Source organism: Lepisma saccharinum, chromosome 18 (genome assembly GCF_977018435.1).
Source record: "Lepisma saccharinum chromosome 18, izLepSacc3.1, whole genome shotgun sequence".
Taxonomy (NCBI): Eukaryota; Metazoa; Arthropoda; class Insecta; order Zygentoma; family Lepismatidae; genus Lepisma; species Lepisma saccharinum.
In genome coordinates, this window is record NC_139246.1 from 33,685,566 (window position 1) to 33,829,744 (window position 144,179).

The 144,179-nt window shown below is 38.2% G+C and overlaps 2 protein-coding genes across 9 annotated transcripts in view; one reads left to right on the forward strand and one right to left on the reverse strand.

Annotated features, from left to right (window-relative positions):
- The first annotated feature begins 21,939 nt into the window (after window positions 1–21,939).
- On the forward strand, window positions 21,940–114,020 carry LOC146002505 (serine protease gd-like). Its single transcript, XM_083140401.1, has 10 exons — window positions 21,940–22,303; window positions 69,122–69,356; window positions 71,186–71,357; window positions 71,970–72,086; window positions 74,925–75,122; window positions 77,476–77,637; window positions 93,038–93,153; window positions 98,002–98,175; window positions 104,229–104,385; window positions 112,324–114,020. The coding sequence occupies exons 2-10, from the start codon at window positions 69,141–69,143 to the stop codon at window positions 112,521–112,523; spliced, it is 1,512 nt and encodes a 503-aa protein (XP_082996527.1). The 5' UTR covers window positions 21,940–22,303; window positions 69,122–69,140; the 3' UTR covers window positions 112,524–114,020.
- Window positions 114,021–122,586: 8,566 nt separating this feature from the next.
- LOC146002501 (chymotrypsin-C-like) overlaps window positions 122,587–144,179 on the reverse strand; it is a 167,107-nt gene continuing 145,514 nt past the window's right edge. For all 8 annotated transcript variants that reach the window (XM_083140388.1, XM_083140386.1, XM_083140389.1 and 5 more), the window contains 5 exons: window positions 141,943–142,104; window positions 138,835–138,953; window positions 134,456–134,620; window positions 132,191–132,344; window positions 122,587–123,020 (listed from right to left, as the gene is read on the reverse strand). In XM_083140388.1, coding sequence (XP_082996514.1) covers window positions 122,818–123,020; window positions 132,191–132,344; window positions 134,456–134,620; window positions 138,835–138,953; window positions 141,943–142,104 — 803 coding nt within the window. In that variant the 3' untranslated portion in view covers window positions 122,587–122,817. The remainder of the gene's footprint in view (window positions 123,021–132,190; window positions 132,345–134,455; window positions 134,621–138,834; window positions 138,954–141,942; window positions 142,105–144,179) is intronic.

A 144,179-nucleotide genomic window follows, 5' to 3' on the forward strand; every position in this document is an offset into this window, starting at 1 on the left:
CCTTAAGTTAAAAATTAAACACATATTTCAAATTCAGAAACATTTTACATGTAAAAAGCACTAAATAAGCACAATCATGTCATTGACTAACAAGTAAGTGTTGTTTCAGTAAAAATATTGGAACATTTCGCGGTGCCCTTGTAAGCCAGCTATGGTACCCCAGGGTGCAGCAGCACACACTTCGGGAACCACTGGTTAATGGTGTTGCCAGAGATAATTACAAAGTTGGGAAAAAGGGGTGAAACTCATATAGCATCCATGAAAGTCTTCAAGAAATTGGTACAGGTGTTGCGCTGTTGTAGAAAAGTGCAAACGTGAACTCTGAAAAATTGAAAACAATTTGTGATATTCTCAAAGATTGATATTCTCTTCTTGATATAAATCCGGTTACAATAGCCTGTTTCATGTTTGGTCCAATTACTTCTCTCGAAGTAGAAAGATCACTTTCTGTTATGAAAATGTATTCTTTTTGACAGTCAAATGTCAAAAATGTGCAATCAAGGCATCAAAGGAAAGTAAAAATGTTATTTCCATGTAGATTTTAACTTTTTGAATGAAATTATAGATATAACCGACTTAGAATTTGCCAGTTTTTGGTTTATTGTGTAATTTTTGCTAATGGTGCCTATTTTTCAATTATAAATGCATTTTTGCCTGCCTATTTCAACCAATATGAATGCCTGAACTTCCAGGCTCTAATAATGAGACCTCTTTTATTCACTTCTTCTGTTTCACATGCCAGAAGTGGTTGCTACTTATCTAATCTCCCTTACACCTTACGTTACCCTTCTTTTGACAGTAGCAAGAAATTGTCACTACATATCTACCCAAGCATAAACAGGTTCACAGCTACATCAGTATGATAATACAAAACTTAGGATGCAAAACATGCTTGGCATTTCTCACCAGCAAGCTCACCACATCAGGAAAATAAACCCAGTAGATCCTGAGGAGTAAGGCTCTGTGTTCTTATGAGTCATCACTTGGAGATGGATGAAGCAACATATTTTTTCATCAACAAGTTTTCAAATTGCCCCATTTTTTTCAACACTGTTAACACTCCCTGGATTAGCACTCTCACCATTGGTGCAAGTGGTACTAAGTATGATTCCCAGTGGGAGCCCCAAAACTTTGGTGTTTGTTCAGCATCAGGAAGACAATTTTGGGAGCTACTGGAAAAGAAGAAGCAGTGGACTCCAGCCTTGAAAACCAGAAATACAGTGCCAACGGGACTCAACACAGTGACCATGTGACACCCAATATGATATGTTTAACTCAAAATGTATTGCACTTACCACTAATTCATATGTGCAAAATATAGACAGCCTCTGCCACGAGCCAGAATAATACATTAAGTACATTACATAAATCATCCACCTCATAACAAACCAATAGCAAAAATGACTCAAATTGTCTCTCACATATGCATGCTCCTTTCCCTCAAAACAATTGTTTATGCATTTAAGACACAACTGTTTATTAGCAACAGCCTGTAGTACTTAGTACATATTTGATCTTTCTTCTCTCTCTGGTAATTTAAAATGCACTAAAGAAAATAATGATACTGCGAGCGAAGCAAGCAAGAACATTTTTAGATCCATTTTTTGTCAAACTGAAAACAATATTGATTTAATAGTGTGCAAATAATTTCACAGGGCGCCATGGCATTCTCTCAACTTTTTTCATTTTAAAGGTTCATTGCCCAGGGCATAGCTACAGCTCTGAACTTGATGGGACTGTAAGAGAAGCAGGTATTTCGAGCGATGCAAGAAAATTTTATGAAATATATTTTTATTTACATAATATTTGAAATCGAGGGGGCAATTGACCCTCTGTGCAGAGGCCTTGGCCGTCTGGAAGACAAAACGTAAGAAATACACGAATACAATAAAAGCACTTTTCGTAAAATTTAAAAAGACCTGCTTTTCTTAGTTTCATCAAGTTCAGAGCCGTAGCTAGGTGGCGGCTCGAGTCAGCCATGGGCGCCGAATGATCTAAATGAAAAAAACGTTGTGAAAGAGAGAATGAATGTCTTGGCACCTCGTGATATTATTTGCGACCTATTAGGGACAAATAAGAGGGGGGCAACGGCGGTGTAAACATTGACGGCCAAGGGCACCTGCAAGGGGGGCGCAGAGGAGAAATGCTGACTTAGATTTCAAATTTTATGCAAATTAAAATACATTTCGTAAAATGTTCTTGCTCGCTTCGCTCGCAAAACCTACTTTTCTGGGTTTCGTCAAGTTCAGAGCCTTAGCTAGGGGCAGCAGGAGTCAGCCATGGGTGCCGAGCAATCTAAATGAAAAAAGTTGTATAAGAAAGAATGCCATGGCGTCCAGTGAAATTATTTGTGCCCTATTAAATCAATACCTATTGTTTCAAAATGCAAAAATTGGATCTAAAAACGTTCTTGCTCGCTTCGCTCGCAATGTGGTTCTTTTCTGTAATGTAATGCAGTGGCGGCTAGCAGCTAGTATCATGGGTAGTGCCAGCGTGATCAAGAAATCGAGAAATTTTCGCTGGCATATGTCATAGAAATCTAATTAGAGAGAATTTTAATGGATCTTTGTTTACTAAAATTGCAGACAAAAATTCAGAGTTCCTAAGATTGGTTTATTTTACTTCGCATTTGTACTACTTTTGGCTAATCGCGAAGATAAGGATGAGTGAACACTCACAAAGAACAACGATGCCCAGGCCGGGATACGAATCCGTGATTCCTGGCGTCGTAGCATGCTGTGCGGAGGTCAGCCAGAGTTTCTAGGAAATAAATGCGACAATTTAAAAATTTTCGACGCCTGTCACCTTTACCACTTTCTTTATTTAAAAACAAAAATAGAATTGATATTTAAATCTGGCGTGGGATGGCCAAGTTGTTTAACTTTTAATTTAATATCGTATAGTAGGCTACATTGTAAAACGGTGTATGTAATAATGCTCTAATCTCACTCATCTTCACTAGTAGTATCTGACCGCGCCAGTGGCTGTTGCTGCATGGGTGGTCTTTAATTTGCACGTACTTAGAATTTATTTGCACGGGTTTTAATTAATTCGCACGTACTTAGAATTCATTTGCAAGTATTTAGAATATTTTACATTTATGTATTTGCATGTTTATAACTTTTTATGAATATATAATTATTTATTTTATGAAAAATATATATATAGAAGGTAATTAGAGGTACTAAACGCTATGCATATGGTTTTATATCCATTACTGCAAAGTATGTAATGTATAAATCGATAATAATTAATGTTTATAATATTGAAAATAAGTTTTTATGGTTTATGAACAGCTATGAACGGTGGTAATGGGTGTAGGTACAGGTCCAATTACGATTGGGGACGGTCCCGGTACTCGAACCCACGATATGTAATATTATTAATTAGCACTATGTAATAATTGCATTATATTATGAAACACGGTGGTGCAACACGCTAGACAGAATACTGTCTTAGAATCTCGACTCCGCTCTGATCCCAGACAGAGAGAATGAATTAATATTCCGCGCAGGTAGAGGAGAAAGGAATTTGGGGGAAGTGCGTTCAAGGCGAAAGGGTTGTGGGCGGGATGTTGTTGTGACGGTACAAATACACAACAAGTCATTTTGGGTAAAATAAATTGGTTAGAGATACGATCCGCTTCGATTTCAGGTGGAAAAAGAAAATGTATCACGGGGTGATTGTGTCCCTTGAAAAAATACAAGAGATTGTAAAATGCTAATTTTAAAAGTCTCCCCTAAGCGGAAACTCCCTCTTTGTGTGGGTGTGGTGGGGCGATACGGACTTTAAAATAGTAATCGCCAAAGCAGGTACAGAATTTGGACGAAAAAAAGGATTTTAAGTTAAAAGGACAAAAGTTAAAGGTGATATAATTCAAGGCGGGTGGACGTAAGGAATTTATCTAATGGAAAAAAGAGGCTGTGGGTTTTAAATTTGGACTCGTAGAGTTAACAAGGCAGCGTGAATTTAAAGGGAATGTTAGTTTTCCAGTATGGAAAATAGGGGCGGCCCGAATTTTGGGGTATTTAAACTTGGGAATCCGAATTTGTCCTCAGATTTCTACTTTTTTCTATTGAGTTTGCTGGTGTGTTTGTTTTCTGAGTTTTTCTTCACCATGATGATCCATATTGTAAGTATTGCATTTTTTTATCAAAGTACAAGTGTTATACGAGAATGGAATTTGACTAGTGTTTTATTGTAAATACAAACTATCTTGTCAAGTTCTATCTCAGTTGTGTTTTTTTTGTTTAGCGGCAAAGTGTTTAGCGTGCCGAGACGGAATAAAAGTGAATTGTAGTAACAGTCGCGATTAATGTATTTGAGATTTGTGCAAGATCCCTAACAAGGATCGAACCTAGAACCCTTTGCACCAACAATATTAGCTTTTTTTACTCTACATATAACTATAAACCTTTTATTTTTTAAAAGAAATAAAACGCACAAGTCTACTACATACAAGTTTATTGTTCTAAAACTAATCTACTACAAAATAAATACAGAGTCAAATTAATTTTACAAAAGGTTACACATAGCGTTAATACAACGCTTTACAGTTTTTTTATAAGTCATTTTGTACACATGTTGTAATACATAGCGTTCACACAACGCTTTATATTTTCTCAAGCAAAATTGTACATAGATAGTAAACAACTTTTAACACTACGCTGCTATATTTATACATTATAACTACTCAAAGTACAATGCTTTTAAGTTGTTACTTTGTGGAACAAATAGCTTCCCAGAACTTGTTCTCCAAAGAAAAATCATATGAGTGAAACCGGTGCGAATCCAACGCACATATACATTCGGGTATATACATATATACCTGCCCACAAAAGTGAAACTTTTTTGTTGGCTTTTCATTATATTTAAACACACAGTGACGTACGGGATTACCGTACAATTCTCTTCTGCGTAATGTCTGTATTGGCGCCGAAGAAAAGTACACTTTATTATTATTACAGGTGATAAATTCATTTATATACATTACACCTTTTTGTTCTGTTTTTGATTTGTTTGGAGCCCACAAATCATTGCATGTATATGCAATATGATGATTATTATAGAAAAATGTACTATGCAGAAATTTAGTATACAGTTTCATAACTAGTTCGATATCTACACTGTCCACTTTTGCATCGAACGCCTTTCTGTCACGTATAAATATTCTTTTATGAGCCTGCTGGAAGTAGCAGCAAATAACACCCTTGTAAGTTTTGATCAACTGTTCCATTTTCTCTTTTTCTATGCACTCAAGATTTAGACATTTGTGAAGTTCTTCTTTTGGTTCGCCAAGTTCACATTCAGAACATGTAGGCTTGGGATATTTTTCTACTATTGCTTGTGCAATAGAGAAAATAAGACACTGGTCTTCGATGCAGTATTCACTGCAGGCACACTGTAAATTAATTAAAGGCACTTGAGAATTTTGTCCATACAATTCTGTCATTTCTTTTTAAGTTTGTTCCAAACAATGACAGAAAATAGGTTAGGGGTAACTCACGGCACATATAATGTAAAAACATAATACAATAAATTCCACACATTGATGAGTTTGGGTTTTGAATCACCGTTTCACTGATGCACCATGATATACAGTTCTTTTTTATAAATTTTAGTACATTTGCACTAGGAGGCTGACCAAAACTATCAAAGTACATGGCCTCCTTATCACTGTTTATAAACAAACTTGTCCAGTGTATCCCTGGTCCAGATTCATTGTCGGTGTTAATAATCAATGCAGCAGGCAATTGCACATTTTTTGGCAATGTGTTATTAGCAAAAACACCTCGAAAAATAAAAGACAGACATTTGTCTGATTGAACAGTTTTTTCAATTTCAATGTTATTCATTGTTCACTATCCGAAAATGCACTATTTTCGGAAGAGCAACCTTGCTCGGATAAGTAATACACACTTGAAACGTCGTTGTAAAACGAAGCTAAAGAGGAATATCCACTGTCTGATGTTGAGGTGTTCTGTTTAGGTGCAGTCCTTGTGGCTTCTCCTATAATATGCTGTTGAAGCATGAAGCTACGGAGATAAAATGCGTATAAATGTGCGTCTCTAAGAGCACATTTGATTGTTCTTAATCTGTGATAATTGCGACAGCAATTTTGTGCAGGGAAGGCTAACAGTGACGCTTTAGGGCATCCTAGGTCCTCGAGGTTAACCACAGTGCGGTGAAGTATTGTAATCAGAAACTTGCATTTATCAGCTCCAAAAGAATAAATAACTGATGCGTTTTTGGTGTACTGGGAAAGTACGGAAACCAATTTTGAATAGCAAAGTTCACCGATAGGCCATTCGAGAGAATGCTTGTTTTGTGTTTGCCACATATTTTCGTTTTTTGCTCCAATATCTAAAGTATCCCATTCGTAAGGTGGTAGAAATATCCATGATTGCATACTATCTGAGTCTGCATCGACTATAGCTAGTTCTTTAGGAATAAAATTGCCAGAATTGTCTCGGAATCCTTGAAAATCAACGACAGCCCTCATATTGTGATCCGTACTCCTTCCTGGCTGGTACTCAACTGATTATTATTTTGTATTATCTGGGAAAATACCTCTATGCTTGTCTATTTGGAGCAGAGAATCGAACTCTCCATAAATAATGCACGTGACCGCCGTAGGCAACGGCGCAGAGAATGACAGTTTAGCACTTACACTCCCATCGCGTAATATGTCCCAAGTAGAGTCAATTTCCATTGTGGGTGAAAGAATAAAGGGATACAAAGCAAATCCATTATCAAAATCTTCTCGGGAGAGACTATTTCCTGTATCCTGGTAATGTATTCCCGTTCCAGAGAATAAATTGTAATATGCTTGGATAATATTTTTGTCTGTGAAGCTGGGACAGAGAGGTTGGTTTGGAATGGTTCTAGTTCCAACTTGGAGTTGAATTTTATTCAATCCGAAATGATGGAAATTAAAGGGGTTTTTATGTATTTGACCATTGAAAGCTGAATTTTCAACAAAACCTAATATTACACGTTTAGGAACAGTACCTAAAAATATATTATCTAGATTATAAGAAGTAATATTTTGAGGGATAGTTATTGATTTTACTTCCACGCGTGTAATTGGGTATTTAGCTGTAGTAGTTTCAAGAGCATTTGCATGAGCAAGACCTATATCTGGAGATACAGTAACTCTTTTTACATAAAGAGAAATGTCCTGTATTTCTACACGATAAGAAGAATTCTCGGCGGCCATCAATGAAAATGCATCGTTTGATCTATGTAATTTAATTCTCATGGACACATTGTTCAAGAGAAGGCGAGGTTGGCACATAAAATCAGAATACAGTCGCCCATACATGTCGAATGACCGACTTTGCGCAGCAAGACTCATTCGTTTTTCAATTCCTTTATTTTCAGTTAGATTTTCTAATTTCCCAGGCGTATCGCGATACCAGAGAGCAGCAGTGAGATGAGATTTTTTAGCCTCATTAGAATAGTTGAGTAATGTTTCAATGTATGCCCTGTAAGCGTAACACCCTGCAGAGGACGAAATCAATTTGTCATTTAACGAAACGTCGACCTGACTGAATGCTGTATGTAGAAAATTGTTTCCGGGGGCAACCAGGTTATCGGCAGCTAAGGCCGTACCATCTGGTTTAGTTATTTTACATTTTAGGTACAGATAAATGTGTGCTGGATCAATGTATTCCCCACTGTCTCCAGTAATGGCAAATTCGACTGGACTTTTACTAGTTAAAGATGAAATGGGACGATACTCCACTAAACAAGAATTGTCAATGCTAGTTTGAGTTAATGGCAGAGAAAACAAATCCAATTCTGTATTTGTGCATTCCGATGAGTTACAGTTTACTAACGACATGGTAGTTAATTAGCGAATATATCTCTGTGTACCCTTCGCCTCTTTTTGCGTGACTGGCAGGTAATAAAGGGTGGTTCGAATTTTATAGTTTTACCCTTTCTTTTTTGTCTCCCCTTTCCTGAAAGAATCTGAGAAAATTTTCTCTCGCCTTTTTCACGAAGAGCTTCTCCCGCCTGATTTACACGATCTCTGAAAGATTGTTTGAGAGGCCTGTTTTGTAGAACATCCCCAAGAAATTCCATTCCCGATTGTAATGCTTGATGGCCAATTGCTTTAGCACCCTGTTTTAATAAAGGGGCCGCAAAACGAAACAAGCTTTTAAATATTGAACCGAGGGCTCCGTGGCCTTTTTGATAGGGAGGACCAGAAAAATAAGGTAAACCTGTTCCCGCCTGGTTGAGATAATAATCTCGATACAACTGACGTCTATCGTATCTCATTGTCGCTTGAAATGTAGTTTAACACTCAGATCTCCGAAGGCAAATGAGAGTTTACGACCTGTGTTGTCTCTTAAAACTATTTCTATTGTATCAAATAAATATTTCGATACAGGCATATAATGAACGGGGTTAAATATTATAGATTGTGACCGACCATAAGGGACCGAAGAAAATGTAAACATTCTTAAAAGAGGTGCCTTTGTATCTCCTACAAACTGGTAACTGAGTACATTAGTGTATACTAAAACCTGCTGGGGATAACCAATATTTAGGTTGGTCTGTTTCGAACTATGCTGTTGTTTAACAAGATTTCTATTTGGTTCGAATCCTAACTGCAGAGCCAAAATATCAGAGAGGTTCAGTGTAGATAATTGTGCATTGTATTTTCCCTCAACAATATTGCTGGACGGGTTATAACCGAATCGAAATAGCCCTTCTCCAATATGATCTTGATTTAAAACTTTTAAAACAGACTCCACATTTGAATAATATCCAGGGGGAACGATTGTTTTACCGCTCTGTTTACTTGACTGATCCGAGTCTTGGTTATAATAAGTCCACATAATTTCATTTTGTCCTTTTTGAATATTAAACAGACTGTTTGTGAAATGAATTTCAGACAGACCCACTAACCAGCCTCCAGACTCGAGCTTAACAGCATTAGAAAGTTTAGTTAAAAAATGAGAAGGTGTATTAGTCGGAAAAATATTTTTGGATGCATTTGAAACCAAAGTTACATAGTAATCATTATCACTGCCTTCAGAAATCATTATTCCACTTTTTTAAAATGTAATGTAACGCTTGACGCTCCAAACTCAAATGGAAGCAAAGTTCCATGCTCTGTTTTTAATATAATTTCAATTGTTTCAAAGTAACGCTTCTCTACTTTTAGATACTGCCTGGGCTCAAATATATAACTTTTTATTGCTCCATATTCATAATCAACCACACTAACCGTTCGTATTACGGGACCTATATTTGCTTGATATTTGACAATATCTGTGCATATGTTGATTTCACGGGGGATATGATAATCTAAATTACAAGGATAAATAGAACTTGATCTTGCCGTACCTGGACCAATAACCGAATGTATAGATATTTCTGACTTGGGAGTATCCAACGAAAAACCAAACACTGGAGCTAATTGTGGAGATATATACAATTTCATAATTTCATCTTCCTCTAGCGTTGTTTGTGTATACATACTATGCGTGGACAAAGTATAGCCAAATCGGACATGTTGAGCAAGCAGTTTTCTTTTTGAAGGGGGAATATTGTTTAATAATAATTGAATATTGGAGTAGTAACCTTTAGGAACTATACTTTCACTATAAAAAATTTGGTCCTTCTTTTTCGGTTTAAATTGATATGAAATGCTATTTGTATCGGAAACGATATTATAAAAACTCCAAGTTAAATGAAGCTCTGTGGCCGCCACCACCCATTGTTCATTTAATTCTATTGGTTCGCTCAGCTTAGTACGGTAATGTGCTATTTTATTATCAGGAAACAAGTTCAAGTTTACATTGGAAGGTAATGTAACGTAGAATTCGTCCAGCGGCATAATGGCAACTAACCTAAACACGCGTAATATCTGATTTATGTACATAACTTGCACATGCGAGGGGGTAGTTTTTCCATTTTACTAGGACAAAGTCTCCCTTTCGTTTTAGAATTTTCTCGATAGTAAATGGCTTGTCTGGATCAAGTGTAATTTTTTGTAATTCTGGTTCATAGAAAATGCCTTTGACAGGATCGTTACTCCAGTCTTTTATACGATATGTAGGGGGATCAGTACTCATGCGATCACTAATTATAAAAATTTCCTCTGTCCAACTAGGTAGATATCCTTTCTCGAATTTCATTTTGGCTTTACTTATCCTTACGTAGTTACCGATATTAAATTTAAATTTGATATTATTGGTTTTTTGACTTGTATTGTTTCTAGACTGAGACCAGACCTGCAGCGCATTATTTTCGCTCACCTCAACAGGAGCCATTTTTATAGAACGGTGATACGAGTGATTATATGATTTTACTACAAGGGGGAGAATATCTACATAACGATACGTATTATTGGCTGAGAAGTGTTTATACAATTTTGATTTTAAAGTACGAATAAATCGTTCCACTACTGCTGCCTTTAGTTCTGAATAAACGCTATAATTAATAATATTGTACTTGTCAAACACTTTTTTCACTTGGGCGTTATAAAACTCTTTTCCTTGATCTGTCTGGGAGTAAACAGGAGGATATTCTAACATGTTTATAATCTTAGTGATTGCTTTTGCCATAATTTCACCCGTTTTGCTTTTCACTGGTATACAGAACGCTTGCCTTGAAAACACATCAATTGCACAAAGTATATAGCGCATACCGTCATTGTATTTGGCGATATTCTGCATATCTGCCAAATCCATTTGCATAAGTTCCAGGGGAAAAGTGGTTTCGTAACGTTTACGTGGGAATTTTTTTCTAACTGGAACATGTAAAGTATATGCATCTTGTTTTGGTAGCCACTCAGAAATATTCTTTCGTGATTGCGTAGAATGTTTAGATAATTTTTCAGTATTGGAAAATGAAGTCGGTAGTTCATGTGTATAATACAATGTTTTAAGATCCATACTTTATATATCTTCCCATATAAACTCAGCTTTCCTATTTCTTGAAGGGGGTGAGGGCGTGCGTGTAACTATATATTCTTTGGGTATGTTTAGAGAATGAAGGATAGATTGGAACTGATCTCTCCCGACAGGATCTCTACTTTTCTTACGGGGGCGAACAGAATCATTTATCAGATCGATGATATTTGAACCCTGAATTCTTTTTCCATTTATGTACACTGTTCCATATGCGTCCCAATTTATATATTGAGAAGAGAATAGTCTTTTAAGTAAAAGTTCTGTTTTCTTCTGAACAGTTTTCGGTACTGAAGCAAGAATTTCTTCCCTGAGAGTAACACTAGGAGGGGGGTCGTCTTGTTGCGCTGGTTCACTTATTTGTGGCAGCTTATTTTCTTCTTCGATCAATGGTAGGTGTGTGGGAATAGGCTTAGTAAAATTAACAAATTGTCGAAGTGCCTGTTGGTAAAGTTTCCATTTTTCACTTTCCCCTATATCTTCACGTGCTAATATTGTACGAATATTAGAATCTAATCTTGATTCGTGTCTCTGAGCTTTCTCAACGGAGGCATGCATATTAGTGGCAAAGTCCTCGGGAACAAGAATCATTTTTCTCACGCTCATTGTGAAAACAATGCACTACCTAACGCTGATATAATCGGTCCGATTAAAAATGGTAAAAAGCCGGCGCCTTTTTGAATTAATATTTTCTTTTTATTTTTGAGCGAAGTGCCCTTCGCCGCTAGTTTACGCAAACTGGCCTTATACTTTTGAAGCTTAGTTTTTTGTACCCCTGAAAGTGGAATATTACAGCGTACTGTGTTGGCTGCACATTGTCCTAGTACACGAACTAGTCCTGATGTTGCTCGTTGCAAAAGGCGTTTCCGTTGAATAGGTTTTAATTTACACAATAATTTAAGTGCCGGAGCATGTTCTTTTAGTTGTGATGTCATTCTGACGTTCGCACAAGAAATGGTTTGTTGACATGCTTTCCAGTGGCATAAATAGCCATTTGTTCATCGGGGAAAATATGCGCCCTCATACGTAAAATTCCAGGTGTATTTTGTGTTAAATCGAACATTAAATAACTGTGTGGTGTTTCAGTTGCATTTTGAAAAGCTTCCAAAACACTTTTACTATTGTCAGGTTTGAATTGTCGTGCTAAATGGTATATTTGGTGTTTGTCACGTGGATTTTTTAATATCACAAGATAGTGTGAGTTGAGGCTTATGTCTCTCATTTTAGCACCTTTGTGAAATAAGTTTTGTACTATAAAAATAACACTTATATTTTTGTGATGAGAATATTTCGTAAATATATCTGCGACTGCTGAATCTTTGCTGCTTTCATTCATTAGATCATCAATGACAATTAATCCAGGAGTTTCAATATCCATATTTGCTACATCAGGGATTCCTTCAATAAACTGAATATTTGTATTTTGGCTTAATTTTAATCTGGGAGGAACCGCACCATACGCCCATATTACTGTTTTTGGAACTTGTGTAAACATTTTATGTTTATAAAATAGAAGCTTATCCACAAAAGTGGTTTTTCCACTTTGTGAGGGCCCACAAACCATCATTGCAAAAGGGTGTGTAAAACGCAATTCCATGTTGAACAACACACGTTCTCTGCTTGAAGCGCAGACACACAATGGCCCAAATATATACCACAAATTAATTTTATCTTTTCTTTTCAGGATGAAATAAAGAGGGAATGCCCTATATGCTGGGAGGTGGGGTTCCGGGGCAAAAAGGCCCTTATGGACCATGTCAGGACCAGTCACCACCTGCGACCGGTGTCCCCTCCCTCGTCGCGCCGGAGGCGGCGAAGAGAGGGGAGATGCGGTTTCTGCGCCAGGCGGCGCATCAACGGGGAGTGCCCGTGGATAGAACGCCAAATTGAAATTTTACAGACAATCTTGGGGCTTTAAGAAACAATAAAAAATAAAACAAAACACTCGTTTTTTATTTAGATTCCATATGGAACCGTCTCAAAATTTTCAATTTTTCTTCGTTTTGTGTGGACTGCTTGGTGTGTTTTCTGCTCAGATTCAGAAACAATTTCAAAATTGGCTTTTCGTTTAATTTTACGAGGGTTCTCAACAACTCGCTTTTCAATTTCCCCTTTGACCAGTTGCTTAAAATAATCAAAATTAATCTGGAGTCGCGTTCTGTAATTCATGGTAATGCCCCTTACTTTAATAACATGTTTCTCATCCTGAGGATCATGTTTGTTCACCATTTTATATGCATAGTTTTTGGGACCACCACCCAAAAAGCATGTAATTTGGTAGGGCTCTTTAATCTCATCCGTCATTTCACCAAGAAATGAGCCTGTAGGAATAAGTTTTTCATGTTCTCTTTCTACATAGAACACAGAGTCCGTATCCACGTAGTGAATACTTTCTTTGACTTTGTCCATAAAAGAATATAAGTGCATTCTTCCATAAGCAGTAATAAACGCAGAGACAAGTACATTTGAAAGTACTAACGGTTCATTTTTGCTTTCCAGATCAATATAATTCACTAATAAACAAGATTCGGAAATAGGAACAACATTACTGATTTCATACTGTGGATTAAACACTATATCATGGAATTTCTGTTCTGTATTTACAAAAATAGACTTAGTTTTTAAAGGATTTTGGGCAAATTTCCCGTAGATTGAATTTAGCAGAATTTTGGAAATAAAACGAAGTCCAGGGTTAGGTGCAATTTCATCTTTTACAAGTTGAATTCCCTCACGATCGAAATAATCTTGAATATACTTGTCTTTGTCATTTTCTGAACTGCAGCCGGAAGGATATCCTGAAGACTGTTGTTTCAGTCTAAGAAACGTGTCTACATAGTCTTTGAACACATTATCATTCTGATCAGCCAAAGGAAAATCCCAAATTTCATATATTTTGAGTATTTTGTACCCTTTTTTTACAGCCAGTTTCAGTTCTTCTGATACCCAGGTGCCATGTAAGTATCTTTCTTTATCTGCGTGTGAACATTGTTCTTGATTCTCGCTTTGTGCACAAGTTCTGCATAAAGCAAACATTAATTTGTTGTTGCATGACATGCCCAGTACTGGTAAATATAAATCTTTAGGGGGGAGAATATCACATTTTACAACCCCAAACACATTATCCAAGGTAGGAAACTCTGACGTGTAAATCACTGGTTTCCCTGTAGGCATTTTTCTTTGCTTCATCATTGCAGGGTAAAGGGAAACTACATCTAGCAATTTCATGCTCGTATTTTCATTCTCTTGTTTTTCATAAACTGCCCTGAAAAGTTCAGTGCGTCCCCCATTAAAAGCTTGTTTTGGGATAAGTGGGTTATTCAGGGAATAACAATTCTCAGCAATAAATTTGCGTAATTCTGGATCTTTTTTAATTTCCTCATTGAATTCACATTCCCATTTTTCTACAACCTTGTACCCCATTTGCTCTAATATTTCTTTACGGGTAACAGTACGTTCGTACCTATGGTCTAGGGTCTCCCCAGTCTCGTTAAGAGGCTTATCCCTGTTTTCAGGAAGACAAATCGGGCAAGCATGGTAGTAGCACCCTTGGAAACTATAAACAGTTTTGCTTTCTTCATGGAGCCCGTCCAACTTATAACGTCCTATTTTAGCCTCCCCGAGATTACCTGCGTGTCTTAGAGTGATCTTTTCAGTATTTTCTACCCACTTTAACCATTTTAAGGCAATTAGAGACTGTTGGTCTTGTTCCCGAAATCCAAATGGGGGGACTTTAATAAGCGTGTTTTCTTTCAGATATTTACTTCTAAATATCAAAGACGCTAACGACGCAAGAGTCGCGCAGCGAACAAAGCACTGTATTCCAGTCAGATCTTCGATCAGATTAGAGAATTTAATACATGCAGCCGCAAGAATTTCCACATCTTTAATACAGTATTCGCGCAACTCTTTTTGAAAATCAAAAATTTTCCCTGCTTGGACCGTTTCCTCATGCCATTTTAGCATCTCTTCTCTTTCTTTGGGGGACTTGGAATCTATATCATAATATTGAATATCTGGGAATGGACCTACATAATTCTGATTTGCAGGGGTGGAAAAGAAATACGGAAAATCGCCTTTCTGCAAATCTTCCGCTAGTCCCAGACTTGCAGGTAAGTCTTTCAATTTCATGAGCATGAAATTCAAGGAGTCCCTGAACACTATTTTCTTGGTAATAGACATCTCTATTATTTTTCTGCCCTGCATAATTACGGAGGGGGTAATATTCTCTTTAGTAATCAGGTAATTTAAAACAAAATGTGAATCGTATCGCCCTGCATTATGTGCAATACACACGATTTTATCAAACCCTTCCCTCGGAGTTTGTATATATTGCATAAATTCTTGAATATTTGGGAAAATATGAACACGGGGACCGCACGTCTCGCAGAAATCTACGTCAGTGTCTTTACAGACATGACAGGCTTGCTTAGCAACAGCCAGATTGACTTCGTGTTTCTGGTCATTTTCTCTTTCTACCAGCATACACTCAAAATCATAAAAAATATAAAGAAACTTTGCACTTGGTTCGAGCTTAATAGGCTGAATATAGCATTTGTGTGCTGGGTCATCGCATTTGTGTGGTGTTTTGCGATTTCTCTTGTTCACTACTTTGTAACATACTTTACATTGGTGAATGGTTTGGCAAACACTGGATTTCCGCCCTTCGGTGCGCAAATGATTTTCATAACATTCCGGGGACAAAAATTTCCTGTTACATGCAGTGCATTTTCTGGGGATAGTGTTAGTGGATTCATCACTATGAGTGTATTCACACAATGAACAATACCTAGTGCATTCAGTATGTTGATACTTGTGAGCGAACCCGACTTGGCATTTGGGGCAGTAATACTTCTTCACAATAAGTGTGGGGACAGAATTAACTATATCAAAATGTTGATCGTGATAGAGTAAATTAATCTGTTTAGAGGCGAACGGTGTTGACCGAATAACTTCATACTCTCTTTCCCCCTCTTTCATTGAAAACACAACAATTTGGTACTCTGGTCCCAAATGATTCTGGAATTTAACAATGTCCTCTACAGTGCACCCATTGGTTGGATCAACGCGTGCTTCATGGCATAACCGCATAGCGGCTTCTTTCAGTTTATTATCGTATCTACGGAACGAGTCGATTTTGTTTGTGTTCTTGTCGACTTTAGCTTGGGCAAATGCAATTGCTCGTGGCAAGCATAAATTGTCATCATTAGTCATAATAGTAAAAGCAGTCTGTCTCTGGTTAGGATTGTTTATTGATAGTAAAGGGGCGTACTTTCTGTAAAGGGGGTATTTGTTCCTCCCTCTACCGCGCTTGGGTTCGACAATATGAGCCATGCATTTCAAAGAGTTATCTACAAAGAAGGATTCATTGCTGTTCAGCACTTTGGTTACATAGTGTTGAATAATCTTGGGATTTAATGCCGAAAGACGGCGCCAAGGGATATAAATATCCTTATTGGTTTCATTGCCGAAAATAATCAAACCAACCTGACTGTCCGGTGCCACATCAAAAAAAATCTTTTTCATCAAAAATTGAAACATTGACCCAACCAAATATTCAGGGTCCCCCACAACCTGATTAGGTATTTCAATGGATACCTCCCGTCCTAGCATTCCAAACCGTCTAAAATATCTTTCTCTTTCATCCACAATTGAAAACCGACTTGCCCCCACCCCTAATTGACACATTGCTGTTTGCACTGTCTCGCAGAAAAAGTCGGATCACATGAAGGGATATCGTCATGGAAAATAACTCTGTCACACATATCATAGTATGCATTAACGAGTTCTAGTGGGGAAGTATACTTTCCAGAATGAAAATTACATATAATTTCGTTCGAAGTACTCACCGCAGTGTGGTTAGCCTCGTTTGTGGAGCTTGAAGACGCCATCTTTCACTAACAGTTCCTTCCAGTCGCACGTGCACAGAAAATAGAATCACCTGTAAAAAAATAGAAAAAATAGTTGTAGTACTAGTTCATATTACGCATATTTGTTTCTTGCTTCGGTTCATTATTTGAATTACATATTATTTAAAACACAATAATACAAATTATACATAATATACATAATAATATTACATAATAAAAATCACTTACCTTAATTATAGCTTCTTTTGAGTTCTTTGTCTTCAAATCTCAGACAATAATCACAAGTTGATATCTTTTCTGACACAATGGTTCAGAAATTCTTCTCAAACTAACATCTTCTCGCTTTTACGCGCTTTTTTATACTTCATAAACAAAACTGACGCCTTCTCTGATTGGTTTAAATAAAACCGAAGCATTTTCTGATTGGTTGAAATATAAACCGACGCTTTCTTTGTTCTTGCGTTCTAGTTCACCTTGAACTCCTTCCCATCATCCTTTGTTCTTGTGTTCTCGGTAACCTTGGTATACTTTGACAGAAACATGTCGTAGCATGCAAGCGACGCGCAGTTTCAAAAAAAATTTGACCCTTGCTGTGCATTTCCAGACATCCTTTGTTGTCTGGTTCAATCCCTCCCCTGCCCTATAGTATTGCATAGCTTTCCCCTGTTCTTGCGTACTAGTTAACCTTGGAAAAACCGGTTCTGAAAATCTACCGACGCGTTCTCTGATTGGTCAATCAGATTCTTCCTTTGTTCTGACGTTGTGACGTCATTTGACCTTGAACGCAGACTCCCCAAATTCCTTTCTCCTCTACCTGCGCGGAATATTAATTCATTCTCTCTGTCTGGGATCAGAGCGGAGTCGAGATTCTAAGACAGTATTCTGTCTAGCGTGTTGCACCACCGTGTTTCATAATATAATGCAATTATTACATAGTGCTAATTAATAATATTACATATCGTGGGTTCGAGTACCGGGACCGTCCCCAATCGTAATTGGACCTGTACCTACACCCATTACCACCGTTCATAGCTGTTCATAAACCATAAAAACTTATTTTCAATATTATAAACATTAATTATTATCGATTTATACATTACATACTTTGCAGTAATGGATATAAAACCATATGCATAGCGTTTAGTACCTCTAATTACCTTCTATATACATATTTTTCATAAAATAAATAATTATATATTCATAAAAAGTTATAAACATGCAAATACATAAATGTAAAATATTCTAAATACTTGCAAATGAATTCTAAGTACGTGCGAATTAATTAAAACCCGTGCAAATAAATTCTAAGTACGTGCAAATTAAAGACCACCCATGCAGCAACAGCCACTGGCGCGGTCAGATACTACTTTCACTGACTACCCTTCCTTTCACACACCATCGGACACTTTCACTACACTAAAAAGAAAAACACTGAACAATCAGAGACACCGAGTCGAACACGATATTCTCGCCTTGTTTTGTCTTAATTTGCAACCCCAGCACGGCAGACGGTACATCAACAATCTGTGATACTAACAACTGAAGTATGATTATCTGCTAAATGAACTGTGGATCTACAATTTTTAAAATTCAATGCAAGAAATTGAATTATATCTCCAAGTGAAATTCTTATACTGATAGATTTTCCGTGTGATTTCTTACAAATATCAAAATACAAAATCCCCTGGTGATGCGATTTCCCTTTGATATTTAGACAATTCTTTTTTACGGAAAATGTCTTCAATATTTTGACAGCGTCAGTTGCAACACGTGAGTGTCTGTGTGCGTAAGAGCAAGGGGTATGTATTTTCTTAAGGAAGAAACAAAACAACAAAACATAACAAAAAAGTCTGGATGGCTCTTTAGACGCATCTATCTTAATGGTTATATAAATTTGGGGAAGATATTACGTTCGTTCTTGCCAAGTAGGCGAATTACTTTTCCAACGAATATTACAAATCGGTCAGGATTAGTCACTTCTCTATGAAGATTGCAACTATGTCAACACAATACGAAAGCTCTCGCGTCGTGCCAGCCGAAAATGGGCACGGCTGGTTGTCTTATGGGGCTACCACCTCCTTTCTCGTTTCCTGCGGAGACTTTTTCATGCCTCCGCGCATGGCTCTGCGCACAGGCCAGACTATGCTGGCCCGGAGCAAACGAGAGAACAGCTGGGGATGCGGCCCAGGCGAGATTCGAATGTCCTCGTTCGTAAATGTATTAATTTAACTATATTTTGGCGAAGCAATTGCTTTTTCTTTTTCTGAGGGTAGAGGCATGGCACGGCGGCTCTCCCCTTAGAGCCGCCGCTGATGTAATGTATTTAAATAATATGTGTTGTATACAAGTATTGAATAAACTTTCAATACGTACACGATTAGTCTAATACTAGCATGTTGCATATATATTTTCTTATTTTATGCCGCTCCATGTTGCATATGTGCAAGACGACAAAAATTATTATCTACGAAATGCATTTATCATTCATTTTCTGCCATTCAAAAATACAGTTTGTGTGCTTGTTTTCCATTATTAGGTAATGTGAAATTGACGGTGTTGAAAAAATATTTCAAATCGTTTGTTCCAAATAAATGCTTTAGCACCGACTTCTACCCCCTCTTTGCGTAATTTATGAGGATATTTATTATAATAACGTTTTTGATACTACTACTATTACTACTACTACTACCACTAGTAATAATAATAATAATAATGTCATTATTGTTGTTTTTATTATTATTGTTGTTGTTGTTGGTACGTTTATCCTGGTACTTGCACCCCCCAGACAAAAATTCGTGGTTGCGCCTCTGCTTCCATCCCCCTTCCTAACACCAATTGTTCGATACCCGGTGGAGGCACATAGTGGTTCGGATCTCACTTTAAACTGTAGGCCCAGTCCCGATTAGCCTTACTGTGCATAAAGTGGACTTAAAACACCAAATCAATCTAATCCAATCCAACGCCAATTTTCAGAGCGAACGGAAGAATATTTTACCTCGGAAAACACGTCATCAATCTAAACTGAAGGGGTGAACTACAAAAGAAAAAGTAATCTACAGAAACACAATTTAATTGCGTTAGGGGTAAATAAATTGTACAGTTTTAATTTTGTGTTCGCCAATAGATGGCAGGACAATTATGAGTTTTATATTTATACTTTATTGATTTTCTTTTTTTAAGCCATGATAAAAACTTTCAGAAAATGTATTTTCGATATATATATTACACTAATTTCTGTAAATTAAACTTCTCAATAATTTGTACAAACAAAAATGATAACTGTAAAATATGTAGTTTCTTCCAACCATTCTATTTAATTAGATTTATAAGATTAACTACAGAGAAAATTACGGTTACAATCATTTTGTCCCTTAACATTTCAGGACGTTGTAGGGTTTTTGAACATGTACAAGGTCTCGAGCCTATCTTACCGTAACACATCTCTTGAAGTGTTAATTGGCTGCTACTGACATCATCCTGGGTTCGATACACGTTGTAGGCGCACAGTGGTTCGGATTCCACTTTAAACTGTAGGTGCAGTCCCGATTAGCCTTATTGTGCATCAAGTGGACATAAGACACTAACTCAATCAATCACTTTTGATGATACAGATATTTATATCATACAAAAAAATGCACAATATTCAATCATAGTGTCTACTGTACATTCCACCTCCGTCCGAAGCAATAAAGTTTGCAAAACTTTTGAGGTGTTGACCTTTCACGCAGATGTGGAAGGAATGTGGATGATGACGTCAAATTCACAGATTTCTGCGTAAAGGAGAGGACGCAACAGGGGCAGCGAAGGTACAGAGAACTTTCTTCTAAAGTCTAGAGAATCTTCTAAATACTTGCAGCCATAGGCGTAGCTACGGGGTGTGCCGAGTGTGCCTAGGCACACTCTTATGGAATGCTTTATCAAAGAGAATTAGAGACAGATATTTCAATAAGAGAGAAAATAAGCGGCAGTTTGTAAGAAGTTGAAAATGTCATTACTTGGTACAAATGTGTGCATTATCGCTGATGAAACGAGTGTCTATAGTTTTTCGATCTTTTGATGTCATTGGAGAAAGAAGATATTTACTGCATTCTACTCTGTACTGTAGCGCTTTTCTTCTATACCTGTCACAATCTGCACGTGTGAGAGAGAGCTTTCTCCAAGCTTACCCAAGTTCAAACTAAATTAAGAGCAACTCAGTAGCAGGACAGATTGGAAGCCCTGCTCTTGCTATTTGTGGAACAGAAAAGGCTTAGTCTATTGATGTAAATGAAGTTATTGATGAGTTTAAGAACATTGTACCTTTTGACAGACGTCTCTTGTAATAGATGACGTATATTTTGATGTATTTGTTTGTAACATTTATGAACATTTTGTGTGTGTGTAATTTCTATGCAATTTGATTTTTTTCTACTACATATATTCAGAAATTTTCAACACTGTCATTTAGTGAATTTATATTACATTACAAACGTCAGTGCAGTTAAAGAGCCAAGTGATTGTGTTGCAAAATATGTTATTATAAAGGTACAAGACCTCATTTTTTTCTTTGTGCACACCCAAATATAAAGTTCTAGCTACGCCTATGCTTGCAGCTACTTAGACTTCGGCTCATAAACAGGTTGAACGAATGTAATACCTGCTGTTCATGTTCTGTGAATTTATCCTTCACCAGTTGTGAGCAAAATAATATCAGCTGTCTACATTTTCACTGAAAAAAATATGCAAAATAGTTTTACCTAATGTCAGAAGGGGCTGCCCCTCCCCCCCCCCCCATGGCACCTGCCTGGCTACGGGCCTGACCCTAACACCCTTACAAAAATTTCTGGCGACGACCATGTGAGAGATTCGTGAGGGCGAAGTCGAATCGCGAAAGTGAGGGAGGTTGAATGAAAATTAACACTTCCTGCTACGACTTTGCTAGTTAGTATAATATTAAACATCACATCACCGCATGCCGAGGGATAACCTAAGCTGTAATCATTTCTCATTCACAAAACAAGCAGGCGACGATGCGGGAATATTAATTGAACACATGACTTGCAGTGTGTCTCTCTTCAGTGCTCAAGAGCCATTGTTCTGACAAGGAAGGCTTGACTTCCCTGCCATAGACATTTGACAGCTTTGTTTCCCGTCGTTCACTGTGTTTGCCGAGCAAACAACTCAAGGTTGAGGAGAAGGAAAGTGTCTTCTTCACGCCTACCGCAAGCGCAATTGGAATCTGTCAAAATAGCGGGCAGATTTCGCCCATGTCTGCGAGTGAGACTACGTCATGAACACCTAGTGACCTCTAGGTGGAAATCCAGGAACTGCAGTTTGTCATTAGAGTTATTAGTCAGTGATGAAGTGTGGCAGTGAAACGAGGGAAGTGTGAAAAATCCAAGCACGGTAGAGTGCTACGAATTGTCGTTTGTTATCCAAGTGTGCTACATTCTAAAACGATTTCTCGAAGAAGACACATCACGAAACAGTATGCCTAAACCGTGACACAGCTTGCTGGCTTTCGATAAGGTATTTGACAACCAAATTCTTTCTCATTTAGGTGTAAGCAACAATATTTTTCAAAGCGGAAGGAAGTAGTTATTTATAGTTTTTGACTGAGTTACAACTTCCTTGGCTTCACTTGACTATCTAACAGGAAGTAAACTCCAAACTGCTGCTTAGGGGATTTTTTTTCCTCGAAGGAAAAAAAAAAAGTGGTAATGCAGTCGCTTTGTAATCAAGGATTCCTTGGTTCGATATCCTGTGGAGTAGTTCGGATCCCACTTAAAAACTGGTCCAGTCCCGAATAGCCTTTCTGTGCATAAAGTGGACTTAACAAACAATAGGTAGTAATTACGCAAAACTAATAGCCATGTTGTTTACAATCGAATTGGTATAATTTACCAATACAGGGAATTTCTCCAATTTGTTTGAAATTTCGGATACTTACTAATTTGGGTCTCCTAATCACGAATCTGCACTTAAAATTTGGTACTCACGTATAGAAATTCCTGAATTATGGCTAGCCCCACGGACCATTGGCAAGTGGTTAGGTTAGGCTAGGTTAGGTTAGGAAACATAGTTAAATTTTAGGGACGTAGTAATATCAGGAATATATATATTTCGTTCTTGAAGTATTCGAAACAGAAAATCTTGCGATAAATAATGAGCAATTGTGCATTGTCGGTTGCGATGACTGACCCTCTTATTTTGCAAGTTTGACACGTGAGCGCCAAATTTTAACTTCAGATTCGTGATTAGGAGCCCTAATTTAGTGAGTATGCCGAATTTCAAACAAAATGGAGAAATTCCCGGTATTGTAAAATCGCTCCCATTTCTGCTCTTGATGATGCTGTAGTATGGCGGAAATACGTTATTGTCGAATGCAGTGCTTGCGCCCATGTTCATTACTGCGTCTGTTGTTCTCCAATCAGCTCTTGAGTGATTTTGGCCAATGGGAAAGTTTTGCTACTCCCATGTTCGATTGTCGGACTTCGATCATTTGAGAGGAAAATGCCTCAACTCTTCTACATTCTTAATCCTAAGTATAGGAGCTATCTTTGCATGATTCATTAGGCAGTAGCGTGACTAACACGTTCTGCACCCACCTGCAACTTTCAATTGTGCGCCCGTACTCGATATTTTTAAAAGCTTTCTTTTCTAAAATATTAATTCACACCTACATTTGTATTAGGTATATACAAACATGAAAATACATGGCGCAGTGGTAGCGTCGTCGCCTTGTAACCAAGGGATCCCAGATTCGATTCCCAGTGGAGGCACATAGTGGTTCGGATTCCACTTTAAACTGTAGGTCCAGTCCCGATTAGCCTTACTGTGCATAAAATGGACTTAAAAAGACAATCAATCAATCAGTTCTGTAAATTCTGTATTGGCAACGGCATAGGTACAGACAAGGGAAGAGCGTCGTCATATATTTTTTGTAGGGTGAGGTCAAGTCATTAAAACGAGCTTTCTCCTTTTTGTAACTTGAAATAAAAGGGAACGACTTAAGATGATCGGACCCCTCTCAGATTTTCTTCATATTTGACATACTCACTAATTGAGGCCTCCTAATCACGAATTTGAAGGTTGTCGGAAACGTCTAGAAGTTGCAAAATAAGCGAAAATAAGTCGTTAGTTTTCGGGATGGAAACCGTCGATTTTCGCGAAATTTTTTGTTTCACAAGGAAATATATATATTCCTGATAGTACTACGACACCAAATTTTAACTATGTTTGCCTAACCTAACCGAAACTAACCTAACCACACATCAATGGTTCGTGGGGCCAGCGCCAATGGTTTGTGGGGCTAGCGTCAATGGTCCGCAATTATTTTGCAATTTCTAGACGTTTCCGACAAATGTTAACTTCAGATTAGTCATTAGCAGGCCTCAATTAGTAAGTACGTCAAATATGAAGAAAATTGGAGAGGGGTCCGGTCATCTTAAGTCATACCATAATATTAATAATTCTTCATAATTTGTTTGCAGTGAAGAGTGAAAATGTATACAGCATATATTATTTTGCTCACAACTTTCGTGAAGGATAAATTTACAGAACATGTACAGCAGCTATTACATTCGTTCAGCCTGTTTATGAGCCGAAGTCTAAGTAACGGCGAGTATTTAGAAGATTCTCCAGACTTAAATAAGTTGTTTCCTATCTGTACCTTCGCTGTTGCAGCTTCCCGTTTGGACAGAAATCTGCGCCTTTGACGTAATCATCCACATTACTTCCACATCTGCGTGAAAGGCCAATAATAGCTCCCAAGTTTTGGGAACGAAAGGGAGTTTTATTGCTTCGGGCGGGGGTGGATTGTACGGTGAACATTGTACATTTTTTCCTTGTATGGTATAAATATCTGCATCATCAAAAGTGGTATGGGGTGTGTAGTAAGAGATGATGTCAGTAGCAGTCAATTAACACTTCAAGAGATCTGGTAAAAATTTACTATCCTTCGGACACCTCTAATTTTTTCGTTTCGTCAATTTTTGACATTCGTACTTACGTATCTGCTTCGCGGAACATTCCTGAAGGTATATCAACGTTGTTTTGATGAAATTAATTGTAATTTTTAACATTACCAGTACGTCTTTCTGAGAGGCCTTTTCGCTTGCCTGAGACGAACTAACCTAACCACGCGCCAATGGTTCATGGGGCTAGCGCAAATGGTTCGCAATTATTTCCAATTTCTAGATCCTGATACTAATACGACACCAAATTTTAACTATGTTTCCTAACCTAACAGAACTAACCTAACCACGTGCCAATGGTTCGTGGGGCTAGCGCCAATGGTTCGCAATTATTTACAATTTCTAGATCCTGATACTAACACGACACCAAATTTTAATTATGTTTCATAACCTAACAGAACTAACCTATCCACGCGCCAATGGTTCGTGGGGCTAGCTATTCTCCGTCGGAGAATTAATTTTCAACGAACAACATGAATTTCAGCTATGAAACATTCCCACATCACACAAAACACCTTCCCGATGTTCGACAATGCTGCAGGGACTTATTACGGTAAGTAGTTTCTTCTGTAAAAATAAATAAATGTGTCCGAAGGATAGTAAACAAGTACCATATATAATGTAATGTGAATTAAAATAGGTATAAAATTTATCAATGTTCTGTGTTAGGGCACACAAGCCTTTTTCTGTTCCTATTACTTTTTAGAATCCCGTTCAGGTTATCCTGTATTGGTCGGCCTCCCCGATGGCGCAGTGGTTATTGACCTCCGTGGTTACCACAGCGCGCTACAACGCCAGGGGTCCCGGGTTCGAATCCCGGCTAGGACAAGGATGTTTGTGTATGTCGTAATGAGAAAAATCGAGAATATTGTAAAAATGGATATTTGTGAAAGTTGAGAAAATGGTGAATGACGGGGATACTACCGCGTAGATGTATTCCTTAAAAGAAAAAAAAGTGGTACGTCGTCGCCTTGTAATCAAGGGGTCCCGGGTTCGATTCCAAGTGGAGGCATCTAGTGGTTCGGATTCCATTTTAGACTGTAGGTCCAGTCCCGATTAGCCTTACTGTGCATAAAGTGGACTTACAGAACTCAATCAATCAATCCTATATTTGAAAGGGAAGAGCCTCGCCAGAAATTTTTTGTAGGGCGAGGTTCAAGACATTATAAAAATAACGAGCTTTTTGCTTTGTGTAACTTGAAATAAAAGATAGCAATTTCCAGGGGAATCGAGAGACAGACCGATTCGACCCCCTCCCGACGCCCATGACAAAGGGAAAATATTGTAACCCTATTGTATTAATTGGGTCAGCTTTCGTAGTGTAGTAGTATTATGTCCTACGTGCGAGCACCGAATATAGACCTGGTTCTGCCCCCCTTTTCAAATCATCATTCATTCTAACCAAAATTATGATCCACCCTCACACTACAATCTCTCTCGGACCTCTGTGGAGCAAGACTGTTGATATCGGTAGAGAAGGGGAGAAAGCGAGTGCGCGCTGCTGCAAACGGCTGGTAGCTTCAGCCGCGTTTTGTCCTCCATGACCTCTCTAGTCACCACCAGAGGTGGTCATTTTCGTTCAACCTCCCTCACCCTCACCCTCACGGCTCGGCTTCGCCCTCACCCTCACACGCCCTCACCCTCACGATTTGCCTATCGCCCTCACCCTCACACGCCCTCACCCTCACGGCTCGGCTTCGCCCTCACCCTCACACGCCCTCACCCTCACAATTTGCGTTTCGCCCTCACCCTCACACACCCTCACCCTCACGACTCACCAGTCGCCCTCACCCTCACACGCCCTCACCCTCACTGCTCGGCTTCGCCCTCACCCTCACACGCCCTCACCCTCACGATTTGCCTTTCGCCCTCACCCTCACAGGCCCTCACCCTCACGACTCACCAGTCGCCCTCGCCCTCACACGCCCTCACCCTCACGACTCACCAGTCGCCCTCACCCTCACACGCCCTCACCCTCACGATTTGCCTTTCGCCCTCACCCTCACACGCCCTCACCCTCACGACTCGCCTTTCGCCCTCACCCTCACATGCCCTCACCCTCACGACTTGCCTCTCGTCCTCACCCTCACACGCCCTCACCCTTACGGCTCACAAGTCGCCCTCACCCTCACACGCCCTCACCGTCACGATTTGCCTTTCGCCCTCGCCCTCACACGCCCTCACCCTCACAACTCTCCTTTCGCCCTCACCCTCACACGCCCTCACCCTCACACGCCCTCACCCTCACGGATCGATCTCACCCTCACACACCCTCACCCTCACAAGTCTTCGGAGGGTGAGGGTGAGGGTGAGGTCTGCCCTCATGAGGGTTGCCCTCCGTAGAGAGTTAGCGATGTTTGAAGAAATGACTGATTCCTTTACCACGTGCATTTCATACATTGAAATGACACGAAATTGTTAACTCATTCATGTGAAGAAAGTTAATAATAATGATAATAATAATAAATTTTCTTTATTAAGCAATAAGGTTTAACAATGAGTATCATTTTGGACTAAGATTATTTGAGTTATATATTGCATAATTAATTTACATCAAGTATAATTATTATTTTTAATATATTTATTATTTTTAACTATACGTTGTCACAAAAATCTTGTCATATACAGTATTGTGGGTGGGCCACTGACAGTAGCGTTCACTTTATAAACACCTTATCAATGGAAGATGCAACTGCTCCGTCTTTATTTATTGTTGTTTATCACTCTATAACAATGATAATATACAAGCATCTGAGTTGTATCAATTCATTCTCTGCCCAGAGATGTTGGACTCGATCTCACTACGTCACAATTACCGGAATTCCATAGATGAGAAAGACTTGCCCCGCAGGCGTTCAAAGCCCCTATCCCCACCCTCTTGTCTGCAAGAACAGTTTGGATTTGGAAAACAACATTCCATTCACTGATCTTCTTGGAAACCGTGATGGAAATCTGCACCGCGAACAGGAGTATTTAGAGTAGCTTGAAGTCAGCTTGGAAATGGAAATATGTTCACTAAATAGAACGTAGAAGCTTTTAAAAGGGGGAAATATATTGACGAGGCATAAATTTCGTGGTTATGAAGACAGAACAATCAAAGTACAATAGTACTGTGCTACAATTTTGAATATGTCAGTCAATTTCAAAAATTATTTTTCATTGATTCGTGAATCGCTGATTGTATCGTGTCGTGGTTAAATAAACTTTCCTTTGTCAAACAGACTAGTGCCCACGCTGTCGTTTTGACAGTGGCGCAACTACAGGGGAGCAGGGAGGCATTGCCCCCCAAACCTTCGACGGAAGTCAATTCTAAGGGGGCAAACGTTGACGGCCAAGGGCATTTCCAGGGGGCACATAGGAGCAATTGCCCCCCCCCATTGATTTCAAATATTGTGCAAATAAAAATACATTTCTTAAAATTTTCTTGCACGCTTCGCTCGCACTGTCTGGTTTTCCCCATATCGTCAAGTTCAGAGCCGTAGTTAGGGGGGGGGGGGCGGGAGTCGGCCATGGGCGCTGAGCGATCTAAATTTTTAAAAAAAGCTATAAAAGAGAGAATGCCATTGCGCCCCGTGAAATTATTTGCGTCATATTAAATCAATATTCTTTTCAGTTTGGAAAAATTGGATCTAAAAATTTTCATATACGCTTTGCTCGCAATACAATTGTTTTCTGTAATGTAATATATTTAGGCAATATACATCTGTTGTACATATATGTATTGAATAAATTTTGAATTTGTACACAATTTAGTGGCAGCATGTTGCATATGTATTTTCTTATTTTATGTCGCTCCATGTTGCATATGTGTTCAACATATGATGTACATGAAAGTTATACATGTCATGTGTACGAAAAGAATTATAATCAGAATGCATTTATCGTGCATTTTCTGCCATTCAAAAATACAGTTTGTGTGATTGTTTTCCATTATTAGCTAATGTGAAATTGAACGTGTTGAAAAGATATTTCAAATAGTTTGACCAAGCAAATACTTTAGCACCGACTTCTACCCCCTTTTTGCGTAATTTAAGAGGATGATAACGTTTCTGATGCTGCTGCTACTACTACTACTACTACTACTAATAATAATAATAATAATAATAATGTCATTTTTTACTACTACTACAACTATTGGTACTTTTACCCTGGTACTTTCCCCCCCCCCACCGACAAAATTCGTTGTTGCACCTCTGCGTTTTGGAATCCAAGGATTCCACTTTTAGTTGGTGGACAATTTAGTACTTCTCCCATTGTAATTGTAGGTGCAGTAGATATTAGCTTATTTGAGCATAAAGTTTACGTCTAACAAACTACATCCCTTGATAACGAATATAAAATATTACTACCTTGTTGATGGGCAATGTACATTGCTTCTTTTTCTTATTATTTTGAACCGCCCCCTGATGCGGAGTGGTTAGCACATCGCGTTACGACGCAAGGGGTCCCGGGTTCGACTGTCGGCTTGTGCATGGATGTTTGTGAGTCACCATTCATTAATTTCATCATATCATCTCATCACGCATCCCATCTTCACAATTAGCCAAAATTGGCACAAAAGCGGAGTACAATAAAGCAAATCAATCAATCAATCAATTCGTATTTTGGTTTCTTCACGTTCCAATTATACTTCTCTAGAATAGCAACGATAAAGATACATGAATAAGGAATAGGCGAGGGAACACAAAGAAAAACCCATATCTGGGCACATGAAACTTTTCATTTCATTTTCTCTCCCCAAAAAACTATTTCACTTCATTTTTTTTTTCGGAAGAAATCCGTCATAATACACGGTCAGTGTTTCGATTAATAAATAATCACATGATAATCACATGCGTTTAACAGAGTGGGTTATAGCAAAGATACTACGAATATCATATGCTACTGCTGCCTACACCCCATGTAATTCGTCTCGATTTTAAGAGAACACAACGTTGCAATTACCAAACATTTAGTTTAGTTTATTTTCCGTCAAGAAAATTTGTTGATTGAACCTCTACCAGGTAAATGGAAATCTGATCGTAATGATATGAATGCTGTTCTTTTAACGAATGTGGTTACAGTAACGTCATTGTCAATAGGGGAAACAGTCGAGTACCCGCTTGCTCCTACCTGTTTGCATATGAGGCATCGATACTGAATGGGAATTATTAAATTATTTCTTTCCCATTCTCAATTCCTTTGCCTCTGTCTACATATCTATACATAATGTGAACACTGAGAAATATTTGACGGCATATATTTCACAAGACCTGGGTAGTATGAGGGGATAGCAACAACAAGTAAATTAAAAAAGAGGAACATAGATAAGAAGAGGAATAAAAAGGACTGATGTGGGGTGAGAGGGCAATATGTTAAGAGAAACAAGTATGTTGTAAAAGAATGCATGCAAATACACACACACACACACGCACACACACGCACACACACGCACACACACGCACACACACACACACACACACACACACATATATATATATATATATATATATATATATATATATATATAAGAAATGTAACTGATACTATAATTGAGGAAATATTTAATTAATTAATTGTCAAGTGCCAAAAAAACAATAGGAAAGTTAAAGAAATATACGATTGGCATGCAGACACTGCGCTGTTTTGTTTCACAATGTCGAAAACATTGGCAGACTACTTTTAGAGTTCTATCTTTATTCATCACATCAATAAACAACTTCTAATATTTTTTACGCTTGCCAGATCTTATCCACGACATCTGACAAAAACCGAATTTTTCGTACCCTTGGTTTGCGACATAGTGGATACATATGTTCTTTAAAACTAAACTTGGTACTGTAAGACACACCAGGATCCGTTATTTTTTATCCTCTTGTTACTTTGCTTTCCTCCCGTTTGACAGTGAAAGTTTTTATGTTTTATGTATGCGTCAGATATTTGGCCTCGAAACCACTGGAATATTGCTAAGTTCTCATTTTTATTTAAAACACAATCGATTTATGATAAAATTACATTACTTGATTATTAAGGGATAAATGTTGAGAAATATGCATGTGTGAAGACAATACAATAAAATTGGTAGTTATCATTCCATGGACATAATTGAAGGGAAATTGGAAAGATCAAACTCCACTTTTCAGTTTTTAAACCGAGCCCGGAAAACAGTAGATATTAATGTGTACGTGTATAATGTCTAACAATGAGGGTGCAAATTGAAAAGCACTAAAAGCCCTCAAATAGGCAGACAAATGGGCACAAAAATAAATAAAAAATAAGCACTTCAAAAAACACCCTAAAATCAAAAGACAGATTAATATTTATTTCCCACATGGGAAAAATATGTAATTTTATGTAATGGCCTTGTTTAAAACTATCAGCTGGTTACGTGATTTTCGGCTACTCCGAAAACGTATCCAGGACAGGGTTTGTTTTTCTACCTATCACTTTTAAAAAAAGAGGATGAGCAGTGCTCGAAGTGAGGGGGCATGGTTTCCCCGAGTTAGCAACATTTTCACAGATCATCCCCCCGCTGCCACACTGTTATCATGTCACCACATTAAAGTTAAACTAGGTCGGTATTGCTGCTACAACCGTTTTCCATCTTCTTCTTCTAAGAGAACTACTCCGCGGCGGAGTAGTTAGCACTGCGCGCTACGATGGCACAGGTCTCGGGTTGGAATCCTGGCCTGGATAGGTGTTCTTTGTGAGTGTCCCTTCTTCAGTTTTAAAGTATCATCACTAGGGTGCGGATTTTTGCTTATTTGCCTTCTTTATTCCTTTGCAGAAAAACATAGGCTTTAATGTTTAAAGTTCGTTTCATGGTGTTTATAGTCCGAAAACGCATTTAGTGCGTATAAATGCCTATTTTGAGGGTTAGTGTCTGTTTTGCTTAATCGTGCCTAAACATGCCTATTCTGTCTTTTTTGATAACTTCAGCTTGTTTTATGCGTCTTTGGCTTTCCCTACATTGAAGGAGGTAAGCCATTGGTTATATTGAACTGACTGAAATATGGTATTCGCCAAATTTGAACCCACTACTTCCTTTTTTCCACCTGAAAGCCTCTAGTGTCAACCAGTACTCATCTTCTTTGTTGAGCGTGTGATAGGAGATAGGCAGTTATGTGTGGAGATATCGTGTTCATATGTTTAAAAATGCCAAAGCACAAGGCAGCCAGAAGTGTATTAATCAAAAATGGATTGATGCAGAAGGTTGTTTTACGGCTGAAAACTTGATTTTTGTTATTTAACGCCGCTTTTCTCCACGTTTGGCTAATCGCATCGATGAGGATGAGTGATATGATGAAACTGATGAAGAGACACTCAGAAGCAGTGGCGTGCACAAGGGGGGCTTGATGGGGGTTATAACCCCCTTTCGCAAAGTATTCCTAAAAAAAAGAACGTCAAAGGTAGGAAAATATGACAAAATGAGGGCTGACTACCAAGAAAAAATATACATAACCTCTCCCTTTCGAAAATCCTGGGCACGACACTGCTCACAAGGAACACCCATGCACAGGCCGGGATTCCAACCCGGGACCCCTGAGTTGTAGCCTTGTTGTACTAACAACTCCGCCACGGAGGTCGTCCCCACACGGAAAAGTAATTTTCTGTCAAGCTTGTATGAAGCAGACATCTTTAACTGTTAAATTACTTCCAAATAAACAATTTCTTTCACATGGGAAATATCACATGTACCTAGGTACTACATATGTATTGTTTTATGTATTGCACTTGTTCAAAACTCTGAGCTGCTCACGCATAAATTCCCACTCCTCAGAAAAGATTTTTCTACCTCTCGCGTTGTTTGGGAACAAGGATAAATGGTGAACAATGCACACTGTGACGAGCCTTCAGCTTACATTACCTCAGTTCTAAATGTAACAATACTATGTTATGTGACAAACTTCGTTTAGTGGCTTTGTGTTGAATATGGAGAATTACACTAATAGCGTGTCTTGGCGCTAGTTGCGAGGATGCCATCCGCTCGCATGCCGACTCACTTCGAGCACTGACACTAAGTCAAACGATATTATTTATTCTAAAATGTTATGCGCATACACAGATGAACAGCTCATCTACTCGTGCAAAAAGTGCAAGTAAAATACATTCAAATAAATAAATTAACCAGGTTGTGTTATCCTAGCTTCCATGCAAATGATCATTTCATTCAAACTATTGTCAATTCTTTGTGAAATATATGTGCGCAATTAGTACAGAGGGTAACAGAAATTCATTTCTCCGGAGAAATTTTAATCGGAACATCCTTTAAAATATTTTTTGTTAAAATGGTGCAAATCCTTTTTTTCATCACTTCAGAACAATTATTCACGTAACAATCGTTAGCTCAAGTTATTTCTGCGAGAATTACTTTAACTGACGATTCTCTGAAATTTGTGAATTGTTAGCACACTTTTATATGTAAACTGGAATGCTAATACAGTATGCATGTGCATTGGAAGTAAAAAATGCCTATTTTAATGTATTTTTATTTTAGTTGCCTATTTTAGAGTCCTTTTAAGTGCCTATTTGCATCATTTTGGTGCCTATTGCCTGCCTATTTCAGAGGTTTTTAGTGGCTATAAATCCGTACCCTAATCATCACACATCCTCATCTTCGAGACCATCCAAGAAAATTTAAGTAAAATAAACAAAATCAATCAATGGAAATTCGTACATTAGGCTAAAACTTAATGAAGAAGATTTCAGGCTTAGTTCTGCTCCGTCCAGTGTGTCCGATATTGAGCTACATGTGCAAGTTATACTTCTTGTAAATATATCTGCAAAAATATACCATTATATTAAATTTTAATTTCAAACTGTGAAATGCGAGAAATTTCTCAATTTTCAAGTAAAATCATAATAATTGTATTTGCCACTTTTATTCTCACCATTTTTATCGTTGCCATTTTATCCGCTTGCCATTTTCAATTTGCCACTTTTTCCGTTGCCACTATTACCTTTGCCATTTTTACGTAAATTCCACCAGTTTCATGCCCAATTGTTTCCAAGTTATGAAAAAAAAATTGCACCCTTAAAATAAATTGTGGATGTTCCCAATAAAATGTATCTGAAGAAATGAACTTGGGTTACTCATTGCGCTGATTGCGCACATTACACCAATACGTGAGCTGTTAATTTGTATGGCATTACATTTTAGAATAAATAGCATCGTTGACTTATGCAACACAAAGGCACTACACTAAGTTTTTCACATAACTTAGCATTGTTTCATTCAAAACTGAGGCAATGTAAGAGGGTTCATCTCGGTGTGCATTGTTCACCATTTATTCTTGTTTCCTAATAACGCGATAGGTAGAAAAACATTTTCAGAGGAGCCTAAAATCACGTACAGAGAACCTGAGTTTTGAACAAGGATATTTTGTAAAACTATATAGGTATGTGTATGTGGGATAGAATATTTATTTGTATAGTAATTTAACACAAGCTTGACAGAAAATTACTTTTCTGTCAGTGGGGCCGATATCCGTGGGGAAGTGGATAGCACAGCAGGGGTTCCAGGTTCGAATCCGGCCTGGGCATGGATGTTCTTTGCGAGTGTTCCTTCATAAATGTCATCATGTCTTCCCTCATCCGAATCCTCGCGATTAGCCAAAAGTGGAAGAAAAGCGATGCTGAATAACAAAAATCTAATTTTCCGTCGGTGGTTAAACAAACTTTTGCAGAAATCCATTTTTAAATCAATACACATCTGGCAGTCTTGTGCTTTTGGCATTTTCAAAAATATGAACATGATATCTCCACAGATAACTGTCTACTTCCTTTCACACACACACACAACAAAGCAAATGGGTACGGATTGACTGCTACAAGATTTCAGGTGGAAAAAAGAAAGGGTAGTTAGGCGGTAGGTGTCGTTATGTCCACGGTGATGACTGATGAGTCACCAACAGGTTGTCCAGTGTGCTTACCCCGATTGAGGCTTTGTCAGTTCAACGTCAACGAAGGTTTCCATTCAACATAGGGAAAGCCAAAGGCGCATAACAAAGCTGAAATAAGCAAAAATGGCAGAATAGGCATTTTAGGCATGATTAAGCAAAATAGGCACTCACCTAATAGGCATTTATAGGCAATATAAAAATGCGTTTTTGGACTAGAAACACCATGAAACGAAATAAAAATATTAAAGCCTATGTTTTACTACGAAAGAATGAAAAAGGCAAATACGTAAAAAATCCGCAAGCTATTGATATGTAAACATCTAAGTTGTGGGATCACTTCATCCTCTGCACAAATATGTTGAACTTGATCTCACTACGTGACAATTACTAGAATTCCATGGAAAAGGAAGACTTGCCCCGCAGGTGTTCAAAACCCCTACCTCCACCCCATCCTTTGTTGTAAGAGAGACAGATTCGATTTGAAGAAAGACATTCATTCTTGGAAACCATGATGGTAATCTCACAGAAGGAACAGGAACATTTACTATAGCTTGGTGAATGAAGAGTTTTGAAGACAGAGTGGACATGGAAATATAATGTACTGGGTGGAAGTTTTTGAAAAGAGAAAATGAATGAGACAGAACAACAATCAAAGTACAAGTACAATAGTACTGTGTTATAATTTTAAATATGTCAATCAATTTCTACAATTATTTTCCATGGTTAATTGTATCGTGGGGTTCCTTATGGTTAACTCCCATATAATGTAGTGCCCACGCTTTCGCTTTGAAATCCAAGGATCTCGGGAATCCACTACTAGCAGACACACAATTTGCTTACCCCCACTGGCGTACGCGGAGGAGGGGGAATGGGAATAAGGGGCTACAACCCCTCCCCGAAATTTCTTGACAATAAGAAAATCTAAAGAAGTTGGGAAAACTTCCCTTTAAATTACCCTCCAGCAACCATTTTTATTCTTTGAGTTACTTCTGAAACGAAAGTTTAAAATAATTATTGGAGCTCCTATGTCATGAAAAAGGAAATACAACAGCGAGGCAGTGGCGGCGATTAGAGGGCGAGGGGGCAATTGCAACCCAAATTTTCTTGATATCAAACCAGAATTGCCAATAATGTTATTAATATCTTGATTACTATTTGTATTCTAATTTAAATAAATAGTGCGCTTTCATGTGCTAACGAATGCCTAAAAGATAGTACAATTTTGTTGCTGAAAAATATGTTTTTGATTTGTGGCGATTTTATCATGATATCAAGCCAGAATCGCCACAATAAACTCATTAATATCTTGATTAATATCTGTGTGCTTATAAAAATACATAGTGTGCATTCATGTGCTAACTAAGTGCAAACGTTTGAGATATAATTTCATAATTTATTAATATGTGGCGATTTCCACATGACATACTTTTTTCCACCGCCTCACCACTCACCATCACCAGTTCCAGGTAGAAACGAAACGGCCTTGTCATTGTGAAGAACTTTTAATTCAATGGAAGCGTCACACTGTAAATTGTTCGCATGAACCATTCATAATGCGCAGCTCTTCTTAAAATCGTGTGCAATGGCATGCGAACTTCTCTCCCTAGACATTTCTTTGATCTCGATGCGTTACCGATGCGCTAAACAAATTTTAATACATTTTTCTAACACCTCGAAAAGGAGCAAATTGGTACAAGAATTCAGTCATAACCTTTTACTGGTTAAAGATACGTCGAAAAAACCTTCACCATTGCATTTCTCGTGAAATTCTAGCTTGATTTGATATATCATATCACCCCCTTCCCATTTAAAATTCTGAAGTTGAATTCAAGATGGCTGACATCAAGATGGCCGTCGACCACACGGGTGGCGTCAATATGGTTCCTTCTTGGCCTGATAACGATTGGTCATCACCATTTCCATGTTGCGCGCTGCAGTGGCCTTGTACCGGGGGTGTTAAGTGACTTTTTGAGCCACCCTGTACAATTAAATTCAACACATTTTTGTACTTAATACATCATTTGTATTTATTCTTTTACAAACAAAATACAGTTCCACCAGAAGGGAATTTTGCAGCACATTTTACTTGCCCTATTTGAGAAATGTTACACCTTTATGCCCATTCGGTTAACCTGCTCATTGTCTCTCCTACTAAATAATATAATTCTAATAATTTGGATAATGGCCTCTCTTGGCTCACCAGAACATGTGCACTTAGAAGATCAAAATCAAATCTTTCTTATTCTATAATTTGATGCACATACACAGATAAACAGGTCATATAATCGTACAAAAATAAAATAATGCAAATGCTTTCAATTAATCAGGTTATGTTATCTTAGCTTTCATGCAAATGAGAATATGATTAAAATTATAATCCATTGTAAATGAAACATTTGTGCGCAATTAGCGCAATAGGTAACACTAGTTCATTTCTTCCCAGAAATGTTAATTGGAACACCATTTAAAATATTTTTTTTTGGTTAAAAGGATGCAAATTGCTTTTCATCCTTTTTTGTGCGTACAATTGAACACAAAATTGCATGTAGTCCAGTTTCGCCTAATCCCCTTTGCCTAACTGCTTATCAGCACAGTACGCGTATAATGTGATTTATGAAATTTAACGGTCTCTCCACAGGCCGAAATGCCTGTTTTTTCCTGCTGCATTTATTGAAAAAAATTGTCTTAATATATGTACATTTAGAAACTTTTTCGTTTTACCTACTTTATACCCTACTGCCTATATCTTTACTTTTTACGCATGTTTTTTTAATTTTCAATGACATTTTTAGAATGTGTTTTTAAAAAATTGTACATAACTTAGTTTTCTTTCAAAAACATTATTTATTAGCACATTACGATGTTGCCAGTTGCCAGAAACAATTACAAAGCTGGGAAAAAGAGGTGAAACTCTTATCCATTAAAGTCTTGGAGGAATCGGTGCAGCTACTAATTGAAGTGTCAGGAGAAAAAGTTAGCTGTTGCAGAAAAGTGCAAGGTGTAATGAGTAAAAATGTAGAACTGGAAAACTTGAAAACGATTTGTGATATTCTTAAACGAGAAAAAACATTTTATTCACGATATGAATCCAGTTCTTACAATAGCCTATTTCATGGGTGGTCAAATGAGATCATTCTCGTTATGAAAATCATTCTTTCTGACAGACGGCTATCAATGAATGTTCAAGAAAGCAAAAAAACATAAAAATACTAGTGGTTGTGTGTAATCAAGGCAACAAATGAAAGTAAATATGTTGTTTACTAGTTGATTTTAAAATGAAATTATAGAGATAAATTATTTGGAACTTTCCCACTTTATTTTTGTTTATGGTGCCTATTTTTTAATTTGGTGCCTATTTTCCACATTATAAATGCCTTTTTGTCTGACTATTCTAACCAAAATAAATGCCCGAACTCCGGTGCAAGTTATGAAAATCATTCTTAGTTATCCTTGATATCACACACCTGGTTAGGTTAGATAAAACAAGAACAAGCAGAACATTAAGCGTCAATGAAGCAGCTTAGAGTTTCTAATCCGACTAAAGTCAGAGATTGAAGGGGGTCGAGTGGAGGATTGTTTTTGCCTACTAAAAGATCGACCAAGAAATGGAGTCCTATTTTCCTTTATCTTATAGAAAATATAACAAACACCCCCGGCTGCTGGATTGTGTGACAATGCTCCTTTTTCGGAGCAACACCTGACTATTTGGCATGGGCATATGTTGGGAATTGTTTGGTGTTTACTTGGATCAAAATTTCCCTCATTCCCCCTTCCGACCGGTTTAGGCGGTTAGGCGAAATGGGATGCCATCCGAAATTGGGGTATTTGTTCAAATTGGCCAAATGGTTAGAGCAAGTTCTTTATATCAGAATTACTTTAATTCACAATTCCCTGCGAAGATGAATTATAATTAATACCAGTGGCGTGTCCAGGATTTTCGCAGTAATTTCTATCATTTACTGCCTTTCACTTTTTAAAAGTAATACTGGAGCAAAGCGTAGGGGTTATGAACCCCACCGATCCCCTCTTGGCACGCCACTGATTAATACATTTCTGGCTGTCATATCCCTTGTCATTTTGAAACACATGATACCTCCTCATACAACCACATTTTTTCACAGGCTCAACAAAGCAAATGAGTACTGATTGATTCCCACAAATCTTTCAGGGGAAAAAAAGAAGGGGAGAGCTGGCGTCGTTACGTCCACATATATGATGAGTCACTAACAGGTTGTCCAGTTTGCTTACCCCGATTGAGGCTTTCAGGCAGTTGAACGTCAACGAACACTTACATTCAACATAGGGAAAGCCAAAGGCGCATAACAAAGCTGAAATAAGCAAAAATGGCAGAATAGGCATTTTAGGGACGATTAAGCAAAATAGGCACTCACCTAATAGGCATTTATAGGCAATATAAAAATGCGTTTTTGGACTAGAAACACAATGAAACGAATTAAAAATATTAAAGCCTATTTCTTACTAGACCTGGTGGAGGAGGCACATTGTAGTTCGGATCCAACTTTAAACAAGAGGTGGTCATTTTCGTTCAATCTCCCTCACCTTCATGCCTCGCCCTCACACGCCTTCACCCTCACGGCTCGCCATCACCCTCACATGCCCTCACGACTCGCCTTTCACCCTCACGGATTTTCCTTGCCCTCGCCCTCGCCCTCACCCTCACACGCCCTCACCCTCACAACTCGCCTTTCGCCCTCACACACCCTCACCCTCACGACTCGACTTCATCCTCACCCTCACACGCCCTCACCCTCACGGATTGACATGGCCCTCACCCTCACACGCCCTCACCCTCACGACTCGCCTTTCGCCCTCACCCTCACATGCCCTCACCCTCACGACTCGACTTCGCCCTCACCCTCACACGCCCTCACCCTCACGACTAGCCTTTCGCCCTCACCCTCACGCACCCTCACCCTCACGGATTGACATGGCCCTCACCCTCACACGCCCTCACCCTCACGACTCACAGGTCGCCCTCACCCTCACACGCCCTCACCCTCACGATTTGCCTTTCGCCCTCACCCTCACACGCCCTCACCCTCCCGACTCACCAGTCGCCCTCACCCTCACACGCCCTCACCCTCACGGATCGATCTCGTCCTCACCCTCACACGCCCTCACCCTCACGGGTCGATCTCGCCCTCACCCTCACACACCCTCACCCTCACAAGTCTTCGGAGGGTGAGGGTGAGGGTGAGGTCTGCCCTCATGAGGGTCGCCCTCCGGAGGGTGACCACCTCTGGTCACCACTGGACACTTTTTTCGTTCCCGTTCTCCAGAGACTCCCGGGACAGAGTAAAATCAAGATATACACACTATATGAAAGTAGATGAAATACATGGAATTGTCGGATTGAAGCTCGTAACTAATCGAACCTGTTATCATCGCATTGGTTTTCCCATTTCGTTATTAAAGTCCGCTGGGGGTTCCGGGTTGGAATCCCGACCTGGACCTGGGTGTTCTTTGTGAGTGTCCCTTCATCAATTTCATCAAACCATAACTCATCCTCAACTTCGCAGTTACCAAAAATGACAGAATAACCAAGTAAAACAGACCCATTCAATCCAACTGGTCATTGCAAGAGAAAGTCTAGAATATTTGTGGAAACATAGTCCATACGATACATATTTTACAATTTCGTTGCTATACAATATGAATTGTAGTTTCAAAAGTTGGCTAAATGGTTTTCCGTGCTCATTTCCAGCCCCTCCAGACTAATGCTTTCAAGAAGTTGTGTCTTTCCATCCATTGTTCTCTTTCTCGTCGCTAAATTAACGGTTCAAATAGTTTTTGTTTAATAGTCTTTAGCAATATTGTCTTAACATTCGTAAGTTACTAATTACAAAGTCGGTTTCTAAGTTTGCAACATAAGTTTCCCCAACCAATTAAATTCAAATGTAATTGTGAATTTCAACTCAAGATATTTAACCTTTATACTAAAAGCAATGTCCTGCGAGATTCACGTGGAATTATTAAGCCACTATTTGCCAACAATTTTAACTCTCATTATAAATATTTGCACGTGGAACTTTATCAATTAACTTAAATTTGTAACAACAGGCCTTTAAATTCTAGCCTCCTTCCCTAGTTAATGAACCATATAATTATTATAACTACTAGTGCCATCTGTGTGTGAAAATGATAAACGCAGTTGTGTTATCGTATTTGTTTCTAAGGTATTTCCCCGCGTTTGTTTCTGTGTGAAATAATGGTGTGGAACGTCATTTAAGACGCTACGAGTTATTTTGGAGTTCTGCTGGTCAATGCGCTTTCTCCTGGGCACGAATTTAGCCTACGGTGACTTCTTGATTGAGAAATTTTCAGAATTAAACAGCATACTGACATCTTTCAATATTCTTCATAGTTCAACAGCCTCTAAGGTAAGGCAAAACAATTTCTGAACGTTCTTCAGTAAGTAAGCTATATTGTGTGATTTTCAAAAGTAAATACGATAGTTCTCAGTTGTAGGAGTTTCAGCTGTACAGTAAATTAATAAAGATGACCTTTGACAAGAAAATTACAGTGTTTATGTTTCGAGAAATTTCGCGTTCTGCGATTCGGTACTGCGGCAACATAGTCTATCTGACGCAAAAAAAGCCTATTTTCATCTCTAGGCCATTTATTGTGCTTGCATTTTTGTATTTTGCGTCAATTTTCCGCCTATCCAGCTGTGACGTGTTGAGGGATTTCGTCGGGGAAGGGGGAGATACGACCATAGTTTTATGTACAGTAGGATGCGTGAATATTGCCATTTATGTTTCACTGAATCGTAGTATTTTTAAGGGAAAGAAACACTGAGACTTCGTCGCTGACATTTTGTTTAAATTCTTTAACAGGCTGAATTTATGCAGGAGAAAAAATCAGCAAGCGTAAATGTGTTCTGGGCCATAGAGAACCTTCTAATCTGTAAAGAAATTCAATTCGGTCTAGGAACATTTATTCTGGACTGGATCAATTTGAATACGGTCCATGAACATTTTTTTCGGATGAATTAAAATACGGTCGAGGATCTTTTTACGGATGAATTTAAATACGGTCCACAAACTTTTTATCCAGATGAATTTAAATACTGTCCAGGAACCTTTTTCCGGATGAATTTAAATATGGTATCAGTCTAAATAGGGTCCAAGTTCCGTATTGAAATGAAACAATACGTAACTTGGACCGAATTTAAATTGTGCGAGAAAAAAAGATTCCGGTTTTGTTACGGAAAATCAGGAAGTGTAAATGGGTTCTAGACCGTAAAGAACCTTTTTATGTTTAAAGTATTTCAATTCGGTCCAGGAAACTTGCAGTGGCAGCATCGTCGTCTTGTAATCAAGGGGTCCCGGGTTTGATACCCGATGGAGGCACATAGTGGTTCGGATCCCACTTTAAACTGTAGGTCCAGTCCCGATTAGCCTTACTGTGCATAAAGTGGACTTGAAACACCAATTCAATCAATCAATAAGGAAACTTTTTCCGGATCAATTTAAATACTGTCCAGGAACCTTTTTTCCGAATCAATTTGAATCCGTTCCGAGTTCTGTATTGAAATGAAACAATACAAAACATGGACCGAATTTAAATTGTGCGAGAAAAGAAGGTTCGTGTCTTATTGCGGAACCCATTAGAATTTGTGTGTTCCTGGACCCTTAACAACCCTGATTTAAAGTGTTGCCACCCCCAGGGTAGCATGAAAATGGCGTTCTTTCCAATGACGTGCCCACTGGGCGTCCAATTTTGGCCCAGTATTCCTAAATAACAGATCGCCAAAGGCAGGGAAAGACGGCAGTATGAGTGCTGGCTACTAAAAACCTATACGTAACAACACCCTTTCGAAAACCCTGGGTACGCCGCTGCTCTTCCCAGACTAATATTTTCCATGAATGAATTTGTGGGCATGGATTACTAATGATATAGTTCATCGGCTGATTTAATAATTACATAGCTCAGAGGCGCAACCACAATTTTTAATCGGGGGAGGGGAGGGGCAAATACCAATTACCACGTTATTTACTTACTCCAATATTAATGTATACATGTCGTTTTGTAAAAATTAATAGCATGAGAACAGCAATTTCCTAAATATTTATAAGGGTTGCCCAAATGAAAGTGAGACTCTTGTTTTTTTTTCTGTAATGATTTATTGGTTGGAATATATGAACATACAAAAACGAAAAGTGATCGCTGGTGGACATATACTATACACATAGTCACCTTGTCTGTTCAAGCAAGTGTCCCGGCGCGTCACAAGGGTATGGATACCCTGAGCGAAGAACGTCCGTGGTTGACTGCTGAACCAATCTTCAACGACGCCACGGACCTCAGCATCGTTGGCAAACCGGCGGCCCTTCAGATGTCTTTTTAGTGGCCCGAAGATGTGGTAGTCGCAGGGCGAGAGATCGGGGCTGTAGGGAGGATGGTCGAGTACTTCGCAGCGGAAACGCCGCAGCAGGTCACGGCACACCTGTGCAACATGAGGCCGTGCGTTGTCGTGCAACAGAAGAACCCCATTTGACAACACGCCAGGTATAGCCTGACAAGTTAAGTCCTGATATGCGCAGATCGTTGCGGAGCACTTCGTATTACGTCATCCTCCCCACCACTCTTCTACTCACTGGTCTGGCGTTGAGAGTACCAGTGGTGCCAACTCAGCAAAATTAAGCTAAAACAAATATGACAAACAATTTTCACTGTTTAGCGTGACGATGTATGCAGGCTCCTATTATATCAGTGGTTCATTTTATTTAATCCGGCCTTTGAAAATGCGTGCGGTGCGTCGATCGTAAACTGTAGTATTACGCACGTGCGTTAAGGTTTATAACGAAGAGAAACTACTACAGGGCGAATGACTTCATTTTCTGAATGCGACATCGAGCAGTGTCCAGGTTTTTTTTTTAATTGTTTTTTTAAACCGAGTGGGGTGGTGGTTCGTTTGTTTATCGTACAACAATCACCACGAGAAGGCAATCTGATAACACGCTTGCCTGTGTTCTTTTCTAAAGCATTGAAATGTTCATGCTCTTTACTCTTGGCTGCAAGATTCTTACTTTGAAACAGATGGACTTACGGACGAGCGTGTAGATGAACTGAATTAGACTTGGTGAAGCCGATTCAGACACGGACACAGATTCATCGTTAAACACAGACTCGGATGAGTGGGAGAGTGAAACTGAAGAAGGAGAACTGGAAAACATTTAGAAGGTGAGCTCAGTCCTATCGTTTATATATTTTTCATTTTTCTATCGTTTTATTTCATACATTTCTTATGCTGGTAAGAAATATCCCTAATATAACTTAATTCATTTAAGGTTTAAAGGGAAAATATCAAAATGTATTTAGAATTTAGCGTAATCAATAGGTAGCGTAGGTGACGGGATACTAATTCATGCCTTTCACATTCAAATTTCGTTGGAAATTCTCAGAGGATTCAGCTCCCTCCAGTTTGTAACACTGCGAATGAACGTCGCCGCAGACAATGGAGTGGGGAAATGTGATGTGAGGTGCGCAAACAATGGATTGCAGCGTCTTGTTTTTAAACTTGTCAAGTTATAGCTTACTCTTTAGGGCCGATTTCAGTTCGTTTAGGGTAGTGCAGTACGTGGTTGAGTTGACAGTCCCACCTGCGTCCAGCCAATCTAAACGCAATGAGCTCTTCTCGTTGAAGAAAAAGTGAGCATCAATTATCGAGCTCTGATGGAGGAATGAACCTATTTTGGGCGTGGTGAGTTGGGATGCCTCCATGTTCTGAGGGTGCTTCTGCACATGTAAACAACACACTGCGGCGTCGGACCATACCAGTCTGCTTTCTTACATACAACACCACCCACCAGAGCAAACGCAAAGCTCGGTGTAGTTAAGCTACGACAAAGTCTTAGTTTCATTTGGGCAATCCTTATATTTGAATTTGTAAGGGAACGTTTCGTCAACTAGATTAATAATTTTATTTTGCTGTTTGAGGTTTGAGCAAACATAAACAATTACATAAGCGACAGTCGTGCAACTTTAAGACTATAGTCGACATTCGGCATCTATTTCCCCTAAAACTAATTCCATCTTGAATATCCTCTTTCGTCAAGCAACTGGGGTGTAGGGGGTGACCTTCCACGTAGTACACCCAATTGTCAACCTCACTTCCACGTAGTACACCCAATTTTCAACCTCACTTCCACGTAGTACACCCAATTGTCAACCTCACTTCCACGTAGTACACCCAATTGTCAACCTCACTTCCACGTAGTACACCCAATTGTCAACCTCACTTCCACCTAGTCCACCCAATTGTCAACCTCACTTCCACCTAGTCCACCCAATTGTCAACCTCACTTCCACCTAGTCCACCCAATTGTCAACCTCACTTCCACCTAGTACACCCAATTGTCAACCTCACTTCCACCTAGTACACCCAATTGTCAACCTCACTTCCACCTAGTACACCCAATTGTCAACCTCACTTCCACCTAGTACACCCAATTGTCAACCTCACTTCCACCTAGTACACCCAATTGTCAACCTCACTTCCACCTAGTACACCCAATTGTCAACCTCACTTCCACCTAGTACACCCAATTGTCAACCTCACTTCCACCTAGTACACCCAATTGTCAAAGTCACTTCCACCTAGTACACCCAATTGTCAAAGTCACTTCCACGTAGTACACCCAATTGTCAAAGTCACTTCCACGTAGTACACCCAATTGTCAAAGTCACTTCCACGTAGTACACCCAATTGTCAAAGTCACTTCCACGTAGTACACCCAATTGTCAGTCACTTCCACCTAGTACACCCAATTGTCAAAGTCACTTCCACCTAGTACACCCAATTGTCAAAGTCACTTCCACCTAGTACACCCAATTGTCAAAGTCACTTCCACCTAGTACACCCAATTGTCAAAGTCACTTCCACCTAGTACACCCAATTGTCAAAGTCACTTCCACGTAGTACACCCAATTGTCAAAGTCACTTCCACCTAGTACACCCAATTGTCAAAGTCACTTCCACCTAGTACACCCAATTGTCAAAGTCACTTCCACCTAGTACACCCAATTGTCAAAGTCACTTCCACCTAGTACACCCAATTGTCAAAGTCACTTCCACCTAGTACACCCAATTGTCAAAGTCACTTCCACCTAGTACACCCAATTGTCAAAGTCACTTCCACCTAGTACACCCAATTGTCAAAGTCACTTCCACGTAGTACACCCAATTGTCAAAGTCACTTCCACGTAGTACACCCAATTGTCAAATTCACTTCCACGTAGTACACCCAATTGTCAACCTCACTTCCACATAGTACACCCTTGACTGTTTCTTGCAGACTAACCAGGCTCTGGCGACTGGCTCTATGGTCAGTATAATTATGTGCTTTATGTTCAGTGTTTTGTCTTTGTATGCCCTTTGCAGCCTCATCTTTTAACCGGTCAGAAAATTTTAAGATATTAATTGTACGGCATTACAGTTATGCTATTTTAGTTATGGTAAGGGGCTGGACCCCCTATAGTGTGAGGTGGTGCAAAATAGCCTTAGTGCTGACGCACCCAAAATTTTAAATTCAAATCAAATCACATCGTCAGGCTACTCTTAGATTTTGTTACTCTTGCCCATAGTTAAATGTTTGCCGCTCTTGGTCCCCCTGAATAATTTATTTCTATACAATGTTGGGATCAATACGAAATAGTTCCTTTCAGATTTTTTAGTTGATGGCTCCACCATTGAACACGTGAGAGGGAATGTGATTGCGTGGACGGGGAAACACCTTCAGTTGCCAGCCTTTACAGCAGCGTGTATTGCTTCTCTCTGCCATGTCTATTTCCCCCTCTTCTCTGCCGCTATGTACGGCTCCAGAGATAACTGGGACAGAGTATACGTTGAGTATCATAGCTTTATTTCATGCAATATATTCCTGTGCGCAAATTTCCGGTACAGTTGCTATTCGAATATCCAATAGGATTCTGATAAGCCACGTGTATTGTTTATATTAACTTCGTTCTTACAGTGGACAGAAATTAGTATGCTAATTGATTTATTTAATTTTACTTTAAGAATAAACGGTGGCGTGCCCTAGATTTTCATAAGGGGAGTAAGGGGGTTGTTAGGTCTGCTTTGGATGAAAGAATTTTTCTTAACATTTATGGGATCACCAAAATGTTACCGTTTGAAGTGAAAACTTTTATGGCATTTCAGATGGCATGGCAGATTTCACGATATTTCTCAAAGATAGGATCGGTCCTATTCCCGTAGCATTTTTTGTAGCATGATCAATCAGAAGCAACCTCTAGGTCACGTGTGCAGATGTGATGGCGGCCGCGCGAGATGTAAACAATGTGTCACTTCACATTTTTAAAAGCCGATAACTATTCAACCGAGAGTAATTAAGGTTTCTATGAAAAGGTATTTGGTGCAAATCAATGGCACTGCTTAAATACATAGTTTACAACGTTTACTGTACACGTATGGAAAAATATTTTAGTTGTTTCAATGAACACCGTGCACTCACCATAATTCGTGTAACTCGACGTGCTTTTCGTGCTGTACATATTATTTATTTATTTATTTATTTCACCTATAACAGAGCTTTCGCTCCAATTACAATAGGCTTACATATATATATATATATATATATATATATATATATATATATATATATATTTTAAACAATTAAAAAATTATAATTATAATTATACATTGAAATCGTAAAACCTAACCGAAATATTCCATGAAATGCTTCCGTGTCAAATACTACAAGATTTTTGGAAACATTTACATTATGCTAGCAAAAACGTTAAAGGAAATGCTTCAGTCTAAAGTAGACCTTCTCCTTTTCCTCTATTAGTTGTTTGCCCTGAGTGTTGCACCTTTTTCTGCATTTCACATTCTTTTTTTTTTATGAATACGCGGTCAAAAGTGAACCATAACCAGTCCCCCTTTCTTGGTCACGCCACTACATAGCTACAAGGCGTACTTGCAATCTTGTACGGCAATGTAAGGTGGAAGGTAACTCTTGTTAGGTGGGCAATTCCATGTGTGACAATTACCATTTTGCCTTACGTATTAAAAGACGCGTATATCTCAGTTTACATACACACAATAACGTAGTGAAATACACAGTTTGTTCTTCTAGGGCGTGTTAATCTTATGGTACTATCATATTAGTTCCCTCTTGCCATATACAATGAGTTCGTGAATCGTTAAAATGCACAATCAACATATCATGCCATGTACATTGCGGCCATCTTGAAAAATACTGCTTCTTACCACCTGCCGTATTGTTTTAAATGAAACAACAGCATAGTCTATTAACTACAAGTATAACTGTTGTGTTATATCATCTTCATTTTTATGTACAAAGCTTTTCAGTTCTTGGACTGGAGGTTGACATTTTCATGGAATTGCCCAGGTATAACTCATGATGACATAACCCACCACCAGTGATGTGCCGTAGACTATAAGTTTACGTCTACATGCTTTGTCCACGTAATCTACGCGTAGATTACATAGGGTTGTAGTTTACATAGACTACGTAGACAATCTAAAGTTCACTAAAATTAATTTTCAAGGCTTTCATGAAAGGAAAGTGACATTTTCAACTATAGTGGTTCCTAACGAAATCAAAAGAACCCTATTTACAACAAAATTCCTCTTGTCTTCTATTACCAACTATGGAAGAAGATAAATAGTATGCAAAGACAACAACAGATGGCAGTCATGACGCAAGAGTGGTCTTTTTCCCATAAAACACTAGAATATTTAGGTTTCTTCCTAGTTGAGAAATTGTTCGAATTTGGAAGAAATAGTATGAAAAGTTCTCCTCACACATCAGCAACTGATCCGCAGTATAATTTTCTCTTACTTCCACGGCGCCCTTTGCTAAGTTATCACCTTTCGCCATGTTATTTATATAGATTACGTAATCTACGTGTATGAAATAGTCTACGTGTAGAATGTAGACTATCGTTGTTTACGCGTAGACGCACATCACTGCCCATCACCGAAACAGCTACACTGTGACGTCATCACTATGCCTGCAGTTGTAGGAAAACATCTGATGAAGGTGATAAATGGTAGGTCAACAACGTTGCACCATTATGAAAGACTACAGTTTGACAAGGTACAGTTTTCATGGCAAATATGATGTAATCACAGTCCACACACACGCTGAACACTGAGAACAGGCCTGATAAATCCGCCATGTTTGTGAAAGAGTTTTCCCGTATGCACGTGTGCAAAGAAGAGCAGCGTTGCTGTGGCTTTGGGCAGAAAGGAGAGAGCTATAGTGAAACCACAAGCAAAACAACCTCTGCAGACTCCTGTGCACCGTACTCCCGCGTACTCCTTATGGCCCGAATTGAACGGAAGAAGGGAAAGCTGCGCGGAGACTTTTCGTCGAAGGTTCTTTTCCTCTTGGTCGTTATACAGCACGAAGCTTCGTGCAGCGAGAAGAATACACCGTGACATTGAGAAACAGGAGCTATACCCTGTCCCAGCTAACTGTAGAGCAGGGCCGTGCATATCGGCAGAGGAAGAGGAAGAAAATCGAGTGGTGAAAGCGCAGCGTTGTCAACCGCACAGACGTACGATCCAGACCGTAGTCCGTACGCTAAATGCACGGCTTGTCAAAATTTGCTCTTGTAGTTTTATCCCTAACATTTCCCTAAGAAATTCTTAAACCAATCGTACGGCCCGTTTGCCATGTGCGTTCGGCATTATCCTTTTCAAAAGTTTGCAACGCTGCATAGCGAAGGAAGAAATCGGGTAACTCCCGTCGCCCATTACACAATCCCGTTTCTCTCACTGTTCATTGGTGGAGCCGTCTCGCGTCACTACTTGCGCAGAGACTTGTTCTCGTTCGCCTGGTCTACAGTTAGCTGGTACGGAAAATTCCGTGAAAAACAGGTATCGCGACTGAAACTCATTTTAGCTAGAGTTCTGATTCGGGTGGAACTGAAATGATTATTTCCAATATCAGTTCTAGTTCGGACCGGCGAACAGATCGAAAACGTAATGCGGTGTCGAATTAACGCAGGCAGTTATACTACGGCCCAGTCGAACTGAAACTCGCAACTCGTTCGTTCTACTTCAGAAACCAGCTTCGGGGAAAGCAGAAATTTCGGTCCGATGTTGCAGTCCACACCACGGAGGAAGTGAGTTTAAGTTCGGAATATTAAGCCCGTATCACACGGAACTGGATTTCTAGTAGGAATGCCCTGGTTGGCGCTGAACTAACTTTCTAGGTAGCAATCATGGCCGCCTGGCTGACTGCTTGACTGGTTTGGAGGAATAGGACATGTTCTAATTGCTACTTGCTTTCCTCGACTGGATTCTGTGGAACAGCCAATCAGAGCAAAGTTTCGCCATGTGAAGATAATCTGCGAGTATGAAAAGGAGCGTTTTTGTCTGTGGTTTCCGAGTGTTACTCCAGCAATGTATAACGTATACAGCATGAAAGGCGCGTTGAGTTACACCATCTATGCTGAGTGCACGGTGTTTACATTTGAAACAACTAAAATATTCTTCCGTACGTATACAGTAAACGTTGTAAAGTATGTATTTAAGCAGCGCCATTGTTTTGTACCTAATGACGTTTTATACGAGACGTTATTCGTCTCGGTTCAATAGTTATCGACTTTTAAAAATATGAAGTGATACATTGTTTACATCTCAAGCGGTCGCCATTACAACTTCCCTCGTATGGGAACAAAAGTCTATCGACAAGTACGCTGATAAGTGTCCTGTGAGGCGAAAACTAGCAAATGGGTAGCCAGTCCAGCGCCAACTAGGGCATATTTACTATATCCAGTTCCGTGTGATGCTGGCTTTAGTTCGAGCGAACTGAATCAGTTCAGACAATCAGTTCGACCTTCGAAAGACTAGAAGTGCGCGGTGTGCTGCACAAAGAGGAAAAGCGATGAAATACATATGTACAGAGGACAAAAGACCAAGCCATTTCATGTGAAATTCTCCGGTGCCATGGTTGCCATATCCAACTTTTTTTATATAGAAAGTTAAAATAAATCTGTTTGGGAATTTTCATTGTTAACTACAAAATCTTACAAAAATATCATGAACGGTAAACGTAGAAGTAAAAGTTGAATGCAAATATTCAGGAACTAGGTGAAAATTTCGTGTTTTCATAGTCACCACTTAATCCAAGTACTAAATGATTGAGTTTTGTTCCGGAAATAAGATTTCATGTGAGAAGCTAGAATTTTACTTGACCTTCAAAGATGTATCCTGAAGGAAGTGCCTGAAACTTAATAACAAAGTACGTAGAGTATGAGTTTTAGTATGTTAGCAGTATGAAATATATACTTGAAATATAAGGATTGGGTAGAAGTGTGTGCTCAAGAATACACGTGTAATAATCACTGTTATAATCACTATTATCTTAGTATTATTTATACCAAGTTGGGGGCGGGGGCAGAAACAACTTGGAGCTTAACTTGGTGGAAGGGAGGGGGGAGAATCAAAAACTTTTCAAATAAAAATATCATCCAGGGCTGTTTTGATAAATAACTGTTATATTTGCAAAATCATAAAAATTACTCGTTACTTTGCTCATCAGGTTCCAGGCAGTGTTGTTAAAGGTCCAGAAATCCATAAATTCTAATTGGTTCTATTGGATTCCGCTGCAGGAACGGAATCTTTTTTCTCACACAATTTTAAATTCGGTACAAGTTGCATATTGTTTCATTGAAAAAAATGTTTCTGGGCCGTATTTAAATTGATCCGAAAAAAAAAGAGTTCCTTCACCGAATTTAAATTCAGCCGGAGAAAAGTACTTTACAGATAAAAAAGTACGGTTCAGAACCAATTTATGCTTGCTGATTTTCTCTCCGGGACCGGAATTGAATTTATTTGAAATTCCTGGACCCTTAACAACTCTGGTTCCAGGAGGTTAACAAAAGTACCATTATCTTGTAAATTTTCATAAACCTGCAATTTTGAGGGGCGCCCCCTTACTCCTGCCAAGTTACGCCCCCATGATTTATACTATTCACGTGTATGTCATCGGCCCTACCTCCTGTGCAAAAATTCCTGGTGACGCCCATAGTTAGGTCTTTTCCCGTTCTCGCATGTCCTCAGGGTGCATTGTCCTTAAAGTAATTTGCATATAGCACGAATGCCTCCACCCCCGGGTTTTTCCTGGTGCATAAGTAGGACAACACACAGGATCCGAGCATTCAACGTAGAATGGGGCGACAGTCCAATGAGCCACCCGCCAATGACGACATACGAGGAAAATCGTCGAATGTGTTTTGAATGGACTTTCGTGTCAGCTTTCTTGTTATCGTATCTTCTGTGTTATCAGGGAAATCTCCCCCGCTTGCTGTGGGTCGATGTTGCACGAGGGCTTTCCCAGTGATTATTCAGTCATGTCCCATTATGCCACCGATGTGAGCTTCAAGTTTTCAGAGCTGACTTCATCGCGGCCGATGTAATACCAGGCACACCAATGTTGGCAGATGGTTGAAGAATAAGGATTTGTTCACTGTCAAAATTAGAATTGGTATGAGCTACTGAGGTATTTGAAAAATTCCATCACGTCATTTTCTGTCACTTTTGACTAATGGGGACCATGAAGACACGCACGATGGGCTACAAACACAGAAAATGAAGAAAATCGATCGTTGATCACATTCACAGAGAAGAAAACGCTAAATGTGAGTGACACTGATCAAATGAGCATACAAGAAAGTTAACGACTTGTAGAGTACAAGGATAAATTAATAAAATAAAATAAAACAAGAAATATGAATATAATAATGCATGTTTTATGAAGAATGCGAACCTGGAACCTTGTATTGTGCTAGCCACTCCGGAAGAGTGCTAAACGAAAATCCATTTACGAAACACAAGTCAATTTTCATTTATTTCGATTCAGTGGCGGCGATTGAGTTCCAGAACCGATGGGGGGCAAATACAGTATATTTCTCTCTGTATATAAGGTTTACCATAGTGCGGGGGGGAAGTGTCCCCCCAATCGCAGCCTCTGTTTCGATTTATTGTTTCCGATTAACAACCACCTCACCCGTCATACCCTCAAAACATGAAAGAAATACTAAGATAAACAGTTTGAATTATTGCAATTATTTTACCTATTCCTCAAGAATTAACCCCGCCACCATTTCCACTAACAATGCTACCGACGAATTATTATTATTTTCAATTTCAATAGCAATTTGTAATTTCACAACACCTTTCCTATATTTCATTGGTAAGTCTCTGGCAAAGCTCAAACTTCATGATGCGAATTGCAATTTGCGATACTTAAAATTATTGTTTTGAAATTTACCTGTAGTTTAGAACAATTATAATTTATTTTCAATAAAAATATAATGGATACTTATCCATACTCGTCCACATGTAGACAAAGATAAATATTATTTTTTACTAGCAGTGTCTTCGTCTTCTTTCTTTTTGACTCGTCTACATTACCTAATGGTTTAAGCAACATTTAAAATGTCGATGTATGTGTAAATCTGCTCATTTTGGTGATATAGTGTTTGAAAACAAAATCTTCGCCATGCAACTGCAAGGCTTTGGGGTGCGCGACAACTTTTTGCAATGGAGTTGTCAAGGAAGTTTGCGGCCTTAATTTTTGGTGAAATGGATTGGAAAGGAAAGATATTAGGCAAAAGCATCTAGGAATTACTATAACAATGCAAACAGTGCTTGCATTATTTCTTAAATACTGCACACTTTTCTCCAATACAAAAGCTATAGGAAACTAAAATTAAAATACTTGGGAATAGCAAAAATATATATATATATATATATATATATATATATATATATATATATATATATATACGTATATATATATATATATCTTGTCTCCGCCGCTATCCGCACCATCTGTTGACAGTTTCTTTCGGAAGGAGCACGTGCTCCGATTTCCAGGTTCCCCCCTTGGTCTCTCTGGGTTTCTTCAGTAGAGCAGGAAGAACACAAGTAGACAGCAGAGGGAGTTCATAGCTCCAGATGTGCGCCGGGCTCTCGCTGCCTAACGTGCTGAGCTTTTCTTGTCAAGAGTCGGTGGAAATTGGTAAATTTGAAGCATTGTGAAGACTTTAGGAACGAAATAAAGCTGCTTTGTTAAATAAGTATATTCAAATGTAGCGTTTTATAAAGCAGAAAAGAAAACAAATTGAGGTTTTTCGTTTTCAGTTGGGGGTTCGTGTGCTCCGTGAACCCCCTTCAAGCGACGCCTTTGATAATAATAATCATGATGAATAACAATAATAATGTTTAATTTAAATATTTGTATTATATTAAATCAAATACTAATTAAAATACATACATTAATTAATTAATATGGCATTGTTATTATTACACGAGTAGGTAAAAAGACCAGCACATATTCATTATCTAGCCTACCTGTAGTTAAGTTCGGCATAATTTACATGTAACAAGTGTCCTGGCAAGGAATTTCATGTCAAATAGATGAAGAATTGAATATTTATTCAATAACAAAAAGGATTTTGGATCCAGTTGGTGAAAAGTAAACTTCCTGATTAATATTTTATGCATACGCGTATTATCATAAATAGTAGTGTATAAGCATAAATCTTTGATACTGTATTTGATCCCAATATAATCCTTGCCTTCCAATAAGTTAAGAGGAAATTAATAACCATCGAATTATTCAACAAATTACAAATGCTAAAGAAGCATATTTTCATTATTTAATTTTTGTGCTTGGTAAGTTTTTTTTGGGGGGGGTCTGGACCCCCTAAATACGTCATTGCATAGGATGAATGATTTAACGAAACTGATGAAGTGATACTTGACAAGGAAACACTCATGCACAAACTGGCACTAGAACTGGGATCTTTAGGTAGTGAGATTGTAAGTTTATCGTTCAACATGCTCGGCTATACGGCGTGTTCCGCTTAGTAATAAAAGAAAAATTCATACAATTGTAACAAATAGTTAGAATGACGGATAGTTGGCAACACTGTGAAGGGTAACTGAAAAAGTTTTAAATGTAACGTGCTGTGGCAAATCGCGCAAGCGCAGAAGCTATAGGCTCGTTCAAACTGGAACGAAGGCATCATTCGCCATGAGGACGCCACAACAGAAGGTGTTTTGTGTTTTGGCAATTGCAGAATTTAAATCTGTAAAACGTGTGCAGCAAAGTTTTAGCACTCCTTATAACGTTGGTGCAGCGGGTGATGTCCCAGCGTACGTGTCGATTATGAAATGGGACAAGCAGCTGAGAGAAACAGGATCTCTGTTGCCGATGACTGGGAAGCATGCGAAGCGGAAGGTTTCTGAAGAAAACATTGAAAGGATTCGAGAGACATCCACTAGAAGCCCTATAATAATAATAATAATAATAATAATAATAATAAAATATTGTCATTAGGCCAAGTACAGCAATAGACAAAGTCAATAGTTAAGATATGCACATAATAGTGTGAAACCTATAGGCTATGCAAAGCTAATTAAATTATGTACCAAAACTAAATCATATATCTACTAGACATTCAAAAAACTCATTAATATCATAAAATGGGTGTAAAACTAACCAGTTGTACAAGGAGAATGGAATTTTGTTGAAAAGTTTTTGGCCAATGACTTAGACAATCTATGATGAGATGAGTAAAGTTATCTGTTATACTTTGTATTGTAATTATGTACATTTTCTTTATATTTCAATTCAGGCAACCTATTTTTAGTATAAATCAATACAGAGTAAATATATAAATTTATTACCGTCATTATTTTGTAATGAATAAACAAAGGTCTACAATGTTCTTTATAAGAAGAACCTGGAATCTCCCTGATGGCTTTCTTTTGCAATAGCAAAATGTCATTGACCTGACAGGAATTCCCCCAAAGGATTATTCCATAAAGTATAATGCTTTGAAAAAATGAAAAATAAGAATTTCTAATATAGTCAACAGGTATACAATTTTTTAGACGCCGTAGTAAATAAATAACACTAGACAACTTACCGTTAATATATTTATTATGAGGTTCCCACGTTCATTTGTCATCAATTTGTATTCCTAAAAACTTAACACTAATGTTGTCATCTAAAGGTGACTTATCTCTTAAACTAAAGATTAATTGCTGCAATACAGCAAGAAATTTTTGGGGGTAAATAATAATAATTAAAGAAAATATGGATTTTTTTTTATTATACTCCTAAGCTGAACACCCGGGTGTATCCCCCGAAGGCAACCAGAAATGTGATACAATATCCACAGCAGTGGCAACTCGTGGCTTTTTTAAAGTGTAGGAAGAAGTTATGGTAAACTGAAGAAGGTTTAAAAAATACGTTCAATTACAGTCGCACAAATCGCTCGTACTATCCATTGCATTTAGAATGTTACCTGCAGGCTCACGCACAAGGTAGGGCAAGGGGCCCCTGCCCCCTTGAACTATGAATTTTGTAATGTGAATCTATAAAAAAAACAACGAAAATACATGATGATATTTCAGATTTTGCAATAATTTTGATTTTGTCCCCTTTCCCTGTCGTGTGGATTGAGGATAATAAAAAGTGCTGCTTAAACTCTGAAATTATGATAAATGCTTCTAAATTGTCCTAGGATTTATTATTAATTACTTTTTCTGATAACTACAGTTTTAAGTTCAATTATGCATATATTTTTCGAGTTTTGAACTTGCGTTACTTATTATTCGCTACACAAAATTGTGTAGAATGGCTCAACAAACGAGATGGGTTCAGCATAGAACTTGAAACGGTTTGAGAGAATGGTTTGTTTACCCCCCAACCTTCTATCGATTTACTGCCGTAAAATCTCCTCAGGAACAAAATCGACAGGATAAAGAAAATATAGAGGATGGATCGTCGCATGGTTGTAAAAAAAGCGTGTCGCTGTGTGTGTATACTCCCTTTTATTTGAAACAAGAACGCTGGTGAAGTATAAATATGATTTGAACGTAATTTTATTTCAATTTCCTGAAAACCTATTCCTTTGAATTCGATTTCCCTCTACCAGGGACTCGCGTTTGCAGATTATACTAGATTTGACCATTATGCCAAAAGCAGGATGCTAGGGGCCAACGAAGATCAAACCGTGCTACATTTAGTACAATTTTGATGGGGTTGGCACCACTGATGTAGGAACCCCTCGATGCTTCCTCGCTGGATGCTTTAAAGCCGCAACCTTCCACCTGCCTCTTTTCCACTCCTCACCCATCTGTTTGTAGTGATACCAGCGAGGTTCCTCAGGCGAGCAGCAAAGCGTGTGTGTCCATCGTCTTTTGGCTGCGGCTGGAAGGAGCGCAACCAGTCAACTGTACGATATTGAGCTGATAATTTTATAACGCGCATTATTATTAAACTCTTAGAAAGTAGATAAATGGAAGCAAGTATAAATGAACTGTAGGAAGTTCCTCACTTCCTACATGGAGGAATCGCCCCTGATCCAGAGAGCGCAATTCTCTCATACAACCTTCAAATACCATCCTGGATACGTTTAAGACATGTTTCAAGTATTGAAATCGTGCACTTTATTCTTCAAATTGGAACGATTTTACTATACCGGAAACTTTCCCAATTTCTTTCATATTTCGCATACTCAATCATTTAGGCCTCGTAATCACGAATCTGCAGTTAAAATTTGGCGCTCAAGTGTAGAACTTGCAAAATAAGCGGGTCCGTGATCGCAACCGACACCCTCGATTTCTCAAGAAAATCAATGTTTATCGCCAGATTTTGGGTCTCGAATACTTAAAGAACGAAATATATATTCCTGATATTACTACGACCCCAAATTTTAACTGTTAGCCTAACCTATCCGGTCTACCCGTGCATGGTGCGTGGGGCTATCCGTGAAAGGTTTGTGGGGCTACCCGTGCATCGTTCGTGGGGCTACCCATGCATCGTTTGAGGGGTGTAAGGCTAATTGCGACAAACATTTTTCCTCCCTTCACGTAAGACGCCATCTTCCTCACATGAACAACTCAACGCTCCCTACACCGTTGCCAAATTAACCTGTAATCAAACTAGTCCACATTCCACATACTCTTCGCCTTCTGGGTTGTCATTGTCACTTTCCTTATTATCCTGGTGCTCGTCGCCGTTTTTTTAGGGGGTTGTAGAGCATTCCGGCGAGCCTGAAAAATTCTTCCGTGCGGTCCAAACTTAAGTGGTAATTGACAAGGTTATTTTACAACTTCTACACGTTATTTTAAAATTTCTACACGTGAGCACCAAATCTTAACTGCAGATACGTCATCAGGACTCCATAATTAGTGAGTATTTGAATTATTAACGAAATTATGGCGTTTTCTGGTATTGCAAAATCATACCTTCAAATTTATCAGGTTTATGAGAATTTTATCAACTCAAATATCTCAAATTTAGTATTTCTGATGGGCAAGATATGCTTACGCATTAGCAATCGCTCATGTGATAAAATATATTATCATCATTATAGGGCGTGAACAGTTAAAATGCCACCAGGTCCATTAACGCAATGGAAAAAAATATATTGTTTACTTTATTTGAAATCACACAAATAATGAATCACTATGAAGAAGTCTTCTTTGCATCATTTTGGGTGATTTTACGCATGTGTTGGTCCACATTTTAATCCATATTTAGCGAAGGTTTAGTCCATATGTATGTATTAGGAAGGGGCCGATATGAAATTTTGTCCGATACCGATAAAGTAACGATATAAAATTTACCGATACCGATAACCGATATTCTACCGATCCGATATAAAATAAGAAATGGTCCTTGAAGAACCTGAAAGTTTCATTGACCTCCTTAATAAATGTGTGTTTCGAGGTGACTGCAGTGAAAAAGAAATTGCATATTTAGACATTTAAGTTTATTGAAAGTATGGCATGGAGATTATCCATAAAAATTACAACAAAATGGCATAAGTTTGCACTAAATTATCAGATATTTATCGATATATCGGATAGGTAAAATAATCGGTAATTTTACCGATAGACCGATGCACCGATATGCCTATATCGGCCAATACCGATAGAGTACCGATTAATCGGTCCCATCCCTAGTATGTACATATAAAGCCACTTGTTAGTACATATTAATCCCAGCCCTGGTTATAATGCATGGCGTTTAAAATTCAACTTTAGATAGAGCTGAGTTTTCTAATTTCCTTGTTCTACGAACACCTGTGCCTCGACGCACTGTAGCGATTTTTCTATCGAACAGATTATCAACACTGGTTCTCGCGTTCTGTTTCGCCGGTCGCGGCAGAGATTCCTGGATCGGACTACAACAGACAAGAAAACTTGGCATGCAGAATGCCTTTTATAATTAGTGTATAATAATGTGGCCTCCCCCTACCACCCCAGTATAAAAAGCATTCTGCTTCCTTCAGCCTTCCCACCCCTTTCTGGAACATTGCGCTATTGCTTTATTATACTTTTCGACGCGTGACAGTCGATTTGATTTAATCTAGTTCGTACCCACACGACAGAGGGTCATATGCCTCAACACCGTTAAGCAAGGTGCCCGCATGTTGATTTCACCATATTTTGTCCGTTACGTAGTCGACGATCGAGTAGGGCTCCTTGTAATACCTAACTGTTCAATATAGGATATTATATTTCCGAAAGGTAAGATTTTTTCCTGCTATATTAGAAGATTTATTTATTAAATGTAACCAAGGTTCGCATTAAAGAGAATGTAGGGGGACGTAATCTTTAGATATTCCATAGTTAAACTCAGTATGTACCAGCCTTGCAGACTCTACACTTAGACATGCACAAGAGGTGGGGGAGATCAGTATATTTTTCCTTGTAAAAGCACTAAAATTACAAGATGTTAGAGTTCAGAAACAACGCTTGTCCTGATCTGTACAATCGGCTTGTGCCTAAACTTAAACTGGGCCTGTTACTTTCTCGTGTTTGTCTATAGACACCTAGATCTGCTTTCTGTATGTCAACAATGCTAAAACGGACCTAAACTTAGAAAAGGACGCATTTAGGGTGGTGTCCAAGGGGTCCGCACCACCCAAAAGACTTACCAAGTACCAACATAAGATAATGAAAATGTACTTTTTAGCATTTGTTGTACTATAACCCATTGTTATACGTATATTTCCTATGAACTTGGAACACAAGCATATATAAGATTTATACACACTACTACTTATAAAAGCGTGCATAAAATATTAATCAAAAATTTCCTTTCTTATTATTCAATAAATATTCAATTGTTTATCTACTTGACATTAATTTCCTTCTTTTTATACAAATTTGGCGATCTTAAGTACACGTAAACTAGATAATAAATATATGTTGTTATATTTATATTCTTACATCATCTTTTGAAGTATTCATGTAATAATAAAAATGCAATAATAATAAATATACATATTTTAATTAATATTAAATTTGATTATAATTATATGAATAATATATAAAAATTACATTTTTTTCTGCGACACTTGGTTCGGACACCCCCCCCTCGAAATGTATTTCTAGATACATGCTTGAAACTAAGATATCCTTTGATATTTTGCATGTCATTCATTTTGGTTCGTACTACACGACAAACAGATGGTCTGTACTGGACGCACGCCATGAGTTATCATTAATGGCGATGCTGCATTGTGTACGGAAAATTACTCTAGGCAACAATCAATAACAATGAACACCTACACTGCCTCGTAGCTCCCTTAACTCCAGGCACGTATCCAGGAATTCCTTTCGGGGGGGCTGAACACCATTTTTAAAGGGGTATAGATAGAACCTCACAAATGTGTGTTTAAGGCCAGTGGTGGCAATTGGTTTCCAAAATGGGGGGGGGGGGGTGCAAGGTAAGTTTCCTTTCTCTTGGTAGGCCATCGTGTGATAGTGTAGAGGCAAAAAAATGGGGAGCAACGCATCAAACCATCTGCGTACCAGAAGTGTTTTTACGAAACTGTTAATGCATGGGATACACAATCTATTCGACAATGCGAGATTCAACAGTTCTCGAATATTTCTCTCTGGTGTCTTGTCCTCGCATGTTTGCAGCTCTTACAAAGCCGAAACCCACCAAATTGTTCATATTCAGGCCTAAGCACTCGCAAGTGTTCAAAATTGTCTTGAGTGGGTGTCGAACCCAGTAGGCTTAAACTAAAGTATTTTTTTATGCCATGAAATTCTCGGACTGCATACTCGAAATTTGGTCCTGGCACAACTAAATAATCACTCAAAACTTTGATTTTCAGTTGATCTGTGCAGCTCATTTCTTATTTAATAAACCGCTCCAATACCCCGTACTGCTGAAATATTCACTTTAGAGAGACCTTCGATCTCTTCGGCCCTCGACCCGAACTACTCGTAGCACTACGCTGAGGTTCCGGACATTCCGCTGTCGTCAATGTCTTCAGCTTTGGGACCGAACTGGAACTAGTAGTAGACTTCGTTACTTTACTGTATTTAGTCCTTTTCATTTTCGAATCACTAGATCTTATAAAGCAACCAATGGACACTGACTGATCACTAATCGACTGTATGAATTGTCACACTAACCTCTGAAGTCTCAACCGATTCTGTTGTACAGATCAACCGGGAAATTGAAGCCGCGTATTTATATCCTCATTATATTCTAGAACGTTCCGCAGATAAAACGATTCGTAAATATTGCCAGTAGTTCGACTCCTTCTCTTATTCAAGAACGTTCCCTCTCGCACCTTCCAGAGAATAAAAATTTCAACGAATCGCCCTACGTGCTACGTGGCGCTACCTTTCTTGTGAACTTTCCAAATGCTGACAAGTCTCTACGTCTACATAGTGCTGAAGTTCGCTGCGACAACACTGAAAGCGCAAGGAAAGTTTACGTAGAATATTATCAACAACAGGGTTGTAAAGTGCTGGTGTGGGTTACCCCCACACCCCCTATACGCCTTCATGGCGTGGTGCTATGCACAGGGGAGCACACAGGGCTATAGAACATTCTCCGCCTTGCCTTGATAAGTATTTCTCTTCTCAAATTATTGTCACATTATTCAAGAAGACCAAAACCTAATTGTTTCTAGTGTAAACTGAAAAATTTCCTGGGGAAGGGGGCTCGAGCCACCTGATGCCCACCTTGGATACGCGCTATTAACAATACCAGGGTTATAGAACATTCTCCATCTTGTCTCGATAATTATTTATCTCAAATTATCATCATTCATCACATTATTCAAGAAACCAAAATACCACTTAATTTTATCTAGTGTAAACAAAAACAATTTCCTGCAAAAGGGGGGGGGGAGACTCGAGTCCCTGATCCCCAACTTGGATACGTGCCATTAACATTAATAGGGTTATATAACATTCTCCGTCTTGTCTCGATAATTATTTATCTCCTTAAATCATCGTCACATTATTCAAGAAGCCAAAAACTTAATTTTATCAGTGTAAACGGACAAATTTCCTGGGGGAGAGGGGGGGCTCCAGTCATCTTATCCCCACCTTGGATACGCGCTATTAACAATAACAGGGTTATAGAAGATTCTCCGTCTTGCTTCGATAATTACTATCTCTCTCAAAGTATCATCACATTATTCAAGAAGCCAAAAACCTAATTTTATCTAGCATAAACTGAATTTTTTTTTTGAAGCGGGGGCTCGATCCTTCTGATTCCTATCTTGGATACGAGAATATTCTCCGTCTTGCCTCGATAATTATTTCTCTCCTTAAATTAACGTCACATTATTTCATTTAACACCACAAGAAACAAAAAGCTCATTTTATCTAGTGTAAACCGAAAACTTTCGGGGGAAGAGCTCGAGCCCCCTAAGCCCCCCCTTGGATACGTGCCTGCTTAACTCCACACACAATGCGTAGTTCCTAAAGTAAATGACACATGACAATAGCACTCTTCCGTGTGTGTTTGTAAAATGCTGTTAATCTAATGGTGCAACCACAGCATGGGGGGGGGGGGGCAAACATTGAAGTAAAGAAAACCAAGGCTAGCAGAATCTAAGAATAGCAGGACAAATGATTCTAAATATGGAATTAGTTTTCATGTATATTTTGCATTTTTCTTCCAGACTGCCAAAAGCACCTGCAGGGGGGGAGGGGGCAATTAACCCCCTTGATTTCAAATGTTATGCAAATTAAAATAAGTTTCGTGAAATTTCCTTGCTCGCTTAGCTCGCATTTTCATTCCTTTCCTTAATGCATTGAAAATTACTAGAGAGAGAAGTAAGACCAAATATTTACTTCAGACTGTTTCTGCGGAATAGTTTTGTTTTACATGTATGAACAATTGTATTGAGGAAAAGGAGCACACACATGCGAGAGACAATTTATATCACTTTTGCTGTTGGTTTGTTATTATGTGGATGAATTGATCGTATGTACGTATGTATGTGTGCATTAAAGAAACATTGAATACATGCATAATTTATTGTTAACATGTTGCATATGCATTTTCTTATTTTAATTTCAATTTCAATTTTATTACTCCATATAAACCATATACATTGGTATTTGGAGGGTTCAGTACAGTTCATATAATAGAAAAATATATAATTACAAATTTTCTATAATTTACAATCTAGATATTCACTAACACTATAATATTCCTTATTAACTAATAGTTTCTTTAATTTATTTTTGAAACTTGTCATACTTTCTGCTTTTATATCATTTGGTAAATGGTTGAATATTTTAATTGCCATCTGTTGGGGTCCTTCTTGAACTAATGTCAGCCTGGTGAAGTATGGCTTTAAGAGCTGTTTATTTCGGGTGTCATATGTGTTCTATTGAACTTCGCAGCGCAATATTTTTTCTGGCATATAATGACATTTCATATATGTACAGAGAAGGGAGGGTTAATATTTTAAATTTCTTAAACAACGTTTTGCACGATTCCCTAGGCTTTATACCTGCTATAATCCTAATGGCTTGCTTTTGTTTTCTAAATGCTTCTAAACTTGCCGGTGAGTTCCCCCAAAATTCTATTGCATAATTTATTAGTGAATGAAACATTGCATAATATACCTGAATTAGTGAATTTGTTTGAAGTGTTTGTTTTAATAACCGCAGTGCAAATATTTTGGAATTTAGTTTTTTAACAAGTATTTTTACGTGGTTTGACCAATTTAGATTTTCATTTATAGTAACTCCTAAAAATTTTGTTTCTCTAACTAATATTACTGGAAGATGGCTATTCTTTACTACATCTTTAATTTTATTGTTTTGTTTTGTGTGAAATAGCACGTAATTTGTTTTCTGTTCATTCAATAGTAATTTATTACTGTCAAACCGAGATTTCATTTCTTCCATTGTTTTTTCAATGTTGGCTTCTAACTCGTTCACATCATTTCCCTTTATTATTGCGCTAGTATCGTCTGCGTACAACAAAATCTTTGTATTCTGTATATTAAATGGTAAATCATTTATGTACAAAAGAAAAAGTAGTGGGCCTAATATTGATCCTTGGGGAACTCCATATTTTAATGTCTTTAGAGTGGATTTGTATTTTCTTACGTTTCCTTCTCTTTCGTGGCTAATTTCAACACATTGCATTCTGTTTGATAAGTATGATTTCATAATTTCATAATTTCAAGCGCGTTACCCCTTATCCCATAGTGTTCCATTTTAGAAATTAATATTTTGTGGTTTACTAAATCAAAGGCTTTTGTCAAGTCGTAAAATATTCCGAGAACTAATTTTTTATCGTTTATACCTTGCAAGATGTTTTCGATTAATGTATGTGTTGCACTTGCTGTGCTTTTATTTTCAATAAATCCATGTTGTTCTTTTGATAGTATGTTGTGTTTATTAAGGAACTGTAGAAGGCGGCGTTTTTGTAAGTTTTCTAGAATTTTGCTTAGCACAGGTAGTAATGAAATTGGTCTGTAATTTTGAACCATGTTTTTACTTCCATTTTTAAATACTGGGTTGACTTTTGCTATTTTTAGCTTAGTGGGAAAGATACCATTCGCGATACATTCATTAAAGAGATATTCTAAAATGGGTGCTAACAACTCCTTGATTTCTTTTATTACTCTGATTGGAAATTCGTCTCCTACAGCCTTTGAGTCTTTTAAATTACATATCTCCTTCGATATTTCATTTGTTGTGGTTGGTGTTAAAAACATGCTTTCTAGAGTGCGCGGTTTAGAGTTACACAAAAGTTGCAATGGGTTTTTTGCATTATTTATATTTGTTACTAAGTTATCTCCTAATTCGGTGAAGTATTTATTAAATGTTTCACACACTACAAATGGATCGTCTATTTCAATATCATTTGTGCATAATTTTATATTGTTATTTGTTTTTCTCTCTTTAATTACAGTATTTTCATTTACAACATCCCACATTGCTTTGCTTTTGTTGTTTGAAGACACAATTTTGTTCGCATAATATTTTTGTTTGGCATCTCTTATTTGTTTTTTATAGTAATTTATGTAAAATTTATTTACAGATTTATTTATGGGAGTGCGTTGACTTTGACTTATTAGGGATCTTTTTATTTTGCTATATTGTTTTACCTCTCGTGTTATCCATTGTTTTCTCCTTCCAGTTTTGGCTTGTATTTTTCTTTTGGGGAAAGCATTGTCAAAAATATTATAGAGTGTATTTGTAAAAATTGTGAACTTTTCATCACTGTCTATTTGACTTACGTGTTGCATATGTGAAAAACATATGTTCTACATGAAAGTTACACATGTCATATGTACAAAAGGAAATATTTATTCGTCATTTTTGTTTTTCAAAGATATAGTTTGTGTGCTTGTTTTCCATTATTGGCTAATGTGAAATTGAACATGTTGAAGAAATCCCAGGAAAAATGGCAATATTATTATTATTATTATTATTATTATTAGCATGTTCATCCTCCTGGTACTTGCCCCCCCCCCCCCCTAACCAAAAATTTATGGTTGCACCTCAGGGTCGATCTCACCCTACATTGTGTACACTTGTTTGAATCTATTACATAACAAGATTCTGCTTTCGTTACTTGGGAGTAAATATGAGTTCCACTTCTGCATTGGGGATGTCTCAAAATTGCCATAGATGTATGTAGAAATGGAATTTCCTTTGATTCCGGACACACCCACCTTGTTTTGAACGCATCAAAAGTTTATAAAAGAGTGGAATGTATACGCTGTTCCAATTATCTCTGGAGCAAGGCAGCGCATAGTGGCAGAGAAGGGGGGGGGGGGATCGAGTGAGCAGAGCGAAGCAGTACAAGCTGCTCGAAGGCTGGTAACTGCAATCGCCCCATCGTGTATTCATTGGTGGAGCCGCCTCGCGTCACCACTTAGACAGACTGGTTTTCGTTAGCCTGCTCCAGGGATGCTTGGGACAGAGTGTAGGTTTCATTTTCTCGACTGACCTTTCTTGAAGACTTTTGCCCCTCCTCTATAATGAGAGGGTGTGCGTACACCTATGTTCTTAATATCCTGTTGGTCCGTATAACTTGCTCCGTCTTCATTTTCGAACAACGAGGTGGAAAGGTAAGTTGATCAAAAACAAATTCCTTCACACTTTACAAAATTTTAACAAATTTGAATTACAAGCGTGGGGCTGCTCTCGAGTCAGGCTGCAAGGGTGTAACGACTTGCATCCCGAGCTGTCAACCACCAGGATAGATGGTCTTTCGTTCGGGGCTCACCAGCAATAAGAGGAAATCCTTTGTAGCCAGTGCTGGTGAGAAATCAAACGATCTAACCAAGAGGCGCGTTGCATCTTGTCTCCAAATTTATAGGTTGACAGATGGGTACACCAGTCAATTTAGGTTGGGCAGCAATTTTCATTAACAAGTGTATTGAAGTGAAAATATCCTAATTAATAGGAAGTTTTCGGTGAAATGGAACATGGCACTAAAAGTCAGCACTTTCCAAATTAATTTAACCATATTGGTAAAAGGAAACTAAAAAGTAAAGATTCAATTAGATCCAATCATTGTCAACTAATTTAAACAAGATTTTATATTTGTCAAGAATCCTAGATATTATCGAACTGATTATGGTTATGATTATGGCATAATTTATGTATTAATACAGTAAAACCTCGTTTATCCAGACCCCGATAAGCCGGACTTACCTTAATCCGGACAAGCCAAAAACAAAGAGCAGAATGCAAGGTTTTAAATGTGGCTAGAAGTCAAGAAGAGAACTTACCAAAGAAAAGGCAGTCAACCACTGATGAAATTCTGTTTCCCCCAGACTTTGTACTGTACTGTATAGTGTATTTAGGCCTATGCCCTTTATATACACCATAATAAACGTGTTTTGTTGCTATAAACGGAGTTTTAATGCATTTTCTACTGTTCCTTTAGATTATTTAAGTTAATGCGGACTTTCGTTAAACCCGTCAACTTATCCCCCCATTAGTCCGGATTAACGAGGTTTTACTGTATTATATTTCAATGGTAAATATTAATTAACGTAAAAAGTTAAAAAAATAGAAATTACGAGGAAAATTGTTGGTATCAGATCATAGGCTTTTAAAAATACGAATTTATTGGACCGGGGGCCTCAGGAAAGTTGCGAACCACTGCTGTAAAAAATTTACCGACCTTGAATGTTTAACAACTACACGCACTTCCATTGAATTTAAATCATATTGCACATTTTGTGTGCCATACGAAAGATGTGGTTCGTAAAACAATTGTGGCTATGGCATTGAAACAAGAGCTCGAAGGCGATTGTATCACAAGCAGTGGACAAAGTGCACATTGTTAGCTGGAGGGATGCTTTTGGGGTGAAAATCAATAGTTGTGAAGATGAATAGCCTACTCAAAAAAATATTATTTAAAGGTAAAGCAAGTAAACCCTCCCCCCCCCACACACACACCTACACACATACTGTTGGGTGCCAATCGACCGTTTGGGACCCGAACGATATTTTTCGGTTATGCCCCACGCGTTTTTATTTTTACCATAAGGGTAACATACCCAGAATGTATGCATACCCTTGGAACGTGCGTTCTGGGCGTGTTATCTTTATGGGAAAAATAAAAACACATGCGGCTCGTGTCCCAAACTTTGGGTGGGATGTTTTTAGGTCCATTAGCAACCAACTCTGGGGTGACTTGCTAAATTCTCACATTTTTTTTGGAATTGTATACAATACATCCCGAGCATTTTTTCACTTCCCGACTGAATGATTGATTTGCTTTATTTTACTTTGCTTTTGTGCCACTTTTTGGGTAATTTAAATGGGGATGAGTGATGATATGATGAAATTGATGAATGTACATTCACAAACATCCATACCCAAGCCGGGATTCGACCCCGGGACCCCTGGCGTCGTAACATGTTGTGCTATCCACTCCATCACGGGGGGCGGCACTTCCCGAGTGAAATATTTCCATCCGCTACAACCCTATTGTTGTGTCACAATTTGTTTGTTTGGGGGTTCTAATGATATTACAGAGGGATATATTGTCTGAATATTCTTCAACGCTTCTATGATATTAATCTTAATGTTGAAAGAAAAGAGGCACCGCAGTTCTACACTGAGCTGTAGATAACAGATTCTACATTGGTTGAGCATTCTCCGATACTCAGAGATTCCCAACGAACTGTTTGCAAGCGAGAAATGCACCTTAAAAAATGCATTTGAAGAATCCAAAGCGCCCCGGAAATCAATTTAAAGTGGATTAGCTGGGGGCAGGGTGCGAAATCATTGAAGACTTGTGGGGGAAGAAGACTTAATCTACACCCCCATATATGTATATATACATACACACACACACACACATATACATACATAAATTATTATGATATGGATATTTATAATGTTATTAAATATAAGAGTCAATTAATTTAGTCAATTAATTACTAAATATGTTTAAAACATTATTATGACATACACATAAAGTAATTAATTAGTTACTTTTATATATATCAGATATGTGTAAAGTAACAAATTAATTCCTTTACTAACTGGTTAAAGATGTCAATAAATTACGAAATTGTTTTGTTATGTACAAGCTTTTTAGTTTTTATATTAATACAAAACTATTATAAGTTATAATTATGTTTTACTTCAATTCTTCTTTTATTGCACTCATATTGTTATTTGTGTAGACAAGGTAATAATCTCTTGAAAAAGAGAGAAAGCATTCTGCACTCACTATTTTGTGTATTTTCGGTAGTATCCTTAGTAAAGTACATAAGAAATAAATTCTATTTGCTTATATTTTGTTGTTACAAGAAAAACTCTCTCTCCCATCGGAAAGTTTTGGTGGGGGGGATTTTTGAGGTCAAGATTGTTGGTGAGGGAAATCCCCCTATCCCACCAGGATTGTGGGCTCAGGAACATGTGAGAATCTACCACACTTGAACTGGAAAATGTTAGCTGGAGGGATGTTTGGTCGAGTCTTGCAAGTTAAATCGACATTCGATTTAACTTGCAGTTAACTTACGTGCTATCTGGAAGTGAGACAACTGGGGAGATGTCTGCAAACATTTTGCTAGCTGGGGGAGATACCATCCTTCCACAACCTCCCTAACTTCAAATACTGAATGTAGATAATTGTATGCAGCAGAGGGGAATGATATTAAAAATTTTCTTCTAATTTCAGTTTGGACTCTAAGTTTGAAATGGCAAAGGCATGGCTACCAGTGTTTCTACAAATTGTGTTGCTTCATAGAACAATATTCTGCCAATACTCAAGAACCCCGAGGACACCATGCCCTCAAATATTTCAATACAACTGGGAAGGAAGATGGGTGGGGATTTTATCTGTTCCCCCGCCACATCTAGGTGGTACACTTAGGGTCAGAGTTGACCTAAGTGTGGGAGTCAGATTACCATCGGTAAGTGTAATTTCTGTAGACTAATATTTGTGTCTATAAAGATAATTGATTACATAAAAGTTGATCAAACAGTTACATTAGCAGTGGCGTGCCCAAGATTTTTAAAAGGGAGAGGTTATGTACACATTTTCTGGTAGTCAGCCCTCATTTTGCCATCTTTTCCTACCTTTGACGTTCTATTTTTTAGAATTACTGGGACAAAAGGGGGATATAACCCCCCTCACTTGGGCACGTGACTGTACATTAACATAATTAGTTACTTGCCAATCATAGGTGGTGTCAGAATCTGCACTTTAAGGATGCAGTAGTTTACTTTGAGATTAGCTCAGAGCCATCTTTATACGTATCATGCTTTCTAGATGTTTCCATAGCGTAAAATAATCATTAAATTTAGGTTTTCAGTAGGGTCATAGAGGGATTTATCCAGAATTATACACCGGGGGTGGGGGATTTGATTTATTCCATTCGTTTGATCATCTATGGTATGCAATGTACAATGTTATTGAACAGTAAAAAAAATAGTTACACTGCTACAGCAATCAATGCTAAAGATGAGAACAGTACAGATTGTACTTATAAAGGAAGTTACAGTTGGTACATGATTAAAAACAGGACTAAATCTCAACTAACACATATGTATATCGAAAATAGTAATAAAATATATCCTTTCTTTACATATTAAAATCCATGATTCAAATATCCATCAAAATTTAAACATTAGGAACTCTCTTACATCATAAAATAAGTTTGACATCAATATTTTACTTATTGCTTTTTAAATTTTTTCATATTATAGCTTCTTATTTCTTGTGGTACTTTATTATACATCTTTAAACCTTGGTATCCAAGGGAACATTGTGTTTTTGTTGGGCGAACTGAATTTAAATGTATTTTATTTTGGCCTCTAGTGTTATGGTCATGTATATCTTGATTTTTTGAAAACCTGTTAGTTTCTATGAATGAAACAAAATGTTTCCGGTATATACATGGAAGGTAAGGGTAATATTTGTAATTCTTTAAAAATGTATTTTGTTCTGGCATAGAGTGAAACATTTTCCATGATATTTAAAATTCATTTTTGCCAAATAAATACATTTTGCAATTTAGATTAACTTCCCCCAAAAGCAGAGAGCATATGTCAGTACTGGATGTATTTGGCCAAAATAAACAATTCTTAGTCTTTTAGAAATTAAATGTTTCTTAAGACCCTCATCATAAAACATAATTTGCTTAAAGTTTTGGTTAGGTTATCAATATGTACATTCCATGACAGGTTTTGATCAATCCACACACTCAAGTAAACTAAATCAATCAATCAATCCCCGATCTAACACATGGATGTGTTGATGTTTTCTCACTTTATTTATTATTATTTTTTTTTCAACACATCCATGGAAGTTTGCAGCACTTCCTTTGAGAACTGCTGCTGTAGGTGCATATTTATAGAGATAGCAATAAATGTGTAAATGTGCACAGATATACTGAACTATGTAGAAATGTAACCATGTATACTACACCAAGCAGTAAACAAAATCACATTTATATTTCTGTAATGTTACAATGTTTAGTTATACTACCTATCTATAAGACGCCAAGGGTCCCAGGTTCGAATCCCGGTCGGGCTTGGTTGTTTGTGAATGTCCATTCATCAATTTCATCATTTCATTACTCATCCCCATCTTCGCAAATTAGCCAAGAGGCACAAAATGCGAAGTAAAATAAACTAAATAAAAAAAATCAAAATGCTACATGGATTCATTCTCTTTCTTTTTAATCACTAAAATAGTGTGCTAACAATTAAAGGAGCTAATATTTAATATTTATTTCAGAGTTACTATGGGAAGATTGAAATGGTAGATGATAAAAATATTGTTCTGAACAGAATAGTCAATAATGATCTACGTCCTGTTCAGTATCGACTCCATTTTCCTGTTACAAATCCTTTACCTCAAGTCACTGATGTATTAGTCAATGACTGCTTAATCTGTTCAGGACCTCAAGGTGAGTTCATTAAGTACTTCAAATGGAGTACACTAAATTGTTTGGCTACCACAATTTTCTTGTTGATCTAAATGTCTTAAATATTAATTTGTGTATTTTGGATAATTATGGTCAAATAGGAAGAACAAATGTAATGGGTGTCAGATTACATTTCATTCTATTCTTATTAGTCTTCATCATCATTTATTAAAATGATTTATTCTTCCTTGACGTTTGCACAGCTACTGTTGTGAATTACAAAATAATACAATAAATCTTATTTTGGAAGTATTTTTTCATTATTCTGGTTGTGTTTTAGAACAAGCTGTTTTCCAGAACTTTTTTAAGTACACTTTTTCTCTCTCTCTCTTACATTGATTGGATGGGAGTCAGAAATCTGTTAGTTGAGTGGGTAAAATGGGGTCAGCTCAACTTGAAGTTTTGGGAAATAGAATGAGACATTGCCAGAAGAGTAAGTGAAGCTTATTGTATTATTTTGCACCTTATATGTAATCAGCATTGGCTCAGCTTTCATCAACTGTTTGAATTAACTACAAGTAACTCAAGTACAAATTCATTTTGTTATTTTCAATGTTGTATTACTATATAAATAACAAATCTTTATTATTTCAGCAAATGGTCGTGTAGTCACTTCTATTAATCTTCAGCACACATTTTATACATCACCAAATCCAATACCACAAGACACTTGGATTCTGGAGTATGAAGTACGAAAGCGGCGTGCAGTATGTAAGTATTAGGTCTCTTATGATATATCTAATATGCTTTCTTTGATGCTAGGAACCATATACAGCTGAGATTGACATTAGTTATATGTTATTTTGCAAAACATAACTCAGGCTGTAGCACTGCAATTCATGGTTATGTCAGTTGAAAGCTTGGCTGGGCTTATTTTAAAAAAATAATTTAATTTCTATTTTTGAATAACCCCTTGCTGAAATTCTATATTTCTGAACACTATGAGAGCTTTCAGAACTAAAATGACAAGAGACACATGACAAGCAACATAACCACAAACTGCATTCACCAGAATAGGAACTTTCCCTTCAATTTTGTAAATAAATTATCCATTTTATGATCAACAGATTGGGATCAACATGATGCATGTGAGAAAACAGTCCAGCCCGAGTGACATGCATGTGACAAGTGACACATGTAGCTTGTCATGCTGCTCTCTTACAAGAGCTTGCATTTATTTCTGAAGGTTAGTTTTTCACTTCGTTCCTTGTCACTTCAGTCGAATAGCTCTCTTAAGCTCTCTTATATGTTTAGAATTCCTCATCAACTATTCAGAATAATCTTTAAATGGGTTACCATTCCTATCGCTTAGATATTTATAATAGAAAATAGGTCCCGAACCATGACCATATGGTCTAAGCCATCAGGCTTTGGGCTCAGGCTATGGAATGCATGCTGCTTTGAGTCACTTCAGAGGAAACAAATAAACTCTTCTCCTGAGATTTCTGCCAGTTTATTGAACTGGTGGCCACCCACCTCATGAGGAAATTTGGTAGCTACGAATGACTAGTGTCACCCAGCCATGGAAAACCTACAACAAGACTGGGGATTCATCATGCTGACCGCACGCACCTCATAACTGGTTGGATTGGATGATTGCCCACCTCTGCTGAAGCTTGTGGGAGTGAGGCCCTTGTCCTTTGCCCTTACGGGCTGTTGTTTCATTGAAGTTAAAATAGAAAATAGAATCATAATGCCAAAAATCTTACAAGAATCAGATCAAAATTAAATAACGTGGTGCAGTCGCATTTTGCGAGTCAAAACCTACCAAGTGATTTTCCATATTGTGACAACTGGTTCACCCATAAAACTCAACCATTGCAATTACCTGGCTTTCTCGATCAGAGCTCACTTCTTCTTCCTTTCACGTAGCTCCCCAATTGTTGGGTCACCACCAAAATTTTGGAGTTCCTTACAAGAACCAGTGGCATATTCTGCATGTTGCCGTGCTTACCATCGGTAAACTAACTTTTAAACATTTAGCTTTAGTATATGGATTATTGCCCATTATATGTTATGCAAAACTATCAAAACAAGCTTGTAAACCAGTAAATTATTTAATGAACTTAAAGACTGGTTTATATACATCACTGATCATTCTCCACTGCACCCTTCTCAACCGGGTTTCCTCCCTGATTGTATGCTGGGAGGGCGAGGGAGCAAAAGAAAGTGTTTTTTTAAAAACACGAAGCCTGCTAAAGGGTTAGCTCCACTGCTGCAAACACCGTGGCAGAAGAAAATTGCTTGTTCCTCCCTGCTGTCTTGTGTCATGCTTGTCATAGGCAGTGTTGCTACATGAACGGAAATTTCCCTTGGTGCAGGGAAATGTAGGTCCAAGTTTAGGTAAAAGGGTAGATTTTATGAAAAATGTTGAAATTGCTGGAAAATTTAAGTTGTCAGACTTCTGTTGGTGTTTTATTTCTATTACATCTAATTAATATAGATGGGGTGTACAATAAATAAGAATTGTTGCGGTAAACAAGGCCAAATTTTCGGAATATGCTACTGCCAAGAACTGAATCATGCACCCCAAAAGCAAGGCCTCTAAATCTTTGGCCACACAGGAGGCCCTTAAAAAAAATATCTAGTAAACACAAAATTCAATGATTCTTGTAGGAGAAATTCTAAGCAGTTTTATGTTTCAGATTTTCAAAAATTGCTTTATCACAGGATTGGATTGATCTTGCCCAAGATAGGGACAGATGGAAGGCTTGTGTTGCTGCAGCCATAAAGCTTCGGGTTTAAGAAGGCTAGAGAGTTATTTAGTTAGCTTTATCACAGGCTTGAGCATCTCAATTGCACTTTGGAAGCTAGCAAGCTTTTTCACCTGCATACTACACCTCAAGGCCATTAAGCAACAGAGTAGGAATTGGGGAGCTGCTTGTGTTGGGGAAGGCACACTTTCTTTTCACAGAAATACCTCCTAGTTCTTCTGTCTAGGTTGCAATGCATACACTCAGTGCTTGAAGTGAGGGCAATGGTATTCCCCCAGCTAACAGAATTTTTGCAAAGCATCCTCCCAGCTGACTCATTGATTGATTGATTTGCTTTATTTTACTTTGCTTTTTGGGCCACTTTTGGCTATTTTGCGAAGATGGGGATGAGTGATGATATGATGAAATTGATGAATGGACACTCACAACAATCCATGCCCAGGCTGGTATTCGAACCCGCAACCTCTGGCTTCATAGCACAATGTGCTAACCACTCCACCACAGGGACTGGCCCAGCTGACTCCTTGTCACAGTGTTAAACCATGAGCATTCCCCCAGCTAAGATTTTCCACTTCATGCACTGACCACACTGCATGAATGTGACTTTACCCTCTAACAATGCTACAGCACTGACGTTCACTCTTTAATTTACAAGTGCAGAGAGTGATTTTTCACAAATATGGTAGGTTAATCAGGCCTGCTATAGCATAACAAAACATAGAAATAATTTTTAAAAATCATACCTTAATTACACATTTTGTAAGAAATGGTATTGCTGCAACTTCACTTTCTTGTGTATGCTACTACGTGAATTTTAACTGAAATGCAATTCCAGCATCAGGATGTGTGTCTTTGCTGCATCCAGAACCAACAACTTCGCGACCTCCACCAAACACGAATTCATGGTTCACTTCAGTGTTTACATGGCAGCCAGAAGTGACAACCACAGAAAGACCTCGGAGGCCATTTTGGCATACCACTCCTCGAATTCATGTAACTGAAGCTACTACAACTCAAAGGATTGAAAGTGAAGGTAAAATAGCTCTAATTTTTATCTTGAAATGACACTAGATCTTATGTTCGCATATTTTACATTTTTCTTCATTACGCATCCATGGTCTCAACATAGCAAAATGTTAAAATATTTTCCCTAATTTTACATTTTTCAGGACTTTGTTTATTTTTCATCTTAGACCCATAAAAAAACAATGTAAAATTGAAGTTCCATTGTATGCTAATGTTTTTTTTTAAAAATATATGGTGTGCATCTCTTGTAATTCTCATGATGATATTGTTTTTGAATGCATGGGGGAATATGGTTATTTAAAATATGCTGTGCAATTATTATTTAAGAATAGGTGATATTTGAGTACTTTTATTGATGGAACTAGAATTTTTTAAATCTTTGCACATACATACTATTACTTTGAAAAATTGCATTTCAAATCTCTTAGATAATAGCTTACTGAAAAGTTACGTGAAAATTGTGGCTCAACCAGGAATCGAACTTGGGTCTTTCCCAAGTAACCAATAGTGATTAGCCCAACGTGAAAATGGTTGGCCAAACGTAAGTACAGGAAAAACTAAAATATGCTGACCAAGGCAGTAATTTATTTTATAAAAAAACATAAACTAACGTAACGTTTCAACCTTCTAGCAAGGTCTTCTTCAGACTCTGTATCAAGTACAAAAAGTACAGAGTCTGAAGAAGACCTTGCTAGAAGGTTGAAACGTTATGTTAGTTTATGTTTTTTTTATAAAATAAATTACTGCCTTGGTCAGCATATTTTAGTTTTTCATAATCATGGAAACAAGGCTTAATGGTGTTGTAAGTACAGGGTGTTTCTAAAATAACAACTCATTTTTTGTGAAAACACTCTTTAATGAAAGAAAAACAAACACAGATGGAATGTACAGTCCCACTAGATCTACGTTCACCTCAGTTCAACAAGGCCCCCCTGCATGTCAACACAGGAACCCCACCTTTCGACACAGTCCCTAAAAACCCTTTCCAGCATTTGTGGTGTAATGTTATTCACAGCCTGAATAATTCGTCCCTTGAGTTGTTCAACGGAGTTGATCTTGACCTTGTACACTTGCGATTTGATAAAACCCCAGGCAAAAAAAAAATCCAAGGGTGTGAGATCTGATCTTGGTGCCCATTTCCATCATGAACCTCATCCAATCCAGCGGTCCGGAAATGTCTCATCCAGATAATATCTTAAAATGTGAGCAAAGTGGGGAGGGGCACCAACCTGTTGGTAGAACACAGTACCCAGGATGCCGTCGGCTAGCAACTGAGGTTCCAAGAAGCATGTCCAGATAAGCATTGGATTGAATTGTGTCCTCTGCAAAGAAGAATGGGCCGTACACCTTCCCTTTCTTGATCCCTAACCACCCATAAACTTTCGGCCTTGCTCTTTCCCACTCCATTGTTTCATGTGGCTGCTCATCTGCCCAGATACGGGTGTTATGTCGGTTCACCATCCCACAGGTGTGGAATGTCGACTCATCGCTAAAGAGTGCGTTGTCCATTAGGTTTTCATTCGCAACAGTGTCTAGGAGATCCGGGCATATCTCCTGCCTTGTGGCATAATCCTCGGGTTCAATGTGGTTTTGTATCTGCACATGATAGGTCCTTTTTTAAAAGGATATAATGCAGTATTCACCACACACTGGTGTGGGAGATCTCTGGATGCTCCCGACTTAGCTGATGGGTAGATGCAGTAGGGCTCCTTTCAATAGCCTCACGGATGATCTGGACATGTTCCTGTGCAATTGGCGGATGACCTGGACGTTGCACATCATGGACGCTCCCAGTCCTCTTGAATTTGTTAATCAGGAGATGGATATTCTTCCTCGTTGGTGCCTCCTTGTGGTATTGTTGCCGAAACCTTTCCTGGATGGCTGCAAAGGTTTGGCCAAACAGTCTCCACCAAACAATACTGGTTCTTTCTTCTATAGTGAGCATCTTTCAGTTAGACCTAAAAGCAAAAACAGATGTCAGGTTTTTCTATGAAAGGAGTTGTTATTTTAGAAACACCCAGTACATACTGTTGGGCAACAGTAATTTTGACCTTGGTTCCAACATTGGCCAAGGTGTGGTTTTTAAATGCGGCCAAAATACTGAAAACTTTTCAATAGTAATGAGAAGTTGTAGTACGTATCTGTGCCTCCCTGACGGTGTAGTGGTAAAGACATTACCTTGTAATCAAGGGGTCCCTGGTTCAATACCAGGTGGAGGCACATAGTAGTTCATATCACACTTTGAACTGTTTGTCCAGTCCTCATTAGCCTTTCTGTGCATAAAGTGAACGTAAAACATAAACTCAAACATATGTAACTGTAATATAATTTCACTAAAATTAACTTCTAATTTCTGTCAGCTAGTTGTGGCATCTCGTTCAGAGTGAATCCTCTTGTAATAAATGGCAAAGACACAAGCAGGAGAGACTGGCCATGGCAGGTGGCCATATTCATAAAAAATTCGCTCGGGCTCCAGTTCCAGTGTGGAGGAAATCTCATCAATAACAGGCATGTACTTACTGGTAAGTGAGATTACTGAAATTTACAAAGTGTGAGTGAGGGCATTTTCTGAAAGTTGTAATGAAATGTATAACTTTTACAAATCTAACTGGTCTGAGTATGTATTCACACATAAACCATGGTACTTACTTCAGTGAAAAAAATCTAATATCAGTTAAAGAAGTAGTATATTGATTAGAAATCTACATTGTGAAACAAATTTTTCATTAACAATGCTTGTTCGTATGGTAGAAATAAAATTCACTGGCAACATCTGTGCTCATTTTCATAAGAGGAGATACAGACACAATGATCTTGTGTACAATGATTTATCCACACACCCCTAACACCCCCCCCCCACCTAATTCTTTTTCTGAAAGGCCCACTTGATGGTAATTTTGGCTCAAAATTTTCCCTTACATCCTTGTAAATTCGGACCTACATCCCTCACCCAAATTACACTAGATATCTGATCTTATGTTGTGGACAAACCCTGGCTTGTGCATGTCCTTTATATAGCTTCATATATTATATTTTCCATATTAGTACAGTTTAAAGCTACTATATGAGCACACATCTACCACTGCCACTTTTACACTTTTACAGAACAAATCTACTCAATCCACAAGTTTCATCTGAAAATGAATTTCATAATATTCAGATGACTTCTTTTTTGAAATTACCACTTACCATAATTCCTTAAATGAATTAAGCTTGTGAATTTTTTGAAACATGGCTTAAGTAAATATTAGTTCACACTAGTTTCAACGAGCAAAAGGTTCTGAATAAAAGATTGTAATTTTCATAGATGAGGTTATTTGTATCAACAAATAAACCCCGGCAGTAACCAAAGTAGAAGAATGAACTAACGCAGAAACTGGGGTCGGTGCACCCATTGCTGCTGACAGCCCAAATGGGGCTGATATAGGGAAAAGACTAAAAACACCTGCAAATAGGTCATAATCATAATAATCATAATCTTTATTCATCCGTTGACCCATTTTTTCATGGGTATGGATTTCGTCCAGATACATGACAATATAAAGTATGGTATACAAGCAATTACAATATAAGAACAAAAGATTTTTACATGCTGCACATATGTGATAAAAAATAAAAAAAAAATAATTGTGCATTACATTCACAATATTAAAAACAATGATAAGCATATATACCTGTATAATATATATATATATTTTGTTGTAAGCCCGTTTACCTCGGCTCTGAGAGGTCACAGGGAAGTTTCATTTAAACATTTAGGTAGAGCTTAATAATATCTGATGGCTGAACCTGCTCCGTAGGAGGGTAGAGATATGGAAAGTTGGTGTAAAAGGTTATTCACGCTTGTTCATACCTGGTAGATGTGTGTGATGTCTTGTCCTAATGCTTCTCGCAGACCGAATCGTGACAGTTCCAAGGTTCTATCCAGCGACCCTCAGTTCACCAAGCCAAGCGATCCCTTGCGCCTTGTAGCATGCTAGGCAGCGGTAACTCCGTGTTCCATCGTTGTAGTTAGCAGTGTAACGTGTTGTTTAAATAATCGGACTAGTTATCCATGTAGCGTCGATGAGTGTCAGAATCAAAAGAGAGCGAGCTCCGGGTAGGAGCTTGCGTTTATCATTCTAGGCGTCGAAAGGTTGTTAAACCTTTCAAACGCGGTAGATCCTGTTTAGATCCATGCGTTTGCCTTTCCAGTTCCTTGTTTTACGGAAGTTACAAGCTAGCGCATTCTTGGGATCACTCGCTGGTCGGACAAGTTCAGGAAATAAACAAGTGTGAATATTAACATGACCAGGTTTTCTCGGTTTAATGGTCTCCATATCTCTACATTCCCCTTGTTGAAATAATCGAACCACTCTGTGATGGTCGACTACCTCGTCCGGAGTAGGTTATATTTAAAAATTATGATTTATTAACATATCAAAACTCGTAGAAAACCAATACAGTAAATCAATCACTAGAAGAATCACATCACCGTAAAAAAAAAATTGAAATCACCAGAAGAGTCATATCATATCGTGGCACCAAACACCGTTGAGAAAAAAAAATATAATAACACGTAGAGAAAAAAAAAATTGTAGGTCATAGCCTCTTATAAACTCAAAAAGTACGAGCACAAATAGCTAAGTTCTGAGGCATGGAGAAAAATAATTACATAAGTGTGACACTGAACTAGTTTTGATTGAATGATGACAGCACAATAATAATAAAAAAAAAAAAACACATGTCAGCACAGTGTGAAGAAACGCCGGGAACCGCAAGCGGTTGTATTTACTGTTTGCTGAGTTCAAAGTACACGCGGCGGAACATACACGATGCTGGGCGGAGCCTTGAGGTATGTTACCTATGGCAACTCTGTAAACTGCATGCCGCCATAGGCTGGACGTTCTGTGCGGCTGACGATAAAAAAAAAACACAAAAGAAAGAGACGTATCTCTAATCCAGTATGGGCAGTACCCATGGGCCCAAACTTTGGCACTGTAATGGACATGCGTGCGTACTAATAGCGTGTGCCTTACGGTAGTTGAAGTAGCTGAGCACCGTAACACTTTTAGCCGATGAAAAATAACATATGCATCATATGACGTCAGGAAACAGGAGCAGGATGCACTCAGTGGGAGGGGCCTTCTGGAAGTCAAATTTGCGATGGCGCTTCGGGGCAAGAAACGTCCTGGGTAAAAAGCTCCAGTTCTGCATCGCGGCTTGGAAGATGGAAAAATCAGCCATGGGGTCCAGACGGGAACGGGTCCTTGTTGGGGCTGGAACTCCACAAAATCGTCGTCGGTCTCTGCGATGAGCCTAGGTCTGTCGCTCGATGGTACAAGCCAGTGGTCGTCATGGGTCCGGTAGCATCCGTGGCGATGAGAAAATGAAACAAGCGCAAAAAGGGAAAAATTAGGAAAAAGCAAAAGGTAGTGGAGCAGAGTTACAATAAATGATGACGGGTTATAAAATCGATTGAAAAGGGACTTACAGTTAAAACTGGTGAATTATTTTGGGGGGGAGGGGAGGTAATGTCTAATTTGAATGACGGCGAAGGGGCGTTATTACTTATATGATGTAGAGTTTTTAAGGGAGCCTGTTTATGATTAACAGGTTTACCTGAAGAAAAGTTCGCCGGGGCAACGGGGGGGGGGGGGGGAGTAGGTGGAATAATTCCATGTTGTAAGGAAAGTTCGCCGGGGGGCAACGGGGGGGTAGTTAGAATAGTCGGCTTAGCCGGGAATGAAATGAGAAAAGAAAGGAGAATTCAGCGATAATAGAACGAACTAAGTGATTACGAGACATTTCCTTCTGTAATATGTGTAAATGTCGTTTATAAAAGCAATTGCAAGAATTTTACGTGTCTTGTGGACAAAGGTTTAAGCGCCTTCGATTCGCTGCTAATAAAAAAAAATGAAAAAGAAGTGAAAAAGAGTAAGTAATAGATTTGTGTAAGAGTTCGTTGAAAAATACAGTAGATTGTAATTTCATGGGATATGAGCTATACCATGTTGTATGCTATCAATATTGGAACTATAATATTAAAGGAGAGAGTGGGAACATTTGCCTATATGTATTATATGCTTTATTAACATATTTAGTGCATTGCAGCTTTCAAAGAAGCAGTTCGCGTTACACCTAAGCGTAAATAAAAAAATTGCTATGACCAAAAAGCCAATTGTTCAAGCAAGTTCTACGCAGTTCATTTGTTCTTTAAATCATTGATCTTGTTCTATCTTAGTTCATTCGTTCTTTATTTCTTTGTACTTTTTTCTTCATTTGAGCGTATATGTACCAGCAAATGGGGAAAAAAAATATTTGCTAGTTAGATCATAAACACACTAAGTACTTATTAGTCAAATCAGCTAAGTGATATGTTCTGACTATTACTATGCGTTGAATCGCAAATTATAAAATAACATTAAAATATCTGTAAAAAAAAATTAATTATTAGGCAAGAGATGTATTATAAATGTTCCGACGATTGAGATAGCATTCTGTAATCCTGATCTTGTTAAAAATAAAATGAGTTCGTTCTAACGAAGAAATGCAGTGCGAGCACTGGAAGTGGAAAGAGGGGGGAGGGGAGTCGATGAGCGTGAGAAAATGCTGGATCAGGGGATGCTAGCATGTACGCAACGAGGAGCGAGTAGGCTAAAGTAGGTGACAACGGAGTGGCGTGTTAATGAATGTTACTGGGGTTATCATGGCACTAGTCGTAGCGGGCTTTGAGTCTAGAAATAGTAATAGTGTCAGTCTTTTGTTTATTCCTGCTGGCGATGTAAGTTACTTCGTAGGAATTCTCATTAACTTTGCGAAGAATAGTTCCTTTGTACTTATAAGAGGACGCAAAGGCTTTTGACACACCTGGAGTTGGAGTGGCATCTAGAATCCATACATGTTGTCCTGGTGAGTACTGTATTTTCCTAGAAGTGCTGTCTGCGTACTTTTTCTGCTGTTCGTAACGCTTATGCAGGTTGTCATGTGCTGTCTTACGTATGGAGGTCAGGAGTTCAAGTCTCTGTGCGTTCGTCTGGGAAACATTGTCGGGGTTCGAAGGAAGGACTGCGTCAGCTAAGATCCTTGGGTTGTAGCCAAATAAAGTAAAATACGGGCTCTGGAGGGATCCAGAATGGATTGTAACATTGTGGCTGAACGCTGCGCTAGCTAAATAGTCACACCATGAAGCCTTCTTTTCTAACACAAAGACTCTCATAGCTTTCTTTAAGTAACTAAATGAACTTTCAACTAATCCATTCGTGAAATGGGCACAAGTATCTACATATTTTAGTTGTACGCCTGTAATATTAGCTAATTCTCGTAAGAGTAAACTTGAATTGGGTGTTGAACGATCTAAATAGATCGTTTCCGGGATGCCATGGACTAAAAAGACTTTCTCAACTAGGGCTGTTGCTATGTTTTGTGCATCGTGATTAGCCAAAGGAGCTGTAATTACGTACCTTGTACAACTATCTACTACCGATAGGAAATATTTGTATTTGTGCGTTTTTGAAGAGACTAAAGGACCACATACGTCAATATGAATTCGTTGGAAAGGAATTTGGGCTGGTTGAAATGTTTGCAGCGTATGCGGCTTAGAACCTTGTGGTTTCTTTGAAACCTGACAAGGGATGCAATGTCGAACCTTATCGTACACAAATTTCTTCATATTAGGGAAAAAGTAACGCATAAGCATTAAATTATATGTCTTTTGTGCACCTTGGTGACTTCCATTCATTTTGTGTGCATGAATAAGGTCGAAAACTTGATTTCTTAATACATGAGGAATACAAAGTCTATCCCTATTACCAGTTTTGATTTTATTAGTCCTGTATAAGACTCCATTTTTGAGTACATAAGAATACGAAAGCTTTTCTAGTTTAGGGTCACTAGCTTTGTCTTTGTTTTCTAATAAGTCAATAATGTCTCTGAAATAGGGGTCTTTACGTTGTTCTGAACTAATATCAAAATCTGCTGCTTGTGCATGAAATACTTGATGAAAGAATAAGTCATCATCATCATCTTTCTTGTCAGGATTAGTCTTTTCTATAGGGTTGTCTCTGGGAATTACAGGTGACTGAGTGTTTACTGTAGCATTGGGAAGAACTACTGGATGCTGGCTCATAAGGGAAGCAGATGGTGTAAAAAGTACAGGCTTATGGGTATTAGGTGTCGTAGTGGTGATGTTCAAATTGATATAAGTTTCTGTTCGTGGACTTAACTGAACTGTGTTTGAAAGGGTAGCTTTTCCCTCATACACATTTACATTTTCAATCTGGGTAAATATGTCATGTGACAGCTGGTGAGTCTTGTACTTTGATCTTAAAATACTATAATTTGGAGTACGTCCTAAATGACAAAGAGTTATTGTGTTGTCTTTCAACGACATTTCGCACCTCTGCGTTCGTAAAAAGTCATTTCCTAAAAGGGGAGGGACGTTAGTTGAATCTACTATTCTAAATGGGTGCGAATATTTACGCTTTCCAATTATGATAGGAAGAACTACAATTTCAGACACACTCAGTTTCGATCCGGACACACCTTGGATTGTGGATTGTACCTTGTATGTTTTTCTTTCAGTAGGGAGAAGGTGGGAAGGATAAATTGAGATTTGGGAACCCACGTCAATAAGTAAATCTACCTGTTTCCCTTGTATGCTACTATTAATAAAGTATAGGCCATTTCTCTCAATTATAGGAACTTTATCTAATCTGCTATTATCTTCGATTTCGTTCCTGCAAGTCGAAGACGATTTTAGTTTAAACTGCTCTCTCATTGTGGCTTGTAAAAGCAATTGTCGCTCTCGTGATTATAACGACCGCAAAACCTGCAGGCTGAGGTATTTGCATCGTCGCGATTAGCCTGATCTCGACGTTGAAACCTCTTGTTACTATTACCTCTGAATTGGCCTCGAGAGTTCGATCTAAAGTTACCTCTGTGATTAGCTCTAGAATTATTATTATTTCTGTAGGAAGAGGACTTATTATTCCCCTTGTTGAAACCTCTGTTATGTGCGTTTTGATTAGCCGTTTTCGCAAATTCCAGTACATTTGAGCAAAGATTGAAAAGAGAACTCGCGTTCATCTCTTCGGTTGAGTGCAGAGCTAAGGTCGAGATTTGTGACGAAAGTTTGTTTATTTCGTCACCAGAGGCGGCATTTGGAGCGTGTTTTTCTGTGGCTACGGCTGGTGGCGCCGCGCAGCGGACACTATCAGAACTCGGTACATGATACATTCCTTGATACACTGTGTGAGAATTATTTACGGGTGCTGGATTGGACTGTAGACTTTGGACTTGATGAGTCGATGGTGGAAGGAAAGGAGATGGATACTGGTTGTATGACACAAACTGCTGAGTCGGGTTGAGTGCATTACTGGGGAGGGGGGAATAGACCTGTGCATGCGAACAGCTGTGAAGTGGTGTCGGGATGAATGTCTGGGGTAAGCTTGCCTGTGCAATTGCCTGATCTATTTCCAATTTCTCCTCCAACATACGTGAATTAATTAATGACTGCTGGCGTTCGAAATTCTGTAGGTGGGCAATTAATTCTTCTGTTCTAGCAAAATGCTTGTTGGTTAAACAGCCAATGTATTTGGCTCGCAGTCCCGTGATGATGTAAGAGAGAGTTTGTTCTTCAGTGGCGTTCGGGAAGTATTGCTGGACTAATGCCTTTTTAGCAATAACATAGGTATGGATCGGTTCACTAATCATCTGTTTCTTTTGGAGAATTATCTGTACAGGATCTGCTGACAGGTACGATCCCTTAAATAGCGTACTTAGCTCGTCTTTGATATGGGTATATGTCAAGTCTACAAAATTGGGTCGTTTCTGTATGTCATGAAAATAAGTTAAAGCGGTGTCCGTCAAAAATAAAGGTAACATCTCTTTACGCTTAGCTTCCGACCATCCTGCGGCGTGTGCTACATTTTGGAACTTGAGGAAAAATGAGTCAATGTGCTTAGGGTCATTTCCGCTAAATGGTGCCGGGTATAATGCAGTGGGGATTGGGGTGGCCATGTTAGTGGTGGAAATTTGTACAGCTACGTTACCAGAACTATTAAGAGTGTTAGAGGAAGTTGAAACGGGAGCTGGGGTACTTGCTAAGGGTTGGGGTTGGTTTTTGTTGGGTGTTTGTAGTCCAAGGACAAATTGAGGGTAATTTCTATTAGCAGACCTTAACCGTGTTAGTGGAGGGGAGGGAATTGGGGATAAAGGTCGTGAATTTATTGGATTTGCCGTGATTGCAGTTGCTAACTCTATGATTTGGTCGAGGGAGGAATCTAGGTGTTCGTGCAACGCTATCTGTGACGTATTCATAAACGAAGGTTCGTCGTGCTGACCAAAGAACAAATGAAAGTATGGGTATACAGTTATTTATGTCATTAATATATCACTGGTCAAATAAGTATAAGCAAGTGTTCTCATTCCTGTGTGAATGATGCTTGAATACATGTTATGCAGAAGAACTAGATTTTGTTGAAAAAGGGGGGGGCTCCGCATAAAAGAAAAAGAGGGGTTGTTTTCCATAGGGTAATACACAAAAATGTCACTGGGTCTGACGCATCTTAAGCGTACTGTGGGAGTATGAGTTGGACTTACTAAAAATTTACTTTAAAAATGCTCCCAAAGTGGGAGGGAGGGGGGGAGAGAATAATTTAATGTAAAGCAATTCGTACAGGAGGGTACTTTAATTGCAAAAAGGGCCTGAAGCACCTCCACCATTTTGTAAGCCCGTTTACCTGGGCTCTGAGAGGTCACAGGGAAGTTTCATTTAAACATTTAGGTAGAGCTTAATAATATCTGATGGCTGAACCTGCTCCGTAGGAGGGTAGAGATATGGAAAGTTGGTGTAAAAGGTTATTCACGCTTGTTCATACCTGGTAGATGTGTGTGATGTCTTGTCCTAATGCTTCTCGCAGACCGAATCGTGACAGTTCCAAGGTTCTATCCAGCGACCCTCAGTTCACCAAGCCAAGCGATCCCTTGCACCTTGTAGCATGCTAGGCAGCGGTAACTCCGTGTTCCATCGTTGTAGTTAGCAGTGTAACGTGTTGTTTAAATAATTGGACTAGTTATCCATGTAGCGTCGATGAGTGTCAGAATCAAAAGAGAGCGAGCTCCGGGTAGGAGCTTGCGTTTATCATTCTAGGCGTCGAAAGGTTGTTAAACCTTTCAAACGCGGTAGATCCTGTTTAGATCCATGTGTTTGCCTTTCCAGTTCCTTGTTTTACGGAAGTTACAAGCTAGCGCATTCTTGGGATCACTCGCTGGTCGGACAAGTTCAGGAAATAAACAAGTGTGAATATTAACATGACGAGGTTTTCTCGGTTTAATGGTCTCCATATCTCTACAATTTATATAAAGTACATGCATGACTTTTTCTTTAAATTAGAGTTACATTGTTCCTTCTATAGTATTATTACATTTCTTTGTCTACTTGATATTTGTACCTAATCTAGTTTGTAGTTCATTGATGTCATACAGAGCTCTGTCTGTGATGTATATTTTGATTAGCTGCGATTTTTTCACTAATGAGTGATATTTTTTAGCCAAGGGGAAGGTTGTTGTGGAATTTTATACCTGCAGAATGTGGTGATCTGTCTGTCAAGAGTTAATCTGTTAGTCTGGATATGGAAGTTTTGTCTTTGTCTTGTATTATGTCCATGAATTTCTTCATTTCTTAATTGTGTCTTGTCATTAAGTACATAGATAATAGATTTATAAACATAGTGACTATACAGTCATAATTGGGTTTTCTCGAAAGGCAATTCTGCATGTGGATCTGGATGGTATTTTGCATTTAAGTCTAACAGCCCTTTTCTGCAGTGTGAACACTTCTTTTCTATGTCTATGAGCTGCCCCTCTCCAAGCTGTAATACAGTATTCTAAGTGAGGATAAATAAGACCATAATACAGGTTCATATTGATTTCCTTAATATTATATTGTGCAAGGATTTTCAATAGATAAAGATTTTTTGTGAGTTTATCACAGATATAGTCAATATGACATGCCCAATTTAATTTATCATCGATGATCAATCCTAGAAATTTTACATGGTTAGCATACTCTATTTCATTTTCATCTAAGAAAACCATCAAGTTATCAAAGTTCTTCTTGTTGCCAGGGTTAAAAATCATGAAATTTGTTTTTTGATGGTTTACATTTAGGCTATTAGTGTTGTACTGGGTTATTTGATTAATTGAGATGTAAGTCTGAATTTCTAAATGTTATTTTGTTTTGGCCTACATATTATGTTAGTGTCATCTGCATAGGCGATAGTTTGAGTCATGTTGTTCTTCGGTATGTCATTGATGTAAAGGATGAATAATAATGGACCAAGTAGATCCTTGACGATTTCTAGCTGGAGTAGAAGGTTTTGATAGATGAATTATCTACGTGCTCTATTTGAGTGCATTGTATTCGATCAAAGAGAAATGATTTAATTAAGTTATATGTGACACCTTGGATACCTAAACTATACAGTTTATGCATAAGTGTGTTGTGGTTGAGAGAGTCAAATGCTTTGAACAAATCTAGAAATACTGTGCTTGGAATTTCATTGTCCTCAAAGACTTTTTTATAAACTATACAATTGCAGAATTTGTTGATTTGTCTCTCTGAAAATCATGCTGATATTCATTTATAATATTAAATTTGGAGCAAAAATCATGTATATTGGATATTATTTTTTTTGAGAATTTTGGAGAAGGGTGAAGTAATTGCTATTGGTCTGTAATTTAAGGGGTCTGTTTTAGGCCCCTTTTTGTATATCAGTTTTATGACGCTCTTTTTTTTTAAGATCTTTTGGGAATATACCATTTCTTATAGATGAATTTATAGCAAATTGTAGAGGCAGGGGTAGACAGTGTGTACATTTTATTTATTAGATGGTTAGACCAACCATCAATATCACATGATTTCTTGTTATTTAGGGAATTAATAGTTTTCTCAAGGTCATTGATACTTATTTCCTCTAGCATAATAGAGTTTTGAATGGCATTAGTGTATTGGCCCAAATTTTCACTGTATTTTGTTTGCAATCTCCTGCTTGAGGTATCATTCACAAGTGTTTTATTGAATATTGTTGTTATGGTTTCTGGCTCTTTTACCTCAGTTCCATTTATATTTTCTTTGACTTTATTGTTATTTTTCCCTCGTTGCTTGTTTAGTATATCCCATTTGATTTTAGACTTATTGCTATTACTTTTTATTTTTTGTGATAAATGGTGAGCTTTCTCAGATTTGATTAATTTTTCGTACTCTTTTTTTCTTATTTTTATACATGTCATTATAATTTTTTTCTTTGATAGCTATGAATTTGTCATGGATACTCTTTAGTTATTTTTTTCTGCAGAATTTTGTTTGTGACCCAATCTTTATTTACTTTATTTAAATATATATATTTATTTTTAATAGAACATGCAACATTTAGATAACATACAAGTGTGTTTATTAAATTTTCCCAATTTTTTTCCATAGTATCTGATTGGTACACTTCTGTCCATTCTTCTTTTCTTAGAAGATAGGATGAATATCTGATATTATCTTCATTAATATTTCTGCATTATATTGCATATCTTTTTGTTATATTATGGATTACCTCTGCTTTTATCATGTCAGAAGGCATGTTAGTGCTAATGTCATCTATAAGAGTTTCAGTAGTGCGTTTTATTCTGGTGTTTTTTTTTTTTTTTTTTTTTTACAATTTGTTTAAACCCATGAGGTTTAAGAAGTTCTGAATACTCTTTACTTTTTGTATTGTTTTGAAGGAGATCAATATTTATGTCACCTAGAATAATGACATTGCAATTTGGCAGTGTTAACCTTTGTAACACAATATCTAATTTTGAAAGAAAATCGTGAACAAACCTGCTCAATCCACAAGTTTCATCTGAAAATTAATTTCATAATATTCAGACGACTACTTTTTTGGAATGACCACTTACCATAATTCCTAGAATGAATTAAGCCTGTGAAATTTTTGGAACTTGGCCTAAGTAAATATTAGTACTCGTAGTACATACTAGTTTCAATGAGCAAAAGGTTCTGAAGAAAAGATTGTAATTTCGTAGATGAGGTTATTTGTATCTCCCAAATGAGGCTGATGTAGAGACAAGACAAAGCACCTTCAATTAGGTATTAATATTAATTACTATCATATTATTAATGTCACCAATAATATTACAAATAAAGCATCCCCTATCTTATTCTACATTGTTTTTTCTACATCTCTAAATTGTGATCATGAGGATGAATGATAGCACAATGGGACATTATATTGCATTCAATGATGGCACAGTGGTAGCATCCTCGCCTTGTAATCAGGGGGTCCCAGGTTCGATACCCGATGGAGGCACATAGTGGTTCGGATCCCACTTTAAACTGTAGGTTCACTCCCGATTAGCCTATATGTGCATAAAATGGACTTAAAACAACAATTCAATCAATCAATCAATATTGCATTCAAATCAAAGATTGTGTAAATTTATATAGATTCCTGAAAGTGTAGCACAGATATATGCAGAATGTCAAGACATCCAGGTTTGACTCACAGTTATGCTATATTTTCCAATTTTAATTGCTGCAAGAGATCTAGGCCAATGAAGAATTTTGCCAACAAGAACTTATTTCAGGTTTAATGTAATGAATACAATAATGGAGATAAACCTGACTTGAATTTATTTCACACAGTGCCCAGATTGCAGTGTTTCATAGCTTCATTAAAGCAACACAATAAGAATTGAAAGAGTGGAGACTCTTTGAGAGACTGAATTTTCTTATTACTATCTTATTTTACCAGTTAATTTCTTTTATGAATTAATGTTTAAGTTGATGAGGTACAGTTTGCATAAGTTTCACATTTATTTCAATACTGTCGAAATGATAGTGAATATTGGAAAAACGTTGTCAATAGTTAGATTGATTTGGTTTCTAATGACGGAATTGGTGAGGGGACACTCACAAGAACACCCATGCATATGCTGGGTTTCAAACCTTGGACCCCTGGCATTGTCGCATGCTATGCTAACTACTCTGCCATAGAGGTTTAAAAAAATGATAAGTTCTAGGATATGTTTTTATCATCATGTTGCAGTTGTAAGCAGATCTACAAGTTTGATTGATACTTATTCTTTATTATCATAACCTTAAGAAATGTGTTTCAACTTGTACATATTTCTTTGGTGAACTTGGACTTATAACGCAATATAATTGGCTGATTGCATTAATTGGTTACGTTTTGATCTCAGCACCGAAGTTCCCGTGTTTGAGTTCTGGTCTCGGCATGGACATTATTTGCAAGTGTCCCTTCGTCTCTTATCTAATCATCACTCATACTCATAATTTTGATTAGCCTAAAAGTGGTAGAAAAACGATGCTAAATAACAGAAAATGAAAAATAAAAAAATATTAAAAATGAAACATATTTTATATTTTTTATCTAGATAAATTCTTCTTCAGCCTCTCTTTTTTCTGTTCATTGGTTTTGTGCAGTTATATTAAGTAATATATATATAATACTTCCATAAGTGTTCACGTATAATTCCTAGCACCAAGTCACGTAGAACACCAAGTCCATCCTTTTTGTTCAGATCCTCACACTCTGTGAAGGAGCTGTACCTCTCGTCTTTAAGATTTTGAGTAGGATGTAACATGTCCCACTAAAAAACAGGCTGGCCCATCCAATAATATATAATAAGCAAGTTTTGTGATTTAGATCAAATGGAAATGTACAGATAATGCAGTCTTATTTTTTTTCCCTGATGAGTACTCTCAGTGATTTTCCATATTCGCAATTACTTCATAATTTCAATTACCACTGTACCATTCATTTGTATAATTTGTTTTTACTCCTTGTAAAGTTTTATTTGAAATTGTGCTTTGTCCACGCCATACTGGATTGAACAGGTTCACATAAGATAAGATTTATTTAATTCATGAATCCCTTATTTGCATATACAGGCAGTGATATAGGACATGTCAGTTTGTTTACAATATCATAAACAATGTAGTATAATAAAACAATGATATACAATTTATGGTTACAGTAAAATATAGTAAAATTATAATACAATAATATGATGTCAATACAATACATGGTAACTGTGGAATATAATAAAATATCATTGAGTACAACATAATGTAATAAACTCTGCAATGAAAATGTTACCTTTTACCAGTAAGCACACCATGTTTGAAACCTCTGATGAATATTGAGATGCCTCAATATCAGTATAGCATCATGTGGTTTATGTTTTACGATACCTATTTTATTTTTATTAAGATCTGAATTAGTGAAAGTTGTTAAGAAACATATATTATTGCAGACTTAGGTATTCATCAATTGAGTAAAAACAGTGTTCCAGTAAGTATTTGTACAGTTCTCTCTTAAAGGCTTTGCAGGTTTCAATGTTTTTTATGAGGTTTGGAAGGTTGTTATACAATAGTGTCCCTGAGTACTTAGGTCCTCTTTTATATAGAACTGTATTTTGTACAGGTATTAGTATGTTAGTTCTATTTCTTGTGTTGTAATTCTGTATGTCATGGAGGTTGAAACAAATCGTAGAAGTTTGCTTTTACATAGCAGAGCAGGTGAAAAATATACAAGCATGGGAGTGGCAGAAAACCTAGATCCCTGAACAGCTTCCTACATGGTTCCTTTGGTCTTGCCCCCATTATGATTCATATAACTTTCTTTTGTAAGATAAAGATTTGCCTACTCTTGTACACATTTCCTCAGAATATAATTCCGTACGTTAACAAGGATTGAAATAATGAAAACAATTTATTACAGCTTATCTCCAAATTTGTGGTTGCCTTTATTACCTTGCTGGCATAGATTATCTTGCTGAATTTGCCTGCCAAATAGTTGATTTGTGGTTCCCAGCTAAGATTTTTGTTGATCCACAGCCCTAAAAATTTAACAGATTTCTCATAGTTTACCACATTGTTTTCTAATTTGATAGAAGGGTTACCTCATGGTTGGTTCCTTGTGTGTGGTTGGCTCCTTACTGCTATAGTTTCATTGACATTCATGTTTAGTTTGTTTGTTAAGAACCACTTATCGAGATCTTCTATTGTGTGATTAATGTTGGAAAGAAGATCACTGTTTTAACCAGTAATCACCACGCTTGTATCATCAGCGTATAAGACAGATCTCGCAGAGTTTAGTTTTTTTGGTAAGTCATTTATGTATAACACAAACAATATTGGTCCCAGTATAGATTCCTGAGGAACTCCACATGTTATTTTGCATTGTTCTGAGACACATGTTGTTGTACACACACTTTTTTCTTTTACCTGCTTAATTTCTGTGACTTGCATACGATTTTGTAAATAGGATTGAAACCATTCATTTGCTTTGCCTCTTATTCCATACTGTTTTAGCTTGTTTTGTAGGACCATGGTAGCTCAGTTGGTAGAGCATCTGTCTACCATGTGGAAGACCCAGGTTCAAATCCTGGGTGTGATGCTTATCATATCATCCCAACTATGGCCAAGATCAAGAATTTGTGGATCTCTACCTCCACACCACCCCATATGCCTTCATGGCATGTGTGCACATGCATGTTTACATTACCTTTTTACAGGTTCATGTAATACAAGTAGAATATTAAAATATTTTATTTAATCAAAATGGTGCAAACATTAGTTGAAAATTAAGGAAAAGTGTGAGATTTGCATAATTTCAAAGATATTTAGACTCTTCATTTGCACCTCATTTTTCGGGTTCTGTAAGATCTGAACCCAAAAAATATTGATGGCATCCATGAACAAACGTGAACAAAGAGAGTGATGATATCAGTGGTACTGGGCCAGGTCTCGTTTTGAGTGGCCTATTTTGTTATGCCCGTAATGTTCACTTCTTTAAGAACAAATAACTTTTAGTTGGAAATTGTTATATTAGAATATTTATAATGCAATTTTTTTCTTTTTCACAGCTGCACATTGCATTCAAAATCGATTTAAAGAACGTCGTCCAACAAATGCATTTGTTATATACATGGGAAAGTACAATATTCGCCAGTGGACAGAAATAGGAAACCAACCACGAGAGGTAAGATTATGTTGTAATCATTATTCATTCTTAACATAGCATGATTCCTTGTGGCTTTACAAGGTCGTGATGACTGGCTCAAACAGTGATCTTCTTTCCAACATTAGTCACACAACAGAGGATCTCGATAAGTGGTTCTCAACAAACAAACAAACTAAAACTGAATGTCAATAAATCTATAGCAGTAAATTTTCATCACACAAGGAGCCAACCACGAGGTAACCCTTCTATCAAATTAGAAAACAATGTGGTTAACTATGAGAAATCTGTTAAATTTTTAGGGCTGTGGATCAACGAAAATCTAAGCTGGGAACCACAGATCCACTATTTGGCAGGCAAATTCAGCAAGATAATCTACATCATCAAGGTAATAAAGGCAACCACAAATTTGGAGATAATGAAAACAATTTATTTCACTTTATTTCAATCCTTGTTAACATTCGGAATTATATTCTGGGGAAATGCATACAAGAGTAGGCAAATCTTTATCTTACAAAAGAAAGTTATATGAATCATAATGGGGGCAAGACCAAAGGAACCATGTAGGAAGCTGTTCAGGGATCTAGGTTTTCTGCCACTCCCATGCTTGTATATTTTTCACCTGCTATGCAATGTAAAAGCAAACTTCTACGATTTGTTTAGGTGCCACCATGACATACACAATTCCAACACAAGAAATAGAAAAACTTACTAATACCTGTACACAATACAGTTCTATATGAAAGAGGACCTAAGTACTCAGGGACACTATTGTATAACGACCTTCCAAACCACATAAAAAACATTGAAACCTGCAAAGCTTTTGACAGAGAACTGTACAAATACTTACTGGTACACTGCTTTTACTCAATTGATTAATATCTAAGCCTGCAATAATGTATGTTTCTAGTTTTCTTCACAACTTTTGCTAACTCATATCTTATTAAACATAAAATAGGTATCGTAAAACATAAACCACATTATGCTATGCTGATATTAAGGCAGCTCAATGTGCATCAGAGGTTCCAAACATAGTGTGGTTCCTGGTACAAGGTAACATTTTCATTGCAGAGTTTTATTACATTACATTGTACTCAATTTTATTTTATTATATTCCAGTTACCATGTATTGTATTGACATCATATTATTGTATTATAATTTTACTATATTTTACTGTAACCATAAATTGTATTTCACTGTTTTATTATAGTGCATAATAACATTGGAAGCGGCCCCGGCACCCACCCAGCATCGAATATCATGGGTACCTGGGGAAACCCTGGGGGGTAAAGGCAGTCAGGGGCGTGATTTTGATCACATAACCCTCACTCACGACCGGGTCAAGAAAGTGTGGGGCATTACCCCCACACCCCCTATACACCTTCATGGCATGGTGCTATGCACAGGGGAGCACTTTACATTTTTTTTATTATAGTGCATTGTTTATGATATTGTAAACACACTGAGATGTCCATTATCACTGCCTGTATATGCAAATAAGTGATTTATGGATGTAATAAAATCTTATCTTATCTTATTGAAAATACAATAACTGATGTAAACATTGATCATTCCACTTGGAGTCATTATGCTCAAACCAGGACTCCCTCAAATAGATGAAAAAAATGCTAATTAAACTAGTTGAAGGGCTCGGGTGTAAAACATGGTAAGTAACGAAATGCAGGTTTTGAGATATTGAAAGTTGATGTTTAAAAAAAAATTGATTTACAAATTAAAACAAATTTGTAAATTATTTACAGCAAATATTATTCACTTGTATGTTTACTATCATACAAACATGATATTTCATCCAAATTACTTCTTTCGGTGGTGCTACATGCGATTAGTTTGAGGTTTGTTCAAGGAATTGTTGCAGTTACCATGCTTTACATGCAACGATATTATCAAAATGAGTGATCAGATACCGCTTTATTCAGTCTAACTTGTGATGTCAGTTCAATAATAATATTTTGACATTAGACTTTTTATAGCAACCATAACAATTTGTAACACAAAAATGAGTGCCTTTAATAATAAAAATTTTATTCAATAAACAATAACCTGAGTTACTTGTTGTTTTTCGAAAGAAAGAAAATTGTTTTTTGAAAAAAAGAAAATCGTTTTTCGTTTTATGAAAAAAAAATCGTTTTTCGAAAAACTATTTTTTTTGGAAAAACAATTATTTTTTTTGAAATATGATTTTTTTAAAAAAACATTTTTCAGAATACTATTTTTTTCTTCGAAAAATCAATAAATGAAAAATCGAAAAATTTCATTTTCGAAAATCGAGGAACATTTTTTTTTTTTTTAAAGGCCATCCCTAGTTTAAATCTCTATCTCCAAGATAACAATTACCAGCCCCATGGCAGCGTGGTTAGGAAATTGCTCTACGGCGCCAGGGGTCCCAGCCTGGGCATTGATGTTTTTGAGTGTTTATTCATCAATTTCATCATATCATCTCTCATCTCCATCTTTGTAAATAAGCCAAAAGTGACACAAGACGTGAAGTAAAATAAAGCAAATCAATGAAGACACTATTATGACCTTGTAACTTTGTTGTATTTTTCTTTAACTTGACATGTTTGTACACATGGCATAAGTTTTTAATAGTTTTATAATTTCGAACCAAGAAGAAGACATATTTGCAATATCAACAATAAAATACTTTGCTTTCATCAAGTCACACATATCATAAATACGAAAGTTAATTAAATTACAAATACGTTATTAGGTCCACCATAAAAATATTATAACTTTTAAAAACTAAACTAAACACTTCGAGTACAATTCGACTCCATTTACGATGGACTACATGATGCACATTGTAACTCCAAAATGACCAAAATGTCACTTACCATGTTTTACACCCGAGCCCTTCAATTTATATCCCATACATGAATTTTGAATGTAAGCATTTCTCTAGATAACATTCTGTCACCATCATTTTCTTTGCTATATTACTGTGTGTATGTATGGGGCACAACAACATAATTTGAATTCTCAATTATATGTGAAAAATTGAATTTTTATTGCATGACTTTAGTGTCTAATTGTACAGATAGGAAGTCCATTACAGATTGCCAGTTATTGATTGAAAAATAGCCTCTGGCATATGAGTACAGCAGCATGGAGCCACACATTCTTCAAATTGGTGTCAGACACTGTCCACTACTCATTCTAAGATGTTTGTGTGATATCTGATACAATCCTTCACTTCCAAGATTGTGGCAGGACATATTTGGAATAGTTCTTTCTTAAGGAAGCCCCACGATGGGGAAGTTGGAAGAGCACAAATTCAGGGACCAAGTTGGCCATGGGATGTTTACATAAAAGGAAATCACTTTCTGTGAAAATGTCTTTTGGAAGAAATCAATGCACAATCTTGCATTCCACTGTTCTATGTTGGCACGCTGCGCAGAGTAACAACAAACAACAACTGATGCACAGTCTACTGTAAATGGCTGTGTACAGTCTAACAACACTGTTGTCCGTGGTACACTGTTGCTAGCATCATCATTATTTCCTACTCAAAGTATGCTATGAACACTGTGACACCCTGTATAAGACAAGTAAAGAGGAAACTCATCTAACCTTCATAACAGTCCTCTGAGAACCAGGTTCTGCCAAGCAGCTTTTTCATAGGATGACATGTGGTCAGTGTGTAGTCCCATCACTGTGGTTTTCTGACTATTGTGACCAGATACCACTACTATTTCTTTTTCAAGTAGCTCCCCAAATGACCTTATGATGCTGGATCAGCAATGACAGTTTGGAATCCCGTTGGGAATCGAAACTGGGACTAGTACCACCAAAAGGAAGAGTGCTAACGACTTGTCTACATAGGAGCTCATATAAGACAAATAACTTCTCAAAATTCTTCACATTAATATATGAATCTCTTAGCGTATAAATGGAAATCCTAATTGGAGAAATTATATTTCATTACAAGGGAAAGTTACTAGTTCGAGATTACTAATAAACAACTGTTTGAGATTCACGATTTTTCAAGTGGTTTTTAATTGTGTAACATCTGCTCGGACATAGTCCCTTCTGGCTTTCTAAACTGGGGAACACTACTTTGTTCTTTCAAGTAACATCCACTTTATGATACAGGATAACCACCATAATTTGGGGCTTACACCAGGGTGAAACCTGCATCTGTTTAACCTGCATATGAGAGTAAAAACTATTCAGCTATGCTGGATGCTTTCGTCTGCTAATATGGAATAATAAATTCAGGAACATTATGATTAACCTGCTTGTTACATGGAATTTTGTGCATGTCTGAGATGTTCTGTAGAATTCTATGCTTGTACAAATTTTTTTAAAAAATATATGATATCCTGACAGCTCCCTGGGACTGCTGCTACTGCAAGTCTGCTGGTTATAAATAAGAGAAACTGAGAGACTTGTTTGATATACAAAGGGTGAAGTTATAGTAAAAAATATCACATATTTATTATAATAATTAGAACTAGGATTAATTTCAAGTAAATTTTTCTTTTTAAAAAAAACTTAACAGAATTCAGAACAAGTCTGATGCTGGAAGGGAGTAATGACTTACCTTGAAAACTGTGGTAGCATGATTCTTGTATTAGCAGAAAAAAACTCATTTAACTTATTATTGAATATTTTATTTTCCCTTCTTGCTTAGCTTAACAATCAAATACATAAAACTGTAAAATTCAACTATAGTGTACCCCATACTTTCCAGAAAAAACATATTGTTAATTTCCTCTAAGAAGTAAACAAATCGATCGGAAAACTGAAAAAAAAAAACCATGTCTGTACTTTTGTATCAACCAGTTTTCACTGTATAATTTGTAATCTATTATCTTTCATACATTGTTTCTCTATGTCTTTTGTAGGCAGACCAAATCTTCATTCATCCAGATTGGGGTAGGAATCCATCTGGAGTGTGGGATGCAGACTTAGCCGTGATTCGCTTGGACACCCCTGTGGAATACAGCACATATGTTCAACCTATCTGCCTCTGGGACAGGGAAACCAACCTGGAACTTATTGTGGGCACTTTAGGAATAGTAAGTAATGTACAACTGCATGTTAGAGGCTAACATGATGATATGATGTTCATATGGGAATGACTTAAATAATTAAAAGTATGACTAAAATCACGGGACAGACTGTACACAGCCTAAATTTGCGTGAGGTATAAGCAAAATGTTTACAAGGCTGCCGCACTGGTGATGTGAACTGCATAACATTGTCATTTTAAAGAGGGTGACTGTGCTGAGTACCAATGGAGAGCAGGCAGGGGCTTCCTACCCCTTTGGAAGATTCTATTCTATGAAATTTCATTAAAGAAAGAATATTCAGTATTGCAATAGTCTACTACCCTCCAGCGAGCTTACGAATGGAGCGGAGAATTTGTTAATTGAAATAATTGTCAGGCAGATGGGTGGAAAGATTCTTATAGAACAAGTGATATAATTTGTAAAACCGAAACACCACTTTTCTAAAGGTATCCACATCCCCGATGGTGTACTGGTTGCGCTGTTGCGTAATCAAGGTGTCCCAGGTTCGATACCCAGTTGAGGCATATAGTGGTTCGGACCCTACTTTAAACTGTAGGTCAAGACCCGATTAACATTACTGTGCATAAAGTGGGCTTGAAATACCAATTCAATCAATCAACCTAAAGATATCCAGACAATCTCACAGCATTGGAAAATATGTGTAGATGAACAAGACTTCTCTGTTGAAAAGTAGCAATTTTTTTTGCAATCATATAAGCAAACACCTACTAGAAAAATCCAACACAAATTAAAGTTGTCATTTGACTGACCTTGTCCAACCAAACCAAACCTTGTGGTGCAAATTTGTTGAGGGCAAAGACCTATCAAGCTGTTTTTCATTGGGTGATGCATGGTCAGTATATCAGAGTGGCATATTCTGAAAATGTGTCCTGGTTTACCACAATTCTTAATTATTGTATTATTAATTAGATATAATATAAATAAATCTGAATGCATGCATGCAACTAAAAGAAAAACAAAAACTTAAAAAAGACTTCAAATTTCCTCCATGACCAAAGATGGTTTAATGGTGGAATAGCAAGTAACATGCAAGAATATGCCACTGGTATATCATTTCCCATCAACATTGTTTTCTGGCTTTCAAGACAGGAGTCTGGTACTGTTGCCTCTAAGTATCTCCACAAGTGTCCTCAAGATCCTCGATCATCATCAAAATTTTGGAGCAGGACTTCTTACACCAAAGGTGATAGCACTAACCACTAGGCTATACAAGAGCACAATTCACCATTTCAGTACTTTTAAATATTAGCTATAATGTATGGGAAATTGTGTTATATATACAGTGGAACCTCGATTTTATGTTTCTCAGGGGATCAGGCTGAAAAAAACTTAAAATACAGGAACATTTAAAATCGAGAAAAATTTTATAACAGTTTGCCATGTTGGGAACATCATGATTGAATGTATAATGTGGGGAAATGTAAAATCGGGAAACGTAAAACCAGGGTTCTGCTGTATTACTTGAAATTATGATACCAAACTTTTGAGCCAGACTTTAAATAATATGTAAAAATAAATTAAGATGTTTCTGCCTCCATCTCTGAAGTTATTGCAGTCTGCAAGTCAGATTGTTGTGTGCTGATGGATGAGGGAAATGGAAGGGGATGGTAGGGTGACTACTGAAAGGCAGGGGTCTATCAGCCCCATGTTGCTGGCAGAAAGTGCAATACTGACTGCAAGGGGAAAAACAGAAATGCTGCAATTCCAGCTTTGCTCAGCATTGTCAGTTATAGTGGTGTTGCAGTGGGAAATTTTCTTTAATGGGGTATTTTGGGGCCAAGAATTACTGAAGGAGGAAATCTGAAATGTGCTACAAACAAGAATTTACATCATTATATATGCGGGTTATAAATTTAGAAGTGGCACCACTGTCAGGAAGAGGTGATAACACTGTGCATGTGCTCTCAGATGGTGAGCATTGCCAGTTGGGGTCCATGTCGGTGTATGGAGTGCCAAAAGTGATCAATACAATATGTGCTGTTGTGTATGTTCTTCTTCTTTCCCTACCCCTTATGCCATTACAGTGTCAGGGATGCATCGACCCACTTTTCCAATTCTCCTATGTTCTTGGCCATAGTCTTTATTTCTTTGAATGTCTTCCCTCTCTTTCTTCCTATTTCTTCCACCATATCCTTATATGTCTTCCTTCTGGTCTTGCCTCCAAGAACTGCTTGGGTTTCCTTTCCTCCTCCATCCTCGTTACATGGCCAATTCATTTGTCTTTTCAAAACTTGGTTTACAATTGATGTTTGCTCCAGCTCGTCATTCATCCTTTCGTTTCTTACTCTATCTCTTCTTGTTTTTCCTATCATCTCTTGGTAGCACTTCATTTCTACAGTTGTTATCTTACTAAGTTTCTTTCTTTTCATTGGCCAGCTCTCACTTGCATACAATAGTATTGGTTCTATCACTGATTTATATATTTGTAGTTTGGCTCTCGTTCCTATTTCTCGTTTTCCAAATATTGTCTGGTTCGATTGAAAATATGCATTATTTGCATTTTGGACATGATTTGAGACTTCTAGCTCTATTTTTCCATTTTGCTGAAGTATTGTTCCAATATATTAAGAGCTCGGGACCTGCTCAAGTTGTTTTCCATTACAGTTTATGTTTAAGTTTCCTACTTCATATTCTGTTCTGCTCATCTTCATTACTTTGCTCTTACTTTCATTAACCAGCATCCCTTTTTCTTTTAATGTTTCTATCCATTCTAGTACCATTCTTTGCAGCTAAAAACTAACTAACTAACTAACTCTCTAGCCTTATTAAACCTGAAGGTTCATGGCTGCAGCAATACAGCCCTTCCATCTGTCCCTATCTTGAGCAAGATCTATATACTCTTTTCCATCCCTACCGATTTCCTTTAGGTCCATCTCAACGTTATCCCTCCATCTTTGTCTTGGCCTTCCTACAGGTTTCTTACCATCACGTTTCCCAACAAGAATCCTGTAAACTCTTCTTTCTTTCCCCATTCGTGCCACATGGCCTACCCACCTAAGTCTTCTTGATTTAATTATTCTAATAATATCTGGACATGAATGCAAATTATGTAGTTCTAAATTATGTAACCTTCTCCACTCATCTGTCTCCTCATCCCTTTTAGATCCAAATATTTTCCTAAGGATCTTATTTTCAAATACTCTCAATTTATGTTCCTCTTTCAATGTAAGGGACCAAGTTTCACACCCATATAATACTACAGGCAAAATTACTGTTTTGTATATTTTATCTTTTAGTTTCTTAGATATTAAACGAGAAGACAAAAGTTTATGAAGAGAGAAGTGAAATGCATTTCCTGAATTAAGCCTACTTTTTATTTCCTCTTTAATATAATTTTCATTTGTTAATATTACTCCTAAGTATTTGAATTTGGAAACTGGTTCAAATGAATTGTTATCAATAATTAGATTTTGATTATTACCAAACACTTGGTTCCAGCCTGTAAGCATATATTTAGTTTTCTCTTTGTTAACTTTCAAACATATCTCTTTAGCAGTTTTGAAAAATATTTTAGAATTAATGTTAATTGTATTTTTATCATCCCCTAATAAGTCTACATCATCTGCATATGCTAACTGAGTCACACCATTTTTTTTAGTCCTTCTTAGTTTCTTTCACCTTCCTAACAGCATATTCTAAGGCAAAATTAAAGAGCAATGAAGATAATGCATCTTGTTTAAACCCATCATGAATTGTAAATTTGTCAGACACATTAACACCAACACAAATTTTACTTTGTTTCACTGGTGCATACTTTTATCATACTAACAAGCTTCTCAGGTATTCCAAACTCGACTAATATATTATATAATTTATCTCATTTGACCGAATCATATGCTTTTTTGAAGCTTACCCTCTGTATTTGCAATGAGCACTATATCATCTGCGTACAGCAAAGTTTGACAATACACTGGCCTCATCGTCTACATTCGCACCTTGGTCTTTTCTGTTCTTCATTTGCCTATTTTTAATACTTCATCCATTACTGTTATAAAGAGTAATGGGCTCAAACTGTGCCCTTGTGTTACTCCTCTATCCATCAGAAAGGGTTGTGATATTTCACCATTCAGTTGAACGACTCCTCCTACTTTTTCATACATTGACCTTACTGCTCTGAGTAGTCTTGGTGGGATCTTCCTCCTTTTAAGTAGTTCCCATATTACTTTCCTTGGTATCATGCCAAAAGCAGATTTCAAATCGAGGAATGCATAGGAAAATTGTATCAAAATCCAGTAGACTATGGCAAAAATGCATGAAAATGCCATCAGTATTAGGAGGTAGGAACGTACCAGTGAGAACATGAGGAAAATTGCATCATGCTAGGTCCCCTATTGTCAACATTGTGCAACTATCGGATACGGCTAGGTATTGTTGCTACAGGCTTCATGCAAGTACTGATGACATTTTCATGCATTTTTGCCATAGGCTACTGGATTTTGATCCAAAATTGCTGTCTTACCTTGGCAAACATGTTTTAGGGCAGTGAACAAAATGGAGTTAATTTCAACTTCGTATATTTACAACAGCACTCACTGCACAGACCACTTTTGGTACTCCTCACATCGACATGGTCCCTAATTGACCTTACTCACTGTCTGATAGCACATGCACGGTGTTCTCACCCTCTTCCTGACAATGTTGCCACTTTTATATTTACAACTGCATGAATGTTTATTTCCATTTTTTACTTCACATTTACTTTTGTTTTCTGCTTGTAATGCGTTGAAATGTGGAGGCTTTGTTACTGTAACTGGAGAAACTTGTAGTAGCAGTACTTGCAGTCAATATCTGTTGTAATTGAATTAGGAAATGTAACAAATGTAAATGACCAATCACCAAAGCTAAAGATGATTTGATAAATTTCATTTCAAGGCTAAGTAATTGATATCATTATATACACTGATTTTTTTCCGATTTCTTATGTTTAAAATTTGTGTGATATTTCATTACTGATAAATTTCCAAAGCGGTGTAATTTTCTAATCAACTTGTAAGACTTTTTAAAACAAGAATTATAAACAGAATAGATTTTTTTATTATTTGGAGAGGGAGTTCTAGGGTGGAAATTTCTTTGCCAAGAGCTGTTCATGTTGTTCAAAGACAGGAAACTGGAATGAACAAGGCATTTCTGTGCTTCAAATTATGGCAACTGCAAGTGGCTAACAAGGTGTCCTAAGTTAAACAAACATTTTCTCTTGTCCATGTCTCTTCTTCAGCAAGGAAGGTTACAGCAGCATTACTGCTCTGATGCACTATCAGCCAACCTCTGTGGTGGAGTGGTTAGCACAATGTGCTACGATGCCAGGGGTCCTGGGTTCAAATCTGGGTATTTCTTTGTGCAAGTCCCTTCATCAATTTCATCATATCAGCACTCATCTTCCTCTTCACGATTAGCCAAAAGTGTCAGAAAGGCAAATTTAAATAAACCAAATCAATCAAGTAGCTGAAGAGACACAAAAATGCCAAATGGTCATGTATTGTGTAAATTTTCTGTCTGCATATTTGGTTACCCCCACACCCCCTATACGCCTTCATGGCGTGGTGCTATGCACAGGGGAACACTTTACCTTTTACCTTTACCTTTACCTGCATATTTGGTTAGTACTTACATTTATTTACAAATGAATGCTGAGAAATCCATTTTTGTGTGCAATGAGAACATGATTGATATATGAAAATTTATATGCCGTAGAGCAAAACTGTGTAAATACTTGCAAAATATATTTGAGAGAAATGGACATGATTCCTTACATAATTTTGATTTTTTTCATTGAGTTATTGTTTGTAATGACAAGAAGAATCCTTGTGAAAAGTGGGATAAGCATTTGCACTTGAATCCAGCACTGAAAAGTAAGCTCTTTCCTCCCTGAAATGAAAAGTTTATTTGCACATTACATAACAATGTTTTAAGTTACCACATGACATTTAATACAATGTAATCATTATTTACAGCCTAAACTATAAAATAATTTACATGAAGAAAGGAGAATGCCATGTCTAAATGTTGCAAATGGTAAATATTCTGTTTTCCCATTGCAGACTGTTGGATGGGGAAGGTATTCAGAGGACTCGTCAGTGAGTGATGTTCTCAAGCAAGCATCAATTCCCGTTGTGTCGCAGGAGCAGTGTATACGAAGCAAGGAAGATTTTGCAGTCCTTACAACCAATAGAACTCTATGTGCAGGATTTAGAAATGGTAGGTTTCAGTGGCAAGTTCAAGAATGTTATGCGGGAGGGATATGGCTATCAAGCTTCATTCACACAGGAGTGACAAGCAATGCAATGCTAGTAAGGTGTAAACAGTTGAAATCAATTAGTTCATTCTAAAACATCATGTTGCTGCAATTTGAAACTACCCTGATGGATTGTTGAAAACCTATAGCTTGCATATGGCATCAATTTAAAAAAAAAATGTGGCTCAAAATTAGGGCTGAACTGATATTCATAGCAATGCCAATACTGTTAGGGATTCACACTGATACTCATGCTTAAACATTGTCATACTTAAAAGTTGGGTTCAGAATATTTATAAATATTAATATACAGAGTGTCCGAAAAGTCACGCAACCCGGTGTTTACAACCGTATAACGGAATAGCGAAACTGAATGAAAAGAAATGCTTTCTGCCAAGAGAATGCCCTGTATATTGGAAAACTTTAGAGAGACAAACATATGTAAGAACATTCATGTTTTAACAACAAATAAGAAAAGTGTTGCCAAAGGAGGATTTTTTTTTTTTTGCAAATCGTGTGTATTGATGCACAGAACTCGCTGAGGTAAATTATTGCAACATTTCACAATACCAACGAACAATATGGATGGCCATCTATTGAATTTGACAGAAAAAGAACTTTGACGAAGTTTTAAAAACATTGCACAAGGGAATAAATGGGCTGTTCCAAAAATCGATGTTTTCACAATATTACGAGGGACACTGGCAACACTGTTGCTGTCACGTGTCACTAACAGACTTGTTTCACCTCAGGCTATCACACTAAGATACTTTTAACGACAAAGGAGAAAGTTTGTTATTCTCGAACATATGCAATAAATTACATACACCTTGCAACCCTGAAATGTGGGTATCCCTACAAATTAAAGCAAATGTTCGAAGTGTCCACCATTTTCTTGGATACATAAGTTGGTTCGCTTGATCATGTTCTCAGATACCTTCCTGAGGGTTGCAGCACCGATATTATCAATTTCCTGTGTGATGTTTCGTTTCAGCTCCTCCAATGTTCTGGGTCTCGTTTGGTATACTTTCCCCTTAAGTAACCCCACAGAAAAAAATCTGCAGATGTTAAATCGAGCGAGCGACTGGGCCATAAATCCTTGGATATTAGACGATCACCAAAAAAATTTCTCAGCATATGAAGAGATTCATTAGACGTATGGCAAGTTGCTCCTTCTTGTTGTAGCCAAGCAATATGTTCATCTTCTTCCAGGAGAGCAACGAATTTCATTATGAGATCCCTGTACACAGCAGTATCCACTCAAAGAATAACGGTCCCACAATACGACGTCGCGATATTCCACACCATACATTGATTTTCGGGTAGTTGATTTGCAAGCGTAGTTCATGCAACTGATGTGGGTTTTCTGTCACCCAATGCCTGGAATTTTGGCTGTTGACATACCCATTCAATTGAAACCAGGCTTCGTCGCTAAAAAAACTTTATTCAGCACATTGACACCATTTTGTCGAACAAATGATTGGAATCAGTGACAGTAACGCAACTGTGCCAGGACATCCACCGCTTTCAATTCATGAATAACACAAACTCTATACTGGTAAAATTTCAATTTCCATATAGCCTTGTGAGCAGTTGACTTGCGTAAGTCCATTTCTGAGGCGAGCTTCCGAACAGACCATTCTTTGTTCAACACGCTGCAGAACATCAGCTCCTAACACAGAAGGGCACCCTGAACGTTGCCTGTCATGTACTGACCCAGTTTGGCAAAACATTTGCATAAGATGAAAAATTGACAACTTATTTGGAGAGGGAGTAGTTGGAAACTTGGCATTAAATGCTTCTCTTACGCCAGAATATGACTATGTTCGGCTATATTCTTCAACAATAAACACTCTTTCCTGTGTAGAGTATGGCAACACACACAGGACGTCAGCATAAGTAGAAACAATCTGGAATGCCGTTCGCAGCAAACAGCAACCACCTAAGGCACAGAAAACATAACAATTGATACATGTTCTTCTGTACCCACATTTCAGGGTTGCAAGGTGCATGTAATTTATTGCATATGTTCGAGAATAATCAACTTTCTCCTTTGTCGTTAAAAGTGCCTTAGTGTGATAGCTTGAGGTGAAACAAGTCTGTTAGTCACACGTGACAGCAACAGTGTTGCCAGTGTCCATTGTAATATTGTGATAACATCGATTTTTGGAACAGCCCATTTATTCCTTTGTGCAATGTTTTTGAAACTTCGTCAAAGTTCTTTTTCTGTCAAATTCAATAGATGGCCATCCAAATTGTTCGTTGGTATTGTGAAATGTTGCAATAATTTACCTCAGCGAGTTCTGTGCATCAATACACACGATTTGCAATTTTTCTTTTTCCTCCTTTGGCAACCCTTTGCTTATTTGTTATTAAAACATGAATGTTCTTACATATGCTTGTCTGTCTAAACTTTCCCAATATACAGGGCATTCTCTTGGCAGAAAATGTTTCTTCTCATTCCGTTTCGCTATTCCGTTATACAGTCGTAAACACCGGGTTGCGTGACTTTTCGGACACTCCCTATAAGTGTTAAGTTGGAACTGAAATGCAACAAGCTGAATTACATCATTGATGAGGCTGATATTGCCTCGAAAATTCACTAAAAATGTAGGTCCAGTCCCACTTAGTCTTTATGTACATGAAGCAGACTTACGTAAAACAAAAACTGAAAGAAACTCAGTCATGCAATTTGCTTTTGCTATGCAATGTTGGTGTAAAATTAAAAAAAATACACATTTTGCATAATTTGGAGGATATGTACACACAGTAAAAGTGTTACATGACAATCGTGAGATAACCAAGCTATACAAAGTATGAACACTTTTCACTGATTATATTTGAACCAGTACTTTCTGAAACTGATACTTCTGGTATCTGATATCCATCTTAAGGATGTATAGCTGCATTAAACAATGCCTATATTTGTTAAAACACACAATTTGCTTAGTTTGTTTTGTTTGATGTGAGATTTCTTATGATATACTCCACTTTGAGACCAAATTATTTCCCTATTAATTTGGTTCTTTCATTTTTATGAAAGCTTCATAACCAGCCAGCCCATAGCCAGTTAGGGGCCAGGGGGGGTTGAGCCCCCCCTGGAACTACCGTCAGCCTCCCCTGGCACTGAGGTCAGCCCCCTCCCTTGACATTAGGTAAAACTATTTTGTGTAATTTGTTTGCAGTGAAAAGTGAAAATGTAAACAGCAGAAATTATTTTACTCACAACTTTGGTGAAAGATAAATTCAGGGTGCATGATGAACAGCAGCTATTCCATTTGTTCATCTTATTTATAAGAAGTCTTAAGTAGCGCCTCTCTAGACTTCAGAAATTTTCTATCTGTACCTTCGTTGCCCCTGTTGCAATCTCCCATTTATACAGAAATCTGTGACTTTGATGTAATTATGCAAATTCCCTCCGCATCTGCATCAAAGGTTAACAGCTCCCAAGGTTTGGGAATAGAATAGAATTTATTTTCAGTATGAGTCTTTACAGCTGTACATACCATACAAGGATGAAAAAATGTTATTTAGTAGCCCCTCCCCCATTTCACACATGTTTGATATCCCCACTAAGCTTCTTTGCTCTCTCTGCCCAATTATAGTGTAGGAAAGTTCCAAGATTCCTTATTTGTGCCCCCACCCCTCTCGGTCTCTCCCTCCTAATAACGCTTGTCATTATATTCTCAATGTTAGCTTCATTTATTTCCCTGATATATTTTTGTCATGCCTCCCCTGTTTCTTTGCACTGGAGAATGTGAAATTTCGTCTCGTCTTCACCGCATAGCGGACATTCTACGCTCCCGTCCTCCCGTTTTAGTTTAACTTGTGCCCATTCCCCCAGTCTGAACCAGGCCAATCCTGACCTTTATTTTGCCCCACACAAATACACGTAGTTTGTCCTTCCTCATTCTCGATCCGTATCCACTATATTCGCTGATGTTAACGATATTTTTGAGTCTCATTCTGCCAAAATTTTCTTTGTTAATGTCTTCCAGTCTGGCACGCATGTCCCTAGCATCTGCATATCAATTATCCCCTCTATTCCCTCTTCTCCCACCCATCCCAGCCCTATACTGTATAATTCCATCTTTAATTTTGCTAACCATTGCCTCCCATTACCCTCAATTATCTGTGATTGTTCAGAGTTTCTTCAAATTTCCCCCCTCCATGGTGATCAGTTTGCCCAGTATTTAATGCTCCTCATTTTGGCATCCACTTCCTCTCTTAATTTTCCGATTTCCCTAAGTGCCCCACATGTTGTCATACCCCTCCCTACTCCTAGCCCTTGTTTAGGAATCAAGACTGTACGGCGTTTATGGTTTCCCCTTCCTCCCAGACCCATAGTTCGATGCCATAGAACAGTGTTGCCTTAACTGTGGTCTCGTAGACCCCCCTCCAGAATTTTGAATGGTATATTTGGTACTTTGTATTTTATTTTTCCTGTTTTTTCCAACGCAAACATTGCCTTATACTTATTCCTGTGTACGTGCCTTGCCCACCTGCCCGTCATTGTCATCACCATGCCTAGATAATCGTACTGTTTCACCCTATCGAAACATGTTTCTCCATATTTCCATTGTTCATCCTTACCAAATACATACCCATTCTTAAATACAATTATTTTGATCTTCTTGATATTTGGCCCATTTCCCGCAATATCCATGTAATGTGTTTAGACCATTCTGTAGACCTGCTGTTGTGTTCGAAATCAGTACCAGGTCATCTGCGTACAACAGAAGTGGTACCTTTATGTCTGATATCGTTGGGGGATCCATGTCCCTCTGGCTATTTTCTCCACGATATCGTTGTTTCGGTCCAGGAGTGGAATGTACGGTAGGCACTATGATTGAATATTGTCCATCTTTTCTTGGGTGATAATAAATATCTGTATCATCAAACGTAGTATGGAGTGTGTAGAAAGGGATGATTTCAGTAGCAGTCAATTAACACTTCAAGTGATATTTTAAAAAATATAGTAGAAAAATGTAGTATGTGTGTGATATTTCTAAACTTTATGTAACTAAATGACCCCCTCCCCAACACACACATAACTTACCTTCATTTAAGACTGTTAAACTTTTGAAAAATTGACTTGAATAACAAAGCCCCCCTGATAACCCATGAACCCCCCTTCCCTGGAGATCAATCCTGGCTACGGGCCTGTTCATAACCAAGCAGTGGTGGCACCAGCACTAATCATATAGGTGTTATGAGGGGGTGCAGAATTAATTTTGGTGATGTGATGTGTAAAATAAAGAAAACATGAACTCGTATTGAACTATGTAGTGAAATAGATAGAAAATCATTTTTACTTTTAAAAACACACTATTTGAACCATTGCAATAGAACTGTCATGATATATAATGCAATCAAATGTTAAATACATAATGCAAGTGACCAGTAATTTATCCACACACTGCAACACCCTCTAACACTCCTCTCAATTTTCCTCGACACCCACTAAATTTTTTCACGATGGCATAATTGATGGTTATTTTCGCTCTAATAATAATAGCTAATAATAATTTTACACTCTGCTAAACATGAACTTACATTACCCAAACATCTCTGAAAAAATTTGGATAAACCCATAAAGGTGACAAGCAGCTGAGTGTTCAATCTGTGTGTATTGGGTAAAAAAGAAGGTTAGCTATGCAACCTGAAGTTCTGCTATTTGAGAAACATTATTATGACTTAAGACTCAATGAATATCAACATTCCCGACTGAATGAATTCAATGAAATGGCAGTTTCAATTTCAGAAGAGGCATTTCATTCTGTATCTGTGATTTCTAATACAGCAAAACTGTTATCTGCTATGTGATTTGAGCAAGTCGTTAATTTCATTCATCAAGGAATTATAATGTACGAAGGATCTGCACAGCTTCTAATATCTCTACATTATTTTAAATGAAGTCTTGGTTATATTTGTGATAAAGGTAATTTTCTTAAAATGATGTTTTTGTTTACCAGTCATTTTTATTTTAGTTATGCTGCATATACCATAAACATCTATTCGACTGTCAGAGAATTATTTTTCTGCTGGTGTACATCAAACAAACAAATGTAAATCTAGATACGGGCAAGAAGTGCCACTTTAACATTTCCCATCTGAGGAAGGAAAGTTACATGACAGCGATTTTTGTCTTCGTCATAAGGATATTCTATTATTTTTCCATCTAATCATCAATCATCTCATTGTTGCACCCAACTTTTTCAAAGGATGTAGAGGTAGCATTAAAAAAAATCTTGATCTTATATGAATCAATCATATAAATCAATAGATCACATGAATTCTGTCCTGGGAAATCTATTTTAAGCCTTATCCCAAACTGTTTTTTTTTGTGTATAATCCGAACCACACGGATTACGCACACTTCTTTTTATACATCAATTTTTTTTATTTTTTTATTAATGATAATGCAAAATACTACTTCTGTGAGCCTTAATTATCAACTTCCAACTATCTATGTAAGATTCACTAAATAAGAAGTAATATTTATTGTTTATTTGGAATGCAGTAAAAATATAATTGTACATAAAATTAATAAAACTGTTTTAATGAATGAAACTGTTTATGTAGAACACAGTAAAAATGAAATGAATACAGAAGCCATTGTAAAAATAGTTGTAAATTTTTTACTAAACTATTTATTTACCATAGTGAACTTTAGTTTTATACAGGATTAGTACAAAAGTCCATGTAGAATTTTTTTTTTATTGGTTTATACCACACTCAAAGCATACCTTTCTGCTACATTCCAGACAAATTGGTCTCTGACATTTGATGCATTTGTGCACAGTCTTCCTTCTCTTTTCCTATGGACAGATGCTACAACTTTTATGTCTCTCCATCTTATTGTCAGGAACATCAGGCGTCTGTCAAAATTGTCATCAGTGACTCGCAAAATGGCTCTTTTTCTTTCTTTGGACATGGAAACACTGTTCACAAAAATATGATGAAGGAACAAACAAAAAAAAAAAAACACTCTACAAATGTATACAATTCGAACCATGTGGTATTATGGACTAGAGTGATTCCGACGTAAACCAAACTACCCAAATAACAGACCATGTATCCTCACAAGAAAGCTACCGTGCCGATTGGTACTCAACAAGCCACTGATTCAGTTTGGTTCGTTCAGAGTTAAACAAGGTGGGGGAAAGATACTCAGGGTGGAGAGTGCAACAGTGTTGCCACACAAACCTGATGGATTTTTAAGAAGTTTGTCAGACTGATGGTTTGGGTTAAGGGTTATCTAATTTGGTCAATTTCCCAAATACTATATCTGACTCTCTTGATGATAGGAATTCTCTTGGCGGGCTATTCCAACCAACATATTACAAGGTTGCCACCTCTGACAAAAGTGGCATTCAGTGCATACGTTCAAACCTGAATTCCAAGCCAGGGCCACTCACACCAACTTTTAATCATTGAACATTTAGATTCCAAAATAACTGCTTCAATTTAAATGTTAGCATAATACAGGATAGCAAATAAGTCAGTTTACAAAACTGCATTATTAATGTAAACCTCTTTTACTTTTATTTTTGCAATCATAAAACCACATAGACAACATTTATTACAAAATGATAGTTTTGTACACTCACTAACAACAGCAAAACCTCAAATAGTTACTGCTCTAGTCAAATGGCTACCACACTAGTCAAAGAAGAGGTGATTAACTGCTGATGTCAACAGGGTCACCCTGTATGTTCCTTGGCTAGAATTCTGAATTAGGCAGAAATGTTGCTTCGTGTTCCTTTTAACATCAGTTCCACGTAAATTAATTAATGAAAGTATTGCAAAACACTGGTAAAAGGCAAATATATTTGTGTATTGTGCTGCTAGTTGCCACTTTAAATATTTTTACCACATTATTATTATTATTATTGCAGGTACTGGTCCTTGCACTGGTGACAGTGGAGGGGGGTATGTTTTCCATCTACCAGATGCTTTGGGCAAGAGGAAGTGGTATCTTCGTGGCATTATTTCATTCTCACTTCCAGATGAGGAACATGCATGTAATCTCAAGGAATACATTGTGTTTACAGACGTAGCCAAATATCTTGGTTGGTTGAACCGATTTATGACTTAACTACAGCAAGAATGCTGTGTTCAATAATAGAGACTGGATTTTCATTTGAGTGACAAGTTTTTGTCTTTTAAATTTCTTTTTGTCTGGACTTAAAGCCTAAGATTTGTATAATTTAATGCCATAAAGTTCTTCATAAACAATATTTCTTATGTTGCAATGGTGTCCATTTTAACAATTAAGTTTGACGTAAAATCTTTCTATAACAAGGAACAAGATTTTGTACAACAGTGTTGCTTCTATTGGAAGAGTCTCTGCATGTTTTCGCTGTTGTCAAGATATTTGAAATAGCACTGTGGTAACTGTTATTAAAATACAAGAATGTACGGGAAGATTCTCTTCAAAATTACATAAAGATTCTACAATGTATGGAACATTTTGACATGTCCAGCAAAATCATACAATTTCTCCCTGTTCATCATTACTGTTTCTTAAGATTATTTTAATAAATTGTTAAGATAGTCACCATCACAATATTACTAGCTTTTTAAATTTGGATCTGCCTAAAACTTGTCAAAAAATCCATTTTCAGATGTGAATCAAGAAGGATGCCATTGAGAAAAGTTGGTAGTTAACATCCTCTATGTTTTGTCATGAATATAATAGTGGGGTACTGTTCGAAATGCAGAATTATTCAAAATTATGTCAACAACTCAAAACATATTGTAATAGAAGTTCAAAATTATTTAAATAAATGCTTAGAAATTACTTACAAATGGTCATGTCAAGGCAAGTCAAATTCAGCCCATACTTTCTGCATCTTCTCCTGATCAACTTGCATAATGTCATCAGTTACAAAGTTCATTTGTAAGTGCTCTACATGCTGTTCTTGGAGCAAGCAAATGAAATCAAGACTTCTGCGCAAGTAGAACTCAAGGGGGCTCAACCAATGAACGCATAAGAGGGGAAGTGAGTGCATGGAGGGGGAAACGTGGCTGCAGCTACCAAGCGTTTGCAGCAGCATGCACTATTTTGCTCTGCCCACTAGCTTTCTCCTTTTCCCTATCATTTTTTGTGGCATTGCTCCATAGATTCCCGAAACAGTGTGCAAGGTAGCAGTGAGGCATTGGACAAAACCCCAAAGGAAGAAATCCATCGTAACATTGGAAGATCTTTCCAAGTAGTCACAGTTATAAGGAAGCTTTAGTCATTTTTCTTCTATGTTGTAAAGTTCTTTCTTAATAACCCTGTATATTATTCAGGATATTGTAGCCAATATTAAATAAATAATGTACCAGCAATTAGTTAATGGCTTCAATTAAAAAATAAAACATAAGCAAATTCAACTATCATGTAAATGAAAAGGAAAATTCATGTTAGTAGTAGTATCTCCAATGTGTACAAGTTTTACTCTAGGCACATTTCTTACTCTCTTGTATATTACCACCAAAACCAATGTGATAAATTACACTTGTGGATTATGTTTGTGAGAATTTGGATGTTTTATTATTGTATATGTTGTTTGTGTTGTCTGTGTTTTGAATAAATGTTTCAAAAATATGACTTTCATTCTGCTTGCTTTTGATTATTTCAGTAAAACAAAAGATTCTGATGAACTGTTACTTTATTTAAACCTCTGCATGAATATTCATATAATGGCATATCTTAGTATGCACACATGTGCCATATGACAATAACATTATCAGGTATTAGAAGTATTTTATTTATTTCTCACACTATGTGTAGTGGCCAGAGGGGAGGGGGTGGGGTTCAAAATGGCCAATTGACACCCCCCTTGGAATTTGACATTCATTTCGAGTAACAGAAAAGCAGAAAGATATCTTATTTATGTCTAAATGTTATTTAAAAAAAACCTCCCATACCACAAAATCTTTGATTTTGTGGTGAGCTTTATAGAATAAGTGCCAAATGTGGTGAAATCTATGAGAAATACTAAAAATATATTTTTTTGCCCCTTCATGTGTTTAGCATTTAATTAATATATCCACTTTCAATTCGGATTCAATTTCGTGCAACAAAAATGTTATAACACCATTAAGCCTTGTTACTATGATATGAAAAACTCAATATGCTGACAAAGGCAGAATTTATTTTATTTTAAAACAAACTAAACATTAAGTTTCAACCTTCTAGCAAGGTCTTCTTCAGACTATGTACCAAGTACATATGATAGTTTATGTTTTAAAATAAAATGAATACTCAATATGCTGACCAAGGCAGAATTTAACAAAAATGTGCCTGTTTACGCTATGCTTTCAACTCTCTCTCACTTCACCTCTCTTTCAGTTACAACTTCTGCAATGATGTCGTGATGTGCGATAAATATTTTTTCTTGCTTTTTCTGGTCTAGAAACTGACTTAAAAGCTAGTCGGGTCTGCTAACTTAATTCTTTACAGTATTGTCATCAACATGCACCTCTACACCCTCCCCAGCCCCTTTTAGACTTGGGCATTGCAAGGGAGGAGAGTCTAACAGCTTAGTACTTGCTTCCCTAATAATTTGCATTGTTCTAGGAAAAGAAGCTAGAAAAACGTACCATTTCATAATCGATAACAGAAATAAATATAACTTAAGTGCTATTCCAGCAGATAACTAATGCAAAAAAATGAGTTAGCTCAAAAAATTGATGAGGAACCAGGTCTGAACCATGTTTTCATATTCTGTCAATTATTTCAAGGAATTAATGTTCAGATAAATTTTCAACATTCCTAAAATGAGATTTTTATATCATTAGTCGCACGACCTCCTAATCCGGAAATATTTTATTGTGTGTGTACATAGTCCTGCACCAGGCGCGGTTGGCCCTATAGCGCACAGGATCAGTGAACCCCCAGTAATATACGATAATCACCTCGAGAATGAACAATGAACAATGTCTTTAAATTTTCACATTATTTCGCTAAAAATTCTACACAATAAGTCATGTATTTGTGCCCGTAACACGGCGAACTCTCTTGCTGAGAAGAAGAAACCGCGAATCGGCCGCCCTGATACAGACCCTCAGTTGAACCCCCACAGGACAGCTCGTGCCATTGTGAAAGCTTCGTGCGGGAGCAGAAGCGCGAGGAGGGTATAGGACAAAATACATGGGCGATGAGATTTGCAGAACCTATGTTCAACCCAACGGTCATGCGCAGTTCGTTCTCTCGCAGAAGGCGCGGGACAAGGCTCCTTTCTCGCTGCTTCCTCCCTTCCAGTGTTGCTGCGTGCGGTTCAAGTTTGAAGCGCACACATTACATATTCAATCTTCTCTTGTATCATTTTTGCACCGAACTTCTTGGAATAAATGCAAGATTGTGTCAGAGATGGATGAGTGGAAACAAATAGAAGCTGGAATTAGATGCGATGAATTAAAATAAAGGAGATACATTACCAAAATACCTTGTGCATGCATTCAGAGGTTTTTCCTTAAAGGTGGAAACACTTCGGGTTCGCGAAAGAGAAAGAATGGCGCGAAGACGTGACTCGCTGTCGCTCGGTGTCAAAGTCTCAAGTTTTTTAGTTTTTGAAGTGCTTGGATACTTGTTGGAAAGTATTAAGTGATGCTGCGAGTGAAACGAGGGATGGACTTTACCTAGGTTATGTCATTTGATGCAGTGTAGGCGTTGCTGTCCGCGCAGGTAAGAAATGACCGATAGAAATGCACATAATTAACGTAAACAAACTTCCTTGTCCACTGAAAAAAAGCGTGTGCTGGTCGACCAGCCCCAAATTTGAACAAACCTGTCGCGTATAAATGAAAGGGTCTCAGGTTCGATTTCTAGTATGCGCATGCCATTAGTTGCCATTTCCCTTTAACAAATGTAGGACCAGTTCTGATTAGTCAGCATGGACGTCCGGAAGGGGAAAAGGGGGCCGCGCCCCCCATGGAAATTGAATGTAAACAAAAAATTATATATTACACGCATATAATTTAATTTCAGTCACAGTAATTTTTGGTAATTATTATAAAAGCGTTGCAGTAACTTTAGACTGAAGGAGTGTTTTTTGCTCCTCGTGGGGAAAAAATATATTACTTGCCCCTACTTGAGGATGTCCATGATATTCCAACAAAACTCAACTTTTTTCATAAAGGCACAATTTATTGTAGTTTCAGCCCTAAATTTATTCGCACACCCCTACAACAAAACCTTATACTCCCAGATAAAAAGAATTCTTGACAAAGCTTTTAAACCCTCCCCCATCCTTTTGTTGGGCGAAGGAAGTATATTTTGCGGAAAGTGAATATATGTCACATCACTTCAGTGAACCCCCGGGTAAATAATGCACGAGCCACGCCTGTCCTGCACATGGGGGGGGGGGGGGTGCCAGGGATGCTTAGGCATCCCATAATGTAATGAAAACAATATCTGTGTTAGAAAACTATGGAATTTCATTTCACTTCTTCTATTGGGAGAATCCCGGGTGTTTTTGCTGTTATCTAGATATTTGTAAAAGTATTGTGGTGATTATGAATAGTTAAAATAGTCACCACCACAATGTTACTAGCTTTTTAAAGTTGGATATGCCTTAAAAATCTTCAATACGCGGTAAAATTTGTCAAGGAAATGTAGATCAAGTAGAATGATATTGAAAAAAGTTGGTAAACATGTAACTGGCATGGTTCCAGACTGTAACACAAAGGGTGTGGCATGGTCCCGTGGACTACCAAATTGAATTCACTATTTCCATGAGTTATCGAAACAGTAGCAAACTTTTTCACAATTTGCCATGTATTCTGGACCTTATTTATAGAATTATGATGAACGTTTGAACCAAGATGAACATTTTGATGTGTGTGAATGAGAAAAGTTGTTTTTATCTTTTTCTTTTTATCTTATCTTTTTAGTGTGTTAATTACTGAAATAGTTAGAAGTGAAAATGTAATGGAATTTTTATGTTATAGTAGTAATTGTATTCTGTTTGTTTTAGTGTACTAGATTTTGCGGGTTAAGTGGTAGAGCAGCCACAGGCTGAACTTCGCCCATGAATAAAGAAATTCTAATTCTAATTCTAACTATTTCTGTTATTGCAGATTTTATTACTCAATTTATGTAACTACAAAAATCTGTCCGTTTTTCATAAGTTGCTCTGTAAATACATTTTAATGTGACTGTAAGATACAAAAAAATGATTTAGTTTTTTAGTTGTTCAATTATCACAGAACATACATGTACACATAGTTACCCTAAGAAAACAAACTCTCACAAAAAAATTCTGCACAATGTCAAAATTAGGTGGAAAAGCTAATTGATCGTGGCGATAGTCAGTGGAGATAAGTACTCCAGATCTGATAATTCACTCCTGCTTCCAACTTATTCAAGTGTGTCAAGGATATTTTCACTAAAAAATGGATCAACTACTCTGATTCTTGCATCAGGTTCCATGCCGGAAGACGTTTACGCAAAGGGTGTCGCATGGTCAGTGGTACCCACAGGTGTCCATTGCTCTGAAACTAAAACGCAGCTAGCGAAGTGGCACCGGCAGGTTACGTGATATTCCAAAATATGAAGAGAAAAGAGAGCTTCAGAGAACGAGAGCGTTGTTCTATGCCGCGGGTCCCAGGGACCACGTCAGTCACGGGTTCCTCTATGTTTTGTCATAAATATGATAGTGGGCTACTTTTCGAAATGAAGAGTTATTCAAAATGATGTCAGCAACTCGAACTGTGATATTGTTTACTATAATAAACAGTAATCGCATAATAAGATGAACCACCATGGTGTCTGTTTATCCTTATGTAAGCAGATACTGTAAAATGTAAAGAAAAGAAAAACTCAAGTATCAGCACCATTCTGCAATGTAAGCTTAAAGGCAAAACTGTGACAACCTTGCCCCATGGATATTTATAAACACTGTGTATAAATTCAATGGGATCTGGATAAATAAAAGTTGCAATTTTTCAAGTCTATGGAGAGAAATTCACACATAATTCCTGGAGCCTATAATTCAGGCAGAAATCCCTGAATTCGGGGAATTCCCGGGGAGTAGCCAGGGAAATGAAATAAAAAAATACGGTACTGAGTGGTCAACCCCCCCCACCCCAAAAGTAAAAAGCTTAATTCGCACAGTGTCAAAGCAGAACATATTATAACCACATGAAAATTTGTGTTATGAATGCCTCGGAAATCTCTCTTACATAACTCAAATGCCACAAAGAGGATAATTTTAATTACTTCAACAGGAATAACTATACATACACGATTTAACAGTAGTATACTTTATTAAACAAAATATGAAACACAATATTTTTCTTCAATTTTTTATCTAATACCGATACTACACCAGTCTGTACAATATGAAGACACACTACAATTGTAACATTTCATGTCTTTCTTGTTTAATTGAACTTCACATTGTAAAATGAGAAGGAATTATGTCATGATTTATATTTGCTGCAATAAAAATGTTCATATCTTTCAGCTAGTCTTTTTGTGCTGTGTATTTATTATTCTATTGCATGTGAATTCACCCATGGAACCACATTAGAATCGTGAATAAAATCGAACCAATATCATGGTCTTAATGGTCTTGAACCTTTTGTTAGTGACCAAACCCTTGTACACTACCTTCAACACAGATAAGACTAAACAGCAGCATATACTTGGATCTAAAAGGCAATGTCCAGCATACAAAATATGATGTTTGTTAATATTTTTACTTCTAGCTTCCAAAATCTCACATACAAGTATATTAGGGTGGATAGCAATAATATCATAACGCAATGTCTTTTGTTGAATGTAAATTGTGTAAAAATCTAAAATAATTATAAAATATATGGTAAAGCATGTAAGTCATAGAATGAACATAATAACAATGAGAGAAGAGGTCTAACAATTTTTAAAAAATGGTAGAATATAATTAGTTAGAGCATGGCAATGATAATGAACACTGACAAAAACACAAAATAGCGTTTACACTCTTTGAACGTTAATAATGGGAACACTAATTACAGCAAATATAAACTTTTTTGCGTGTCACATACCTTAAAGTTATAGGCATTCATTGACAATAATACTTTGTCTGCAATGCGATTGAACAGATCGACAAATCAACAAACAGCAGATGTGGTTTCCACAGGAAGGGAAGCACAGGTAGTCTCAATCGCATGTTTCATGTTATCAGGTGCAGGACCGGATTTACCTCTTTGCCGCCACTAGGCCAAACAAACTCTGCCGCCCCCATACCGTTTATCAAGAATGAAAAAAAAAATCATTATTTTCTGTATTACTATTTTTACTATTAACGGCATGCAGTATTAATTAAATGATAGTTACATACAAAAAATGTAACACAGCGATATGACCTAAATTATATAAATTACATTTTAACATTTACCTTGTTTTTTCAGAGAGGACTTTTATTTTTACTTCATTTAAGTGATAGGACAGAGAACACACTCTGGGCTCATCAATGGCACTTTTCTCACTTTTTTCCTGATTACATTTCTGTATAAAAAAGAACTGATTTTCGGAACCTTCTTCAGAAAGGTATTGTGACCCACTGACTCTTACTCTTTGATCACTCGTAATGAGCGTAACGACGTTTTATACTTACCCCAACAAACGCACGTCGGACACTGACACACGCGGGACTGAATAATATTCTCGAACAAATATCAGTAGAATAGTAACTATTCTATGATAGTACAATGCGAAACCCCTTTAATAAGTCTTGCGCAGACAGTTTAATTCTCAACAATTCACCGTGAATCACATGCTTTTGATATGCGACTAATGCCGGCAGTAACGAGAAACAGCGTTCCTGGAACGCAGCCAAGCCGGTGTTGTCTTTCAAAAACAAGCGGCAGGCTCCACGTTCTTGCCGCAATCGCCGACCCGGCTCAGCACAATACTATACATTCGAAACAACAAAGTCGATAATTAAAACAAGAAATTAGTAAACTACACTGCTCAAAATAATTAGGGGATCAGGCAAAAATAAGTAGGGGATCAGACCAGATATGTTGTCAGCGCCTGTATGAGCTACAATCAGCTGCTAAAGCCCCATAAACGAAGGTTCCAGTGCCTTAAACATGATGTAACCTTTGCAATGGTGATATCAAAGGGTAGAGGGGAGGAGTGTGTGCGTGCAGGTGTTGTATGCTAGTCGTCTCTGGTTAGCGATACTGTTCAGTTGGGGAAGGCAAAGGTTCAGGTGAGAAAGGCAATGCCACACCAACGTGATTTATCGGAAGCTATGGCTTGGAGAGCCATAGGAAGGATTGAAGCTGGGCAGTCAGAATCCCAGGTAGCACACGCCATTGGAGTGTCGAAAAGTGTAATTTCCAGACTACGGAATCGTTTTGAAACAGCAGGAAGTGTTCGCAGAAGACAAGGCCAAGGCCGTCCACGAGCAACAACATCGAGGGAGGACCGTTATCTCTTAATCACAGCCCGTCGGAACAGGGGGCAGAATGCAACGCTACTGCAATGTGCCTGGCAAACAGCAACGGGATGCAGAGTGTCATCGCAAACTGTCCGGAATCGTCTTCTTGAGGGTGGCCTCTATGCACGTAGGCCCATGGAGTATGTTCCATTAACGTTACAACACCGTAGAGCTCGTAGAAACTAGGCGGAGGAACATCGTGGTTGGGGACATGCCGAATGGAGGTCCGTTCTGTTCTCTGATGAGTCGCGATTCAGTGTGGAACCTGACAATCGACGTGCTCTCATCTGGAGGGAACGCGGAACACGAAACAACCCAGCTTTTGTGCATGAACGCTCCCGATATGGTGGCGGTGTACTGATGGTGTGGGCAGGAATCAGTATTGGTGGACATTCGGACCTGCACATCATCCGCGATGGCACCTTGACAACTCAAAGGTATAGAGACGAGATCCTCCGACCTTATGTCGTGCCTTATGCTGGTGCCATTGTTGATTCTTTCCGTTTCATGGATGATAATGCTCGTCCACGCCGAGTTGGGTTGGGGACGACATGCTGAACCAGGAGGGTATCGAGCATCTGCCCTTGCCAGCTTGCTCTCCAGGCTTAAATTCAATCGAGCACATCTGGGAAGCACTAGGCCGACAAGTTGCAGCTCGATCAGCACCTCCCACAACTTGGGCAGAGCTGGAAATTGCCCTTCTGGCAGAGTGGCGACGTATCTCCCAACAGCTCATTGATTCCATGCCACGCAGGTGTGCAGCAATATTGGCCGTTAGGGGAGACCATACACTGTACTAGAGGAGAGTTGCTGTAGTGTTTGTGTCTGTTTTTGTGCTTTTTTGTGTGCTGTCCTACTGATGCTCTAATTGTCATATCAAGTCACATGTCATTAATGTCATTAACATCAGGTATGATGGCAGCATATCTTGCTGTAACTAATCTCAGAATGAAATAAAGGCTCTGGTATTAGTATGCCTACATGAGTTTTGATATCTGGTCTGATCCCCTAATTATTTTGAGCAGTGTAGTTCCGAGCCCTGCTAGCCTATCTCTCTTAAGAAATATTCTTCGTTAACTTATATTCACAATACAACTACATTGTCATTCCATTCGTGTATCCGGAGAAAAAAAGAGGCAATCCGAGAATTTGGTATTCCATATAAATTTAAAACAACAATCGTGCCACCCCTACCAAAGTACCGCTCTAGGCCCGGGCCTATGAGGTCTATTGGGAAATCCGAGCCTGATCCGGTGACCATGGCTTCAGTTTCCCAGAGATAGAAATCTAACGGTGTTAAATTGGGATATTAGGGTGGTTATTTGACACTTCTTACATTGCTCAAAATATAAATTGCTCACCTCTGACACTTTGGGGGTACACAAATGCCTACCACCTGGTGGCATGTGATGGAACTAAAAAACAACAGAATGCCTATACACGCTCACACACACACACACTCAATATTGATGTTGTAGCTTCAAATACAAAACGTCCAGTCAAGTTATCATTAATAGTTTCTCTGTTATTAACATTCAAAGAGTGTAAACACTACTCTGGGACACACTATGTATACAGAAATAGATGTGGAACGCAACGGTTAGTACCCAGAGTGAAAATTGTTTGGGGGGTAGGGACTTTAAAAACCTTTTCATGCTCCCCAAAATAGGCTGGAGAGTTCAATGATGAATGAACTAATCCATTTCTGGTAATGGTTAGGCAGGAGGGTTTACCGATCTCTAGGGGAGGGGGAGTGTTGAGGGAGAAAAGATTGCCGGCCTCTGTGATGGATAGGTCAGCATAACGTGCTAGGAAACCATTAACAGGAAAAGGGAACAATACATATAAAAATACGCAAGTCACGATCACCAGAAACAACTGACTTAGCTGAACACTGCACAGATAAAGCGTAAATTCTGAGCTTTGTAAAGTTCGATTTCATTGCTTACAGGTCACGTTGGTGATTGTTCAGGTACCAGTGTGATGTTTTATCCACGGCAGGAACTTGGCAACATCTGTGAAGACCACATACTTCTCTGGAACACACATCTCGTTCTGAGAGTACCCGATGCTGACGATCCCTCTGATGTACCACGACAGGCTCCTCTGGCGTTCGTTGTAGTTCATGAGGAAGAACCCGCCCCCGCTGTCTCCGTTACACACACTCGTTCCTGCAACAATGGGAACGTTAATATTAGTTTTCCATTACTTATAACGAAGGGCGTTTCCACCAGCCTCCTCCCTCTTTGCCCACTCAAATGGACCATATTAGTAGTGACGTCACAGTTGTTACGACCTTACTTATTTTGTAACTTTGCAATTCCATGTTAAAAGAAAAAATGATATAGTGTTACCTCGAGTTCTTGTTAATGTCTTTGATACTACATGTTGTGACGCAAATATGAACGTGCCAATCAAGGCGTTGTTGAACTAATGTATTAACCTTTCTGTAGCAATCTAATAAAGTCAGCTCGCTTAAGACAACGGGCATTTATTATGATGTAAATATAGATTTCCCCACCTAGTGGTTGCAGGACCTTGTAGTTGGTGGTGGGGCTTGCGTGCTCTGATGATTCACTAGGCTATACCGGCGGTAGCGTAGCTACTGGCAGGGTCTCCCATGCCGGGCAGGCTAGTGAAGAGGAGCCAGACTAAGAAGCAACCTATCGGTCAACGGCTCCAAAGGCGGAAGAAGATGGACGATCATCTCAACGGCGGAGGAGGCGGATGAACCAAGAGGAGTAACACCTCTTTAAAAAACCATGGTTCAGCTGGCTCCGGCTGATAGTACCATGTAAGGGCCCCTTGCCAGGGTTACGGCGAAGTCCTCAACGGCAGATGCGGCAGAGAAGGAATCCTTCGGTATGGCGCAAACGGCGGAAGAGGCAACCCATTCTCTTGGGAGTAATGAAGAGAAAACCACTGCCTTGTGGTGAAGAGGGATCTTCAAAGGTTAAGGGAGAAAACCCCTACAGAAAATCGTCCTGCTTGGAGGTCTAGGTAGCAGCCCTACCACCAAGATCGGGTGCTGTGGGTTAATAACCCGCACACCTTAAACTCCACTATTAAAGAAACATCCACGAAGAATAGCCGGACTGACTCTAAGATGACGACTTTTGGCATGAAAGGGAAAACGAGAATTGGGTGTTGGAATGTGAGAACTTTAAGAGAGAGTGGTAGACTTCAGCAAGCAGTAGCCCAAATGCAGGCCTACAGGTTGGACATATTGGGGATCAGTGAGACAAGATGGAAAGGATTTGGAGAGATGAGAACTAAAGATGGATTTACATTCCTATATTCAGGAAGAGAAGAGGAGGAACAACATCGGGATGGTGTAGGTATTCTCTTGAGTAAGATAGCAAAGAAAAGTTTATTGGAATGGAACCCTGTTTCTGAAAGAATTATAACTGCGACGTTCAAAGCAAAGGTGAGAAACATTAAAATAGTACAATGCTATGCCCCAACAGAAGTTTCAGACATAACAGAAAAAATGGAATTTTATTCAAAATTGCACCAAGTACTAGTACATAATAAGAAAGACATATGCATCTTGATGGGAGATATAAATGCAAAAATTGGATCAGATAATGAAGGAATAGAGCATATTATGGGTAGACATGGACTGGGGGAAATGAATGAAAATGGCCAGTTATTTGTTGATCTTTGTGCAGAAAATGACCTGATCATAGGTGGAACTGTTTTTCCCCACAAAGATATCCATAAAGTGACATGGGTATCACCTGATCATGTGACAGAAAATCAAATTGATCATGTTTGTATTACCCGTGTGGCCGCGGTGGCTCAGTCGGTAACGCGTCTGACTACCATGCTCAAGGTCCCGGGTTCGATCCCCGGCCGGTTCAAATCCGGGAACTTTTCTAACGGTGGAAGCGGCCCCGGCGCCCACCCAGCGTCGAATAACATGGGTACCTGGGGGAAACCCTGGGGGGTAAAGGTGGTCAGGGGCGTGATGCTGATCACATCACCCCCACTCACGACCGGATCAAGAAAGTGTGGGGCGTTACCCCCACACCCCCTATACGCCTTCATGGCGTGGTGCTATGCACAGGGGAACACTTTACCTTTACCTTTTTTGTATTACCCGTAAATGGAGAAGATCCCTTCTAGATGTAAGAAATAAAAGAGGAGCCGATATTGGTAGTGATCACCACTTGGTAATTGCAGTCTTTAAACTTCGTATAATGGCAGCATGTAAAAAGTTTTCAAAAATGGGAAAGAAATTTGATTTGAAAAAGTTAAATGATAAAGATACAAGAAATAGATTTGTATTGGAACTTAGGAACAGGTTTGAAGGTTTACAAATGGAGCAAGATGAAGATATAGAAGAAAGAGAAGAGGATACAATAGAGAGAAAGGGGAAGAAGACCAAGACAAATTTGATAGAAATAAGTGAAAACATTTTAGGATATAGGGAAAGTAATCAGAAAGACTGGATGTCAACGAACACATGGGATAAAATTAAAGCTAGAAAATTGAAGAAGGAAGAATTAAACACTGCAAAAACAAGAACCCAAAAGAGTTCGCTACAAAGACAATATAAAGATCTTGATAGAAAAGTGAAGAAGAGTGCTCGAAATGATAAACACAATTGGATAGAACAGCAAGCAAGAGTAGCAGAGAAAGCAGCAAGTAAGGGTGACTTAAAACAACTTTATCAAACAACACGCTGGAAGGCTGTTAACGGATAAACAAGAACAAATGAAGAGATGGAAAGAACACTTTGAAGAGGCATTAAATAGGTATTAAATATGAGTATCAGAGAAAATGACAGAGCGAGAGAAATAGAGAGTGAGGCTGAAGAAAATGAAGAGCGTATAGAGATGAGAATTTCAGACCTTCCTCCTTCAATTCAGGAAATCAAACTAGCACTTAAGCAACAAAAGAATGGGAAAGCAGCTGGAATAGACCAAATTCCACCAGAGATTTTGAAGGTAAATGTGAACTTGATGGCAGAAATATTATATGAAGTGTTGGCGGCAGCTTGGGAAAAAGAGAAAATGCCAGAAGATTGGAAAAGGGGTCTTATAATAAAAATTCCAAAAAAAGGCGATATGACAAATTGTAATAACTGGAGAGGAATCACGCTGTTATCGGTCCCAAGTAAAATACTAACTAGGGTTATATTAAATCGCATTCAAGATAAAGTAGAAGCCAAGATTAGGAGAGAGCAAGCAGGATTTCGTTCTAGTAGATCCTGCACAGATCAAATTTGTACATTAAGGATTATCATTGAGCAATGCATAGAATGGAATACTAGATTGTATACCATCTTTGTAGATTTTGAGAAAGCCTTTGATTCTATAACAAGAGAAAAAATGTGGCAAATATTACAGAAGTTTGGAATACCACTTAAGATAATAAGGATAATTCAGGAGTCATATCGACAATATAGGAGTCAAGTTATTCATGAAGGAGATGTTACAGAACCCTTTGAAACAGAATCTGGAGTGAGGCAGGGATGTATTCTGTCGCCTCTTATTTTTCTTCTCGTAATAGATACAGTAATGAGGGAAACCGTAAAGGGAAAAAGAAGACGAATGCAATGGGGCCTTATGGATAGATTAGAAGATTTAGATTTTGCCGATGATGTGTGTCTGTTGTCAGAATCTTATAGAGATGCAAAAACTAAATTGGAAGATCTGGTTGTAGAAGCTAAAAAATTCGGACTGACATTAAATAAATCAAAGACTAAAACAATGCGAATAAATGCAAGAATTCAAGATTATATTCAATTAGAAAATGAAATTTTAGAAGATGTAGACAATTTTACCTACTTAGGAAGTGTAGTTGCAACAAATGGAGGAGCAGAACATGATGTAAAACAACGCATCAAGAAAGCAAATGGGGCCTTTGTACAACTCTACCCAATATGGAAAAGTAGGATTATAACTACAGAAACAAAGTTAAAGATTTTTAGAAGCAATGTTAAAGCAGTATTGCTGTATGGAGCAGAATCCTGGAAAGTCACAACTGAAATCACAAATAGATTACAAGTTTTCATTAACAGATGTCTCAGGAGAATATTAAATGTACATTGGCCAGAAGTAATCACAAATCAAGAACTTTGGATACGAGCATCAGAAGACCAGATTAAAAACCAAATTATAAGAAGAAAATGGAACTGGATAGGACACACACTAAGGAAAGCAGACAACACAATTGAAAAGCAAGCACTTTACTGGAACCCTCAAGGTGCTAGAAAAAGGGGAAGACCCAAAAGCTCATGGAGACGTACTGTTGAAGAAGAAGGAAAACAACAGGGAAAAAGTTGGAAAGAAATGAAGAAGATCGCATGCAACAGAGTGAGATGGAGACACTTCGTGGATGCCCTATGTTCCAATAGAAACGGAAGGAATTAAGTCAAGTTAAGTCAAATATAGATTTGCCAATCAAAGATTATCAATGTTTGATGAACTAACCTAATTGTAATTAAATAATGGCGGAACATTTAAATTTGTATAATTTCAAAATGTAAGATTTTATCAACGTTAAGGAAATAATTGTTAACTCAAATGAATATGTAAACTTTCTTTGTAAATTATTAATTGCCAAACTATGTATTTTTCAAATATCCTTGTGTTGTAATTTGGAATATTGTAAGTAATAAGAAATTACCTAAAGACAGGTGTTCGAGGCTGGAACTTTGGGTATAAATACGAAGTAGTTTGGTCCGTAAGGAGGTCTATTCTGGTGTCAGTCTAGGAAGAAGTGAATAGGTGCAAGCCGCTCTTCTGTAAAACCTAGACTGGCCAAATAGGAACGGTCTAATCTAGGAAGAAGTGAATAGGTGTATGCCGCTCTTCTGTAAAACCTAGGTTAGCCGAATGGGATATAAGTTCCAATTTAGGAAGAAGTGAATAGGTGTTAGCCGCTCTTCTGTAAAAGCCTAAATTGGCCATCTCGGGTGATAACTCCAAGTCTAGGAAGAAGTGAATAGGTGTATGCCGCTCTTCTGTAAAACCTAGGTTTGGGCCACCCTAGTTTGACCTTTCCAGTTAGTTTGAAATTATCTATTAACAATTGATCTCCAAGTTCCAGTTACGAGTTACCTAACCACTGGCTGTAAGTACTCAAGCAGTAAATAAACATTTCATTAAAACTTCACGACTTTGGTTGGATTTGTTCTGCACCTACCCTGAAGATAGGTTTCAGTATAGACCCTCAGAGCCTCAATGCTCCCGGCTATAGGAGTAAAGGGTGAGGAAAGTTACTAGGAACGTAACACAGTAGACGACTGAGCACGATTTGAGTCCAAACAAATGTGACACGTGGTTTCCTCCTATTTAAAAGCATTGAGTTTTCCATCGGAAAGGGTAGTTTTAAGTATTAATTATAAAACAAAATTGTGATGTGCATCTTACATCCATGTGAAGATGAGATTTCGGAGAATACGTCGAAGTATTATAAATACCTTACAGAGCATAACGTAAAGAATAACTGGAGTGAGGGAATCATGCATTTTAAAAAATAAAATCGAGCTTTCTGTTTCCGAATACAGAAGAAGCCCAACCGAGCCAGACCGAGCTCACCTTCAGTGATGCTGCCGATATGAATTCTGGGAGTTCAGCACGTTCACGTGGCTGTTGCGCTCGTGCCTATTGGCTGCCGTTTCGGATCGGAAGCCGGTAGAAGCATTCGCTTTACTCGATTTTGTAATTTTTTTCATTCTCTGTGAGGCATGTGTAAGTGTAATATATCAGCGTATTCTCCGAAATCTCATCTTTACATGGATGTACGATACACACCACACTTTTGTTTCATAACTGCTGTCACAAGCTACCCATCCAGATGGAACATTCAATGGTTTTGAATAGGCTAAAACTACGTGACTACTTTGTATGGACTCAATCTTGCAGGTTGACGTCACACTAATATGGTCCATAACTTTCGTGCAGGGGCGGTGCCACGGGTGAGCACGTGGAAGTTCCGACCCACCCAAAATTAGACAGGCTCACCTTTTAAAAGTTGATAGACAAATGTCATGATATGAATACATTTTAATTTGAAGATGTGCCCCACCCCAATTATTGACAGCCATACACGTACACCAGAAACTAAGGCGCCTCCACAGCCATGGAACATTATCTAACTAGAAAGGATTAGAGTAATGAAAGAAACAAAAGAAAGAAGAAGTAGGAAGGACCACAGGCGTGCGCACGGGATGGCAGGGGGCGCAGCAGATGCTTGTGTAGTGAACGTTTTAATTTAAGAAGAGTCCTGAACATTGTTAAGATTCGACTTTCCCATTAATAATAATAACCCATGGCGCGACAGCCCTCGAAGGGTCTTGGCCTATCTCCTTTCCACAATCCTACCTAGAGGTGTGGAGATCTTCAACCGGTAATGGGATGACGTGGGGTCAGCACGTCGAACCCTCTGCCGTTATAGGGGATTTAAAAGACAGGGCTACGCTACTCACTCGTAGCTCCCCAATTTCCTCACGATGGTGGGTTCCCACAGGTCCTAGGACACAGGCCGATAACCCAGAGACTGAACCCCGACTTTCCCATTACTTGGAGTAAAGATGAGTTGCTTTTTTTACATCAGAGCTGTGACATGTAAAATTACATGTTTTTGGGTGACGAATCGTGTCAAGATCATATTTTGTAAGCATCAATACAGATTTTATAAAACACTGAGCAGGAATGTAGTTTATCTTTCCCCGATTGAACTTTCAAGAATTCATCTCTTCCACCCAAATCAGAGGATGTGCGCGCCTATGGGAAGGAATGTAAGAAAACCAAAGAACGAGATAGAATAAAGGAATTGTGAAGAAAGATGGCAGAAAAAAAATACAGATGCTAGAATATGAGAAAGCAGAGAAGGGGTGTCAGAATATACAGGTAGAAAGAAAGAATAAAATAGTAAAGAAACAATAGGTACAGTAAAGGGAAATGGAAATGAAAGAGAGCGATAGAAAGGACGGAACCCTTGGCCCTATGTACCCCCTGGAGAAAGTGAAGTATTTTGCATGGTTTATGAAGGTGTTGTTGTTTATGAACGTTTTCAGTTGATTTTAGCTCTCGGAAATGTGTTATTGTGAAGTAAAGTACGTCTGTTACCTTAGCATGTTACTTTACTGTGAAGCAGAACAGCCTGAAGGCTTTACGCAAGTGAATATAGCACCCAAAACGACTTTCCAGAACAGCAGCTATAATTTTAAGTAGTTAGATTAGGATAGTTAGGTTTGGTACTGATAGCTATTTTCGGCGTGTTCTTTCGCTACTGTACAAATAAGCAGTTTTTACTAAGAACAACAAGTGGCGAAAGTACTCCGAAATTGAAGGTTTTTAACTTACGTGCAGTGATGTGCGCCTACGCGTAAACAACAATAGTCTACATTCTACACGTAGACTATTATATACACGTAGATGACGTAATCTATGTAAACAACATGGCGAAAGGTGATAACTTAGCAAAGGGCGCCGTTGAATTAAAAGAAAATTATACTGGGTATCAGTTGCTGATGTGTGAAGAGAACTTTTCATACTCTTTCTTCCAAATTCGAACAATTTCTCACCTAGGAAGAAACCTAATATAAGAAATATTCTAGTGTTTTATGGGAAAAAGGCCACTGTTGCGTCACGACTGCCATCTGTTTTTTTTTGTTTTTTTGCATACTATTTATGTTCTTCCATAGTTGATAATAGAAGAGAAGAGAAATTTTGTTGTATTAAATATGATTCTTTTCATTTCGTTACGAACCAATAGTATAGTTGCAAATGTCACTTTCCCTTCATGAAACCCTTGAAAATTAATTTTAAGGCACTTTAGATTGTCTACGTAGTCTATGTAATCTACGCGTAGATACGTGGACAACGATTGTAAACGTAAACTTATATATAGTCTACGGCACATCACTGCCTACGTGTGTATTCTTTGGGTTCAAATATATCCGTTATATGTGCCTTCCTACCGCTGGAACCAGTTTTACATTACGTAAAACATCGAAATGTGTCGATTAAAAAAATCGACGTAATTCTCGAGGGGGTGCAGTGGGTAAACGGCCCCGAAAGGACAAGAGAGCGATGAAAAGTATGCAAAGAGAGAGAGAGAGACATGGAAAGAAAGAATAAATAAAGGAAAAATAAAGAGAAAGAAAGACTAAATATGCAAGAAGAGAAAGCAACGCCAAGGTCAATAACCCGTTCTCCCAAATCATGTCACAATCGCTATAAATTATTTAATGAAGACAGCATATTATTATCCTATTAATAAAAAAGTCCCGTCTTTCAGTCTCATTGAACACATCACTTATCCCTGATTATTCCTTGTCTTCATCATACGGATTAAACATGGTGCACCTAAGCCTGTTCAACGAAAGAACAAACATCAAATTTCTATTTTTGTCTTCTCCGTGGAAAGCCAGGGACTGTCACATGAACCGCTGAACCAATCGGATTGGTCATGTTACCGTGGTGAGGGTAAATTCTCCTGGTATGCTGCGTTGCCAAATTTTTCGTTTCGAGTGGTTTTCGAAACAGGTGGCACCCGCAACAAGGTCAAGCACGGCGAAGCCTAATGGTTGCCGCAGCGTAGAAAGCGAATGGGTCTCCGATTCCCTGCCTCTCCCTGGAATGCGAACTAGGAGTGCATATCGACAGCAAAAGGTGTCGTGTACGACTGGACAAAAATCAAGCGTGTAGCAACATAGCTTTTCCACCCTTGAAACTCCCACAACTGGAGGCGAAAAGTCCGTGTTTCCTGAAGTTTATTCTTTAGCAGCTCGGGCTTCAGTAGCAAAAGTGAATTGAAACTAGCTAAAGTAAATGTAATACTAAATAAATGCATATCCTGATTCCCTCCTCATCTCACATATTGCAGCATGGTGCCAATGTATAATATAATCAAAGAGTCCCGGGTTCGATACCCAGTACAGGCATGTAGTGGTTCGGATTCCACTTTAAACTGTAGGCCCAGTCCCGATTAGCCTTAATGTGCATAAAGTGGATTTAAAACATCAACTGAAACAATCAATGAACCAATATGTAATACACGTTGAATTTTCCATTATTTTAAGGAAATAATTTTCCCCATTTTTTTTCGGGCGGTCTGCTTCATTACTCCACTATGTGGGCATCCCTGGAAAGCAATATAAAGGGAAAATAAATTATGAAAGAAATGGAGAGAGAGAGAGATAAAGAGGGAGTGAGAAAGATTAGGAGAGAAAGAAAAGAGCCCAGCTGAAAACAGCTCTGTCGCGCACCCTTGAGTCCATCTAGATGAAGTTCTTTGTCGCCCTTCACATTTCTTCCAGTTTGTTCCTGTAATTTTCAAAGCTCATACAACCGAAAATAATTCTCCGAAAGAGAGAACTCACCATTTCTGAATCCCGCGCAGAAGGTCTGAGTGGACGTGAACTCAAAGTAGAAGACATCGCTTCTCAGGCAGGTCTCCTGGGACACGATGGGCATCTTCGCCATCTTGAGCTCTCCTCCTATGTGGCCGTTCTCGTCTTTCCCCCATCCGGTCACCTGAAAGAGGGCAAACCGTAAAAACTTTAAACCACACTGGCACACCACAAATTACACAGCAATTAAAGCATTATGACAGTATTACATGTATTATTATGTATTATTAGTTAGACTACACTGAAAAAATTAAGGTTAGAAACTCACTTCCTCTTTGGGGTGAGTTTGGCTTGTCACAAATAGGCGTCCCAAAAAGTGAGTTTACTCATCTCGTGTTGAGTGAGTTTCGCTTGTCAGAAATTGGCGTCCTAATAAGTGAGTTTACTCATCTCGTGTTAGGTGAGTTTGGCTTCTCACAAATAGGCGTCCCAAAAAGTGAGTTTACTCATCTCGTGTTGGGTGAGTTTGGCTTGTAACAAATAGGCGTCCGTCCCAAAAAGTAAGTTTACTCATCTGGTGTTGGATGAGATTGGCTTGTCACAAATAGGCGTCCCAAAAAGTGAGTTTACTCATCTCGTGTTGGGTGAGTTTGGCTTGTCACAAATAGGCGTCCCAAAAAGTGAGTTTACTCATCTCGTGTTGGGTGAGTTTCGCTTGTCAGAAATTGGCGTCCTAATAAGTGAGTTTACTCATCTCGTGTTAGGTGAATTTGGCTTGTCACAAATAGGCGTCCCAAAAAGTGAGTTTAATCATCTCGTGTTGGGTGAGTTTGGCTTGTCACAAATAGGCGTCCCAAAAAGTGAGTTTAATCATCTCGTGTTGGGTGAGTTTGGCTTGTCACAAATAGGCGCCCCAAAAAGTGAGTTTACTCATCTCGTGTTAGGTGAGTTTGGCTTCTCACAAATAGGCGTCCCAAAAAGTGAGTTTAATCATCTCGTGTTAGGTGAGTTTGGCTTCTCACAAATAGGCGCCCCAAAAAGTGAGTTTAATCATCTCGTGTTGGGTGAGTTTGGCTTGTCACAAATAGGCGTCCGTCCCAAAAAGTGTTTACTCATCTCATATTGGGGTGATTTGATTTGATTTGAATTTAAAATTTTGGGTGCGTCAGCACTAAGGCTATTTTGCACCGTCACATTATACGGGGACCAGCACCTTATCGTTACTCATAACAACTCTAACGTTGCATAAATAAAATCATAAAATATTCTGACTTTCGTTAAAAGGTGAAGATGTAAAGGAGCACTCAGAACAAATAAGGACAAAACACAGGACAACACAAACAAAATTATACTGGTCATGGGACCAGTCGCGAGAGCCTCGTTAGTCTGCAGTCCAGGGTGTACTACGTGGAAGTGAGGTTGACTATTGGGTGCACTACGTGGAAGGAGCACCCCTTACACCCCATGTTGGGGTGAGTTTGGCTTGTCACAAATAGGCGCCCCAAAATTGAGTTTACTCATCTCATGTTGGGTGAGTTTGGCTTGTCACAAATAGGCTTTCGCAAAAGGTGAGTTTACCTCACCCTACCCTAAGGTGTGTTTTCCTTCATTTGAAGATAGAAGTGTGATTGTTTCCTTACCTCATCCCTAAGGGGTGTTTTTCCTGTCTTTGGAAATACAGACGTGAGAAAACATTACCCCACCATTGAAGATAAAAGGGGTGAATCCTTATGAATACAGTAAAACCTCGTTAATCCGGACTAATGTGGGGGATAAGTTGACCGGATTAACTTAAATAACCTAAAAGAACAGTAGAAAGTGCATTAAAACTCCGTTTATAGCAACAAAACACGTTTATTATCGTGTATTTAAAGGGCATAGGCCTAAATACACTATACAGTACAGTAAAATGTAAAACAATGCTGTGCATACAATGCAGTACGTACATACGTGATACCCATATTCTGCTTTATTTCATGCCTTTTGCCTGTCCGGATTAAGCAAAGTCTGGCTTATCGGGGTCTGGATTAAGGAGGTTTTACTGTATAGCCTTCATTAAGGTTTCTTCTTAAGAAGGAATTGTTTTAAGTTTAATTGATAACTTAGGTAGCTTTTACATTTTTGTATAGTTTAGGTTCAGTATATAATTAATGAAAACATATAACGAGTACGTCAACACTGAAGATATTTGCCCCCTTCACCTGACAAGGAAGGTGGCACAAATGTTGTCCTTTATGCTTTCTGACTTTAAAAGTAGGGTATTTATTATTTCATAGATAATCAATACATACTCACCACTCCCACTTTATCTACCAGCGACTGCAACGTAGGTGACTTATCCCAAAGACACGCTGCCCTCACATGCCGCGAGTACTCCACCCCTTCAGAAAGGACCAGGATTGAAATGTCTGAATCGTGCTTGTTTTTCCCATAGTCGGAGTGAAGTATGATGTTCTGTACCTGAAAATAGATGAAAAGATCTATATCTAACAGCAACATAGAGTCAACTTCGTGTATAATGAACCACTTCAGATTCAGATAATTAGTTCATTATATCCGAAGTTCACTAAACCCGAAATGATTTCCCTTAACCTTAAGTGAGGTTAATAGCGAGAGAGGAAATAAAGACCTAAGGCAGAAACAATACAATGTGCCTCGATGGGTGTCAACAACGTCAGTCGTGAAGTAGAAGCTCTAGGGGTAGCATTCTCTCCCGTTGCCAAGCGTATGTATGTTTTTTGTCAGTTGTTTGTATTGCCTTGTTTGTACAGCGTTGTACAACTTTTATCCAGCAACGGCGCTGATCGATCCTCTCTCTCACCCGTTTTACAGTACGTTTGGCAACATGCTGTGTATCCGATGCTCATTTGTTTCGTCCCGCCAGGAACTTCGGGTGCCTTGTGACACGAAAATGCCCGATGTCAGTCGAAGAGAATTCAACTGATCGCTGATTCGTTGTTTCCCAACCGCCAGTTGGAATTGCGAGCGGTATAGCACCTTGAAGAAGTCTATTATCTGTGACTACTATTCTAATGAACACTTTTCTGCGTCCTCCTCTAGGACCTTTGATTATTGTACATACGATTTTATATTGTCCACAAACTTTAAAGACCTTAGAACAGTCTTGTCACCCTCCAACAACCATTTCACTGTCGGAACACTTTCTTCACTCTTGTCATCGTCATCCTCAACCCCTTTTCCTTACGTCCTGGAACCGTATTTGACAGCCTCTACGGGGGCCCTAAAAACCTCCCACGCACTCTGCTTTCTCATATTCCATTTACGTCATTCTGCGTTACACAATTTATCCACACGGCCCTACCAACTTTTAACATCACCAACATACTCCTAACACCATCAACATTTTAACGAAGACTAAATTCATGATATTTTTGGCTCGAAATTTACATTTACGCTCCCTGATTACAAACTTACAAGTAGAATGTAGTGGTAACATCGTCGCCTTGTAATCAAGGGGTCCCGGGTTCGATACCTTGTGGAGGCACATGCCACAGTGGTTTGGATCTCACTTTAAACTGTAGGTCCAGTCCCGTGCGCTTGAAAAACAAAATCTCAAACCCACCAGATGGAAAATTCTGGATATGCCCCTGCTGCGTACGATATAAAAAACGGCAGGAAACTAGTTTCATTGTTTTAAAAAAGGTGTGTTTGAAGAACTGTTCTGTACTTATAATGCTAGCAAACATAACGTTTTTGGGCATAATAGTAACCCATGGCTCGACAGCCCTCGAAAGGGCCTGGGCCTATCTCCCGGCTACCAGTCTCCCTCCCACAATGCTACCTAGAGGTGTGGAGTTCTTCAACCGGTAATGGGGTGACGTGTGGTTAGCACATCGAACCCTCAGCCGTTGTAGGAGATTTCCGAGACCGGGTTACGCTACTCACTCTTAGCTCCCCAAATTCCTCACGATGGTGGGTTGCCACTGGCCCTATACACAGGCCGAAAATTCCCGGAGACTGAACCCGGGATCGAACCCATGCCGCACGGCCACGAAGGAGGACGGGCATTTCATTTTAGATTCACTAAAACACAAGTCAAGGGTTCACTATTAATGACATTTGTAATGTATTTGGGTCGGGCCTGGTACAAGGGTCGTTCAATAAATAAGTTTCCCTGTTCCATAAAATTGGTTAAAAAAATAATTGAGTAACACTATGCATATGGTCACCTTCACGGAACGATAGGTATTTTCCCCGCAGACGTGAAGGCGCATGCGCAGAGGGAACATCGTGAAACACCGGCCTCGCACCATTCGAGAGGAGGGTAGCATGGCAGGTGCACGTGTATTGGACAGCTGGTGTCAGGAAGAAGTGTGTGCCGTGATTCGGTACGAATGGGCAAATGGCTTGACATCCACAGGAAGCTGGTTGCTGTGTACGGTGGCACTGTAATGTCTGTGCAGATGGTCAGAAGGCGGTGCAATATGTTCACCGAAGGCAGAGTAGGGATATTTGATGAAGCTCGACCCGGTCGTCCCTCAACTGTCTCCACTGATGAGAACATCGCGAAAGTGGATGAACTGATCCGGAGGTACAGAAGAATCAAGGTTCCTGACGTGGCCAGCTGATGCGGTAGTCGAGCCCGCAGTAAGACGAGTGTTGCAAGGCCTGATCCCGGACTATTTTTTGCACAGAACTTCGATAAGCCGGAGCAGCGTTGAGACAAATGCCTCAATGTGCAAGGCGATTATGTTGAAAAGTAGTACAGGTATGTACTTAACTAGGCACGTAGAGTTTGCATGTATATATTACCAAATAAAAATGCAACCTTGGTGACAATGAAGTTCGACCAGAAAGGAATACGTGATTAAATGCACAGAGGCATATGCGGTGGAATGGGTGACCCGCAGAAGTGACGCATGTGTGTAAGAGGAGGCGTGTGAGAAGGCAAGAATCGTGATCCCAGCATGTTGCAGCCAAGGTCACGTAAAGAACGAAAACGGGGAACTATACGCGTGACATTGAACTTCGACCAGGCACCAGACCCATACGGCAAATTCCAGATAGTGGCGCATTCGACGGAAGCATGACGTCACGGACACGATAAGGGTGTCCGCCGTATATAAGCGCGTGCTGTGCACCGAGGAACCGCAGTGCATCATCACCATGGCCAGGGGCAAACCTATTGACAACACCGTGAGGAGAAGAGTGGTGGAGTTGCAACGGGATGGACTCAGTGAACGGGAAATAGGGCGCCAACTGAACTTACCTAAGTCAACCGTCCACTGCATCATCAAACACCACCAAAATACGGGTACTACAGAGCCAGGTAAGGATCCCGGTCGAAAACGCCTGCTGAGCGTGTGTGACCTACGGATATTTGGGCGCTATATCCAGACCAACAATCATGTTTCTGTGGCCGAATTACGACTGTGGACTCGAGAACGCTTTCACATTGAAGTGTCAACCAGAACCATTCGCCGTTACCTACAGCGATGCGGTTACCGAGTGTACAAGTCGAAACGTAAACCCTTCCTTTCCATGTTGAACAAAGGCAATCGACTACGGTGGGCACGAATGTTCCGGGGATGGACATTTCGGCAGTGGAACAGGGTTTTGTGGACGGACGAATCCATTTTCAATGTTGTGTACGGGAAAATACGGAAAACAGTCATTTGTCGGAAGGAGGAACAGAATGAAGCAAAATGTTATGCACATCGGGTACAGAAACCTGCGTCAGTGATGGTATGGGGATGCATGACGGCATCTGGGGTTGGCCCACTACACGTCTGTGAGGGCATTGTGAATGCACACGCCTATACACGCATACTGGAGCGGCATCTTCCCACAGTGCGAAGGCACCTGTTCCACAGGCGGCGTCCCATCTTTCAACACGACAATGCCAGGCCTCATACAGCGCGGCTGACAAGAGAATGGTTGACTCGCCATCACGTGCGAACTCTGCCATGGCCACCATCGAGTCCCGACCTCTCGCCCATTGAGAATGTGTGGCGTGTTCTTAAGCGACGTGTGCAACAGAGGGGACCCACGACAGTGGCTGCTCTTATCGCCTGCCTGCAGGAGGAATGGCACCGCATCGATGTGGAATACCTTGAACGACTCGTCCGCAGCATGCCCCGACGCATTGCCACAGATATTCGCCGACGGGACGGCGTCACACCATGGTAAACAGGATCCCCTCTAACAGTGGTCGAACTTCAATGTCACGTGTAGATTTACGAAAATGTTTTATTTTGTGTGGACACCATACATTGCTGCGTTGCAGCGGAAATTTATGTTTTCCTTTGTTCCATGTAGCCTGCTGAATAAAATATGTTCAGCATATGCATGTGTTCTCCTTCTTTCACAACGCACTCCTATATTTGTGACTGGTCGAACTTCATTGTCACTAAGGTTGTATTACAACATAGGGAAACTTATTTTTTGAACTACCCTCGTACTTTAAGTTCACTATAGGCAAATGTTCACTACAACTAAATTAACTATACTCTAACCCCGGAATCTGTGGAGCAGTCTTGTGAAAAAGCAGAAATCGAGACATGTCAGGACGAGACCAAGAACGAGAAGGTTGTTTATAAATCAAGACAAGAGAGAGAACGAGAAAGTCACTTAGAACTCGAGGCTCTATCAAGTCTCGTCTCGTATCGATACCACCTCTATCACTATATATAAAGTAATTGTTGTCATCTGACCTCACGTGCAACAATGCCTGGTTCCGTCCATGCGTGTAAGTTGTGCTTCCCGAAATACAGGACGAACGCTTTGGGAGACATAGCTTTCGAGGCATTCTTGTTGAAGACGCAATGGGCAGCTGAAAGAGAAAATAAGATCTATTAATACAGTACATAATAATAATACTCCCGGCTATATTTAACAAAATATATTTATATAATTTTAAGTTTAGTGGTCTTGAACCCAAGATACGCCATTTCGAAAATTGCAACTGATTCGGTGTGCTTTTTATTTCTAAATTGTAAAATATTTAATTGGCTCTTTTTTATTTCACGGAAACCATATTAGTGGCGCTAGTGATATTCATACACAGGGACATGACAGAAATCTTGCATTTTAGGAATTACTGGAGTTGATTCTCGTTACATTCTCTAACAGCACTCAATTTCTAACTCTATCGTTGATTAACGAAAAACTTATGAGAATGACAACTAAAGGTATAATTGAGATCATTCAAACAAAAAAAGAAAGATTGAAATCGGTTGAGAAATAGCCGAGAAACAAGCGATTTAAAAATATGAATTCCGTCATTTGAATCCAATATGGCGGCTGATCAAAAATCGAGTCATGTGACCAATGTTTTTCTGCGTACTAGCACCACCTATTAAATGTCTGTGAAGTCAAACTGATGGGACATTTTTCAGTGCACACGAAACTGAAGCTGGCTCCATGACTAATAGCTGCTACACTGAAGGAGTAGAACTTTATACAGTGCTATTTTCGGTCGAGTTGCCCACGGAACGACGGCTAGCTCGGCGGGAAGTAAGATCGCATCTGCCGGCATTTACACCCACAGCTGTAGGCTGACTTGCCACTGGACGCGTCAGTGCTTCATTATCCAAATAGCTGGTGTCTAGTTTGCACGTGTTTGTGAAGTCTTAAGGTGTTAACAAGTGTTTTATATTATTTTCTTTTAGTTTACGTATTACTGGTGCTTTTCTGCAGTCTAATAATACCACGCTATCCGCACAATTTAAAACAAGGAATTTTTATGTACGACTCTTACGTCATTACGAATTCTTGTAGGGAAGTTAAAATACGTTTTGCAGTAGAATTCCCAGATGTTCCTGTTTCACACAGAGACAGTGTTCGGATACTTGTGAACTAATTTAGGTAATCAAAATACGTTCTTGATAAGAAGCAAAGGGTAAAAAGTTGTGTGCTTAATGAGGAGGAACGTGGAAATACGATCAAAAATCCCTTCTGCGACTTGCACAAGAAACAGACATTTTCATGACGTCTGCGTGGCGAGTTACCAAGCTTTCAAACCTGAAACCATACATTAGAAGAATTGAAAGAAAATATCAGGAGAGAAATTGAAGCAATTTTGAAAGAGGAACTGACACGTGTTAGTGATAATTTCCTTAAAATATGCCGTGGATGAAGGAGGACATCATTTCCAACACCTCGTGTAACAAGGTTCGTGCTCATTTTAATTGTATGCAATTGTACGAGCTTCTTTCATTACATACAGGGTGTTTCCGGGCTGATGATTCAAACTTTCAGGGATGATGGAGAAGGCCACATGTATCAATTTGAGGTAAGGAACCCTGGTCCGGAAACGCGAAAATTATAAGCAAAAATCGCTGCATGAAGATGTAATACTCTTATTACCTGCACAAGTTTCACAAGCTGTTCCGTGGCCAGCTCGGTCACCTGATCTGACCAATTTTCTTTCTTCTTGTGGGGTCATGTGAAAAGTATTGTGTACAAGGCACCTGTCGAGACTGAAGAGGATCTGGGAAGAATGCTCGCTGCCTGTGACATTGCAGCGAAGTTGGATGACGCCACTTTGAACAACTGTTGTGAATGTAGCAGCTGTTGTTGCAGTTACGCGGATATTGCATCCTGTTTGCCGGCAGATGCACTGTTACTTTCCGCCGTGCTAACCACCGTTCCGGTTAGATTTATTCATAGATAAAATAACATCAGGACTAACGTATAGGAAAGGGACTATTTTTCAGAAGAATGGAGGTCGGGAAAGGGTGCGGTAAGGGAGGGCCACAGGGCAGCCTGCAAAATAAATATCATCCTAAAATTATATATTTCACAGGCATAGGGGAAGGTGGGGGAATGGCGCTCAGCGGGCAATGGCGCTCACCCCTCTGTAGTCGTTACGGAGGGTGTTATTGAAGAGTAACCCGTGCTGATATCTAGAACCCAGTACTACGAGGCACCAAACAAAAGGCGGCACATGTGGAGTTGACTTTTAAGAAGCAGGGTGCGAAAAACAAATTCGTCATATTTTGTTATAAAATTGGGAAGGAAAAAGTGCAAGGTAAGTAGACGGAACGTTTAAGCTAGAGTTTTACAGATATAATAATAGTATCTCCTGTTTATTTCTTAATTATTATAAATTAAACATTTGAGGTTCTTCATGAGACGAGAAACAAAGAACATAACATGGCTCCTATCGGGTAATGACGCTCACGCTGTTTGTGATGGGAACTTGAAGGGTGCAAAGACGTTTCTCATAATAAGCGTCCCATGTGTGCATTTTTGTTCAAAATTGTGCTCAATTTAATTTGTATCTGCATATTAATAAATATAAGTACTTAAAGATATAGTTTCTGTATAGTACAAAAATTGTATTGATTTACTGTTAGGATGATTACTGAGTGCCATTACCCTACTAATAGGGCAATTGCGCTCACACGCACATTGTTACTTTTTGACGTTTACAGAGATAACAATTAACGACAGGGAGCAAAGTAATACGCAGAGATGTACTACAAACATTGCTTTTTCAGGCCCACATTTTCTTTTGTTTCACTGCGTACAGTTTTTGAGATTTTTAAAATCTCCCTTAGGTGGTCGCAATTCCCCCACTTTCCCCTAGTAATTTACGAAAATGATAACTTCAAACTGAAGCCGTGATTTTTGTGGGAGCAACACAATTATGTGGGAAAATATGCCTCGTTTACCTCCCACTTAGAAAAATACCCTCCCTAGAAAATCTGAAATGGACGTCCATGCTTAGAACTAATGGTTTTGTTCACGTTAACTTCATTTCTACAGTAATAGTTAGTTGGTGGAAGCTAAAGAGGCATGTTTGAACATGTTCTTACCTGTCAGGACATGCTTCTTGCTGATAAGCGTCGCCCCGCAGTGGAACAGAAGACCAGCTTCTAGTTTCAAGAACATGGCTACGTGCCAAGGCCATTGTCCATGGTTGGTCGTTTGACCTTTTAGAACCAGTAGATTAGGGTATATCGCTGACACTCCGCAATCTGACAAGAAATTACGATTAGAGTAATATTAATATTTTTAGTTGACAACACTGTTCACTGTTATTCTGTTCTATATTAGTTTTTATTAGCACTAGAATAGAAAGGATATACTTTGTTAGCGTCCATATTCCGTTGCTATACAATTGTTGTTTTGTTTAGAGTTGTCGTCCTATTAACGGGTATATTGCAATAGAGTTCGTCTGGGTTAAAGTCGAATCACACGAAACTAGATATCCTACTGGAATGCCTTGCTAGAAATGATGCCAGACTGAATGAGGCGACTAGACTCTGTTCTACTTTTTTTTCTGCTCGATGCTGCGGTAACAACCAATGAGAGCGAACGTTTGATCATGTAAAGATAACCGTAAGCTTGATAAGGAAAAGCGGTTTTGTCTGTGGTTTTTGAATATTGATTGTGCGATTTTTTTATTCGTTGTTCGATTAAAACAAGTAGCAAAATAGAGGCTCATTTGCGTTTATTCATATTTAAGAATTTATCCATAACGGTGAAATTTTTACACGACAGATTTGATTACCCGAAAATGCAAATCCTTATTATTACCAGTGTATTAAATGTTTTGCAGATTTAATTGAACAACGATATTTTCCATTTTCATGAACGAATCTTCATGAGTCTCATGAATCATATCGTAGTTCATTAAAATGCATGCTGAGTTCATCTGGATTAGCATTTCTTCTTTCTATTCCACACTTTTCTTCCCTTTTAAATCTTTGATTTTGGCATTATCACTAGCTATTCTTAGACAACGTTCGTCTTCGAGTCGATCGTCCATCTTTTCAGCTTGTCTGCTCTGCGCAATGCTCTGCTGAACAAAAGTCTGCTAACAAGTACAGTAATGAGTATCGTATGAGGCGAAAACTGGCAGATGAGAAGATACCACACTAGTCCAAGTCCAAGCAGCAGATCCAACAGGAACTCTAGCATCTTGTGATCCAGCCTTTAGTCGGACAATGCGCATGCGCTACTTGGACGAGTCCAGTTTCAAAATAGGGGTGAAGGCTTTACGGGGAAGCAAGTTCCGTGAAAATCGTATTTGTTCCACTTTGACAGGGTCTGTTACAGGTGTCACAACCACCACAAATCATAAACAAGCAATAAAATATACAACTGAACACATGCAAGCAAAAAACTGATCCAGGTCGAACATTAGCTCTACTTTTACGTTCGAAAGTAATATGTTAGAACCAGTGATGTGTCGTAGACTATAAGTTTACGTCTACATGCTTTGTCTAAACGTAATCTACGCGTAAATTACATTGGGTTGTAGTTTACATAGACTACGTAGACAATCCAAAGCGCATTAAAATTAATTTTCAAGGATTTCATGAAAGGAAAGTGACATTTTCAACTATATTGGTTCCTAACGAACTGAAAAGAATTCTATTTACAACAAAATTTCTCTTCTCTTCTATCAACTATAGAAGAAGATAAATAGTATGCAAAGAAAAAGAAAACAACAGATGGCAGTCGTGAGGCAAAATTAGTCTTTCCCCATAAAACACTAGAATATTTCCTATGTTAGTTTTTTTTCGTACGTGAGAAATTGTTTGAATTTGGAAGGGAGCGTATGAAAAGTTCTGTTCACACATCAGTAACTGATACGCAGTATAATTTTGTTTCACTTCCACGGCGCGCTTTGCAAAGTTATCACCTTGTGTCATGTTGTTTACATAGATTACGTCATCTACGTGTATAAAATAGTCTACGTGTAGAATGTAGACTATCGTTGTTTACACGTAAACGCACATCATTGGTTAGAACACAATAACTTCACCATTTGAAGAACATGTGCATTCTTAATTCTTTGTATTATTGATTTAGATATTATGGGCATATCAGCACATGCGCTACTTTTGTTCCTCACACAATACTAAACTAATTTAACTAAAACAAAATTATAGTCCCTGTAATGTCTACTTTCTCACTCAATTCTAAAACTAATTCATTCATTCATTACTTAACAAAAACGAAACCTATACTCTTTCCCAGGATAAAATCTCCTTACCTTTTAAAAGCTGAGGCTGTAAAAGGGATTTCAGCACACGAAAGGACA

Excerpts from the sequence above, each read along its gene's own strand:
- LOC146002505 (XM_083140401.1), top strand. The coding sequence starts at position 69,141 with ATGGCAAAGGCATGGCTACCAGTGTTTCTACAAATTGTGTTGCTTCAT. Across the intron at positions 69,357-71,185 it reads TGGGAGTCAGATTACCATCG|AGTTACTATGGGAAGATTGA; the intron begins GTAAGTGTAATT and ends TATTTATTTCAG. Across the intron at positions 77,638-93,037 it reads TAACAGGCATGTACTTACTG|CTGCACATTGCATTCAAAAT; the intron begins GTAAGTGAGATT and ends TCTTTTTCACAG.